The sequence below is a fragment of the Gordionus sp. m RMFG-2023 genome, chromosome 1 (assembly GCF_954871325.1).
Source record: "Gordionus sp. m RMFG-2023 chromosome 1, tfGorSpeb1-WG-v2, whole genome shotgun sequence".
NCBI classification, from domain to species: Eukaryota; Metazoa; Nematomorpha; class Gordioida; order Chordodea; family Parachordodidae; genus Gordionus; species Gordionus sp. m RMFG-2023.
The window spans coordinates 13312530-13416383 of record NC_088775.1 but is presented as its reverse complement, the minus strand read 5'-3'; the positions used below and the strand labels follow the sequence as shown (position 1 = coordinate 13416383).

The 103854-nt window shown below is 27.2% G+C and overlaps 4 protein-coding genes and 1 long non-coding RNA gene across 8 annotated transcripts; 2 read left to right on the top strand and 3 right to left on the bottom strand.

Annotated features, from left to right (window-relative positions):
* Positions 1-13204: 13204 nt before the first annotated feature.
* Positions 13205-74779, bottom strand: LOC135932087 (uncharacterized). The gene is made up of 32 exons (XM_065469430.1): positions 74635-74779; positions 56104-56299; positions 48757-48866; positions 48081-48417; positions 46353-46543; positions 45448-45586; positions 44900-45057; positions 44268-44415; positions 43008-43187; positions 41200-41415; positions 34801-34907; positions 34446-34675; positions 33773-33908; positions 33313-33409; positions 32798-33087; positions 29934-30258; positions 29284-29651; positions 29026-29169; positions 28645-28939; positions 27826-27953; positions 27531-27671; positions 18848-19127; positions 17850-18456; positions 17674-17798; positions 17467-17616; positions 16656-16814; positions 16378-16474; positions 15930-16032; positions 15113-15578; positions 14813-15001; positions 14519-14718; positions 13205-14257 (listed from the first exon to the last, which is right to left on the bottom strand). The coding sequence occupies exons 1-32, from the start codon at positions 74737-74739 to the stop codon at positions 14033-14035; spliced, it is 6642 nt and encodes a 2213-aa protein (XP_065325502.1). The 5' UTR covers positions 74740-74779; the 3' UTR covers positions 13205-14032.
* On the bottom strand, positions 19971-23016 carry LOC135932088 (uncharacterized). The gene is made up of 2 exons (XM_065469431.1): positions 21802-23016; positions 19971-21738 (listed from the first exon to the last, which is right to left on the bottom strand). The coding sequence occupies exons 1-2, from the start codon at positions 22778-22780 to the stop codon at positions 20369-20371; spliced, it is 2349 nt and encodes a 782-aa protein (XP_065325503.1). The 5' UTR covers positions 22781-23016; the 3' UTR covers positions 19971-20368.
* A 6230-nt stretch (positions 74780-81009) lies between the features above and the next one.
* Positions 81010-88426, top strand: LOC135931423 (uncharacterized). Of its 4 annotated transcripts, XM_065468508.1 has the most exons (17): positions 81010-81125; positions 81166-81373; positions 81414-81464; positions 81509-81550; positions 81599-81655; positions 81700-81741; positions 81790-81846; positions 86265-86306; positions 86355-86411; positions 86456-86497; positions 86552-86605; positions 86650-86691; positions 86742-86798; positions 86843-86956; positions 87000-87062; positions 87318-88293; positions 88348-88426. In XM_065468508.1, exons 1-16 carry the CDS (start codon positions 81012-81014, stop codon positions 88097-88099), a joined length of 1824 nt encoding a protein of 607 aa, XP_065324580.1. In that variant the 5' UTR covers positions 81010-81011; the 3' UTR covers positions 88100-88293; positions 88348-88426. The 4 variants fall into 4 exon arrangements, with proteins under 4 accessions (XP_065324580.1, XP_065324581.1, XP_065324582.1 ...); XM_065468509.1 differs by lacking the exons at positions 81414-81464; positions 81509-81550; XM_065468510.1 differs by lacking the exons at positions 86552-86605; positions 86650-86691.
* Positions 88427-93502: 5076 nt separating this feature from the next.
* LOC135931178 (uncharacterized) lies at positions 93503-93883 on the bottom strand. Its single transcript, XR_010572962.1, has 3 exons — positions 93806-93883; positions 93670-93759; positions 93503-93628 (listed from the first exon to the last, which is right to left on the bottom strand). It is a non-coding gene; the product is annotated as an uncharacterized LOC135931178 (long non-coding RNA).
* Positions 93884-94553: 670 nt separating this feature from the next.
* On the top strand, positions 94554-97474 carry LOC135931460 (uncharacterized). Its single transcript, XM_065468586.1, has 10 exons — positions 94554-95203; positions 95246-95309; positions 95356-95415; positions 95459-95514; positions 95637-95674; positions 95717-95748; positions 95796-95856; positions 95914-96027; positions 96177-96331; positions 96796-97474. Exons 1-10 carry the CDS (start codon positions 95091-95093, stop codon positions 97159-97161), a joined length of 1059 nt encoding a protein of 352 aa, XP_065324658.1. The 5' UTR covers positions 94554-95090; the 3' UTR covers positions 97162-97474.
* Positions 97475-103854: the final 6380 nt, after the last annotated feature.

Below are 103854 nucleotides of genomic sequence, written 5' to 3'. Positions count from 1 at the left end.
AGTTTAAATAATATATTTGTGTAAATGATATTTATGTCGAACCAATTAATTTAAATAATATATAAGTGATGAGATTTTTGTCGAACAAATTAATTTAAATAATATATTAGTTAAAATGATATTTTTGTCGAACAAATTAATTGAAATAATAAATTAGTGAAAATGATGTTTTTTGTATAACAAATTAATAATTAATATATTACTGAAAATAATAATATTCAATTATTTCATTCGTAACATAACACATAATAAAGGATATAAAAATTCAATAAATTCGCAAAATATTTTCTATAAAGAAATCAAAATTAGTGTTGTTCGATTTTAGCAGATTTTTTAAAACTAATAACTCAATATTTTATTCACAAAAATATTATGCAAGTCTGGATATTTTGCTCATAGATGGCACAACTGTTTGGACATGTATTAGAAAAATCTCGAGACTTAGACAAAATTTCTGACTAAAATATTGGGTTTGCCGTTTTAAATCGAGATGTTTAACAACACTAATTATCATTGGACCTAATTCTTCTAATATCTCAATTATAGAACAAAAAAGATTCATGGATCATTATTTTTAAGGATCGATGTCCGCTTAAGCCCTATCTAATTGCATATATTTATAATAATGGATAAAATAAATGATAAAACCGGGTAAATTTTCCTCAGTACATTAGCCCAATTTGTGAGGTCCGAATTAAAAACCAGATCGCGACTGTCCTACCATGCCTAATATAATTTATGGTGGTTAAGGGTTAATATAATAAAAATTGCAGTTGATATAGGCATTTGAAGAGTAATAATGAGTTTAAAAAATGTATTTTATTTTTTGAAATATGTATAAGTGCAAAATATGATAGTAGTCTAACTGAAGGAAATTGCTTTTGCTACTATGCCAATTTATTTAATATTATTAGTCTGACATGTAAGATTTGACAGATCACCAATGAAAAATTAAATTATTAAACTTTTATATTGGGGGGGGGGGGTATGTTTTCCCGGTTGAATCTTTAAAATGGAAATGTGAATTAAAAGTAGTGTATTGTTATGACTATTTGTTCAAACTTTTTTGTCTAAGCTGCTTTTATTTTGTATGGCTACTTACGTTTTTTGTTACAACTACTTCTTTCTGCACGATAAATGAGGGAAAAATTAACCTATCAAATCCCATCCCCCCACCCACAAACACAAAATCAAAAATTTTATTTGCAAATTTGTCTGTTTTTGTAAGTAACTTTTAAGCATATCTCTCCCAAAAATGTATACAAAGAAGATCTTGAAATAAAAATTAGTAAAAGTTAATAACTTTTAAAAATAAAGGCTATAATTCAAAATTTTTATAAAAAAAACTCAAAATTATTTTTATAAAAATCGAATATAGCCAAATTCCTACAATAATTGGATTTCAAAGACCTTCAATAAAATTTATGGAAAAAAAGCCCACCTTATAGTGCCCCTCCCCTCAAGCAGAATCTTGGATACGCCTATGGATTATTCATAATCCTAGTCTAAACCAAATTTTCTACGAATTTTTTCTCAAATTGATATTCGTTTATTTAAATACACCAGATAATTTAGTAGGTACTTGAACGTTCGATAAAATACTTTTATGTTTAAATTATACAAGAGATTTCAAAAAATTTAGCCTCATTTTATTCCCACTAGTCTGAATTAAATTTTAGTAAGGTATTTTGGATATTTTCATTGATGACATTAATTAAAAAATTTCTAAAATTATAAGGAGTTCATATCAACCTATACGCCGAAAAAAGTATCGGAGGCCGGTTAAGATTTTTTAAAATCGAATCGACGGCTGGCGGCACGTTTTTTCAGTCACAGTCATTATGGGCAGCATTAAATATACATTAATTAAATCATTAATTTTAAATTACTAATTTAATTTTTTTTTAAGAATAAAAATCATGTATCATGTATAAAAATAATTTTATTCAAATTTGTCCGACATAAGGATAATCAACATCAACCGATAAAGGAAACCCTAATCAGCTAGTTGCTGGAACATAAGGTAGCTAGCATGGAAGGATTCAGAAGTTCGATTTTATTTTATCTTCAAATATTTATAAAATTCATATCCTGTTGACAGAATTTTCCGATTAAAATATGGCCTTCATTCTTGAAGTACTTTAAAATCATAATTCCTGATTTTTGTAGAATGTTTATTTTCTAATCTTGTCAAATATTTGATATTTCCTCTTTGTTTCCAATCTCTATATTTACTAATCTAATATCAACTCTTATAAGTTTAAGATGTTAAATAAGAAATTCGGACGATGAACAATTTTGCTCTAATATGTATTTTGACAAAATTTTTAATATTTGAAATCTTAGTTCTAATGGAGAAACTAATATTTAGGTATAATTTTTTGAAATAAAAAATTAAATTAAAATTATATAATATTAGAATAAGGGACAAAAATTTCCCGGATAAAAAAATAACCTCGGACGGACTATAAATCGGATAAAAAATAACCCCCCAATTTTAAAAATTGATTTAAATTTAAAAGGGAGGATATTTAAAAAAATGTTAACTTTTTTATTTTTTAAATTAGGGTATCTTTGTCCAGTGTCCCCCCCACGGTAAAGATCTGCAAAAGTAGGCCCGGCCCGTACCCGTCGGGCCGGGCCTATTTTTAAAAAAAATTGGGTTGGGTCGGGCCTAATATATTTACAGAACGGGCCGGGTCGGGCCTTAGAATCTTTTTTAAATATTTCTAAATTTATCAAATTTATGTTGAATTTTTTATGTAAAATAAAATATTTTATTTTATTTATAGAAACTAGATGCCATATAACATATATCGTTTATTTTAAATTATTATAAAAATTAATTTCTATATTTAAATAAATTCGGGCCAGGCCGGCAAATTAAATAAATTTTGGGTTGGAACCGGGTCAGGCAAAACTTTTTAAAAAAAATTTGGACCGGGCCGGGCTTGGAAAATTAGACCCGATGCAGATCACTATCCCACAGTATCTGTCCGTGATTCATTAAAATATTTGAATTTTATTTGAAATTACATTTTTTTTGAGAAATTCTACTTGTAGTTTGAATATAAAAATATTTAATTGGACATAAAGGTACGTACCAAATTAGTTTGGTAAGTTTGAAATCAACGAATCAAATTGAAGAGAAAAAATTCTTGACTAATATTTAATAGAGCTAATTATACCCAATTCCTAATAACGATTTTTTGAAAGAAGAGATTCCTAATAAAACGTAGGGAGTAGGAATTCCTTAGTTTCATTATCCCAAAACAACAAATATAAATAAATTTATTTAGCAATTTTTTTAATTTTAATATAATTTATTGATTAACTTAATTTTTTAATCATGATTATCTATTTTTAATAACCAAAAAGATAAAAAGTAAATATTCGCTATAGTATTTTATTTTGAAGGTAACGAACAATGTATCTTTTTTATTTTGAAGAGTAACGAAAATGAAACGACGGTACATGTTAAAAGCATTGTTTATGTCGTTAATTATTGAGTATAAAATTATAAAACAGATCAATAAATTTCAAACCTCGTTTATTTCCCTCTCTTCTTTTTCTTTATCGAGAAAGATGGAAAAATAATATAATATTTAATTATATATAAAAATTACTAATTTGGATTGTAAAATAAAATAAAATTTTAATGAATATTATAAATTGTTTATTGGGCAAAAAAATAAATAATTAGATTAATGCAGAATAATTTTAAGGTATATTGTTAAAAATAATTGAAGATTTTTAATTGGAAAGGAACAAAATTTTATTCTTTCATCCCAAGAATAAACATACAATTTAATATTAAACAATTATTTAGTTATCTTATAATTTTTTAACTATAAAAATGGTAAATCAAACACTTCTACCGACCTGTGTTAAATATGGAAGCATTGATTTATTCCCAAATAACCCAATCAACAATGCAAACGTAGCTATTTCTTTAATCCTATTTTTTCTTGGAATTGTAGGAAATTCTGTGGGTGCCTACTTAGCCTCTTATTCACCCTTTATTAATTATAGAAATCAAAAGACATCACTTACCACCCCTTCAAAATTATCCCAGAATCAATATTTGCTCGTTTGGTTTTTCTTGGCCAATTTATTGAATACTCTTCTCATGTTAATCTCTCCGATAGCTAAGCTCTTCGGAGACGGTATAAATAACCCTTTCTGGAGCTCCAAAAATTGGATAACCTACTTGGCTCACTATCATTACCCCATAAGTAAAATTTTGATAAGCTTCGGTTTCCTTATTTATGTTCTATATTTCGTAAATCAATTACTCGCCATCATAATCCCTTTTAAATACAACACGATGGTCACCTTTAATAAGATCAACTGGGCCCTGGCTTTTTGTCTCATATATTGTACACTGTGGCACATTCCGATGTACGGGTGGTTTAATGTTTACGAAAATTTGGTTATCGTGGGCCATAATAATAAAACAACTTTTTTCAACCAAAATATATACAAATGTCCCAACAATCGTTCAGAATACGCAGTTTACATGCACTCATACAATTGGAGAAATATTTCGACTAAAGTGTCAATTTCCAAAGAAAGATTATGGACAAGTTACGAGATTTTAAGAGAACTCTGTGTTAAGATTTTACCATTTTTGGGTGTCGTGGTGAGCAAATTAATTTTGATAAAACGAGGTTCAAAGATAGCGGCATTAATTTTAAAGAATTACAGTAATTATTCGGAGAAAAATGAGATAACCGTTCCAACTGTACATGATATCTCCACCCAGAAAAGTTCAGGTAAATCTTTGGGACCACGTATTAATTCGAGCGCAATAGTTTACCATCAATCTGAAGCAAATAAAAAAAGTTGGTATGACAGGAAGGTGGAAGAAAACAAACAACATGTTAGAACAGGGTTTATTTTAACTATCGAATTCGTAGTATTCATGTTACCGCTGGCGATCATCGAAATTCTTAAAGAAATTGTAGTTGTAAATGCTGTAACTATGTCAATGGTATACGTACTTTTATCATTGCTTGAATTTGTTTATGTGACGTGTACATTCTTCATCAATCTCGCGTTCAATAGATTATACCGGAAATATTTTTACCAATGCGTAAAAGGAATTTATTCACGGCATAAACTATTCTGGAGATAAAAAACTAATTAAATTATGATCCAAACAACAACAAAAAACTTTCAGAAAATTCATAAGGATAATTTTTTAGCGAGTATAAAAAATAAAGTTTGATGTTATTAATTCTTATTAAAATCTTATAAATTGTATTAATAGTAAATTTTTTAAAATAGAATCTGATATTTAACTAGCCAGTAGGTACAATAGTGTTTAAGCCAGACACTAATCTTGAAATTTATTACAAAAGTCTTTGGCCACCCCCAACGAAATATTGTAGATTTTGATTATCCCTTAATACTACATAAATCACGCTTAACAATTCATAATAAATTATGATTGATACACAATATATAGTATACTTTAATTTATCATCACCTAATTCATATTCTAACCTGCTTATTCACTATCATTTTTAAAAAAATCATGAAAAGTGATTGGCAATCTCACGTCGAATTCGAAAGAAATATGCAATTTCTGATCGAAATATGCCAAAATAATTCTTCATCCCAATTCTACCTGGTTATTTGTCCCTGAAAACCGGGGTTGACAGATCAAATAAAATAAATTATCATAATTACAAAAATAAATTTATCAAATTTTTACATAAAAAATATGCACACAAAATATTTAAAAATTAATATATAAAATAAATCAATCATAATTTTAAGAAGATTTTATAAACAAATATATAAAGCCTCAGAAAATTTATATTCTCGCTAATTGCAACTTCTACCAAAGGACAGTTCGCTCCTATCAATTTTAGTTTTTGAAAAATTTAACTCACAAAATTAAATTACAAACATTTGAATGTAGGGAATTCCTATTCCTTAGGCAGAAAATTCAAATAAACATTTTTGAATTTAATTACTTGTCTTGAAATTATTTTGGTTCAAAATATTTTTTTATATTCATTTTTCCTATATAGTTTCATTATATAATATATTAAATTAGTAGTAAATTACAAATGTGTTCCAAATACATATAATTATTTATCGCTGCTTTTCAGCCGTCAAGTATAACATAATTGAGAGGAATGAATTGGAACCAGGGTTCCAATTGTGGAAGAAATTTGGTAAATTTTTTTATTGAAAAATATGAAATTGCGGGAGAAAATTTTTTGCAGACCTTCAATGTGTTGGGATTCAGCCGGCTTTGTGAATATTTTTTATAAGTGTGGGAATTTAACGGTATTATGAAAAATGATACTCATTTCTCCAAAGCTTTAGACACTTTATTTTTAAGTATTCTGGAGAACCAAAAAAATTAGAGAGCATAACTTCCTCAAACAAGATATCAATATCTAGCGGTATTTTTAAATATTTATCAATTTACAAAATACGTCAATTGATGACATTTGTTCCAAAGTCATAATATTTATTGTAAATAGAATTATTAAAATCTAATTTTACTTGTTATTACCCTAAAACTGTTTTAGTAAAAATATCTTCTTCATTTAAACTAAGGCTGCGAACTCAGAAAGCAAATCGATAGGAACTATTTTTAAGTTCATATTCTACCATATCCTATGTTACAGTTAATATTTTGAAGAGATGAATAGTCTAAGTGTCGGCTACATGAGTTTCTTGCAACAAGATGATGTCGAAATTTTTTTTCTACAAATTTTTTTCTAGTAATTTGTATTTTATATCAGTGCTGATGCTTATCGAAATTATATTAAAAATTTTAACAATTTTTTTTTTCATTATAAATAAAATTACATTTCCCTGAGATGGCCGCATTACTATATATGTTTAAAAAACCTCTTTACTAGAGTTATAAAATCTTATTTTATTAGATATAATATTATCTCTGCTATAACATTATAGGAAACAATTAATTTAGATAATCTTTCTGCTGAAAACATTATATAATTGCATTTTAAAACGATTTATTCACACAATATAGTAAATGATGGTGCAAATGTCATGCCTGGTCGAAGAGGAATTCATATTTTTCTCGAAAAAAAATTAAAAAAAGATGATTGTTTCAATCATAAGTTGCATCTCTTGGTAAATAATTAAAGTAAAAATATTCCTATTAGAGATCTGCAAAAGTAGGCCCCTATTTTTATGAAAAAAATCGGGTTCGAGTTGGGTCGGGCCTAATATTTTTTAAAAAATTCGAGCCGGGTCGGGTTCGGATATATCTAAATTTATCAATTTTATGTTGTATTTTTTATGTAAAATAAAAATATTTTATTTTATTTATAGAAACTAGACGCCATATAACATATTTTTTATTTTGAGTAATTATAAAAATTAATTTCTATATTTAAATAAATTCGGGCCGGACAAAATCGGATTTGAAGCCGGGCCGGCATAACTTACTAAAAAAAATTTCGGGGCCGGCTTGGTTTGAAATATTAGGCCCGATGCAGATCAATTCCTATAATATTTTTTTTTGAATTGAAAAAACGTTCGCACAGTTTTTTTAGGCGTTTTAACGTATCCTGCAATTATATGGGCCATACACTTAAGAAACTATTAGACCAGAGATAGATTAATATTTTATAAATATTTCCAACATTTATGAGAATTATGAGGCTATGATGAATTAATATTTTGTTTTTCCAACCGATGTCATGACTCGTTTCCAGTAAACTTTCAGTCGAAGCCATTGGCATTTGTATCAATGTATCAATATAAATTATATTATATTGGATATAATCGAAGATTCCCCTGAAAATTTTGAATTTTAATACTTAAAAAAAATAAAGGTAATTTTGAAAATATGAGCTAAAATTGTCATTTTAAGGTTATTAGTTAAAAATAGATCATTTTAAAAATATTAGCGAAAAATAGGTCATTTAAAAATATGAGCTAAAAAAGGTCATTTTGAAAATATTAGGTAAAAAAAAAAGAAGTTAATTTTAAAAATATTAGCTAGTAAAAAGGTCCTTTACAAATATTAGGTAAAAAAATGTCATTTTCAAAAATATTAGCTAAATAAAGGTCATTTTAAAAATATTAGCTAAAGGAAAATTCAGGTAATTTAATAAAAAATTTGAATTCCTTGAAATTGTAAAGGAGAGTGACGCTACTAATAAAGTATCTTCTTGCAACATTATAAAGAATAAGGCTCTTATATCAAAATTTAATCTGATCCATAAAAAGCAGACACCTGCAGAGGTACAAGTTGCATGGCTCAGCCCGGCTTTTTTAAAAGAAAAATTTCGGACCCGGCCCGGATTTTTGCAAAATATATTATACTTATTTTTGATTATAGCTAATAATAGCGATTTCAAATATTTAAATATAAGGCCCGGCCCGGGTATATTTAAAAAGTGAATATATCAGGTCTCATAAAAAGTCTTTAGGGGTTAATAAAATGCCTAAATCTTATTTTTTTAAATCAAAATATAATTTGATTGTGAAAAGCACTTGGAGTTCTACGAAAGGAAATTATTAGTATGATTGATTATTTTGATGAACGATTTTTAGAAAGATTTAATAGGGATGATTATAACTTTGCTATCCCCTGTCTTTTCCCTGACTCAGTTGATTTTAAAGCAGAAATGGCCTCATTATATAATTGAAATTGAAACATTACATCATGAAATTAAAATCGCAAGAGGTATTATTAAAAGCTGAGTGGAAAGGAATATACACAATTTCAAATTAATATTACTAGGGCTATTATATTATATATGAAGAAAATATCATAATTCTTTTAAAAAATTATATAAGCAGCGTCTATCATTGGAGTATCAACAACTTCTAGTGATTTTTGATCACCAAATAATCATTGAAAAATTTAGTATCTATTGGCTTTAAAAAAAATATAACCTATTTGTTTAATTCATTTAAGTTAAAATTTCAAAATTATTAATTTGAATATTTATATTTCGTTTTCATTTACATTTTCAATAAAAATAGCAAAAGTACTTTTATGTGTATCTGAATATTTGTTTTAGTGCAAAAATATTGGCCACCCCAAATAAAAAGTGCGCCAACCTAACGGAAAATTTGTAACTATGGGTCTGTGGACTAACTTATATCTAAAAAAAAATATAGTAAATATCAATATATTTTATTTGAAAAGTTACTTTTTTTTAAAAAAATTAAGTAACTCGTCTTTTTTCGAAAATTATAGAAGGTAGCGAAGCTTTCGGGAATAACGAAAATATAACGATGTTACATTTTTAAAATATCGTTTATAGCACTGAAGTTATAAATAAGAGCCAATAATGAATAAATTTCAAATCTCGTTTATTTTTCCTTTTAATCAAGTAAGAGGAATTCTTGGTAAAAAATAATAATTTCCTAAGGTATATAATGATTTAAAAAACAGAACGTTTCTCAAACACCTCTTCCGAACTATGTTATATGAAAAATCCGTTAATTTTTCTTCTTGAAATTGCAGGAAATTTTTCTGATGCCTACTTAATCACTTCTTTGTCCTTTTGCAAGTATAACAGGAGTAGGATATCACGCAGCTTAAAATTATTCCATGATCAATATATTATACTATCATGGCTTTTCGTAACCAATTTATTGAATACACTTCTTATAAATCTCTCCGATATCGAAACATTTGGGAGGCGGTATCAATAACCCTATCTGGAACTCAAAAATTTGGATAAATTACTTGGCTCACTATCATTACCCCATAAGTAAAAGTTTGATAAGTGGTTTCCTGATATTGTTTTCCCTTTTAACTATATAACGATGGTCACGTTTAAATCAATTTGGCTCTGGCTTTTTGCCTCGTATATCGCATGCTGTGGCATATTCTAATATATTGTGGTTTCATGTTTACAAATGTTTAGTCATCATAGGCTATAATGACGAAACAAATTTTCTTGACAGGAATGTTCCAACAATCATTCCGAGTACAGCATAAACTCATACAAATAGTAAGATACATAATGAAGAGCCAACTTTCAAGAAAAGGTTATGGATAAGTTATGAGATTTTAAGTGAATTCTGCGTTATTGTTTTACCATTTTTGGGTGTCTTGGAAAGCAAATTAATTTTGGTAAATCGAGGTTCGAAAATAGTGACTTCAATTTTTAAGAAAATTGTAGGCAAATATTTAGTTGATCCCAAAATTGGAACATCGGTAAATGAGCGATTAGACAGTAGCGACAAATCTTGGTATAATAGAAAGGTAAAAGAAAACAAACAGCATATTAATACACTATTTATATCACTATAAAATATAATTTAAAAGAAAAATGAGTAAAAGTTAATAATTTTAAAAAATCGGCTTTGTAAAATTCCTAGAAAAAAAATGCATTTTTATTAAAAAAAAGTGGAAGCCCAAAATTACTTTTATAAAAAATATAATATAAAGATCTAAAATAAGTGGAACATAATCCAATGGAGAAATCCTAATTGCGGCCCTAGAACCTGGCTCAAAAAATAACAAATTCGGAATCTGATTTAGGAATTTAAAATACAAATCAGTGGCGGATTATACAACCTTAGGTATAACCATCAAGTGTAACTTTAATTCTTACTTTGTCCATAATATGTAAGGAGGACCAGTTCTGCACAATTTTTGTAAAAATCTTCATGGGTCCTAAAATAATTGTTTTATTTGAATTTATAAAATACCTGAGATAGCTCAAACACGTATAATACTTTATAAATTGATAAAGTTTAAAATATTAATCATTTTTTTCTCAACATTGATTCAAATAAAAGTCATATTTTGCGCCAACAAGTCCCAAACCGGAGTTTATAGATTCAATTATTTTCATAATATAATTAATAATTGCATTATTTTCATGGACAGTGTTTTATTGATATAAATATACTATTTACATAAAAATAATTCATATAAAAATGAGAAAATATGACATTATTTGAATTATTAGAAATGTGTAAAATTTTTATTAAATTTTTTTATATTTTCCTAATTCTATTTCATTATAATATAGAGTTGATTTAAATTGCACTTGTTTGCGGTTACTAAAAACAAAGTCATATCATATTTATAAAAATAATAATTATGTTCTATAATATTTATGTATTCTTCTATATTATGCATACCATAATGATGATTAATTGAATTTTTAAATGTATGTGCATAGATACAAAAAAGCTGGTTACACACCCTTTTGGTATTTATATAAAAAAAGATTTCTTCAGCTGATTTGTATTAAAATATACAATGAAGACACACAGGTCTCAATTGATATTCTTTAACGTAGAAAGGACTCTTTTAAAATTAATAAAAAGAGCTTAAGCGGAACGGAAAGTTACCCACTCCCTTTTCCTCACATCTTTGAAGGCTACATTTTATATTTAAAAAAATGTTACTTGGTTTGATGTATGGTATTTTTTTAAATTAAGTATACAGATGAATCCTTCATCTATCTTCCGAACTAACTCAACTAATGGGCCATCATTAGTTTTAAAATGTATTTGGACCTATCCCTCGTCTTACATCATTTTTTTTTCCTTCAAGAGTTTATAATTTTTATTGAGAAATTAGTAAATCATAATAACTTTATTTTCCAAATCGAATCCTATTTTATGTGGGATCAAATCAGACCTATTTCCTAATAAGGGCATCTGATCGGTTCGAAATATAAATTCTAGTGATTTTTAAAAACGGCTCGATTTAGATTCTAGCTAAAATGATATATAAGCCACAAGATTTTGCTTATAGATGGTAGAAAGGTTTCACCTCTGCCAAACCTCGAGGATTATATAATATAATTTACAGTTTAGCTAAAATCATAATCGGGCCGTTTTTAAAAATCGACCCAAATAGGCCGTTTAAAAGACATACAATATAAAAAATAGCCTTAAACGAAATTTTAAAAAAATACTATTAGTAAACTCAATCAATCATGAGCTCATCATATTCTTAATAGGGATTATTGGATAGATGAGAGTATACAATTTAAAAAGATTTTTTAAAAATGGCAAAAAGATGAGCCAATCGATATATAAGGGCACATTTCCATTTGTGTAATATAAGATTAACATTAAATATCGCAGTGAATAGAGATCTGCAAAGTTAAGCCCGGCCCGAACGGGCTTCGTGCCTAATTCTATTTAAAATAATCGGTTTCGGGCTGGGCCTAATATTTTTTAAAAAATTCGGGCTGGGTGGGGTCGGACCTTGAATTTTTTTAAAAATATATCTAAATTCATCAATTTTATATTGAAGTTTTTATGTAAAATAAAAATATTTGATTTTATTTATTGAAACTAAACGATATAACATGTCTTTTATTTTGAGTAATTAAATAAATTCGGACCGGGTCGGGTCGTTAAATTTTTTTTAAAAAAATTCGGGTTCGGGCCGGCAAAACTTTTTTGAATAAAATTTCGGGCCGGGCCTGAAAAATTAGGCCCGATGCAGATCACTAGTGAATAAAGCAATTTACTATATAACAGCCAAATTTGATAAATAACAACCAATTATTTTAAAAATTAAGAAAGGGAATCGCGCGTCCATTTCCGATATTCTATGTATCTCTCATATGACCTAGTTGGTTACAGAAAATAACATGGTACCTACTGAATTCGAACCCAAAACTATAGAATTGAGATACACGTACTCAACCAACTAGGCCAGAGGTTTAGCGAAAATGACTATTTTTTAAAATAAAAATATTATAAAATGGTTAACTCAATCACATCAAATTTTGGTTGATTCAATATCGCATGTTATATTAACAATGACCATTATACAACTATAACCAAATGTAGGAAAATTTATATTTAAAAAAACAGTAGATAATTTTAAACAGTCAGCGATAATTTAAAGATTTGACTTTCCCAAAATTAAAATACTTTGGATCAATTAAGATTTTTTAACTTTACTTTGAAAAGTTTCTATGCATGAAAATTCAAAAGATTTACTTATAAAAGATTTTCTAACAAAAGATATTGGCATTTCTAATAATTTGTTCTTCAAAGAAAATATTTAAGGATTTTATCAAACAGTAGAGTACTTACTAGAAATCAATGTAAATTTTTATAATCCTGAGGCCAAATCAACTTTTTAGTGTTGAAATAAAAAGGTTTAGATTTTTTTATAATTATTTATGGGAGATAAATTTGTTAAATAATTAAATATTAAATTTATCTTATTATATTATATTTTGCCAACAAAAATTAAATAATATTCGACAAAATTATATTTATTTAATATATTATAATATAAAAAATTATAAAAAGCATGTTGAATATTTCATAATAATAAAATATCTATAATCAGATTTATAATTAAATGAATCCTTTGCGGAGTTAAAGATAAACGGATAAAAGTAGAAATATTAAAAATATAAAAAAAATAACATTTTGTAAAAAAAATAATATTTATTTATTATATGAATCCATAATGGTGGAGTATAAAAAAATGCTTTTTGTACAAATTATAATATGAAAAAGAATTGATATAAAATCATGGTTATTTTCTTTTCATTCCAAAAATAAAATGTATAAAAATTGAGGAATGCATGTTAACATTAATACCAAATACGAATCTGAAAGACATTTATAAAAAAATAGCTTTATAAGTAGTAAATGATGTTTTGATATTGGAACGATCTAATACAATGTTTTTTTTTAAAAAAAATGAGATTTATTTTTTAAAAAATGGATGGAAACATAAATATTTTATATATAACAGTTTGGTATAAAATTTGAGAGAAAAAAAATATTTTCCCTTTCATAAAAGTGCTATCGCGTTATTCATAATATATATATAAAATATTCGGGTATAAAAAAACATATATAATATAAATAAATTCTATAAATCGAATATTACTAAAAAAAATAAAAAGTTTTTTTGTTATTTGCAAAATTTTTTTAAACTTTATTATTTTTCTAAAAAAAATTATAATAATTTTGCTTAATTTCTTTTCCCGATGTAACTAAATTATTAAAAAAAGATGAAACAAATGTTTGTGTTTTAAATATATTATTTTATAGGTATTATTTATTAAGAATTTTAGGATAAATGCAAAAGTGTATCTTCGATCTTTTTCTGAGTTTTAGATATTCTAAGCTTTTCGACTAAATGTATCGGCGGGGGTCCAACATTAGTTTCTTTCGAGTAGAGACTATTACCATTTTGATTAATATGGTAGAGGTCAGCGGGGTCTGATAGTTGGTTATTATCGACTTCACAGCCATAATAAGGCGAAGGGATCAAGTGATTATTGGAAGCTGATACCTTTATTAAATGAAAAAATCAAAAACAAAATAAATATGATTGTTTGAGGGTGATAAAAACTACTTTTAAAGCTCTAAATCCCACTAAATCCAAATGATATGGAAAAATCGATGTTTTACAATTATGAGTAGAGTACTGTAAAATATAATTATGAGGTCCTGTAAAAAAAGTAACGTCAGTTCAGTTACTTTTTTGCAAAGTAATGATAACGTGTTACTTTTTCACTTTATAGTAAGAATAAAAAGTTTTAAAATAACCTACCTGAGCAAACTTTTTCATTTTATCGCGAAAACTCATCCTTTCAGGGCTATTATTGTCGTTTTCGATCATGTTTGAAGGATCGCTTATATCGCTTTGATTGACATTTGATATAGTATTAGAGTTGCCAGGTATGGTTATATTCGTGTCTTTATTAAATTGAGAAGTATTGTATTGTTTGGTAGGGGAATGAGACTTTTTAGCTGTATTAATTTTGTATAGAATAGAATAATTAATAATGCTTAAAAAATAAAATTAAAATAAACAAAAGTAATCCAAAAAAGGAAGGATAATTACTGTAATGATCACTCGTATACGAGCGAGATTCGTTGTCATTGAAAGGTGCATTTATCATCTTATCGGCGTGATGTAACTGTTGTTGCTTTTGTTTCATCATTTGAAGTTTAACTCGGGGATCTAAGTAAACCTCCTGGGCCCCTATGACCCCGGGGGTATAATTGTTATTGTTCGAGTTGGGAGTTGGGCCTTAATATATTTTAAATGAAAAGGCTTTTAGGAAATTTTTAGAATTGGGGTGGGGGAGGGTAGTAATTATAAATACGCACAAAAAAATAATAAGGATTTTATTATAAAAACCTCGTTCTCCTTCACTGTTAAAAAGGTGCGATGATAATTGCAGGTCGGGTTTATATAAGTTACTGATATCCTGAAGATTTTTAGTGCGAGTATAATTACTAAAAATGTCATGATTGGTGACGACGGGGGTTTGTTTAAATTGCGGCGCCTTCAACACATTAGAGCTATTATTTTCGTTTTGATTCAAGGTGTCCTTCATATGGTTATATTGAATGAGCGGAGTGTAAGATAAGTTGTTAAAACCCTGTTGATATTCCGAATTTTTTTGGGTGAAATGGATATTACCGGCAAGATTATCGTCATTTCCTAGGCTCGAATTTTCGTGGATAAAATTGGTAGCATTGAAGGAAGCGAAGGATCGGTCCGGGGGCCTGGGCTTATTCAGGTTAGTATCAATATTCGTTTTTGATTGATTGACAGATATTTTGGCTGAATTAATGTTATTATCGTATTCGAAGGATGATGGCTTGAGATGGAAATTATTTTTTTTTATTATTTTAAATAAAACGATTCAAAATGCAAAAAAGTTATAAAAAACGAGAACGTTTACAACTAGAGCCCTCGTGCGCCCGAACTATTTATTTCAGAATCAACAAAATCCGAGCCGAAATAGCTTTGAGCCTAATGTGATTCGAGAAATTTTTTTTTTTTAATAGTGGAATTTTTCGACAAAAAGGAAAAAACAAATTTCGGGATTTTTTCTAAAAGAATATATTTATGATTAACACCAAGAAAACGAAGCAAAAATATGTAAGATCTCCGAGTCTGAACCAGATCATAAATTATTTTAGTCCGATAAAAAAAAATATATATATACTTGTTTAAAATTAGGGGTGGTGTTTTTATTGGCGGAACTGTGATCATTCCTTTCGTTGTTTTTGACATTAATGGATAAATCTAAGTTTTCGATCTTTGGCAATCTGAAAAATAAAATGTTTACATGAGTTTTAAGTGGTATTAAATTGAATAATCATTTATCATATGTAATATTAAGGACTTGCCTCTGATAGGAACTTGGTCCTTATTAGTCAAATTTTTTTAAAATCCGAGCCGATATTTATAAAAAAAATAAAATTATATAATATATTTACAATTTCCCATCGTAGCAATTTATAAAATTTCTCAAAATAAAATGGCCAGAGCATAAAAATTCGGGCAGGGCTTGAAAATAGATTTTTCGCATAAAATTCTTCCATTTGGACACACTATTTTACTATATTTTTTTTTACTGAGTGGTATTATACAAAAATTTGTGTTAATTTAACTGAATATTGTTGTCCGCCGAATTTTCATATGTATTATTATAAGGAAAATCATCGATCTTTTGTCCATTTTCAGGGATAAAGAATTGTTTAACATACGCTTAAATTGTAAAAAAATATATATTTGAGAATTTATAGCATAGCATTTTTTTAGAAACTAGATCGCACTATTTCACATAATTAAATTATATATTTATTTATTTTCCGGTCAGGGTTACTTTATTTAAATATTTACTGATAGAAAATTTTAAAAAATTATATATATTATTAGCAGCCCTAACCATTTTGATTGAATAATTTATCGGGTGATCGATTGGCTTCGTCGTCTTCCGACATCTCCTCTTCTTCCAAAACCCTCTTTTGAAATTCGTATTCCATAATGAGGGCGTTCAGTTTCTCATTTTCCTCGTGCGTTAAATCTCCTTTATTGTGCAACTCGTCTGCGTATCAAAAAAAGCATTAAATAATATTGTAGTATATTATTTAAAAATATTCCTACGCTCAAAGCTGTTTTTTAAAACTTTTACTTTAAAAATTTTCTTGGAAATGTTCAACAAACAAGATGTAGGGATACAAGAAGAGTTTGCAAATCTTAATATCATATTTAAAGAGATATCAATTAATGAATGTACTCATCATAAAAAAAACCTAAAAAAAATTTAGTAATGGCGAGAATTAATTGATTTTAAACTCATAACTTTTCCGGTATTTTTGTGCTCTAAATTTCTGGTTTACAACGAAGAAGCCGTTATATTATAACGCTAACTAAAAAAATTAGTGTATAATGTCAATTCTATCAACCTTAAATCCTATTTTGAGGGTGTTTTCAAAAAATCTGATTTTACCGGAAATTTATTCCAACATATTTAGAGTCTCTACCTTAAAATTACACATTGTTTTTGTCATTAAATTTTGAATTATTTATAATTTACATAATATGGAAACCATATAAATTATATTCAAAAGTTCATAACAAAATCTTCTAAATCATAGTGTAGGTTTTCTCCAATGCGCTCAGAAAATGACTTAAGGTTGAAATAATAACATATCTACTGAACTTGACGCTAACATATATATAAATTAATTTATTACTCATCATTTCTTGACAAAACAGAATTTTTTGCTTGGCTCCAATGTAATTATCTTGCGGAATTGGTTTACCGGAATTCCTAATTACAGCTTCGTTGTTGATATTCGAACAAGTTAGGTTGGATAAAGAAATACCAGAGTGGTTTTGAAGGCCTATAATTTGAAAGAAAACGCGTTACGTAAAAGCGATACCGTATGTATAATATTTACCTTTTTCTAAAGTTGACGGTGATGATGCGTTTTCCGATTCGATCGAAAAAGGAAGGACGGCCACTTTATAATAATTATTGCCATAATTAATGCAAGGATAATTTCCTAAATCATATGGCGGATTTCTATTTAAAAAAAATATATACAATATTTCTTTAAAATATATTTAAAATTACTTAGACGCGTTCACGCTCGGATGTTGATTATCTATCGCTGGGCTGTAGCTCTTGGTATGCCGATGCGAGTAACCAAGAGGTAAAACTTTATGATTGTTAGCGAAAGTGAATGAAGGCTTGGAGTAAGGAATAGGAGAGTTATTATTATTGTTGAAACTGATTGGACTGTTAGCGAATATTGGGTAAGAACCAATAGGAGGCTGGAAATCTTTACTCGTCGAACTATTGGCGGTAATATTGGATTTTAAATGTGACGACTCGTTAATACTAAGGCTATTCGTCATTAAGGTGTTCATGAAACCTGCATTCATTTTGCCTTGAGCGATCAAGTCGCTACTATTATTATTATTAGGATTAGATTGATGACCAAACTGTACCCTGTCGTTACTAAATTTAATCTTATAAGGCTGAGGGCTATTAACATTGATATGGTGGGATAGTGGTCTGGTAGATTTGGGAGGTAGCGTAGCCGATGATTGTTTTAAATCGTAAGATGAGTTGAAATGGGAAGAGTAAACGAAATGATCGTTCATGATGGGTTGTTGAGTAGTTTTAGATCCATTGGCAATCGATAAAGTATTGTATTGATAAGAGGCGCGGTTTGAACCTAAAAAAATATTGGAAAGGAGGATAACGAGAAATCAACAATAAGAAATTGCCTAAAAAAATGACTCACAAAAAAGATTTTAATCAAGTTAAAAAAAGAATTTTGCCCATGTAATCTTTAAAGATCATAAAATGGAAGATTTTGATTTTGTTTCAAAGACCAAAAAATTGGTGATTTCATCATGAAAGATATTTTTTAAGTATAAAAATCACAAAAGATTTTTTATAAAATATTTGGAATTTTAGGTAAAATTTGATTAAATGATGTTGAAGCTTTCTCAAAAAACAGTCAGAGATCATCTATTTTTAAAGAGCAAAACAAACTCTTGTTTATAAGCCAAAATTTTTAAATTTATTTTAGGTTTAAATAAGATGGATAAAATAAAAAGTACCTCTCCCAGATCTGGGAGACAGTGCAGCCGTATCATCGCCTGCTATACTACCATTGAGAATGGATCCACTGGGACCCCTCGCATCCCTAACGTAACTAAGGGTTATAACAGGACCGGCTCGTGTCATAATTTTCGCGGCGATTTCTTCATCAACACCAATCAAAGAAATCCCGTTAACCGTCAAAATTCGATCTCCAGCGCTAGGCGCCCCTGCTAATTGAGCGGCACCCCCACGAACAACGGCTTTGACGTATATACCCAATTCTGAGAGGGGAGAAGTCTAAGGGATAACACACAGGAGTTTTGTGATGTGTTTAAAAAAGAAAAATATTAACACAAAATAAAATGGGCCATAAGTCATATAAGTTATTAAATCATTTTAAGTGTGCTTGAAAAAAAATATAAGTTCAGTTTAATTGAACAAAACGGCTAATTAACTATCCAGTGGGTTTAGCTCAAATGAATCACTAATATTTTAATTATAAATTTATTTGTGGACGGGAATGAGTTTAAGATAGATGCCCTACTAAAATAAATGATAACCAAGAATAAGGAATTAAGAAAAGGGAGGGGGCATAATAACCCATTTTGTAGACTCCGAAAGATTTGATAAAGAAAAAAATAATGAGATAAGATATTAATAAAATGTCCGGCCATAGTCAAAACGTATCTCTATACATGGATGGATGATGTAAATCTTGTGGATAGTCTAACTTTTCATTATATAGGATTCTTACAAGATCATATTTATTATAATTGTTCTTAAGGTACAGTATATATCATAGATTTGATTATATAAACCGTGAAAAACATGGGATAGGCTCTCGGGGCATTTTCATGAATAAAAATGTGGTATTGATGAAATTAAACATTATTTTTGATAAATTTTTTTTTATTAAAGTTGTAAAATGTATAAATTATGTAAATTGGAAGTTGAAATTGTTATTTGAATATTTTTTCTGCTTCACTCACGATACAAGTAGACGATGTTACAAAATTAAAATAATTATTATATAAAATAAATTTGACATAATATCTTAAATAATATTTAACTTAATAGATAATTTAGAAAAATGAAAATTATAATTTCTATTTCGCTCGCTCCTAAAAGAAGCCGCTGAATTTTAAGTTAAAATTTATCCGCTTATATTATATATACGTAACGATTATCGCTCAACTCAAGGATTGTTTAACTGAAGGAAATTTTTTAAAAATAGTGTGACTAAAGGTTAGAGATATGAGTTAGGGTTATTTAAAGGTTTGAGAGATATGGGATAGGTAAAATAATGTTATACTGACAGGTCATGTGATTATAAATAGACGAATATAAATTTAAATAAATCAGCCGTTGTAATATTTCTTTTATATAGACCAAAATATCATACGAAACACCCTAGGTAATAAAATAATTTTCATATTTTATATTAAATTCTATAAATTACAATAATTATGATTAACAAATTAACGATTGACATATTATAAGTAACATTTAAGATTTGAGAATTCGTGTAAAAAAAGTTTTTATCGACATATAACGGGTATAAAAAAATGAGAAAAAGAGTTATTTGATTTCTTGATTGTCACGGTAACATTAGAAAATAAGGGTTTTTTGGTAACGGGTTTCTTTTGAATAGATGGCATTAAACGAGGGGGGATTAATAAATCTCCTGCCTCCAAGTACTTCAAATTGCAGGATATTTTCTTGACATCTGTGCTGGTGAAAAGCTTGCAGTTGGACATATGACATTTGTATTCTTCTTTAGAAAAAGGCGCGCGCTGGTTATTATCAAGCCAGGATTTAATGTTTGAGTTGATAACAGGTTTTGGCTTCCAGTCACTTTTAATAACATCCATATTAAGATTTTTTATGACAGATTGAGTAATATAACTTTGTTGGTCAATATTTTGATATTTAGAGGGCGAAAAATTTTTATTATGTTCGTTTGTTATTTTGACGGTAGTTGAATTACAAGATATATTGTCGGGAGAATCCTTGCGTTTTAAGGTGGGCTGATTACTAGGCGAGGGCTGATTACTAGGCGAGGGCTGATTACAATCTGAAACGGATAATACGCTCGTAATGGAACTAAAATCCGAGCTATCTTCGTCTGTAAAAGAACCTCCGATCACGCTAGAACGCGCATTCGAATAATTTTTTTGAGAGTTATTATGAGATGCTTCCGAATGACTTATTTTGAGCGGCAGGGTGTACATGTGATCTTGAAACTTATCGACTTTCTCATAAATATTTTCGTCGATAACACATGCCTTAAGATTAGGGTATCTTATGAGTAGCTTTGGTTGAATCTCACTCGTCTTATTAACGAGAGATGATTCTCGCGTTTTTTCGAATGCCGCTCGGTTAGTTAAGGAAGATTTGGTCGATTTATAAAAACCGAAAATTTTTTTCACCTTTCCTTCGTGATTAAATTCGGAAAAACTGCTCGTCTCACCCCAAAATTTATCCCGTAGACTTCCATTTCTCGATTTTTTCGTAGAAGAATTTAAATTGGGGACTGACAAGGTGTCGGGCAATATGTTGTCGGCATGCTTATTACGTGAAGGGTTAACTATTTCTTTAATTTCGAGCGATGAGGCAGGAACATTTCGCGACACTAATGTATTGATATTTTCGTTCGAAGAAAGAACATCGCTATCAGGCTCGACTATTATTGGGATGGTACTTTTTACCTGGCAGCAATTTTTTTTGAAATTGTGTGGTCTACTTGTTGGCTGCGAACGTTTAAGAGAGTAGTTATTTAAACGCGATTTTTTGGTTACGCGAGCGGGACTAAAAGGCGAATGAAAAAATTTGTCGCGATTGGCCCTATCATTAATTATTTGTACAGGAATTGGTATATATTCTGGCCGATATGCTAAACCGTGGATATCTGGTGAATTATTACCAAAAACGGAGGGAAAATTAATGATATCGTTATTATAATTAAATTTACCATGAGTCTTATTTTTGACAAAATGTACGGGAATAGGAATATTCGATAATTGGCAGTGATTTACCTTGTCTTTGCATACAGGAGCCAGTATAAATGAATCCGAATCAGCTGATATAGAACTATGTATTTTGTTTTCGGATAATATCGTATTTTTTGATGTCTGACGATCATTTTTAGCGCCATAATTGGTAGTTGGTAAACATTGTTCATGTAGGCTCATTTGTCGATTGTCGGATAAATAGCTTTCAATTTTTAAACGGTTTGGTGGTTGGTTAGATTTTTTATAATTACGACTACTAATTTGAATAGCTGATATTTCACCGTGTCCGAAAATATTGTGGGTGAAGAGAGGTACCTTTTGCGTATTAGCCAATCCTTCCGCGTTCACCTGCGTTGGGACTTCGTGTATATTGCTGTACCCACCGTTATAATTGACATGGCCAACCCGGGTTTCCGAATAGGAGCGAACATCTTTACACTCATTTTTCTCCATGCATTGTAAATGCAATTTCTTTATTGCTTGAGCCGATGACATGTACGATTGACACTCAACTTTTTGATTAGGCAGATTAACCTGCTGTGAGTACACGTTTTGTCCATAATTTTCGGTGTACCGATCTTCCCTTCCAAAATTGAGCTGTTGATTGTCGCATCGAAAGTATTGAAAACGTTCGTTTTTACAAAGTTTGCCATTATTGCCACGTAATTTGTCTTTCATCAGAGTAAAATAACGAATCACTTGGCGTGTAAATGTGTGATTCGGATCCCGCCGATTACGATTGTTAAAAAAGGATTCAGCATTTAAACTGGAAGAATTCGACGAAAAATCATTGGATTTATTTAAAAAATTTCCCGAATCATAAGGTCCGTTCGAAAAATGTGATTTATGGTTCCAAAAATCGGATTTGAAGGCATGACTCGACATGTCAAAGAATAATTTGTCTAAATCGTAATTTAGATCTAAAACTTTGGCCCACATATGCGCAAGTTGCTTCTATTCCCAAGAAGGAGTATATTTCGTATCGTAATAAAATTCGTTGGAAAAAAATATTTAGTTAAACCTTTCGGCCGTTTATAAAATTTAAAAAAAATTTATTTTAGAAAAGATAAAGGGAATAAAGGGGAAGTACGCTAAGCACTATTTTTTTTAAAAAAATTAACAAATTATTATTTAATAATGATGGGATTATAATGATAAAAAAGCTAGAAAAACAAAAATGTGAAAGCCCCGAGATAATGAATGCATTTTTTTTCATAATTTTCATATTTTTTATTTTACTTATGAAATAAAAATGATTAATTCGAGCGACAATTAATTTATTAGTAAAAAAAACATTTTTTTTTCGAAGCGATTGAAGAATACAGACATATAATTATTATAAATAAAAATAATTTATTTTCTTTTTAAAATTTTCTTTAAAAAAATTGAGACTTATTATATCAAATTACATTTTTTTTCTAGCTTTTATCTAAATTCCAAGTATAAATAATTAAATTGTAGTAATAATCATGAATTTGTCTACAAAAAAATAAATAATTTAAATGGCTAAATTCAACAATAGCGTATTTTAAGTAGCATATGTTAAACGGCAGCTTGCCTGCTTTTTAATGGTTAGCTCAATATTTTAGCCAAAAAATATTACGCAAGCCTGGATATTTTTTCTACTCATTGATGGCAGAAAGATGTGGATATATCAACGAAATCTCGAGGCTTGCGTAATATTATTTTGGCTAAAATCTTGATTTAAAATGCTAAATCAAGAAATTTAACAATACTTATTTTAAGTCTAAAAAAATTTTTATTTTTATCTAAGAAATAAATTGCAAACGAAGCTGAAAATGTGTTCTTATAATGTTTGTACTCCCTTCTATTTTATACGAAATAATAGGTGCAATTAAAATTATAGTACCTATTTATACTTTTAGCTTAGCAAAAAATACGTTTTAAACTATTAAAAAAACATACTAGTACAATTAGGGTGATGAGTAATTAAATTTAATAAAAACTCATAAAATATTAAATTTATATATTTTTTAAGAGTCATTAAAAAAATAAATGTTTCGTGGGTTTTCGGGTAGGGATACTTATAATTACTTATTATATGTATTTTTAAAAAAATTCAGACAAAGTATTACATGTTACTCAAGGTTCAGTGATCGAAAATTATATGGTCCGATCGAGCTTATTTAAAAAAATTAGGTTCGGGCCTAATAATTTTATAAAAAATCTTAAATTTTGAAATAAAATAGATATTTAAAATTTTTGCAAGAAAAAGAAGGGGCTAATATTATTTTATATTTGTTTGTAAAATGATTAAAAATTTGATTGTAAAAATGTAAGGCTATATCTTTCTAATAAAATTAATTTATAATATAATAAATAAATTGGGGGAAGACAAATAATTTAAATTTTGGGTCGGGCTTTTCGGGACAAATAAAAAAAATTTGTTCGGAATAAGGCTGTTTTTTAAAATGTCTTGAAAATTTTTTCGTATGTACAAAAATTTTATGGTAGGCATTATCGATTTTTGATTAATTATGACACCCCCCCCCCCTCCCCCGATCACTCTTCGACAGGGCTATTTTTCTGAAAGTTCTTGGATGAGATTAGGAGTATGTTAAAAAGTTGATTAATATATATTTTTTTCTATTAAAATTGTTTTGGTCGTTGCTTAAGTAAATTGATAAATGTTCATCGACGTATATAGCATTACCCATAACGAATTACCGGACAAATCAAGAGTAGAAATACTCCCAATTTATTAATACACTTTTTAGATTTATATGATGGTACTCAATAATTTAAAAATTCATTGATAAGTATTTAGTTGAAGATCGAGATATTTTACAATCTGGTGACTCGTTGTCTTCCATTTATTACAGTTTGAAACATGAGGCAAAAAGGAAATAAATTTAGAAAAATTTTCAATATTTAAAGAAAAAAAATAATTCAATGACATTACATTATTTTTCGAGGATGCATTGTTATTGCATGTCTCATACATGAACATACCACCATATTGAATCAATTAAAATTTCGAATTAATCCTTTTTCAAATTAAAAAATGAATGTTAAATAAAACTTTTGTTTTGTTTTACATATGATTCATTGTCAAAAATTAAAGCTTCACGAATGGCCTTTATATTCATATTTTTTCATCATATGTTCTTCAAAATAGTAGTTTGTTTCATAATAAATTTATTCTCCGTTTAGCCCCTCCCAAATGTCATCATGTGTGATCAATAGTTGATTGATATTTGATTTTTCCCCGAAAGATGACCATAGTGGATTTTATCTTTTTTAAGAAAGGTTTGTACTTGATAGTCAAGACCGAGCCCCACCTAAAATTTTGTCCTAAATACTAAATTAAGGCCTATTTCAGCTAGAATTATTTAATAGCAATAGTAATAGCTCAACTCAAGGAATGTTCAAATGAAAAAGATTTTTTTTAAATTGGTTAAAAATTTTATTTAAAGCTATGAAATAAGAAGTAGGATTAAAGGAGATGTGAATTAGTATTAAGATTAAAATATTGTTTTATAAAAAAAAAAGTTTAAATTGGTTCTTAATAAAATTTAATCATTTTTTTATTTAATAAATATAATTTTTTTTAAAATCAGCTGTTGTATGTAACGACGATTTCCTTAGCTATAAGATTCACAATGTTTTTTTTAAAACAAGAATAAATATAGTTTTTTGCAAAGAATTTGAGACTCGTGTAGGTCTTTAACGTTTCGCTTACTTTTATCTGCTTCAAAAAAAACAAATAAAAAATATTTCATTAACATAAATTTGTTAAACAAGAATAAATAATTTTTTTTTATAAAACGAAAGTTTGTGGCTCTGAGGCATGTTTTGTTTGTTATATAAGTCAATCTCGAGTAATAAATAATCATAATTTCCTTTTCTTGTATAGACTTGAAAAAAATATACATAAATTTCCACGAGATATTAAATATTAAAGAATACTTTTGATACATGAATAATTTTTAAAAAATGAAGACTATTTTGAACTTTTCAACGCATATTTTGTTATTGGTTGAGATGGGGAATTTTTTTAAAATAGTATCTGGATACAGATATAAATGTTCTTTAAATATAAATATCTATGATACAAATATAAGATACTTTTCAAAAACAGTTATAGATACTTGATAAAAAAATTGAAAAATGATATTTTATAGATACTTCAAAAAGATAGGTTAAAAAAATTGATATAATGTGAAACCTTATATTTTTGGATATTGTGTTAAAAAATTATGACAATGCCAAACAAAATACTTTATTTATTTTTATTTCATTAATATATTTCTCATATAGGGTGAATAATGTAAGATATTACAATTATGATTATTATATTAACAAATGTTTAATAGTTTACTTGGATTTAAATTAAATATTTGAATTTTAAAATTAAATAAAAGTTTTAAATATATCAAATAATATTGAAAATTAAAATTGTTTGTATCTTTTGCACATTAAATAGTTAAAGATACAGATACTCATCTTTAAAAAGTATTTAAGATAAAGATACTTTTTCAAAAAAGCCCAAAAAGATACCAAGTATTTGTGATCCTGCCCAACCCTGGTTTCATCCTAGCAAAGCATAATATTAATTTAGACTGCCGATTCCATTAATTAAAATGCATTTTGAAGCGTCGTTAATACAAATCAGTTGAAGATACGCTATTTTTGGTTTCAAATTCGGAATTTTTTTTATATAAAGTTTTTATAAGATTGTAAAGTAAATTATTTATATAGGAAATCAAAAATGGCGTGTCCTCAGCTGATTTGTATTAAATACAAATTTTTTATGAATACATTGTCAGTCTAAGGTAGTATCATATTTCCTTGATTCATCCTTACTAAGTCTTACATATTATAATTATTAATTAATTCATTTTTTTCTTACAAATAATCATTTTTTAAAAAAAAATGCTTTAAATAATAAGGTATATAAGAGGAAAAAAACGAATACTGTAAAAACATAAGTATTTACAACAATTTATAATCCGAAACGTATTTGCTGTTTATAGTGTCTAAATTTTAGGTTCCGGCGAAATCGTATAAATAAAGAATATTTAACAGTTTTATTAAGCATTTTTTTTAAAACACATTTCTTGGTCTTTTTTGAAAAATGTTTTAAACAAATAAATATAATTCTTTCCTATTCAAATTCAAAAATATTCAATATTATTCTAAGTATCAATATCAGCTGATACTTTAACTTTCAACAGACTTTTCGTGTCCGATAGTCAAAAATGACAATTAAATTTTATAAATTAAAATATCTCTTTTAGACATGCCTCAAAGTTTAAGTTTCTAAGATTTGATATATCATCATTCATTAGTATATTAAATTTTTTTTAAAATTATATGTAGGATATGCAAAATTAACTTATAAACATAATTAATCAACGTTTTAAAATCAAATACTAATGCAAATAATTGAAATTTTAAGAAATTCTGTATTCTTTTCTTTATATATTTATGTATTTTTTCATAACTTGCAATCTATACTCACCTTTATGAGTTTATTAACAAATATGACATAAATAAAACGTAAAAAATTAACTCCAAAACTTGTTGGTAATATATTTTTTTGCATGACATTAAAAAAATGATCTTAATTTTTGCAAGCATTATTAAAAAATAATAAATGCAATTATTAGTTAATGTTTATTATCCATGTCTAAAAATAATTTAAAATTTATTTATATGTATATACCTGAGCAGCTACAATACTGAGTCCAAGACATTTGTCAGTTTTGGTTATTGTCACTGTTTTAACGTTAGCGAGGTTAAGCTGTGGTGACAAACTTAAATCAAGCTTAAAATCCTGCTTATCCGAATCCGAGTTGAGATGTTCCTAAACAAAAAAATTAATTAATATTTAATCAATAATTCAAATTTCGAAAGGCGAACAACAATGGCGAAGATTTTTTCAAACTTTGGTTGTATTAATTGATAAAAAGCCTTTCAAAAAAATTCATATATTCAAAAAATAATATATAAATATATACTTTTTGATAGTGTGTAGCGGATATGAGAGAAATGTCAGACAGATTAAATGAACTTCTGGAGTTGAAGTGAACGTTCCAACTACCATCGCGATTAAGAGTAGGTGGCAAAATAATTAATTGAGCTAATCCTACAAATTAAAAAAAATGGGAAATCATAAGATGGTTAAAATTCTGAAAATTTATAATATTTGGATTTAGTGCACATTAATATTATCATAACATTCGGAATCTAAACATTCTGAAATGGTCGTGAGAAAGGTAGACAAAAGGGTAGGGAGTTGAAATCTTAGCTTGCACAATTCAATCCAAAATTATTTGCTATGCTGTTCTGGTGTGATTTAAATCAAATTATTTCTACAACCTGTTTGCCATTTTCTGGTCTAATACTTATTATTTCCCAAAACAATAACAAGATATATATGGTTCAATTGGAATGGTATGGTGCAAAAAATGATGATATAGTATATTTATCGTAATGGGTTATGGAAATACATAAGAATTTTGGAATCTCTTATGAAATTAAATGTTCTTTAAAAATCTGATTTAAGTGGAAGTGTATTCTAGCTTGTATGTATATAGTATCTAACATTGTAAATTTCATACAATTTTGTCAAGTTTAAAGGTTCACGTCAAAACTGTCTGAAATCCAGTGTTGTATTCTAATAATCGAATTCAAAAATCACCCCAATGAAATGTAATTTAATCGAGATTTTTTGAATCCCTAAGGATCCCATATTTGCCACGAGTTCATATAACTACCAATGGAAAATCGAGATGTTTTAACAGCTAAATATAATGAAACGTAGATGTAATCCAAACCCTTCTCGGTCAAGAATCGTTGAATTAATCCTAAAAGACCACCCGGCACATTTTTAACAGCGTCAAAAGAAAATCCATCCTCGGGGAACATGAAATTGACTTTGCCATCCATTATTTCTTTGTCAATCGAGTCATTGTTTGTTTCCTTATCTTTGTCTCCTTTCATGATTTGTGTGTCACAATAAGGATCATTGATTAACAGATTGACGGGGTCAATGGTAGGACAGGTAGTTTCTCTCTTAAGTAATTCGTCAGTTGTGTTGTGAGCTATGTTGACAACCCTCTCCACCAGTTCCTGCAAATAAATTATATGTAGAAAAATAAAATTTTTAGAGTTTGGCAATAATGATGCATCTAATGATTTTTTTAAAATGAAATTACATTAGGAATAAGGGGTTCCCCGGGCGAATATCGATAATTCGTCATTATAGTGTAGATTTGCAAGGAGTTCAAATTAAAGCACGTAGAAGTTATTTGAGGCAAATCTTGCAAGTGGTATTTGGGCATCTTAAGAAGCTTCAGTATCTTTGTTTTTTCATAAAATAAAAAAAATTAATCTAGATTGTTGTTAAATTTGATAGCATTTCAAACAACAAAATTCTAAAAATAGGGTGAAGATTTTCGGTAGTTTTATCTCACCTGAACAATCCTAACAAGTTGGTTCTCAGCTGAAAGCTCTAAGCCGTGGATCTCCGACCATTTATAAATCTCCTCGATCCTAAAGCTCAATATATTTCCCCAATCTCTAGAATAAGGAAAATTATTTAGAAGGATATCAGTTTCGTTGCAATGAGTGTTGTGACCCTGATTGTAATTAAGCCTAAGAACTGGTCCCATGTGGTTAGACGAACCGAAATATAGCGCACAAGAATGGCTAAATATCGAGTTGATGGTCCAAGCTTCAACGAATTGAAATATGCGGGTGAATATTTGAATGGTTATGGAGGCGTTAAGACGGTGTTGTTTTAGCATGTTCATAAGAGATGTCAAAGTTTTGAGGAGGGGAGCTTTAAAAAAAGGATTGAAATATAAGTCTAAGGCTCCATATCATGGCGTTCTAGAGCCTAACGTTAAAAGATAGCTAGTCAAAAATCGAGCATTGCAAAATAAAATTTCCAAAATATTGGGATATTTCATAAGCTTGTGCATTAAAAAATTTTTATCGTCTATTTATCAATTCTGAATATTTCTATATTTTTAATAAATGTATATCATAGTTTTAATTTTTTTATAATGACTATTTATCGATAATATAAAATCCTATTTTTTTAGAGGCTAAAAAAAGTTACAGCAAGAGGATCGGATAAACGGTTCATCATATTCCTTGACAATGCTACTACTATTCGCGTCTTTGATAAGAGAATTAGAACTTTGGCCATTATTATTAAGCCCAGCATTATTTGGCGGCTGAAAAAGGTAGGGCAGGAGGGTAGCGATGTCTAAGCACAATTTACGAGTAAGGTATTTAAACGCTGAAATCATGCACGTTTTTAGGATATTCTGAGTTTGTGGAGTCAGAAAGGGCATGAGCCCCTTATCTTTGGTCAAGCAATATATGATTTCCGATAAGTTAGCTGTCCAAAAGGTTAGTATGATGGGGTTGTCGCGATGAGACTTCAAATAAAATTAAAAAAAATTGTCAATGATTTGTGAAATTTCTACAAGTTTTGTTATTAATATCAATAAATTTGAGGGCAAACAATAAATTGTTTTAAAAAAAGTTTTGCTCACTTATGCATAAATAGATAGCAGTTTAATATTTTAAAAAGAAATTTTCCTTGAAAATCTGAAGATTTTTTTTTGAGATTGCTCATTTAGAATTTTGATCTAGTTTAAGATTTTGTATAAAAAACTTTCATGATGAAATAATAAAAAAAATTTATTTTGAACAAACATTAAACTGTGCGTATTAGTATTATCAACAACATTATTTTAGACTGATCAATTACAACAATATTAAGGTTTAAAAAAATGATTAATTATAAGTCATAATAGTTTGCCCTAATTATGATTATTTGTCGTTAGATAACCGGAGATCAGCAAATTTTAATGAAGGTAACACGTAAGTGACCCGCGATTCTTTTATCCCAATAAGAGTTTCAAAGTATGACGACATCTAATTAATCATTTTTTTGCAGCAATGATCATGAAGTGAAGGCAAACGGTCCAGTTTTGTAAGGCTACATTAAACCATGTTGGTTTAGACTTTAGAATAGGTTCGGTGTTCTATTTGGTTTGAACAGGACCAAGAAAAACTTTTTATGTTATCTTTAAATACAAACAATTTCTGTTCCATTTAAACAATTATTTTCTAAAGCAGATGACTCAGTAACAAAGAAAAGAAAAATAAATTATCAAAAAATGATATAATCTATCATGTGTGGCGAAATCTAAAGGCTAAGGCAAACTTTTTGACTAAAACTTTGATTTAGGTATTTTTAAAAAATTGGCTAAATAGGGGTGATTCATAAAATGAAATAGGGGAGACCGGGGTAAAGCGATTGACGGGGTAACAATGTTAACGCGAATCACTTTTTAACCCTTGAGCACAATGATTTTAAATTTGGTGTGAAAATGTATTTTTATATCTAATTTCTTACCTATGTTCATCTTTTAAAAAACTTACCTGGTTTTATATATTTTGTCAAAAAATTGTTTTTTACCCAAAAAATATAAAAATCATTCTCTAGTATATTTTGCTTTTAGTAAAATATACATATCCTCAGGATTCAAAATTTGGCACACATGTTCATTAATGTATTAGCTATAAAATAAAATTTATCTGACATCTATAGCTATATTAGAAGTCACGCAATAACGATATTTATAATATATGTCACCTTGGGGTAAAGCTGTTATGGGTAAAACGGTTAAAATATATAATTATTCACATTAAATTTTTCTTTCATTCATTTATTATAATTTTTATTGTATCAATCAAATAATGAGAAATTATAAAAGAAAAACAACATTCAGAGATGTAAGTATAATAGATGAAGCCATAAAATATAAAATAACAATAACACTTTATTGAATTTGTCTGCTAAAATATAAAATACCTGATACAACATTGAGAAGAAGATATAAAAATGGTATTTAAAGTTCAGATCATAAACAAATAATTACAAAGAAGAATCTAGATTGGTCATTTATGGGATTAACGCCTAGACATAATTAAATTATATTGTTTGTATTTGAATTGAGTATTAATTAATAAATATATTATATATTTCAATTGAGCATTACTAATAAAGCTACCAAATTAATTTGAAATTTGAAATTATTTATTCAGAGAAAAAAAAAGATATCAAAAAAGAATTGTTTATGTGTCATTTGCAATAAAAACTACAAAAATAGATGAATGGTTAAAATGTACAATGTGCCTTGAATGGGCGCATTCTAAATGTGCTAATTATGATAACTACTTTACATGTCCTTATTGTATTGATTAGTTTGTAAATAAAAATCATAAATATATCTTAAATTTGTAATATTTGTTAAATAAAACGATAAATATATGTCAAATATTATTTTAACCACTTTACCCCAATGCTTATCCATTTTACCCTGTACCCAGGGTAAAATGGCGAAAATGAGTAGTTTGACATAACTAATCATAACTCCTAAAATATTATAGGTAGAGGGCTACTCTTTTTTTTATCTAGTAGATAAGGGATGGGGCTATACATTGAACTATAATTTGTTGTGTTTGACTTTTGTTTAAAATTTTTTTGATAAATATGCAAAATGCCTATCGTTTTACCCCGGTCTCCCCTATTAAATTCAATTTTATGTTATAATAATTATATTTTTTCATTATTTCTATAGTAATAATAATATTTTGTTCTTAGGTATATAAAACCTTGTCCAGACCACGCTCCAGTTCGGTTTTGGTCTATGGTTCGGTTTGGTCTTTGAAAATCGGCTCCAGACCGATGTGACCTTCACTAAGTTTATTTATGGCATAAATCTTTTAATCCTACATATTTGGCAGTCTAAGAATAAATCGATATTGTACCAATAAATCTTTGCGATTAATAGGAGTTTCTCTATCTAATTTAAATTTTAATATGGTATTATATGACAGAGAAAGATTTTGCTGAATTATCTATTATGAGTATTGAAACTCCTTATATATCATATTCATAAATACTTCCATGCAAGAGGAAACGACGAGGCACATCTTTGCCATAAAAGGTTCGAGCCTATGACCGGCAGGGTGAATATATTCCACCCTCTTCGAGGTATAATAATAATGCCGACAACATAGGTAGACCAAATAGGCGGGGGAAAGTTTAAAGGAAGAGTTCCAAGCGAAAGAAATGGCGTTATTAGGTTCTTGCGATTGATGATGAGACAAATCATTTTTATCGTCTCCATCTTCTTGAGATTTGAGTAGATCGGCAGGAAAGAATATGGTTTTTAGGATGGTATCTTCGGTGACTATAAAGATAATCAAGAGTATAATTTATATATATATATATAAGTATGAGCTAGGAAACGATAGTATAATAATATTCTAATTTTGAAAATATAAAAAAACTGCGAAAACAAAAAACCGAATCAAGATTTAATCTAAGATCATTTTCATTTAATGAATTTATGTAAGTTTTTTTAAAAAGTTATTAGTAAATAAAAGTTTATCATATTTAAATAATTTTTATAAACCATCAGGAGATATGTCTAAAAACGCGGGTAAATTTTCGTTTTGCTTAACGTGATTCAGAAATTTAAAAACGTTGGAGGCAGGTGACGGAGATCCTTGCTGATAAACAAAAAAAAATTTTAAAGACAATATTAGAAATACTATATTCTAGAATGTTACACTTTTTAAGATTTAAATTCATGGCTCATTATCGAGGAGTGCACAATTCTAAAAATAAATTTGCTAAATTTTGGACTAGAAAATATTTTGTACAAGTTACCGCCCAGAGACCTCTAATTTGTAAATAAAATTATCACTTTCATAAAATTAATATTTGTTTTTCTAAGGGTGGAAAAACATCTTATAAGAACTATTTAATTTGAAATAAAAAATAGTTATTTTTTGTTTCGAAATATGAGCTACATGCCTCTTTAAAAGAATGTTAGCGTTGAAGGGGAGAAAAATTTTTTATTATTATATTACTAGGGTAGATTGCTTGTGATGATCTATTTCGTGAGCCCTTCCTTTTATCGAATCATCATAATTTAATTCTTCGACGTTGGACGAGCTTTTGTTATGGGATATTGGTAAACTTTGTTGAGACGAAAGGGAATAATTTCTGCATCATTGATCAACGAATATATAAAATATATGTGGTGAAAAAAAACCTTTTTTCATAAAATATAAATGCGGTGTTATGCAGTCAAAAACTCATAAGGGGGGGGGGGTAGAAATTTAAACGTGGCTGTAATTGATTCGTAGTTTTGAGTTCTAATTAATCCTGTAATAAGATACCAATCATTTAAATTTATATAAGTGTTGGGAAAGCATGGTGGGCAGGGTTTTAAAGTATAATACTTTTAATTAATCAATAAAATAAAAAGTAAAATTTATCTTAAATAAATATAAAATAAAATGATTTGGTACTTGCGAGGTATAAATTTATTTTATATAGTATCAAATTAGAATATCGAAATTGAATATATTATTATATGTTAAAAAGATAAATGGTATAAAATGTTTCCTAAATTTAACTAAAAACGTATGTCAGATCTGAGGTCCCAAGCATTCAGAACCGAAATTCAGTCAATACTCCCGGTTTCAGTCTAAGACTTTCGTCGCCACTTATTAAAACGAATGGGATAACTAATATAACCTTAAACGAGGTGTTCCACCATTGCTATCGTGAGAAGATTTAGGAACCAAGAATCTGAAAGAATGGTTAATCCCAAATTTAATACACGAATCGGGTTTGAGTAAAGTGCTTTCCCTGATAAAGATTCCGTTAATGAATATCAGAGCTTCCGGCTTGCACGGGGTGCAATATACATTGTTGGAAGTGGATGTTAGAATACAGTGTTTGGGAAATATCCCATCGCCTTTTAACTATTTATAAATATTATTTTTTTTTAGGATTCGTTATTTAAATTGCGCGAGAAAGGCTTAAATTGAATATGTGAATGAATAACATTTAAATTTAGGGTTTTTGAAAATTAAAATAAAAAAAAAACTTGTAAGTATATTGCGCCAGAATCGGTAGGATACTCGCACCCAATTTCGATAACGTTTGAAATAAGATGATGTATAATAGGACTTCTGTGCGTGATCTCGGTGTTATCTAATATAAAAAAATATAATTTATCATAATGCAAGAAATTTTTCGGGAAAAAAACACGATTCCGTGTTTTAAAAAAAAATTACTACTACATTCTTTAACCCTGTATTGCATACTGTGTATCTCATTCCACATACCACAAATTATATAATAAATATCTTATAAATAAATTGTAGGGTGTGTATTTGAAGCCACAATCCATATCTTCGATTCGAATGTTAATTTGGGCTACGTGATCTATTATTTATTTTTAATTTCGCATTTTATTAAACCCTATTTTTAAAAATGGTTAATTTTTTATAAAATTTTTCTTCTTAATTTTCTACACATCGTAAAAGGATAAATAATATATTTGACAAATTTCAAAACATTAAAATTAGATAAATAAAAGGTAAAAAAAATGTTTATGAAATTATTTTATATATATTTATTATTTTTGATAATTATATTTTGTAATAATCATACGTGGTTTTAAAGACACATTATGCAAATAAGGTATTTTATTTGAGTTTTATATTTTTAGAATTATGAATTGTGGTATACCTAACGATAGTGAAGATTCAAATTTAAGTGAAACGTCTGATTTTGAGTTTCTATCAACACAAAATAATGATTTAGTTATTTTTAAAATTTATGCTCTTATATAATCTATAAATATCTAGATTTCAATGGACAGATGAATCGGAAGAAATAAGAAAATATCAATAATGAAAAAGAAATCGTTAGGAGAAAAATGATTTGGAATAATTGCTTAAAAATTTACCGTTAATTATTCCAAAGTGGAAAGGAGAAATTCCAACGGTTGATAAAGTTAAAAAACCAATGGATTATTTTAATATATATCTCAATGAATTATTACCTCTTATTGTTTACGAATTATATGCCATTCAATGCAATTCCATAAACCTTTGAATTTATCGAGATGAATTAGAAAAATTTATAAGAATTATTTTTTATATGTCAATTATTAAACTTCCCAGAGCACGTCTGTGTACTGGGCCACTAATACAAGACAGGCCAAGGTGGCAGATGTCATGACCCTTAAACGCTGGGTACAAATAAAATCATTTATTCATATAAATGATAATGACAAATTTATTCCATTTGGAAGTGAAGGCCATGACCCACTTCATAAAATTAGACCCCTAATAACTCTAACCAATAATATACTAAAATCTTTATCTATAGGCTAAAACATTTGCGTAGATGAGCAAATTATTCCGTACAAATTGATGAGCAGGGGTTGAAGCAATATAATCCTTAAAAGCCCAAAAAATGGGGCTATAAAGTTTTCTACTATGCGGAGATGACGGCCTTCTGCATAATTTTGAAGTATATTCTGGAAAAATACTACCAGCGGAAGGATTGCCTGATGTTAGAGCAAGTGGCAATGCTGTGCTCCGTTTGATTTCTTATATACCGCAGCAAATTAATTATAAATTTTTTGATAACTGGTTTTGTTCCCCAAATTTGCTAGTCGTACTCGCTCAAAGAGGGATTTTTGCGCGGCCACGGTCAGAGGTAATCGACTTCCAAATATAAACTTCCCAAAAGATAAAGAGTTGAAAAAAAAGGGCGAGGATTTTTTGTTTCAAAAAAAACATTAATAAACGGAGTGGAGCTAAATTCAGTGAAGTGGCTCGACAATCGTGCTGTGACTTTATTAAGCACTTTTGTAGGTGCACATCCTCTAATAGACTGTGAAAGATATGATAGGAAAAAAAGGATAAAATCATGATAAAATGTCCAAATATTGTTAAAATTTATAATATATCAATGGGAGGTGTAGATGTCATGGATTCTTTACTTTCCTTATATAGAATTCATAAGAAATCAAGAAAATGGTACCATAGAATTTTATTTCATATATTTGACATGTTACTTATAAATTCATGGTTTCTATATAAACGTGATTGTAATAGTATATCAATAGCACGCAAGGATCGATTAAGTTTGTACAATTTCAAAATTTCGGTGGCGGAAGTCCTTTGCAAATATGGCAAATGCACCTCAAACAATATACTAAAACGAAAATTAGTTCAAACTGGTTATCGGGAAAAATGTAAAAAAGGACCAGCCCAATATTTCGCAAATGAAGAGGTTAGGAAAGACCTCACGGCTCATTGGCCCAAATATAATGATAAGAAGGGTAGATGTAAAATGCCAGGATGCTTATTTATGCAAAAAATGCTGTGTATATTTATGTTTTACGCCCACAAATAATTGTTTTATAGATTTTCATGAAAATTAATATGTTTAAACATTTAATATTTGTTGTATTTAAATAAAATTATATATATTTATAGTTTAGAGTACAATAAAAATTATTGTGAAAAAAATTGAAATTTGTATCTTTAATTGAATAATGTGTATTTTAATATACATACCGTTCATCTTCTAAGAAATTTAGAATTTTTTTTAAAAAAGTGAGCCATGAGATTATCAATAGTATCGAGAGAAATAAAAAATCTAGTTTGTCAAAAAAAAATCATTCTAACATAGCATGCAATACAGGGTACGACTAGCAAATTTGGGGAACAAAACCAGTTATCAAAAAAATAGTTTATAATTGATTAGCTGCGGTATATAAGAAATTAAACGGAGCACAGCATTGCAACTTGCTCCAACATCAGGCAATCCTTCTTCTGGTAGTATTTTCCCAGAATATACTCCAAAATTATGCAGAAGGCCATCATCTCCGCATAGTAGATTTATAGTTTTATTTTTTGGGCTTTTAAGGGTTATATTGCTTCAACCTGCTCATCCCTTTGTATGGAATAATTTGCTCATCTACGCAAATGTTTTAGCCTATAGATAAAGATTTTAGTATATTATTGGTTAGAGTTATTAGGGGTCTAATTTTATGAAGTGGGTCATGGCCTTCACTTCCAAATGGAATAAATTTGTCATTATCATTTATATGAATGAATGATTTTATTTGTTCCCAGCGTTTAAGGGTCATGACATCTGCCACCTTGGCCTGTCTTGTATTAGTGGCCCAGTACACAGAAGTGCTCTGGGAAGTTTAATAATTGACATATAAAAAATAATTCTTATAAATTTATCTAATTCATCTCGATAAATTCAAAGGTTTATTGGAATTGCATTGAATGGCACATAATTCGTAAACAATAAGAGGTAATAATTCATTGAGATATATATTAAAATAATTCATTGGTTTTTTAACTTTATCAACCGTTGGAATTTCTCCTTTCCACTTTGGAATAATTAACGGTAAATTTTTTAAGCAATTTTTCCAAACCATTTTTCCCCTAACAATTTCTTTTTCATTATTGATATTTTCTTATTTCTTCCGATTCATCTGTCCATTGAAATCTAGATATTTATAGATTATATAAGAGCATAAATTTTTAATATACCTAAATCATTATTTTGTGTTGATAGAAACTCAAAATCAGACGTTTCACTTAAATTTGAATCTTCACTATCGTTAGTTATGTTACCACAATTCATAATTCTAAAAATATAAAACTCAAATAAAATACCTTATTTGCATAATGTGTCTTTAAAACCACGTATGATTATTACAAAACATAATTATCAAAAATAATAAATATATATAAAATAATTTCATAAACATTAATTTTTACCTTTTATTTATCTAATTTTAATGTTTTGAAATTTGTCAAATATATTATTTATCCTTTTACGATGTGTAGAAAATTGAGAAGAAAAATTTTATAAAAAAATAGCCATTTTTAAAAATAGGGTTTAATAAAATGCGAAATTAAAAATATATAATAGATCACGTGGGCCATATTAACATTCGAATCGAAAATATGGATTGTGGCTTCAAATACACACCATGCAATTGATTTAAAATTTATTTATAAAATATTTATTATATAATTTGTGGTATGTGGAATGAGATACACAGTATGCAATACAGGGTTAAGGAAAATATAATCTATCAGGAATTTATTGCAAATTAAAATTTCTTTTTATAAGAAAATTTATCTTTGAAATGTTTCAAAATTTCGTAAAAATGATTTTTAGGCATATTTTTTTAACGTCCCTCCCTATCCATAACAATATATAGCATATGGGCCATTCCCGTCAAATCGATCACGATTCGGCCGACCCCTTTTAAAATTGTTAAACATTTTTGGAATATTTAGATAGTTAAGAAAATGAGAAAGCCGTTTATTTAAGCTCGCTAGCATACCTGGTTTCCGAGATATAGGGACTCAAAAGTGCAAAAAAAGAGTCACTTTGGAATCTGTAAAATTTTTAAAATGCTTATATCTCAAAAACTATTTATAGTAAAATAATATATAATATATCAAATTGTAGGTAAAAAAAAATCTCTAAAGAGCTAAATAAAGATTGGAGCCAATTTGAGCCGCTAACTTCCGGTTTGTTTATTTTGCTTTACCTGTGTTTTTAAGCAAAAAGGAAGTTTGTTTTCGAAATTTTTTTATTGCTTTTTATTTAGACACCTTTGTTAAATATATATACGATATCAAAACCTACGCTATCGACTCCAAAAATTGTTGAAAAAAATATATGGCGCTTAATTAAATTACGGATTATGGTTAAAAATTTGCTGCTAACTTATCAATAACCGGATATTTTCACTTTTTATACTAAAAATTTGAGTTTCTATTAAATATACTAATTAAACTGAGGAGCAGAGTGGGTAAACAAATTTCCAATAATAAATATCTTTCATATCATTTTTAAGGTATCTGGAATTTCATCGAATTTTTTATATTTTGCTGAAGATAATGGTATAATTTTAGTCGTTAAAACTTTTTTTTACTCTAGATATTTTCTTCTTCGAATATTTCTTTTCACATAAGTGTTTTCTTTTAATGAGAGATTCCCCATTTGATTGTAGGGATATATTAATGTTATCAATAGCCTCTTGATTAATTATATGAGGGGGAGAATCAATATCTATATTTTCATTTGAAGTATAAGAAATGTTTGCTAATTTTTGTCGGCATGAAGAGCATACATATCTAAATTGAATGGTAAATTTTTCTGGGTCATCCAGGGTAGAATCTTTCTTAGATTCTTGCGATAATAAGCATGTCTCTGTAGAATAAATGGGTTGGAACATTTTAATATTTGGTTCGTCCATCTGTGATATAGAATAAAATTTTAATTGATCTGCACCTATAATATATGTTTTTGCACTCTCCAAATCCAGAATGTTATTGGTAGACAGACGATAAAATAATAAACTGCAGACAGGTTGAATTATTTAAAATTAATCTGAACGGACAAGTTAAAAATATTACGCAGAAAGAGAGATCGTTTTAAACAGTTTATTTTGTAAAATATAATCGATAATATGCCTAATAAAATATTCGTTTTTACTGCAGCTGTTATACATTATCGAGCTAATAAGTCATTCGCTATAGTAGCAAAGTAGAGATCTAAAAAATGTAAAACATTTTAAGGATGATGGAATGGGGGGAGAGGGGCAGAACTGAAAAATTTCATCACATTTCTTATAAACGTATCAATGTTTCCATTTTCCTTAAGAATAATATTTTCCAACCATTAGCGCCATCTACTTTTTTCTTCAATTTTTGGTAAAAATGTATATTTCGGAAAAATCGATAGCGTCGCCAAGGTTTAGACATCGTATATATATTTATAAAAGGTGTCTAAATAAAAAGCAAAAAAAAATTCGAAAACTCCCTTTTTTGCTTAAAAATACAGGTGAAACAAGAAAGGTAAACCGGAAGTTAAAGACTCAAATTGGAGCCAATTTTTATTATTTTTTCGATAGACCTTTAGAGTAGTGTTGTTAAATGGCTCGTTTTGAGCCGATTTTTAAAAACGGCTAACTCAATATTTCGTCCAGAAAAATATTACGCAAGCCTCAAGATTTTGCTCATAGAAGGAACAAAGGTCTAGGCATACATTATTGAAATCTCAAGACTTAGGCAATATTTATCTGGCTAAAATATTGAGTTAGCCGTTTTAAAAAATCTGCTCAAAACGAGCCATTTAACAACACTACTTTAGAGATTTTTTTTATCTACAATATGATATATTATACATTTTTTTACTAATAGTTTTTGAGATATAAGCATTTTAAAAATTTTCCATATTCCAAAGTGGCTCTTTTTTGCACTTTTGAACCCCTATATCTCGGGAACCAGGTGTGCTAGCGAGATAAAATAAATGGCTTTCTCATTTATATACCTACCTAAATAATTCCAGAAATTTTTAACAATTTTAAAAGGGGTCGGCCGAAAATGTCCCTTTTTTGATCGATTTGACATGGAATGACCCATATATTAAAGTTACTAAATACCAGGATTAAGTTCAATCAACACAGGATGATGCCATTCCTTGGATAGATTTAAATTCTGTTCGACGGGTGATCGTTGAGTATCCTTATTGGAATGCTTTTTGTCGTATAGTATCGAGATGCTGTCATTTAAAACGAGCGTATTATCTGTCATATTATTGTGAAGGTTACGGTTACTTTCGGAGCTGATAACATTGAAACAGGTATTGGAGCCATTTTCTATTTGATTATAAATGGATTAAAACAAGGCATAATATAGTATATAATAATATGCACAGACGGATTCCTTGCGGATTCGACAAGCCAGGATAAAGATTCTATCGGGTAATGATGTATGGCGTTGAAAGCTATTAATTTTATTATGCGTTTATTAAAATATTATATAACGTCGTAATTTTATTTTATACTTATAAACAAAAAATAATTAATTTCGATTAGCATCTTTGGCCTAGTCGGTTAAGTGCGTGTATCTTAAACCGATAGTTCTGGGTTCGAATCTAGCTAGGACTATTTTTTTATAAAGCTAAATAGGTGGATTTCGTTAATATTAAAAAATAGGTGGGTCCAAATTTGATTGATATTTAGCAAATTGTTGTATCATCATTATCAACGCTTATCATTACCCGATTCTATCAGGCATGACCATCGGAAATTAGTTATAAAAAATATTTAATTTTTCTAAGGCTGTATCCTAAAAATATTTTAAAAACTTGAAAATTTATAAATTTTTGAAAATTAATAAAATTATGAAACATGACCAAAATCTTCCATTAAAATTTTTTAAAAGTTTTGTAAATTAAAGTATTCAAAATGCTTGATATGTAATAATGCAAAGTAGCTCCATTTGAGTAGGATTTAAAAACGTCGCTCCATTCGAGTAGGATTTAAAAACGGCCAACTCAGTCATTTATCCAGAAAAATATTATGCAAGCCTGAAGATTTTGCTCATAGATGGCACAAAGGCTTGGACATCTAGTAGCGAAATCTCGAGACAGTCGATATTTTCTGGCTAAAATATTGTGTTGGTCGTTTTTAAAAATCGGCTCAAATGGAGCGATTTTGCATCACTATTTATGTGAATCAATTATTAGTTATTTATTATATAATATTTGAAGATACAACTAAACGTAGATATATTATTAATTTGAAAAATAAGTTAATATTGATTACTTTTTATTCCGTAAAAATTTCATAAGTTTTAAAATTTTAAGATAAATTTTATTTATTTCTATTATTTTAAAGAAATGATAATATTTAGTAAACTATAAAAAATGATTTAGTCCACTATTTTATTTCTACATTAAAAATAGCTTATGATTTTTTTTCATTAAAATTAATAAATTTATTAATTTATATTATTAGATTTAGGACCGCCTAAAAATGCTTTTTGTAAAATCTTTTTTTTTAAAATCTGTTTATGAGATCAATTATTCTTTATTAAAATCATTATTTCTTAGATTATTATTAAAATTTGAATTAAAGATAAAATTAATATTAATAAATAAAAATTGATCTCATAAACAGATTTTAAAAATCAATCAGCTGTTAAATCGCGATCGCAAACGCGCCACTATGAATTCAAGGTTACTCTTGTATAAATTTCAGCCCCTTTTTTGTGAATATGATTTAAAATCGGTTTGAGGCCTATTTTCAAAATAATAAGTCGATTCTAAACCGCCATTCCAAAATTCCGGTTCGGGTCGGGAGGATAAAGAAAATATAAAATTTTTCTATCTACCTAGAAGAGGTGTATTTATAAAAACTAAAATATATATAAAAAAATGCATATAAATCTAATTTTAATTTAATACCGCGATTAAGAGAAGATCTATCCAAAATGGCTGGGTTAAGAGTCTTATTCAAGAAACTAGGATTGGGGACGGAATAAAATGAGGCGTCGTGAAGTAAATGTTGCGACTTATTTTGATTCTGTTTGGCGATTATTTCTCGATATTCTTTAGGTCGTAGCCCGATGTAAAACAATTCGTTCTCTTAGAAGAATACGTTTTTTTGTATTTAAAATGGAATTAATTAAATACGTTAAAAGCGCGCGAATCAAAATAATGTTATATTCGTCAAAAAAAAAGAAATAGGAATCATAAATTTGCCGAGAATGGAAGACGGGGGGGGGGGATAAAGGAGGTAAAATCATTAATTATTTCTGGTAATTTTAACATTTAAGATATAAATTATAAGATTTGCTTTCCATATAATTAAATTTATTGTGGGTAATATATATTTTTAAGATAAAGAATTTTATTTTTTAAAAAAAGAGATTTTAAGTTAAAATTATTATATATATATTTTTTATATTATCCACATGTGGAGTAAAGTTTTAATATTATTTTTTGGGGTAGAAATTTTTTATACAAAATTATGAATGTGAGGTTAATAATAATTAAATTTCATATTAATAAATATGCGATAAAATGGATAGACTAAATCTTATTTATCTGTTTTTTTCGTTAAATAATCAACAAGATTTTTTTTAAATTTAAAATTTTGAGATTATAAAATTATTAAAAAGTTTTTAGGAGTTAATCTTGATTTAATAAGTCTTCATGTCTAATGATAACTTTTTAGTTATCAAATTTTAAGGAGAAGAAACAATGACGTCTTCCCGTTGTGCACGCCTAAAGTATTCTATATTTTAGGTAAAACCATTCTTTCGATCAAAAAATATATCTGTTTTAAGCTCGTTTTAAAAAATAAAAATTTATAAAGTGATTCCCATTCAACCGTCTCGTCATAATTAAGAAACTCAGCCTCTGAACCTGAAAAATTGCGTGGTAGCCGCGTTATTCCGTTATAAATAGATCTACATTACAAAATCATAATCTTATAACGCGTCACATAAGTTAAGTAAGAGGAACTTAATAATTCCAACCACATGTGATATTCCATTACATTTACATGCCTTCTTTTGTATTTGTTTTTTTAAAGGGCTAATTTATGAAACAAGAGGAGGGCGATACATGTAATTACTGTATTCATTAAGTACATATTCATTGCTAGCGGATCTTAACTAACTCGTTTTTAATAAAAGGAATAATTTATATATATATATCTACCGTTTTTTCTAGTGAGGGCTCCTTGATGTAAAAGTGCAAGGGGAGACTCCTGATCTTCGAGAATGTACTGGCTTTTAAAATTTTGACAATTCGAAGTTATGTCATATATTCTTTCACTCTCGCCATCCTTAATCAGAGGTATCTGAACCTAAAATTTGATTATGTATTTTTTTTAAAAATGTAAAAGTTATCAAGGTTGATAAGATAAATAACAGTTTACAAGATGTTTAATTTATATTATAAAAAGATAACTAAATAATTTATTATATAGGCCATTTTTAAATTCACATTAAATAATAAAATGATGAATTTATTTTATATAAAGATGACAATAGAATATTATAGGCATCAGCTTTTTATATTAATTATGATTTTCTTTTTTGCCAAGGGGGTAAGGTGTAATCGATAAAAAAAAGACTATCACAAAATGAAACCAATCATGTGTAAATAGGATATAATCACTTCAGCTGATTAGCTCAGATTCTAAGTATTATGAAATATAACTACAATGATTGCATGCGTGATTCAAAATTGGTGGCTACTAAATTAATAATGTAGTAAGTGATGGAAGGGAAGTAATGGTCTAAAAGTCGTTTAAAATTCAGAACAAAAACTAAGAAAAAAGTTGTAACCTTGAACAAACAATAATCAGAAGGTTCGTGGTCTGGCATGCCATATTTATTGAGAATTTCTCTAACAACATAGCTAGCCGTATCATTTGTAGCGAGTAGCAGAGTTTTGTAAGGTATGCCTGGCTTCAGTGATTCCCCGTAAATCTTTAACATTCCACCTAAATTAATGTGTAAGGACAGTTATATAATGTTAGATTTCCAGAATATAGCAATAATCTTACGTTTTAAATAAATCAGAGTTTGAGAAAAATCTTTCAAAGATTTTCTTAAATTATATTTTGGCCCAAAATTTTGAGCATATAATGAAGATTATTTTTAAAGAACAAAAATTTGTGATTTCAACCAAGAAAGATTTTTTAAGCAAAAAATAACAAAAAATGATAAAAGATTTTTTTCCGAGATAAAAAATTTGGAATTTTAGGAAAAATTTGATCAAAAATCCTGCATGCGTTCTTAAAAAAATCTTTTCTTTTTTATTATGAAGAGCATTCTAAACTCTAAAATAAATTGTGTTTAACTAAAATTATGGCAGGAATTAAAGACTATACCTCCATTAGCTAAGATCCCATTCTTTATACCACCGCCTTCATTTTTGCTAAAAGTGCTGGCATAATTATCAAATTTTCCAGGATCATTTTTCGTGTTCCCAATATTGCCGTTAGTATTGTTTTGATTTTTACCGATAGCCTTTAGTGCGTTTTTATTCAAAGTGTCATATTTAATAATTTGATAAACTAATTATACATTTTTGCAAATAAAATGGCGTTAAGGAAGGAGGAAAGTGTACTCAGTTGATAAGAATTTGTGACACCATTTGCCTCAATTTAAGTCTTAAAAAATTATTTGAATAAGCTGCCACTTATATCCTAAAAATTTCCTCAAATAAAAATCAGAATTTAACTTCCAATTTATTTATAATTATTTCTAACAAAATTTATACCCAGATAATACTTAAAATTAAAAATAAGGTCAATGATTGACATCTCAAAAAAAAATTTTCCGAATAAAATTCGATTCCCGGAGGCATAATCACCAGAAGAAAGAAAATAATATCCAGTTAGAAAAAAAAGATTTTTTTTAAAAAATGGAGAAAATAGCGCAGTAAGATTTTTAAAACATAATAACATATTTAAAAAACTAAACTATACTAAAGTTTCTAAAATAATATCCTCAGTTGAGTATTATAGTGTTCCATATTCAGGAGAGCATTTATAAATAATATATTTCTTGCATTTTAATATGAAATCACAACGTAATAATGCAAATAGAGAGAGGATCATTGTAAATTATATTTTAACATTTAGGGATATATAAGAATATAGCAAAGTAGATATATCAAAAAAAAGTATTTTGCAAAAAAGTGGATATAGAACACTATAATACTCAGCCGATGATATATTCATATATATAAGACGAGATAAAAAAAATTATGAATTTATTGCAAAAAAATCACCTTAATAAGTCTCAGTTTTTTCTCCAGCTTTTGTTGGCGTCGCCGTCTCATAACCGCTTCGGGGTTAGAAATGCTCCTGGTAAAGGAAGTTTCTGGCATGGCCTCGTATAATTTATCGCTTATTTTAACGTCTTTTTCATTTGCCACCGTTTTAATAGGTGTTCCGTTTTTAGTTGATTTTTCTTTTTTTTCTAATAAAAAAAAGATTTTAGAAGGGGTGGATTCTTCATCTTTATTTTATAAAATTTACATGTAAAAATGGAATTAGGAGGCGCATTTACTTCAAATCCTCTTAAATATTTTATTTAAATTGTTTTTTTTCCTCAAACATAAAGAGTTATTTATAATTTTATCAACTCCTCCATATATTTTTTTCTTATGAAAATTACAAATTTTATTTTCATTTATTGAAACGTTTTAAATTTGAAAAAAACCTGATTTTACCGGAAATGCATTTTAAAATGTGTATATTACCTATACTAATAATAATCAAGGTGCAGGCATTAGTATGCATTGAACTGTATGAAATAATAAGTCCTATTATTATTTTCCATTTAAAAGTTTCAGAAATTCAGAAATTTGATAAACTTATAAAACACAATATTTTTAAAATTTTAACCTTTATGCTACCGTGAAAAAAGCCGGATTATTCATAATAATACACTCATAGAAGAAGAGTTTCAGCTTACCCAGGAGAACGAGAGTGCTTAAAATATTATGTCGGCGGGTGGTTAGGGTGAGTTTAATATTATTTAAAACATTATTTTTAAATTAAGGGCAGCAGGCGGGAAAATTTTTGTCGAAAACCATGAACAGACAGGTTTGCGCGGGAAAACTCGCTTAATATAAAACCTCTATTTAGCAATGGGCATTATTTATTATTTGCCTCTTACAATAATAATGTAAATGGAAATTACCCGTTCAAAAAAATGATTTGGAAATTAGGCAAATCCCGTGTAGCTTTAATATTTATAATTTTTTTCGACCAATCACAATTTTTAAAACTGGTCATAATATATCATCTGCCTTATTTTCTTTCTTTTTTTCATATAAATTTATTTTTGTTCTGAAGTTATTGATTATTTTTTTAAATATACCAAGTACAAACATTTAATCTTCTTATCGGAAAAAAAACTTTGTTCAAATATATTACATTTTGGTAATAAAACCAAATTTGAAAATAATTATGCTATCACCAACTAAAAACTTCCAAAGTTGATCACCTGTTTATCTTGAACCCTTATCAGTTTATCTAGCCCTAGCATTCTATATATATCGCACCTCCATTTTGATCAGAAAAAAGTAACCGCTCTTGTAATTTAGTTATTTATTTTATAGACCGGACAATGATGTAATTGCTTGCCTATAACTAGCACTTACTCTTTATAATGCCCTTTAAAGCGTTGTTAAAAACAAATCAGCTGGTGATACGCCATTTTGATTTCGCGTATAAATTTTTTTAAAATGAAACTAAATTTTTTTAAAAATGTTTTATATAATTTTAATGTTAAATATTTATGTAAGATAGCAAAATGGCGTATCACCAGCTGACTTGTATTGGTACACATTCAAATGAACGAATTGTTTGCCACTGAGACCCGATTAGCAAAAATATAATAATGACATAATAAGCAAATAAACCTAAATCCAAAAATGATAACATTTTAACAACTTAGGAATGTGAATGACATACTACTTAGAAATTTTTTTTTAAATTAGTGCATTTACTTTTAGACTTCCTCGTGGTGGTGTTACGTTCTTTGCCATTTTTTTCCACCGTTTCGGCTTCCATATTTCGAGCCATCTCAACGGGATCGTAAATTCCGCTATTGTCGTTATTAGGGGATACGTTATTATTTTCGAGCAATTTCGCACGATTTTTTTCAGAGTCGTGATTATGGAAAAGGGTGGCGGAGGAGAAGGATGAGAAAAAGGAATGATTATGGTTGTTCTTGTTGACAGTATCACATCGCTGGGGAGTCATGTCGCTGTTTTCTATGACAGAGTGGTTTAGAAATGTCTTAACCTCGCGACCTCTGTAGTAAGAATCATCTAAACCAGTGGGCTGAAATTCAGTTTAAATATTTGTTTCTTTATTATATTATAAAATTATACTAAGAGCGGGAGAAATTTTCCACTCCCCCCTCTTTACTCACTGAAAATAAAATATCTATTTTTCATAATAATAATAATAAAGACTTTCTTTTTATAGAAGCTTAGGTGATTGTCAACATGCCACCCAATTCAAACGTTTTACACTAAAAGCGTTATAATACCTAGCGTTCTACTGGCGATTTAAAGATACTCTCTAATCTATCAGTTGCGAGTAAGGAGTTAAGCCAAACTCATCATTTGCCCAATTTGTTTTACATTTTTATTTACAAAAAAGAAGTAAAAATAAAACTTTGGTTTTATCATCCTCCCGTTTGAGTAAGAAACGACCTTCTCTGTCATCTTTGTTCCAATTAAGTTGAACGAGTAAAGGTTTTTCGTCGTCTTCTATTTTTCTTTCATCTTTAAAGAATATTTTTTTTGAAAATTCAGCATTTTAATAATTAACCCTGTATTGCATACTGTGTATCTCAATCCACATACCACAAATTATATAATAAATATTTTATAAATAAATTTTAAATCAATTGCATGGTGTGTATTTGAAGCCACAATCCATATTTTCGATTCGAATGTTAATATGGCCCACGTGATCTATTATATATTTTTAATTTCGCATTTTATTAAACCCTATTTTTAAAAATGGCTATTTTTTTATAAAATTTTTCTTCTCAATTTTCTACACATCGTAAAAGGATAAATAATATATTTGACAAATTTCAAAACATTAAAATTAGATAAATAAAAGGTAAAAATTAATGTTTATGAAATTATTTTATATATATTTATTATTTTTGATAATTATGTTTTGTAATAATCATACGTGGTTTTAAAGACACATTATGCAAATAAGGTATTTTATTTGAGTTTTATATTTTTAGAATTATGAATTGTGGTACCATACCTAATGATAGTGAAGATTCAAATTTAAGTGAATCGTCTGATGAGGAGTTTCTGTCAACCCAAAATAATGATTTAGGTATATTTAAAATGTATGCTCTTATATAATCTATAAATATCTAGATTTCAATGAGAGTGATGAATCGGAAGAGGATGAAAATATCAAAAATGAAAAAGGAATCGTGAGAAAAATGATTTGGAAAAATTGCTTAACTAATTTACCGTTAGTTATTCCAAAGTGGAAAGGAGAAAAACCAACGGTTGATAAAGTAAAAAAACCAATGGATTATTATAATACATATCTCACTGATTTATTACCTCTAATTGTTTACGAATCAAATTTATATGCAATTCCAACAAACCTTTGAATTTATCGATAGATGAATTAGAAAAATTTATAGGAATTATTTTTTACATGTCAATTATTAAACTTCCCAGAGCACGTCTCTACTGGGCCACCAATACAAGACAGGCCAAGGTGGCTGATGTCATGACCCTAAATCGCTGGGAACAAATCAAATCATTCATTCATATAAATGATAATGACAAATTTATTCCACTTGGAAGTGAGGGCCACGACCCACTTCATAAAATTAGACCCTTGATAACTATAACCAAGAATATACTAAAATCTTTATCGATAGGGGAAACAATAATAAACGGAGTTGAGTTAAATTCAGTGAAGTGGCACGACAATCGTGCTGTGACCTTATTGAGCACTTTTGTAGGTGCACATCCTCTTATCGATTGCGAAAGATATGATAGAAAAAAAAGGATAAAATAATGATAAAATGTCCAAACATTGTTAAAGTTTATAATAAATCAATGGGAGGTGTAGATCTTATGGATTCTTTACTTTCATTATATAGAATTCATACCAAATCAAGAAAATGGTACCATCGAATTTCATTTCATGTATTCGACATGTTACTTATAAATTCTTGGTTGCTATACAAACGGGATTATAATAGTATATCAATAGCAGGCAAGGATCGATTAAGTTTGTACAATTTCAAAATTTCGGTGGCGGAAGTCCTTTGCAAATATGGCAAATGCACTTCAAACAATATTCCAAAACGAAAATCAGTTCAAACTGGTTATCGGGGGAAAAATGTAAAAAAGGACCAGCCCAATCTTTACCAAATGAAGAGGTTAGGAAAGACCTCACAGCTCACTGGCCCAATAATGATAAAAAGGGTAGATGTAAAATGCCAGGATGCACATTTATTACAAAAGTATCTTGCCAAAAATGTGGTGTATATTTATGTTTTACGCCCACAAATAATTGTTTTATAGATTTTCATGAAAATTAAAATGTTCAAACATTTAATATTTGTTGTATTTATATAAAATTATATATATTTATAGTTTAGAGTATAATAAAAATTATGTGGAAAAATTGAAATTTGTATCCTTAATTGCATAATGTGTATTTTAATCCACATACCGTTCATCTTCTAAGAAATTTAGAATTTTTTTAAAAAAAGTGAGCCATGAGATTATCAATATAGTATCGAGAGAAATAAAAAATCTAGTTTGCCAAAAAAAAAATTTTCTAACATAGTACATGCAATACAGGGTTAATCTACAATTTCAGCTTTTTGCGTTTAGATTTAAAGGTCCACAACTCACAATATTTATTTTAAAGGTATTTAGACTTATGCTTCAGGCCTTATAAATCTAAGAAAAAAATATTAAATGATAAAATATATAAAGAAAAAAAAACTTGTAAAATAGCATACGAATTTATAATGGTTCCACAGATGATAGAGGTCCGCCGGGCCGGGACATAAATTTACAAGCTAACCCGAGCAAATTTTTTTTACATATATATTTGATGAATTCTGATATTTCATATACAAGTGATAATCCATTAAAATATAGCATTTTTAATTTAACCACTCTCCAATATTATAAATAGTATTTTGGTGTTAACAACATATTTTAGAAAAATTAAAAAAATAATGGGCAAACGTGATAAATAGAATAGGTATAATTAGACCTGTGCGCCGAAGCCTCAATTGACTGCGGCGAGCTATTTATTTAAAAGATTTTAAATGAATTTAATATATAATTCAATGTATTTTTTTTTTATAATTTATTTGGGACAAAGTTGTTAAAGTAGCGCGCTACTTGTAGCTAGCTATTGGTAATGCTAATAGCGGCTACTTTTTTTGTAATTATTTAATTTTTTAGTGCGCTATTTTTTTTCTTTCAAAAAATATAATGAAAGTAAGTATAAACATGAAAATATAAATATAATATCATAATTAATTATAATTTTTATGATTTATTATTTAATTTTGAAATTGAAATATATTTTCAATTTGTAATTTATATTTTCATTTGTATTATAAACCTAAATCATGTGTTAATAATTTAAAATGTCATCGCCTATGGATATCCAAATCGTTGAAAGTGATTCAGACAATGATATTAATGAAATGGAAGATACCAGGGAATAAAATGTTCTTAATAGCTATAATAATACAAATTTCCCATTCCTTAGATTTGAATTTTTTTTAAATAAATATATAATCCATAACTGGTTTCAAATTTATTTGTTTAAAATGTAACAAAAAAAATTTCCTCAAATCAATCCAGTAGCTATAACCTCAAGAAACACCTAAAGGTAAGTTGCCATTTTCACATTCTTATAATATTTATTTTATAAGACTGTTCATGAGTTTTAAGGAAATGGAGAAACATCTAAATAATTTTGGTATAGGCGACTCTACCCAAAAAGACTAATTCAATTTAAAACCAAATTAATTAATAATGCAAATGACAATATTTATCAGAAATCGGCTGATAAAGTTATTGTTGATTTTATAATTTATACAGTTCAGCCAATATCCTTGGTTGATAATCCATCATTTACCATGGTGATTAAAACTCTATCCCCTGGTACAACAATTTTATGCCGCCAGACACTAATGAATAAAATAGCAGAAACTTTAAAATGATGAAAGATGCTCTAATAGTAGAGTTATCAGAGATATCATATATATGTACCACGGGAGATAGTTGCACACATAACGAAGGTAAAAACTTATTTATATTTATAAATTGATCTGATTAAATATTTTTGAGCTTATTTGGGAATCTTAGGCCATTATCATTTACCATGGTGATTAAAACTCTATCCCCTGGTACAACAATTTTATGCCGCCAGACACTAATGAATAAAATAGCAGATAACTTTAAAATGATGAAAGATGCTCTAATAGTAGAGTTATCAGAGATATCATATATATGTACCACGGGAGATAGTTGCACACATAACAGAAGGTAAAAACTTATTTATATTTATAAATTGATCTGATTAAATATTTTTGAGCTTATTTGGGAATCTTAGGCCATTGGCTAGACCCTAGGACTTTAAAAAGAAGATCTGTGGCATTAGCCCTCAAATGATAATAGGATGCCAGACATACGGTGTACTTGCAAATAAAATTATTGATAATCTATCTTATATTAAAAATATGTATATAAGATTAAATACGCCCTTATCCTCAAGTGCTAGTGTCGAGAGATTATTTAAGGCTAAACTTATACTTTCTGATAGTCGCTCTAAACTTGGGGATGATAATATTGAAATGATTTTATTATTAAAATGCAACAAATTACCAATATTTATTTTTATTACATAAATTTTTTTATAATCATAACTAACTATATTTTAATATTTATAAATGTTGATTTTTATATATTTACTATACAATAACATTATAAGCAAAAAATAAAAAATTTGTTTGTATTTTTAAAAAATAGTAGCTAATAGCGAGCTACTTTTTTTGACAAATAGCGTTAGCGGTAGCGTGCTACTTTTTTAACAAATAGCGATAGCGGTAGCGCGCTACTTACATCTGATTTGGGTGCTCTTAGCTCCAACATTGCTAATATAGTTTAATTCACTTCTGTCTCACTTCTATATATATGTATTTTTATCATTCTCAGAAATAGACTAAGAAATTACATTTTTACTCAAATCAAAGTGCATAAACAACACATTTTAGTAGTATTCTATTGATTTTTATTAAAACATATTAAAATTTAAATTTGGAATATGTCAAAATATAAAGTAAGAAATATAATAAGTTAGAAATCAGATTTAGTAAAATTTTAAGTCATTAGTATTTTATCAAGATTCATGGGACATAAAGAAGTACTTTTTGCATTGAGTAATTAATCCATGGAAAAAATTCTTCACCTGAGTGTACTGGTTGCAGGTAGACAAAGAACCTTCCTAGCTAAATCAGCAGGCCTAGAAAGTTCCAGTCGCTTTTCCCCAAATAGTTAGTGCATCCTTTGGCTGCGCAAAATATGGCATGCTAATGTTGTTATAATCATTGCTTGGAAGGAATGTTAATGAGCTATTTTAACTATATATGAACTGGATGTTTGCTAATTATCTACAACTTGAATCCCACTCTGTGCATTTTTATTATGTTCTAAAAGTTTTAAATTTCTAATTAAAAATTACAATGATGTAGAATCGAATTTATATATTCTGAAACAATTTTAAGATTTTTAAATCTCGGATTAAGTAGTGTTGCTAATATCTAATTCTTAAATATAATTTTGAAGTTCGGTAATTGGAAACCTATGGTCTGCATATTCTAGGCAAATGATATCTGAGCAATCAGATTTATTTGTATATGTTTCTATTTCACTGAGAAATAAATTCGAAATTTATTGATTCCCTTTTGGGAGGGAGGAAATTCCACAGACTCTCTGAATGGATTTCATGTGTAAAGTTTGTTAATTATATCCATTCGTTATTAAAAGATGTTAAGGAGAGCTTTCCTATTTTATTTAGAACATTATTTATAGAAATCTTGAACACTACGGATACTTTGCAATGCAACTCATCAGAGATATCAAAATGTTCATAAAGGTATGAATCAGAATCATCAGTATCCAAATGGCCTGTCTCGTAAATTAATTGCAGGATTTACAGTCTTCTTCCTCTATTTCACATTCCAAATCAGCTACTCGATATCTGAGGGCTGAAATGATTTCTCTAATTTTTTTAATCAGAATATTACTACTTCTGGCAACTTTCAACTGTAACAAAATTATAAAGTCCATGCCCTAAGCATAAATGATGCTCATAATCCCTCAATCTGAAGCTTATTTTGACATTAGCCTTAACAACAGTTACCATCTGAATTGTGTTTTTTAAATGGAATACCTTTTCTATACTATCGATCTCAGATAATATGGTTTCACCAGCATGCTTTTGTGTCACGTTTCTAGTTGCAAGGATAAAATAATTTAAATCAAAATTTTCATTTAAATGACGAAGACTTAACGTAATACAAAGAGGGGTGATGTAATATACTCCTCACATTACTACAGTGAAGAGTGATACACCTCCAATGACGCTTGAAATGATCTGTCTACAAATCAAAAGTGATAGAAAAGAATTTTGATTCAGAATCAATCAGATTTAAAACATGCGCCTTTATTGATTAGTAAACATTATCTAATGCACCCCGACTAATGATTGTCCTATCAGGCACTTCTGACGAGGAATCAAATATCATTTCTATTTTTTTAGACAATTTATTTTTTAATAATCATTTTATTTACATTTCAAACCTTTATAAAATCAGTTATTCCTTTATTGTTTATAAAATAAAATGATATTAAACCTAAGCATCACATTAAACATAATTTCTCCCATTAGATTTTATATTTATTTTATACATTAAAAATATATTTAAAAAGCATCAAAATAATTAGAGCTGAAATAAAACAAATTTTTGAACTTTCAAAATAAAGTTTTATACAATTAATTTAATAAATCAGTTATATATTAAAAGATACTCAAAAAAACATCAATTAGAACTGACAATAAACAAACTAGGGTGGTTTCAAACGTGTAAGTCCATAAAAAAAGATGTATTAATGTTTGTGAAATTTTGTATGATGTATGAGAATATGAATGAATGTATGATATACACTGAATACAATTCATAATTTAATTTTATTAATGTTAATATTCAAATTCAAATAATAATTTAATATATAAATATAATATTCTAAAAATTATGCATGCCGCGCCGCCGCCATAGATAAAAAATCGGGGGCAAGCCTGATCACGCCGCTCATCTCAATCGGTGGCTTTTTTCCGACGTGAATAAAATTGCAAGCGGTGCCTGCGTGAGCTGGAGGCGCACGTAAAAATTTTTATTAATTTTTGTTTATTAAATCATAAATTTTTAAAACTTAAGAAAAAGGTTTAGAACGTCCATATATAATTAAAAATAAAGGTATTTTAAAAAAATGATACAAATTTTGTACCAGTATATGAACATTTAGAATAAGCAGGTTGAAAGTGCTAATAAATTAAGTAAATTAAATATTTTATTAGCAAAAAAACATAAAATTATTAAAATTACTGATTTATTTTCCGTTTTTCTTATCGCTCTAATCTAAATTCCTAATAACCATTACGATTTTAATTTCATGACTCAATATACAACATATTAATATACAGTACGAAATCAGATGTGGAATGGATATATGGTCATCAAATCGTATGCTAAATATCTTATCTTTCCCCTTATTTTAGACCTTACGGAGCATTATTAGCGATATCAAATTGCTCCATTTGAGCAGTTTATTAAAAATTCGAGATTTCGATAATAGATTCAAACCTTTGTGCCATATATGAGTAAAATCTTCAGGTTTGTATAATATTTTTATGGATAAAATATATGGTATATACCTCCGTTGATATGCACTTCGTATAACGAATACAAGGGACACGATAATAATAATCTCATGTCAGGTCGGAATTTTTCGATTAGAGTATTGATGACTTGCAACGTGGTGGCCGTGCTGGTTACCCTGATGCATTTGGTGGCGACTTTGGCTCCCTCTTCCTGGAAGTAAAATCTCATCACGCCAAAAAACTCTCCGTTCTAAAAATTTTGAGAGAAAAAAAAAGTTTAAAAAACATATGGGCAAAAAAAGGGAAATAATATTTAGATCTATCATTTTTTTTTCCAAATCTGGCTAGGCCGAGAAAAAAGATTCGGCATCGGATATGTTAACCCAACTTAAAATAAAACCCGTTAAAACAGGCTGCGCCCAATTGGACTGTATATGCATCCCCCAGAACGGGAGATTAGATTGTATGATTTTTAAAAATCTGATCCGAGCTTTAATAAAAGATAAAATAAAAATTTATAAATACGGGCTGGGCCTAAAAATAAAATATGAAACACAAAATTTTGTCGGAACTCAAGTTCCTAATAGCGCCCTCCCCTCATAGTTATGCCACTTCTATCCCTTTTAAAGGAAAATGATGAATAATTCATTGGAATTTCTACTAAAGATAACAAAGGAATGCTCATCTTGCAGTTATATATAATGATTAAATTAGGGAATAAATGAGATTAGTTTTGTCCTTTTAAGTCTCGTCTGTTGTCAGAATTTATTTAGGGAAAGTTGTATAAATTATTAGAATTACCAAAAAAAATACATATTAAATTCAATTCTTTTTTTTGAAATATCGAATGAATATATATAGACTTTAAAGTTAAAAAAAACTTCCATAATATATTAAATTAATATTTATTATGTATTACAAAGGATGGTTATCCCAATTTATATTTTATTGAAAGATGGAAATTTAAAAGTATCATCATAAACAACAAAAATTTCATGTATATTTTATGCTCTCAATATTCAAGGATTAAGCCAAAAAAAATCGATTTATATTGAAGGCGGGATAGGTTCGAGATGGCTAACACAAAATAGGTAAAAATTGTGAATCTAGTTCAAATCTAGAAAAATTTTAGAGTAATATTGAAAATAATATTAATAGATTCTGGGGAAGTATATTTATGCATTTAAATTGAGTTTTATAAATCGCTAACGAAAAACTTTTGAATATTGATGATATTTTCCTTTTAGCGATTTTTTAAAAAAAACTCAATTTAAATACAAGTGTTCACTTCCTTAGCATCTATTCATATTAATTTCAAATTTACTTTAAAAATATTTTTCTAGGAGATACAAGCGAAATTCCCATTTTTTTATAATTTTATTTTTAGTGATTTAGAAAGGGAACCTCAAAGATTTGCATGCCTTACCCGAAGCGTACCGAATAATAGCATGATCTCAAAAATTTGGGTCGAGTTTAAAATAAATTACAAAACCGGGCCGGGATTAAAAACATTTTTTTTTATATACAAAACCCGAGAATTCCCAGTAAAAAAATGTACAAAACCCGAGTATTCCCAGTAAAAAAATGAAACACATGATCTCTCATAACATTCAAAAACGAATACGAAACCGAATAAATGAATTATTCGATTTTTAAGGTAAAGAGTTTTTCTCGTCATTTCTTCAGACCGACGATTTTTTGAGAGCTAATTAGTTCCAACTGAGATCCGCCTTTCGCGGGCAGTTGATTGCATCTTGTTAATCAAATCACCCGTCGAGACAGATTATCAAAAAAATAACTAAATTTTATTTTAGAAAATATGTTAGATCCCGCGAATAGTTCGGAAATTTGATTCGATTCTAATAATTGTTTATTCGTCGAACAAAACGAATAATTTAATATATGTATTCGTTACTATTAGATTCATCTTTGAATAAAGCATAATATGTGTTAAGATATTTAGCAAACAATTATTTGATGCTTATATTTTCAATTTTCCTTTTGATATAGGAGGTATACGATAGAAAATTAGAGTCATGATAATAATTTTTTCTTATTTCATGTTAATCTTGTATAGGATTTTAGGTTAAGTTTAAACCACAGGTCTACAAAGCCTAAATAATCTCATGTTAAATATCTTAAAAGCTTTGGGTAATGATTCTTAGCTGCTCCAAAACTATGCTTTAGATATATATGCTATTTCGCAAAATAATAACCCAAAGATTATTTAAAAATGACGAAATTTAATTTTTTTTAAATGCGTTTCGGCGAAAATAATTAATCCGAGTAAAACCTAAAAATTCGGTAGGTCTAATAATCTAATTTTTATTTATTTCTTTCTCTAAAATAGGTGTGCCACTACCAAGTAACGGTAGATACATTGATATCGCAATTTTATAAAATTTGTTTTGCATTCCCCTTCTTTCCTTTGTTGGAATAAAATAATTCCCTTTAGGCCGCTTCTAATATTTATAAAAATTCCCATAAAATTTATATTGAATATTCCAACATATAGATAATTTTTTTTCCCGATTTTTTTAAGGTAATTATTAGAGATTATTCTCTATTTTTTCTTCATTTAAAATTTCCTTGAGAATATTAAATAATATTAGGGAACCTTCGAGAACCGATCGGAACCCTTAAAAATTCAAAGCGGAAACCAGCATTTTTTAAAGCGGTTCTCGTCCCCGATTTAGAAATTATGCCCTGTATCCATATTTATAAGATAAATTTAAATTTTCCAATTTCCGAATTAAGAGCCTAATTTTTTCATCTCACGAAGAATGATTAAGAATTTTTTTTATAATTGCGAGGTATATAATGATATATTAGTAGAGGCTAAATAAAGAAATCGAATCTAAACCACAGGGCTTAGAATAATATCATTTAAATTGTAAGAAGATAAAAGAGTGGCACGCGTTCAAAAAGTTTCCCGAATTTTAGGCATATTTAAAAAATGAACTTGAAAGTGAACATAGAAATTTAATTTTTATATCATTTTTTTTTCAAAGCTAAATATTCTAATTACTTTCAATTATGATTTAATTATTCAAGTATATAATAATAAAATAAAAAAAATAAAATAATATCTCTATACGCTAGCTCAAATCTAGAACGGCGTCCATTTTGTTAAGATCTAATAAATTTTAATAAGAGATGTTGCATTCGAATACGCCGGGCCATTCTGCGTTTTGTCCGGACTTCGATCGGATTTCTTCTTAACCTATTCACTACCGTTATTCTCATTTAAAAAGACTAATTTGGCACCTAAGATACTATCCAAAAATATTTGTTTCTAAAACTTTTATATAGATAAAAAAAAATTTTTATAGAACTATTATAAAATTCTTGACAGTTCATCATATTATATTTGTTTTAACATTAAATCTGTTTCGTGCGTTAGCAGTCTATATCGTAACTTTTTTCAAGCTGACAATAAGGGTCTGCTGAAGGCATTAGAATGAGATTGAGATAAAAAAAAATATATTTTCAAGATCATTTGTTGAAGAAGTTGTGAAATGATCAAATTTTCGAATTTAAATAATCTGAAAATTCATTAAAAATGACGATTGATTTTAAAGAGAGGGAAAATTGAAACATCCAAGCAATTTGGATCCCAAATATTCCACTATAGTTTGGGTCAGCCTCATATTCGTGTTATCTTTATTCAAAATGGCAGTCCTGACTATTGACTCGCCTAATTACCGACATTGCCGAATGGAAATATAACATACCATATGAAGGAAAAAAAATAATAAGAGAATGGAAAGAATATAATAAAGAAAAGAATGAATAACTATTATTTTTTAGCGGAGTAATAAAAAAATTTTTTTTATAAGGTTCAAATAAAAGGAAAAATTAAGTGTTTGATTTATTTGATTTTGTACAAAATACTACAAGAGAACTTTTTAAAACAAAACCGAAAAATTTTTTTTATCGATGCCATAAATTAGTTTTTTTAAAAAATAAATTACTTTTATAATTAAATAAAGAAACTCGAATAAAAGAAACAATCGAAATTTTATTTTTAAAAAGTGTAAAATAAAGGCAAACGTTTGTGTAAATGTATGGCACATATTTATAAGTCACAAAAATAAAGTATATTTAACTAAATAAAAGAAAGGGTATTCGGAAATTATTAGTTATAGTGAAGGTTAAGGGTTAGATTGGCGGGTGGGCCGAACCCTCAGGCTTCAATCTTTAAAATCGGTTCCGCGCTATCAGTCGATCTTCCGTTCGGTTTATTCTTTGAAATTCGGCTCTAGGCGTACTGTGACCTTCACTAGTTATTCGTATTCAAATGTTAGGAATACTCAAATCGAACGCATTACCATACTAACCGATTCAATTTTTCCCCTAAGGCCTAAGATAGGCCAGTTCAAAAATCAATAATTTTGCTTGGTTATAATATCATCTGCCAAAATTAATAGGCATATTTAATTTTATTTATATTGATCATGTGTTCCCTCGAGAAAAGGAAGAATATGACCCTCTTTCAAAGATGATTGGACAGGGCGATACAGTCTAGCCTTATATTGACCCCTCCTTAACCCTTCAATACTCCGGTGGGAATCCCAGGCATGCTAAAATTGATATTATATAACTGTTAGTTATTATGATCCAAATTCAGTTTCATCAAAATACATATTGGAATATATTCCAAATTTCATTTATTTCGGTTGAGTAGTTTTCAAGATATAAGCATTTCGTACCGATTGGGGGCATGTTGTGAAACTTCACTTGAATAAATTCGTAAGTTCTCTTTAAACCTTAGTTAAAAAAATTATTTTATTTAGATGAATAAATAACAATTTTATAAAATGTCTTGGTTTTTCTTAATAACCAAATTTTTTATACTTAATATTTAGCAAAGATCTGCAGGCCCAACTCGGTGAAAAATTTTTAAATCGCTATTATTAGCTATAAAAATTAAGAATAAATGTAAATATATTTTTTAAATATCCAGCTCGAGCCGGAAAAAATTTTTTAAAAAAATATCTAAGCCAGGTCTGAAATATAAAACCCGGGTAGGGCCTCTGATATTTAGTGCCAAATTTTTTTTAACCCTTTTTTAGAAAAATTTTGCCACAAGTTATAATTATACCTAACATTTTTTATCGAAGCATAGTTAAAAATTATAAATATTTTTTAAATCAAAATATAAAAACTAAATAATGAATATAAATGGAGATCACTAGAATATTTATGACATTTTTTCACCGCAATATTTGAAGAGTTAACTAAGTTTAACCTTGCCATCCAAAAATATTCTATAATATTGAATATCTTCCTATTTTGACCAAAAAACGTTGTACTGGTCATATTATATAGGTTTCTCCGAGAAATAATAATGGCAAACAAAACGATTTAATTTTTTTTTAAATAAAAAGTGAAAGTAATATGAAAGAAATTTTAATTAAATTTATTGAAATAATTAGAGCTTGAACAAAAAAAAATCAAAAAGATTATTTACATAATGGTTAAGTTTAGAGATAAAAGTTAGTTCTGTTTTATTGTAATCATTAAAATTATTTATTTTAAAATATATTTTTAAAAAAATATGGCTGTAAGGATTATTTTTAAAAAAAATATGGCTGTATAAGGATTATTTTTAATAGGTTCAGCCCGTTCATTCACATTTTGAGGAATATCGGCTATCGAATACACCTACAAAAATAAGAATCTATTCAAATAATTACACTGTCTGTATTCGATCCTAATTTTCGAATCAAATAATGGTATTATTCTATTCGTAGGAATCGAGTAATATCTTATTAGTATGAATAATGAAAAAATCATACTTTTTAAATTATTCCAAAAGTGTAAAAAATGGATTATTAAATCTTAAAAAATAAATCTCCATGAGGAAACATGTTGAATACTTAATATTCTGAATTATTTTAAATATTTATGCAATTTTGAATACGAATAATCTTGAATAGCTCGATCTGAAAAGGTTATGCTAGTTAAAAAAAAACTATCTCCAATTTCAAAATATTAACCAAAAAAAATACAAATGCTCAATTAAAATAATTGCCCACGGCATAATATAAGAGATGATAAATGGACAAACCATAATAGAAAAAGACATCTTGGGCAACATTTTAACGATATAAATAGTAGCTTTTAAAGACATTATTAAACTAATTGCAGATTCGGAATCTGTCCTCAAATTGTATATTCAAAAAAATGAAGGGAGAAAAACAAGGGATTAAAATCCAAATTATATTCTATTGTATAATAATATAAATATTATCATTGAAACCATGAAAAAAATGGTTATAAAAAAATTTAAAAAGAGATTGAATTTAACAAGTGTTTTTCAACTATAGTTGATGGTACTACATATGATGTTTCAAAATCAGAAGCAATAGCTTTGTTAGTAAGATATATTAAAAATGGTAACACGACTTGTCTTGAAAAATATATAACATGCAAACTTAGTTCCATGAATCTGCCCCTCAAATTCTTAGTTGGACAAAGCTATGATGGTACTTTAAACAAGAGTCGAAGGATCATAGGAGTACAATTGACTAGAGCTGAGATATCAAAGACAGCTTTTATTTGGTGCTATTGCATCGATTAAATCTAATCATTGTTCAATTATGCCAATTGATAAAAGGGTGTTAAAAGATATGAAGTGCTGTGTGTCAGAGTGATGTAATGACAAAATCGGAACGATTTTTCACATCAAGAATACCACTCGGTAATATTATCTCATTTTAGATTTAAAATTTTTAAATATTTATAGACGCTGACCATCATCATATAAAGCTATAATAGAAAAATGTAATTTAATTTTATCACTTTGTGTTTTGGATAAAATATTGTTGATAAAATTGCAAACCATTTCGAAGGATATAGGGTTTGCAATAAATTAAATTCAAATGGTAAAAGATTGCTTGATTAATTTGAGAATTATAATTTAATTTATTGTCTTGTATTATTTTTTTAATCCTAATATAGTTTTGTACAGATTTAATGGAAAACATTTGCATAATTTTAAATTCGTTTGGAAATAAAATTATCTATGTTATTTTAACAATTTTTTGCAAATCAAATAATTTTATTTTCAAATAAATTAACTGGTCAACACTGTAGATAATAATTCTAAATTTGTGAACGTTTTTCCAAAGGCACAAGATTTTATGAAGGGAAGAAATATGCCTTTTGATTTTGAAAGTTTTATACTTCAAACATTACAATCCAAAAAGAAGAGGTGTATGTACTTTTATTATTAAATATTCTATTTTAGCTATAAAACCAGTTTATGCTGCCTTGATTTGACATTATGCAGTAAAATGAAAGATTCAATGACGAATCGATGAAATTTTTAAATCAAGCATCATTTTTTACACCAAAGGGAATGGCGATAAAGACATTAGTTAATGATGATATTGAAGAATCTGTGAATTTTACTGTTGATTGATCATATATAAATTTAAAGAATTAATCTTAAATTTGAATAGTTAATCTTATATTATAAATTGATGTGTTTGATATAATTTAACTATTCACAAAAACGTGATATTATATATTTTTCAATTAACCTTTTTTATATATATATACTATGTTTTTAGATATAAAGAAATATATAATAAAATTTGATTTAAAAAAAGAAGTAATTTAAATAGTTACTTAAACCAAAATACTTTCTTTTATGGTGCCCCTGTTACGGTGGTACGTTTTTCGTTTTAAATTAAAGTTAAATGATAAAAGTTTAAAAAAAAAATTAAAAAATATCCTTACCTTGAATTCTTTAGTAAAAATAAAAAGTAAACGAATTACTTATCAAATTCGTCGTTCGATATTGGAGATGATATAAGGACAAATAAAATTTTTTGACTTTTCTTTTTGATAGTCAAAATTTTATCCAAATTTACAAAATTATAAAAGAATCAAATATTATTCACCTTACCTATTATGACTATTTTATCTATTGTGACGATTGCTTAATCCATTGAGATGACTCTATTTATATGACTACCTATTGTGACGATTGCTTAATCCATTGAGATGACTCTATTTATATGACTACCTATTGTGATGACTATCTAACCTATGGAGATTGCTTAACCTATGGAGATGACTACCTATTATGACTACCTTATCTATTGTGACTACCTAATCTACTAAGATGACTATCTAACCTATGGAGACTGCGTAACCTATGGAGATGACTATCTATTATGACTACCTTATTTATTGTGACTGCCTAATCTATTGATATGACCAATGCCTAATCTATGGAGATGTAAGCACGTTCTTTCATGCAAAAAGCTTCTTTCTTCATGGTGTCCCGGCTCTGGATGTTGGACTGGAATATGATAACCAGCACCTAACCTAATGTGACAACCTAGGAAGAACTGATATGGAAGTTGAACGATAGGTTATGAATTCTATTTTGTGAGATTAATGATATTAAAGTGTAATTAAAACATATGAATTAAAAGGGATTGATTTAAATAACCCTTATAAGTAATACTTAATATGATAAAAATGTTTTTGAAATAAAGCTTTTGAAGACAAAAGGTTATGTAAAAATTAAACATCATTATTTTAGAAAAATATTGTGTGAAATTTAAATTTTTTTTAAGAGAGGGAAATGTGCATAATATTTGCATATTTTAACCTCGGATATTGAAAATAAATAAAAATAAATTAAATATTAAAACGCTACTAATTAAATATTGAAACGCTAAAAAATGTAAAACGCAAAAAATGTAAAACGCAAAAAATACAAAACGCTAAAAATATAAAACGCATAAAACGCGAAAAGTATAAAACGCTATGATTAATAAAAAATAATATAATAATCATTATGATTTATCATTCCTTATTTTATTCCTTATTCCTTAAATTATCATTCCTTATTACATATTTTATTGTTCCGAAATTCAAAATTTTATTCGTGCATATTATTCATATATTTGATTTGATCAACTATTCCAAATTACATATTCCGATTTATTCCAAATTCCAATACTCGACTGGATTAATTATGAAACATGATAATAACAATTTTGAGAAATGTGAACAACATACAATAAGGATATCAAGCCTACAGAAAACGTACAAACTCACGCAACTCTAATAAACGATTTTATCAAACCTACGTGATAGAATCAAGCCTACGAGAACATTTGAGGCCAAGATAAAACCGAGTACAATCGAAACGGGAAAAAACTTCTGGGACAACAAGCTCTCGATGACTGCTGAGAAGAAGCTTCGTTCTTTGTAGAAGAGGGGGAATGTTGATTGATCATATATAAATTTAAAGAATTAATCTTAAATTTGAATAGTTAATCTTATATTATAAATTGATGTGTTTGATATAATTTAACTATTCACAAAAACGTGATATTATATATTTTTCAATTAACTTTTTTTATATATATATACTATGTTTTTAGATATAATATAATAATAATAAAATATTTAACAAATTTTGTTTTTAATCTTATTTTCATTTACCATTTATATTAAGTCAAATTTTTGAAAAAATGTCTAAATTTTGAAATAATTATATTATGGCTAAAACGAGGGATGTAATAATTACATATGACCTGGAGATTAAAGAATCTGAAGATTTGTCAAATTCTGAGAATTTAAATTAATTTTATTAAGATATTTATATTAATACATTATTTAGCTTCTTCTTCTAATGATTCTTTATGATTCAGACTGGAAAAATTATTCGTTTATTTTACCTTATGGTTTACTTTATAAATTTCCTGCTTTCCCTATCAATTTTATATAAATAATTATTAACCATTCCTACTACCTCATGTACTGCCAAAAGGGTGTCAAAAAATAATTAACTGTTTTTTCGGAGGAGGGGGGGGGAATACTTTTCAAGGGGGTATTTTGCTTCCATCTTAAGAAAGTGTAGGGGCCACTGAGTAGTGTTGCTAAACGGCTCGTAAAACGGTTAACCCAATATTATAGGCAAAAAATGCAGAAAACCTCGAGATTTTGTTAATAGATGTCCAAATCTTTCTGTCATCCATTAGCAAAACCCAGGCTTGCGTAATATTTTTGGCTAAAATCTAGGGTTAGCCGTTTTTAAAAATTGAGTCGTTTAACAACATTAGTTCGGAGTTCTGAATCATCTTTTGCTTCTAAGGCGGTTTAATCTTTGCGATGTTTAGAAAATTGTATACCATATGAAGTAATCGTTTGGATCTCGATCTAGTGATTACACTACATGAAATCCACGATTGAAATATTCTGGACAAAAATAACCCGCTCAAAATTTTCTTCTACTCTTAGATAACCTAATGAATCTGTCATTTGTTAAGTGAGTGTGATTACAGCCGAATGTCATAATTGTGCATAATGGTGGCTATTTTTAAAAATATATCCTTTCTATGATATGAATAATTAAATCCTTTTTTAACCACAATTCTCATTTTTGCTTTACAATTAGTTAATAGGTGATGATGCAACATTAAAATATTCCATCTAATATTTTTTGATTTACCAACATCAATCAAAAAGAATGATTTACCTTCATCTGCATTCACGTCATTTTTTGACACTTCGAACCCGAATATCTCCAAATAAATGGTAGGAGGCTAAAATTTTAGCTATTTCTTAGTTACATCAACTTTTAAATCGAAGAGGGTTGGCTGACTGATTGATTTGACATATGACCCCAGATACCTAAATCATCCAAGTAACATTACCTTCTTATTATAGGTACTTTCAAATCTATCGTGAAAAGTTTATAAACCAATCATTTTATTTTTTTTAATAATTAAGTCGTTCATTATTGATTAAAAATTTATAATATAGTGCCCATTCATTTTTTTATAAAAATAAATAATAATTTTTTTATTACCTGAGCTGTGGTGTGCTCTTATATTATTTATTACTTTTATAAAATTTTAATCTTTTAAAAACTTACATTAACATGTACTTGATGTGGAATCAAACAGCCAAATAATATTTTTTAATGCATTTGTAATGATATATATATATATATCTTTTATAAAAAACTAGGCTTATTTTACCTTAGTTAATAATAATGTCTCCATGCGCTATCAAATAAAAATTTGTAATCTGTGCTAATGACGCTGTTAATCGGCTCAATTTAGTCGATTTTAACCAAAATAATGTTAAGCAAGGCTCGAGATTTCGTTAACAGATGTCTAAACAGTGTTGTTAAACGGCACTACTAGTTTTAACCTTTATAACCGTTTATGAGCAAAATTTCCAGACTTGCGTAATATTTTTTGGCTAAAATATTGGGCTAGCCGTTTTTTAATAGTCGAGTCGTTTAACAATTTAATACTTGATTCATTAAATATTGGTCTGCAGTGTTCCGACAACGTTCCTGTTAACTTACTTGAGATTTTCAAAAAAAGATTAACAATTTTATTTAAATTCTAACTTCGATATTATAATGGGATTAAAATATGTTCGGATACCGGTTCAGTCTTATCGAGTTTATACCAAAGCCTAAGGGTAAATGAGGTTCTAGGGAATCGCCTGATTTTTACGCTATTCATTATTGTGGGCAGGTTAAGAAGGCGGATAAATCGGGCGACTATATATATAATGTTGACAAACAAATGATAGCATAACATAATTGGCGATAATGGTCATTCATATCCATCTTGGATTTATTTGTCCATTTTTTTACGTTGAGATTGGGGAGGGCACTGTTTTAGCCGATTTGAAAAACAACTAACTGAATAAATTTCAACTGAAATTTTTTTTCTCCAAAAATCTAGTTGGACCTTGGGAGAAAGCTAAAAAAAATTATATCGTATCAGGGTTCAACGGATTGTATATTTAGGCTGACGATTCATTCATTAACTCGCATTAATAAGTGATATATCTGCCATTGACAGTCATTTAGACGAAATGTATTTAAAACGAAACGCTTTTTAATCCCGCCCGCCATACAGCCAATGACGATGAAAACAGCTGACTTCGTTGCATGCAAGCTTTTAATGGGAATATGTTAGCCTAAGTTTGTAATTTATGTCATTTGGTTTTAGCACGAGTATTTATATCGAATTCGTCGAATTACGCAATGACTAATCATAGTTTTATTTTAAAAAATGTTTCATTTTATAAGCAAAAACGAAAAATTGACAGAATTATAATCTTTTAGACTGTGTCTTGGTTCATTTTATTTTTGAAACTTATTTCTGTTTAGTCCATTTAATTTGTTTTAGATATATCTACTAAATATTTTGAATTAGAAATTTTATCAATATTTAATCATTATATTTCTTTGTTCGAACCCTCTGGGACTAATATTTTTCTGTCCTAACCTCGAGGAGTAAGGCTAAAAAGGCATAGAGATCTGGGTTATGAATAGATAAACATAAATTAAAAATAATAGCTCAATACTGACCTTTAATTCCCTATTTATAATTACTTTACTATTTCGCCTGTAAAATAGATATAGGGTTTTTTGATTATTATGGATCTATAAATTGGCATACAAGATATCTTTGATTATTAGATTGCTTTTACCTTGCAAAAGTACCATTCAAATTTGTAAAAATAATAGAATTTACTTTTTTTAAATTGAAAAATCTGCAAGGCACGCCCTAATCCATAAAAAGTTTGGGCCCGGGTAACCCGGAAAAAAATTTTCGGATCGGGTCGGACAAATTATTTTAAAGGTCGGGTTGAAACCCCCTTTTCAAAACCCGCACGGGCCGGTGAGACAATCTCTCTTTTACAAATTTAAACTAATCATTTTATTTTATACAACGTATAATGCTATAAATAATTTTTTTTATAGTTAAATATCGGTGACGAATGAATGATTAAAAATAATATTAATATTATATTAAAAACATAATGTCCTTTTTTTAAAAAAAATATAAAATTGTAATGTATAAGGGGCTTGTACTTATAAAATATTTTCAATTTTTTTTAAAATAAAGAAGAAAGAATGAATAGAAGATAATACTTAGCGTCATTGTTTTATTTTTTGTCACCAAAATAAAAATTAAATAAAAGAGGATATCGTCAAAAATTAATAAAGAATTGAAATGCGTGCAGGAAAGTTGTAACTATTTTTACTGTTTAAAAGTCTTCATTGTTTTGGTTTAATTCACATTTAAAAAATTTTTATTATAAATGTGTCAACAAAAAATATCACATAGAGCTTTAAAAATTTCAAATAAGTTTAGATAATTTTTTGAAAAAAAGAAGAGAAAAAATGGTGGGAGGGGGGAGGAGGATATTAATGGATTATTCATATTCAAAAAATTACACATGGAACGTGAAGGAGAACGCTTAAATAAATTAGAGTGAAATTTTTTTTAAAAAATAATATCTTTAAAAATTTGTGAATATTGGAAGTATTTTATCGTCAAACATAGTGTGTTCCGATGCATATCATCGGTGTCACGGGTTTTGCATTTGAGACCGACGATATCTAGCATCAGTCTGGTCTGCACTTTATAAGGGCTCAATTAAAAGCTGTTAGGGAATCATCGACGTTGTCATTTATATTTTGAACAGAATATGTACTATTGAATTTACCCGCGAAAATAAAATAAAAATATGAGTTCGATGAATTATCCATTTTTTAAAAACATAAAATAAGGGATATACTTTGGATTTGATTAGATTCCTATTCTACGAATAACAAAATTATTTAATTCGAATAGGAAAATTATTGGTCATATAATGTTTTATACAATATTCAATCGAATTAGTAATTTAAAAATATTCGTAATATTTGAAATTATTCGTACAGAACATGTATCTTGCGGAAATTTTTTTAAACTATATTTCAAAATCATTTTTTCATTTTTAAAAACTATTTTAAAAAGTATCTAATTTTATAATCGGGTGTATATATATATATTTTTACAGCTATTTAATATAAATAAACAAAATTTTAAACATTATATCAAGCAAAACTATTAACCCTTCATAACACAGGTAGGACCATGCAATCCCGGTCATTTAAAAAAAGTTATTACTAAAAATTCATTCATATTTTTGTCAGGTTTAGTTTAATATTTTTAGGTAAAGTATATATGTGTAAAATTAATTGATTTTGTTTAGTAGTCTATGAGTTACAACTTTTTTTTGTGCTAGGAGTCTGCTTAGACCCTACCTGGCCATCTGTATTTAATTTTATTTTCTTTAGCATTAATATATTAAACATAAATAAACATTTTTTTATATATCATTTGATTTAAATTATATTATATTAATATTTAAACCTTAGATAAACATTCTAAATTCTAAATTTTATTCATATATTCTTTAATATTATTTTGTGACATTTTAAAATAATTTGTCACTTTTTTGATTCTCATGGCAAAAGCTTTCATAAAATAGTTAAAGTCACTAAACTAGAGTTTTTTTAAATATATATTATTCGAAATATGAAAGCTACAAGTAAATTTAATTATAAAAGATATAACGCACCTAAATTTGGATTAGAGGGAACCCCGCCCATACATTCTTGTCATTTTTTTTCCTTTGATATGAAGAGATAAGCTATTGGGAAAAAATTGATAACAATTAAAAGTTTTTCATTATTAAAACATTAACATCTCTAGGGTCCGCATGAACCCCACGAATGTTCGCAGGGTTAGTTTTTTAATTGTGTCGAGATGTTTATATTTGCAATTTTATAAATAACATAACCAACTTTAATTAATATGCCATACATGTAATTCTGGTCAACTCAAGGAAATTACCTTTATAAAAGATAGTTATAATCACATGACCTGTCAAGTTTGACAAGTTAATAAAAAAAAAGAATTAAATTTTATTTAAAAACCAATATAAACCCTACCCCATATCTCTCAACCCTTTGAATAACACCAAACATATATTCTCTCTAACCTTTAATCCTCTTCAGATTTTTGTTTAATTTTAAATATATCTCATTCAATTAAAAAATTTCCTTCAGTTGAACATTCCAAGTTGAGTTATTATAGATTATGTTGTGATAAGCTTCAAATTGTAAAACAACCTATAAAAAAGAAAATAAGGACCATTTATTATAAAATTGAATATAAATTTATTTTAAATGTTTTACACAATAATTAATCATAAATTTCTTTTTTTGTGATTGTTCTTGTCTTTGCGTTTTGAAAAGAAAGAAAAGGATGGAAAAATTTTTTTTTGTGTTAGGAATTTTTTTGCGCTTAGATTTAATTTATTAGTGTTTTTCTAGCAGATTTTTTTACTCCTTTAGACATGCGGTATATTTATCGATTCATTTTTCAATTCACTGATATTCAAAAAAATTATATAGTTTTTCTGCAGCGTTATTTACAAAAAGTAGCCATTTGCATTACTATGTTAGAAAATCTTAAAATTACAAAAGTAATAGGACGTCCTTTAAAATAATAAACAATGATAGAAAAAAATTTAGATTATATTAGTTATGCATTTCTAAATATAAAATATATTTTATTGTAGAGGCTTCTTTTTTATAAAAGGTAATATTTTGTTATTTCAGATTCGATATCAAAATTTTTGAATGACTTTTATGAATAATGAAACAAATAACCGTTCCGGAAGTTTCCTGATAATGGAGACAAACCTGCCACCCTAGAAACTTTCTAAGAGGGCCATTTTGTGTGAGTTACTGACATAAATATCCTGGATAAAAAACCCGGATAAAATGACAATGGCAAAAATACCAACAGACAAAATTTTTCCCGTGGATATTTTTTATACCGGTATCTTTTTGTCCTGGTCTTTGGGATATTTATGTCAGCGACTCAGTGAAATTCGGCGCACATTTGCAATTATATTTTATAAAAAATAGTGTTAAGAATGTAGTACTGCAAATAGTGTTGTTAAAAGGTTAAATTTGCGATTTTTAAAAACAGGAAAATCTTGCCTAAGTTTCGAGATTTAGCTAAAAATCTTCAGACTTGCGTTAAATTTTTCTGGATAAAATATTGAGTTAGCCGTTTTTAAGAATCGGCTCAAGTCGAGCTTTAACATCACTAGTTGCCTAACAAAACTTTTAAAAAAATCCCTAATAGATTACTTAGCTTGCTCAATTAATTTCCAATTAGCTTCATTCTTTCTTTTTTTTAAAAAAAATCATAATTACACCATTATCAATATTATTTATTTTATTGCAATTTAAAAAAATATGCATATGTTTCTTATTTAAATTAAAAAAGTAAAAATATATGTTATAAAATATTAGTGGAAAAACGTATAAACCAGTAGGTGGTGGTTATGATAAATTTGATATGAAAAGTATGGCTATCACGCATTTTTTTTTAAAGTATTTGAAATGGATGCCTTTTTTACATAAATAAATATAAAATATCTATTCTCAATAGGCAATTATATCATATAAATAATATTAAGTAAGAAAAGAATACAACAAATTGACTTGTAACCTTTAATATAAAAATATACAAAATATTCTTTATAAAAACTATCTTTTAAATTTATAATAATCGTGAGAAATTGGGAAAATAACCGCAATGAAGAGCGGGGGATTATATCGTTAATTGTTAGATGATTCTATAATTATCTAACATATTTTAAATGATGCTGAATTTCAAAGTCTATTTCGAAAGGTAATTATAAATAATTGATTAAAATTTAAATCTTACATAATCGATGAATAAAAAAAATAAATAAGAAATATATCGAGTTTGACATACTTTTTAACTATAAAAGAAGATTAAAAATTAAAATCGACATTGGCCTCTTATTTTATCAGAGGAGTAAAGTATATATTCTTTTTAAAAAATACTGTTATCTATCTAAAAAGTTACCCTGGTTTTTATAATTTTAATTAAAACGTCCAAATTACTTATCGTAAGTAATCGTGTGTTAAGAAGAGAACAAAAATCGTCAAATCCTTTATTGATTTTTTTCGCGCAAAGTTTTGAGCAAAAATCTTTGGCCAACAAAATTAAAGATTTTTTGTGCATAAAAGTGCAAAAGTTTTTTTTTTTTTACAAAAAAGAAGATTTAAAAATTTGTTTTTTTTTATCTTCAGAGAATAAGGTTTTTGATTTTGAACAGTTAATGAAGCTCTGATTAAGATGAGACTGTCTTAATATTGTTTGACTTATAAAACGTAAATCTGCTTTGTAGGGATGCACCTTCCAGTAAGTTTTTCCCATTTTGGATGGCAATGGCATTATAGGTCAGGGGCCAACAACATGGTAAAATATGCTAAAAGATTTTCTACTTTAAAAAAAGTTTAATTTTAAATTAACTTCAGCAAGCAGAGGTTGAATTCTTCCTTATTTTATTATTGATTATTTCAGTAAATTTAATAAGTGATATTTTTTTAAAAAAAAGAAATTGAGCTTGCCAATGCCAATCATTTTAAAAAAATTGTTAAGACATGATAGAAATTTGAAATGCTAAGGTTATATTATAAGATATATAAAATAATTAACTTATCCCTGATCCTTAAAAATAAATAGAGCATATTTTTTCCCTTGTCCATTGAGAAAGATCATAATACAAGATTATTATAAAGCAAAACTAGTGAATGCCAACTGTTTCAATTCAGACCCGTCTATATCAACAATCCAAAAAAAATCTTTGGATTTTGGCAGATATAATAATTAGATTCGATTTAATTTCTATGCTCAAACTGAATGTAGCCAATCAGTTTTTTTTTAAAAAAAATTAGACTGTGAAGAAGTCTTAACCAGTTTTGGTTGACCCTCCATAAGTATAATTGCGAGTGATGTTTTTTCTAGTAGTTATTAATATTATGTTTTACCATCTTTAATTTTGTTTGTAGATAAATCAAACAAGTGTTTATAAATATTTACCTTTCGGATTGAAGTTAAACAATGAATGGACCTATATAATATATTGATATTTTTTTAATTTTTAAATATCTATTGTATGCTGGTTGAAGAAAGGTTTTATTTTTTTAAGAAAAATCTTAACTCAAAATTTCTAAAAACTATTTTGACATTTTTCTTTTCTTTTTTTTATATTCTATTACAAAAAATTAATGAAAAATCTATAAATACTATTTAAAAAAATATTATAGCATTAATCAGCCATATTTGTGTATGGTATTTAACTCTCTAAGAATTGCTGTCTTTAAAGAACAATTTTCATTTTGGTAATTATCATAATAAATTTTGGGTAAATTATCTATCCTCTGTTTAAGTGTATATTTAATTTTTTAAACTTTTAATAACTTTAATCTATTTTGATGCAACAGACCTGTTGTTCTCTGAACATTTCATCAAAAGATTAAAACTAAGGTGCAGAAGTAATATAAAACAGTTAGATGCATAGAAATATATAAATAAGTGAATGAGATTTGAAAAAAAAATATTACTAATATAAATTAGTTAAATTAAAAATAAATAGCATTAAGATTACTAAAAATTGAAACAATAAAAGTAAGTATTCTTTTTTAACCTATTATGAAATAAATATTGTTAAAATTTATACTATAGCATTAATTGACTAAAAATTACAAACTAATATGTTTAAGGTAACTCCTTCTATGTTATATTTTTATGGTAGCTTAAGGTTATTACTTTTATAGATATAAGTTATTTGGACTAATTTTTTATAGTCAGATCAGTGCCGTTTTCAGGTTATAAAAAAAATAAAAAGCTTATTTACCTCATTTGGCAATGATATTTCGAATAGATCTAATCGATCTGAATTCCACCGTTTTATTATTTTTATTAATTTTTCAATATGTTCCTTTTTTAATTTTGTAGCCATAATATATTAAAAAAAAACAAATGAGTTTTTCAAAGGTGTAAAATTACCAACTAACATAATTTAACGAATTTATAAAATAAATTTAAATATGATAATTTTTTACTCATATAATTTTTTTATAATGATTATTTTTTAGGAAGATATTTAACATAATTACTTTTAATATATTAACTTCCTGCTATATTTGATCTAACAACTTTTTATCAAATTTAAAAAATTTCCTCTAGTTTATACAATAAACAGTGGCCTATATACTCCCCTGAAAATTACCCTCTCTCTCCTTCCAAAAATGGTTAATTATTTTTTGACACCCATAAATTTCAAAAATAATTTTTATTGCATCAATCTTTAATATATAATATAAATAAAATGTAAAAAATATATATACTTTAAAAATATTTATTTTAAATTAATGATCTAGACAAATTAGGGGAAGAGAAAGCGAAAGAATTAATAATTTCACCAATATAATTGTCTAAATAAATTTTTTCCCATTGATAAAATAGTTAAATTATTAAGAAATGGATCTTTCATGGCACTACGAATTCTTGTTTTGATTAATTTAATTTTACTCATGACCCATTCGGCAGTACATAAGGAAGTAGGAATGGTTAATAAATATTTATATAAACTTTTTAAATTAGGGAAAGCAGAAAAATTTTAAAGTAGACGATAAGGTAAAATAGACGATTAATTTTCCCAGTCTGAATAATAAGTGTCAGAATTATCATCATCATCATCAGAAGAAGAAGCTAAATAAAGAGTAAAAATATATTAATTAAATTAATTTAAAATTCCCAGAATTTGACAAATCTTTAAACTCTTTAATCTAGGTCACGTGTAATAATTACATCACCTGTTTTAGCCATCTTATAAATATTTCGAAACTTCAAAAATTTATTTTGAATTTAAATGGTAAAATTTACAGATATCCTCGATATCATCTTTATCGATTGACTTTTTTGCCAATCTCTTTGGTATAAAAAAATGATGCTTGATTAATATTTTTTATAGATTTATCATCAAACTGCATAATAATCAAATCAAGTGCAGCATAAAACACATTGGTTTTAAAGCTAAAATAAAATATTATATTTATTTAATGATAAAAGTATATATTCCTCTCCTTTTTTGGACCATAATGTTTGAAGTCTAGAACCTTCAAAATCAAAAGGTAGATTTCTCTCCTTCATAAAATCTTGTGCCTTTGAAAAAACATATAAAAATTTAGTGTCTTAATCTATTAGAATTAAAAAATAATAAAAGATAAAAATTTAATTTATACTTCTCAAATTAATCTTGCAATCTTTTGACATTTGAATATGATTTATTGCAAACTCTATATCATACGAAATGGTTTGCAATTTTGTACAAGAGCCTGTTAAACAATATTTTATCCAAAACACAAAGTGATCAAATAAAATAAAATTTTTATATTCTACAGATTATGGCACTAGTCATAATGGTAGTGACAGGATCTTCAGAAACCTTTAAATTGTCAAAGCTGCCCTCCAGGCATCATAAAGTAGAAAAAAATTTGCAATCGCTTTATATGAGATGGTCAGTTTCTATAAATATAAAATAAATTTTTAAATATAAATAAATAAGATAATATTACCGAGTGCGAAATAATCGACCACACACACTTATTATTTAATTTAATATGATATGTATTAACGAAATCACGAGGTCGAGTTCGATATCATAAATCAGAAATCACTTGGTTATGGGTGTTGAAAAATAATAAAAGAATTAAATTTAAAAAGATTTTTTAGAAACAGTTACTTCAGACCTCCCCTTTCCATTGTAGGGGCTAATGACAATATCGCGTGGGGAGCAGGGTTGCCAGGTCAAAATTTTCAAATTGCGGGAAAAATTTGGTATTTTGCGAGAGAAATATGAAAATTGCGAGATAAATATGAAAATGCGTAGAAATAAAAAAATTGCTAAAAAAGGTGATTTTTAAATGACTTAATTATCCGCCTATTATTTTTTATAATTAGTTTATATAAATACAAATTCAGTAACTATTTTTCAAAATAAAATAACATCTTGATTTATTAAAATATATTAATTTATAAAAAATAACCAACGATCCTTTTTAAATATAAAAGAATGTAAACAAGATAAAATTTTATAAAAAAAACAAACGATTTTAATTTTATAATGTAAAAAATATATTTTATGCGAATGTCCCGCAAAACATCCGCAATTGGAAATTTACCTTGTGTATGTATAACATTATAGGGATAGGCGTGTAATTATCATGTATCACGTTTAAATACATAATAAGGTAATATTGTACTCATTTCAATGATAATTATTTTATTTATTATTGTTCAATCACATTATAATAATCAGCGCAGGAGAGTGAATCTACATCCAGTGCAAAACAAAAATATTCTCCAAAAATAAGAAATAATACAGATGCAACTACGGTTGCAGCAATTGTAATCACTTATCTTGTAGTACCACATTCACATTATAATGTAGGTAGAATCTTTCCCCATAATATTTAACGACTCCAAGATAAATGAAAACTTTACTTGTAGAACAAAAATGAGCAAGGATATCATTAATGTTTTAGAACCTGAATTCAGGAGGTCAATTCTTGACGATTTGAAAGATAAGTATACATATGCAATATTCTAACAGATGCATCTAATAAGGGAAATATTAAAATATTTCTTTTGATCCTTCGCTATTTCAACAAAATTAAGGACGTTTCAAGAAAACTTTAAAATTTTTTCCCTTCAAATAGTGAAAAATCCAAAGACATAGCTAACCATATAATGGTAAATATAGCAGATTCGGGAATAGCTAACCATATAATGGTAAATATAGCAGATTCGGGATTATCAATAAATTAGATGTTAACTTTATGATCTGATAATGCCTCAGTGAATTTGGAAAAAACCAGAGTGTATTTATAGAATTGAGTCAGCACAATATTGGTTGCGATATGTTCCTAATACCCGCCATCTATAGAATTTTAAAATTTTATAAACCTTTAAATATTTCTTAAATAAAGATTATAAAAGCTGTCCTAACATTTTAAATTTTTTTTTAGTAATATATGGCAGAGGTATATTTAGGAATGATTTCACATGTAGGAACTCTACTACATACTGTTAATGTGCAATCGCAATCAGAAGAATCTTAACAAAGATTCACAAAATTATGCTGCAGATGTGTTAATCTTTACAACAATAAATTTTATGGCGCCATTGCTAAAACTATATTAAAATGTTCAAATATTTTAAAAATACCGATAGACATTGATGTCTTGTTTGAGGATATTGTAAGCTCTCTATTTTTGATTTACATTGTAAAAAATATATTTATTTTATGCGAATGTATAAATAAAAAAATATGGAAAATTAAATATATTGTTAATTATATTTTATTTGAGATTTAAATAATGGTACTAAACGTTTACCATCGTTATTGAGATATTATAAAATTCCTGGCATGACATATTATAAATTTGTTTAACCATTAGCTCGGCCTCTAATGTTGTTAAAGCAATCCGTTTTCCACGCAGTCCTCATCAGGCTAAAAATGCGCTCGGATGAGGTATAAGAATGAGGTAAGGAGAAGACATATTCACAATTTTTTTCCAAGCATGGGAATTTATTGTTATTGCGAAAAAATTCTACCCGTATCTCCTCTTCTTTTAGACTTTAAGTATTCTGGTGAATCATAAAAAATAGAGAGAATTACAATCTCCTCAAACAATACATCAATGTCTTTCGGTATTTTTAATATATTTATTAAATTACAAAAACAATCAAGACCAAAATTATCAGGCTTGCATAATATTTTCTGGATAAAATATTGAGAGTTATTTTTAAAAAAAATCGGTTAAAATCGAGCCTTTTAACTGTGTTTTTAATTGGCTCCATTTGGATCTATTTAAAAAAATCACTCAATTAAGATTTTAGCTAAAATAATATTATATAAGCCTGGAGATTTTGCTCATAGGCGGCAGAAAGGTTTGGTTCTCTATTGGTTAAATCTCAAGGTTTACAAAATATTATTTTGGCTAAAATCTTAATTGGGCCGTTTTTAAAAATCGATCCAAAATGGGTCGTAACAACACTACTAGACCGGACAACCCGTTTAATTATTCTAAACAATTTTTGCTTTATTTATATTCATATAATACTAGGCCTAAAATAGAAATTTAGACTGTGATAAAGCTTTTAAATAAATAATAAACAATCTCTGGTTTCGGAAAAAAAAAATTTCTAGCCATATTCTGGCTAAATTTTTCTAATTTATAGGGATCTAGCTATAAGTTTGCAAATTTTCCTTAAGCTTAAAATTGCACAAATTTTTATATTTTGCCTTCATAAAAAAATAGATGCACGCCTGGCTGGACAAGTTGTGCAATAATATTTATGCTGGGCTGAACGGCCCGAGTAAAATTTTCAATAAGACAGGCAGCGCCGACTACTAATAATTGTTTAATATTTAAAAAAATATTTTTTGGATTAAAATTATTTATATATTTCAGGGTGACAACAGGTTCAGACCAATGGTTAATAGAATTTTACGGGCCTAAAATTTTTTTAAGGTATCTAAAAAACCTACATGCCTTAGCTACCCAATACCAAATTATTATCCCTTCTGTTAAGGTTGGAATAACTTTTCTAAGAATTTTTGCACTGCAAAATTATATAGCCAAGGGAATGGGAAAGATTTCGACCTAAAAGTTAGACTTGGCTTAGTTTGTTTCTATTTTAAATGGTGGTTCTTGCCATTAATCACATTAATACCAATCTAGATTGACAATTAATTTATTAAAAGGGTTAATGTCAAATGTAATGTCTTGGTTATAATTCCTGAAAGACATTACCATTCAATGGTGGACTTTAATGTATAGACATATTTTCACAGGCGTTACCTAATTTTGCTTAAAAAAGTGGTACTATTAGGTAAGGTTTTCCCCTAAATTTTATTGGAGGAGGGTAGTTTTTATTAATGAATATCACAAAAAGTGACTTACTTTTGAAGGGGGGGGGGGAGATTTCCCCTTGCCCCTCCCCATACCCGACTATGTCTATTGCTAATAAAGTCCTAAATGTATAATTTTACTGAATTTAAAAAATAATTATTGGACAATAATCTCTGTAAATATTTTTTAAAAAAATTTTTGATTTTATCTTTTTAAATATCATACATGAAAATGACAAAATGTCTACTTATGAAATATAACTCTGTAAAAATAAAATATTTTTTGAATTACTCTCAAATTAAACAATATAGCTCTACTCAACATGCGGTCAAAATCGAAAAACTTAATAAAAAAAATTAACAGAACTTAGTCATGGGGTTCTGACAAAATTTCCTGAAAATACTTTAAATGATATCTTAATTTAAGATAAAAAAATGTTTGATTTTAAATAATTATTTAATATTTTTTATTTGCAAACCCTAATCCAGAGTTGTACATTTGCTCAAAATAAAAAGATCTTCAAAGATCTAGATCCTTGAAGATCGTAAAATTTGAAGATCTTTTATTTTTTAAAAATTTTGTGTAACGATCTTCAAAGATCTTCATGATATTTATTTTTTTACCCCTTTATTAAAAGCCCAGATGTTTTTCAATTTTATTAATATAATATTTCTTTTATGTTTTATACCTCTCCTCCTGCCTTGATGAAAATTGAAAAACATCTGGGCTTTTAATAAAGGGGTAAAAAAATAAATATCATGAAGATCTTTGAGGATCGTTGATCGCAGCGATCTTCAAAGATCTAGATCTTTGAAGATCGTTACACAAAATTTTTAAAAAATAAAAGATCTTCAAATTTTACGATCTTCAAAGATCTTGCTCAAATTTTTGAGCTAGATCTCGCTCAAAAATCTCCAAAGAAGATCTTTTGTACAACTCTGCCCTAATCTATCCTAACCTAACCCTCATAAATTATTTTAAATTTTCTATGTAATGTGTTTTCTTTTTGATAAAAATGCATCATATTCATATTTTTTTAATTTCATAAAATTGATAATTAATGATGAGGAGAATTACACATGATGCTCTGTGGTTTAATGAATGTGAGTTATTTGCTAAAGTAGGATATCATCGTGAAACATTTTTGATAATTATATCAATTCTATTTAGCTTGTTTTCAAACTTTTGTTATATTGCCTATATTCATAATCCATTGCCAACTTTTAATTTAATTACAAATATTATTTTATAGATAAAATTTGTACAAAAATTTGGTAAGAGACCTAAATAGCTAGCATCAAAATAGCGAAAAATGAGAATAATCACAATAATACTCATAAGAAATGGCCGCCATATTTTTGATATGATTCCAACTGTAGCTGATAATCTTAAAAATTATCTTAAATATAAACAACTTGAAATAAAAGTAATAAACCATTTTATATATTTATTATTTTTATTTTCAGCAAACACAGAAGAAAAAGGACTATATATGCTACCAAGGGCATGAATATTTGGCCCATACAAGTGGTAAAAAGGCCGTTTACCTTACTTGTCGCAAAAGATGTGGTGGTAGAGCCAAATTAATGATTGGTCTCGATTTAATTATCACCATCCAACATTCTTTAGAATGTCAAAACTTGGTAGCAGCCATAACTCCTAATGCAAATCAAGGTATCCTTACAATAATTTTAACATTGATTTAAAGATTTAGCATTAGCCCCTCCACCTTCAAGTTCAGTTGGCCTAGCCATTACACATCAAGGTATTTATGATATACTTTTATTAAAATTAACTTAAAATTATTAGCCCAAGTTTCAATAGCCCCTCAAACTTCTAATGCAAATCAAGGTATTTATATATATATATCCATACAATAATTTTAACATTGATTTAAAGATTTAGCATTAGCCCCTCCACCTTTAAGTTCAGTTGGCCTAGCCATTACACATCAAGGTATTTATGATATACTTTTATTAAAATTAACTTAAAATTATTAGCCCAAGTTTCAATAGCCCCTCAAACTTCTAATGCAAATCAAGGTATTTATATATATATATCCATACAATAATTTTAACATTGATTTAAAGATTTAGCATTAGCCCCTCCACCTTTAAGTTCAGTTGGCCTAGCCATTACACATCAAGGTATTTATTGTTATAAATGAGATTTATATTATATATTATCAATGTTATAAATGTCATATATATATATTATCAATGATATAAATGTCATAGATACAAATCAATCATATTAATATATTTCATGAAGTGATTGCCAGTCAGTATATTGGCGACGTTGTCGATGATTTATTATGAATAAAGAAGACAAAAATAAAGTAAGTATGAATAAAGAAGAAAAAAATGATAACATTATGATCAAATTCGATAATTTCGATAATCAAAACAACTTTGCTGATTACATTGAATATATTGATGATATGTTGGAGATAAGAGGTATATTAATAAATAATGAAACCAAAAAAAAAATATTATTTGCGTATATGGGTATTAGTAATTTAGCTGAGATGAGGTCCTTTGTTTATCCAAAAATATTGAAAGATCTTAATTATGAAGAGATTATTGAAGTTGGTAAGAAAGTTTTTAAGCCTATTTCAACATTATTTAGCTCGAGAATTAAATTTATTCGGATAGAAAGAGGGGTTGGTGAATCAGTTGCGGAGTTTGCAGCTCGACTTAAAAAAATGGCTCAAGAATATAAATTTGAATCTGACCTAGATGGGAGATTGAGGGATCAGATGGTGGCTGGAATCAAAATGAGTGCATTGGAGAAAGATATTCGCACTAGATTTCCAGATGGAATAAATGACTTAGGAGAAATGGTGAGTTTTCAACAGGTTTTAAATATGGCTTTGGCAATGCAAAGGGCTGAGGATGAAGTGACAAATATGATGGTAAAAAAAGTCAATAAACCTAAGGAGCAGATAGAGAATAATCAAGAAAATTTTTCAAATCAAAAGTACTCATATAATAATAATAACAAAGAAAAGGGTAATTTTAGTTATTACAATAATAATAATTTTAAGTTTAGAGATAACAATAAATTTAACAATAATGATATGTATAAGTTTAATAAATGCTCAAAATGTGGAAGAACTCATCCCCCTTTTCAATGTTTTGCATCAAGGGTGAAATGTTAATTTCCAAAAGGTAGGGCATTATGCTAAATATTGTAAGGGACAGAAGTTACATGCTATGCATATAGATGACAATGATTCATCAGATTCAATTAATAATATATCCCAAATTGGTAGAAATAGTGCAAAGATATTTGTTTGGATTAATGGAGTACCTATAGAATTTGACTATGATACGGGGGCACAAATATCGGTGATTGGGAAACAATATTGGGATGAAATTGGCCGACCCAAACTTGGACCAACCAAACCTTTATCAGTATATGGTAACCAACCGCTAGATGTGCTGGGTGAAACTATGGTGAGGGTTCGTTTTGGAAAGATAAGCAGATCACTACCGATTGTGGTGATCGGTTCAAATGACATTCCATTATTTGGACTACCATGGATACTGGCATTTAATATGTTTATTCCACGACAAGTGACTATACGTAGTATCACAAATAAAGAGGTTATGACAACCAATAAACAAATTGCTGACATGACAACAGAATTTGTTAGTGTTTTTGATGACAAGCCTGGACGGGTGAATGATATAGAAGTTAGCATACATTTGAGTGAGGCAGCAAGGCCGAAATCATGGCCAGCTCGTAGAGTACCTTTTCCATTACGAAAACCAATTGAAATGGAACTCGATAGATTGGTTAAATCAGGAATATTGAAGGCGATTGATCCAACACAAAAACGATTGACATGGGCCACTCCAACGGTAAACGTACGAAAAACAAATGGAGAAATCAGGATTTGTGCGGATTTTAAGGTGACATTAAACCCATATATTTTGTACGATTATCATATTATACCAACGGTGGATGATCTTTTAACCAAATTAAAAGATGGATTGAAATTTACGGTAATACATTTGAAAGATGCATATTTACAATTACCAATAAAAGAAAGTTCAAAAGAATACTTAACCATATCGACCCACATTGGTTATTTCCAATATCAATGTATGCTTTTCGGTCTTTCTAGTGCGCCGGACAATTTATTACAAGACTGCCAAATGACTGGAGTATATCTTGACGATATTATCATAACGGGGAAAAATGATGTAGAACATTTGAATAACGTAAAAAAAGTACAAATGAAACTAAAACAGGTGGGTATGAAGGCAAGATGGGCCAAAATACGTTTTTTAAATGAATCAGTTTCTTTTTTGGGTTTCGTAATAGACAAATATGGAATACATCCAGCGAAAGAAAAAATAGATGCTATTCGAAGGATACCAACTCCTAATAATATACACCAATTACGATCTTTTTTAGGACTTGTGAATTATCACGAGAGATTTTTGCCACATCTACATAGAATTGCCGCTCCTCTGCATAAATTAACAAGCATTAAATCTTGCTGGGGTTGGTCGGACAAGGAACAAGAGGTATTTGATAAAATAAAACAGCTTTTGTCAACAAATAAAACGCTAATTCCATATTCGCCAAACTTGCCAATTATATTGGAATGTGACGCTTCCAACACTGGTTTTGGAGCTGTGTTATGTCATTTAGTGAAAAAAGATATTAGCAGACCAATCGCATTTGCCTCGAGAACACTTCTAGAGTCAGAGAAAAATTATGCACCAATAGAAAAAGAGGCACGAGCACTTTTGTTTGGTATGGAAAAATTTCATACATTCATTTTTGGTCGAAAATTTTTATTACGAACAAATCACAAACCTTTGGAAAAATTATTTGGTGATAAACGGGAACTACCAAAAATATCCAATAGTCGATTAACGCGCTGGGCTTGGAAAATGTCCGCATATGATTTTGATATTGAATATGTTCCTGGAAAAGATAATAAAGTAGCTGATACATTATCTAGACTGCCAATAGATGGCATAAAATCAAATAATGATCAAAAAAACTCGTTAAAAATTAGAGCTATAAATTTGCACGATATAAATATTAGTCAAGTTGAACTCCAAAAGGAAACAAGGAATGATAGCTTGTTTAAAAAAGTAGTTAAAAACATTGAGCATGGATGGGTGGATTTTGATGCGAAAAAAAATACAGAGTTAGTTTGTTTTTATAATCGTAGAGAGGAATTGTCAGTAGATCATGATGTTATTGAATGGAATGGGAGGTTGGTAGTTCCAACCATTTTGAGGAAATCAATTTTAACGATTATACACAGAGGGCTCCAGGAATAAATGCTATGAAATCAATTTTTATGTATTGCGGGTGGCCGAATTGCGATAAAGATATTGAACAATATGTTCGTCAATGTATGCCTTGTCAAAGTAATCGGTCGAATATTATGGAGGTTCCTTTATATTCGTGGAACATATCTAATATACCATGCGAACGAATTCATTTGGATTTCGCGGGGCCTATTGATTCGTATTCATGGTTAGTTGGAGTTGATGCACATACTAAATGGGCTGAGGTTGAGTTAATGAGAGAGACCACGTCCACGACAATGATCAGGGTTTTAAGGAAATGGTTCGCACGGTTTGGAACACCTATACAAATCGTATCAGATAATGGACCTCAATTTATTTCTGGAGAATTTCGAAAATTTTGTTTCGAGAAAAATATTAAATTGATACATACAACACCGTACCATCCAAAAATGAACGGTTTAGCGGAAAGAACGATACGAACCCTCAAGAGTCGATATTTTGCAACTAGGAAAGACATCAGGGAGCCCGAGGAAGCCATGGGAGAAGTTTTGCTAGCATATAGAATGGGTGAGCATCAATCAACTGGGCGTTCACCGGCTAAGTTATTATTGGGGCGAAATTTAAAAACGGGATTAATTTGGTTACGTCCTAATGTTAGTTATGAAATGGAACGATCGAATATAAGACAAAAAGTAGCGCATGATGAACATAGTCATATGAGAGAATTTGAGATTGCACAACCGGTATGGGTGCATAATGAAATAAATTCAGGTTGGAGAGAAGGAATTATAAAATCCAGAACTGGCAGATATTCTTATTTGGTAGAAAGCAAGGATAGAATGGTACGAAAGCATGCGGATCAACTTCGAAAAAGGGAGGTAGGTAAAGAAATGGAGAAGTCTGGGCCAGGGAAAGATAATGAAGAAAATATGGAGTCAGAGAGAGAAGAGGAAAATATAAAAAATAAAGAGTCGGATATAGTTGAGACTTTAGAAAATGTGGAAGATAACGGAAAACTAGAAACGCGGAAATCACAAAGAGCCAGGAAACCTACAAATCGGCTTATTGAGGAATTGTAAGATCATATGTGTGGGGATATGTTATAAATGAGATTTATATTATATATTATCAATGTTATAAATGTCATATATATATATTATCAATGATATAAATGTCATAGATACAAATCATATTAATATATTTCATGAAGTGATTGCCAGTCAAATAAACTTAATTAGTATATTTATGATATACTTTTATTAAAATTAACTTAAAATTATTAGCCCAAGTTTCAATAGCCCCTCAAACTTCTAATGCAAATCAAGGTATTTATATATATATATCCATACAATAATTTTAACATTGATTTAAAGATTTAGCATTAGCCCCTCCACCTTTAAGTTCAGTTGGCCTAGCCATTACACATCAAGGTATTTATGATATACTTTTATTAAAATTAACTTAAAATTATTAGCCCAAGTTTCAATAGCCCCTCAAACTTCTAATGCAAATCAAGGTATTTATATATATATATATATATCCATACAAGAATTTTAACATTGATTTAAAGATTTAGCATTAGCCCCTCCACCTTTAAGTTCAGTTGCAGCTATTACACATCAAGGTATTTTTAATATACTTTTATTAAAATTAACTTAAAATTATTAGCCCAAGTTTCAATAGCCCCTCAAATTTCCAATGCAAATCAAGGTATTTATATATATATATATCCATACAATAATTTTAACATTGATTTAAAGATTTAGCATTAGCCCCTCCACCTTTAAGTTCAGTTGGCCTAGCCATTACACATCAAGGTATTTTTAATATACTTTTATTGAAATTAACTTAAAATTATTAGCCCAAGTTTCAATAGCCCCTCAAACTACCTCTGGCTTTGCCAGAGCCTATCAAACCTTTATTTCAAATCTAGGTAATTCAGGAACTTATCAAGATATAAATGTTGGCATTGAAAGTATCTTATACATTAATTTACAATATCTAAAATATATTTATAGGTAATACGGATCTGCCTTTAGAAGTGGCCCATGTATTAATGGATTTACATCAAAATATAAATGGTAAAAATATATTTATAAATGGCTTTAATTAAATACATATTGTCACATAATATTATAACCCTATATATTAATATAGCATAGAGATTTTTTAAATTGTTTTTAGGCATGACCTTGAAATAATTTTAAAAAATTTTAACATATCTTTAAATGATAAGTTATTTATTTGCTCGAATTTTTTTTAAAGTATCTTGTTCTGTCTGATTTTTCCTTTAATGTTTGAGCCCTTATTAATATATAATTTTTCTATTTATTAAGATCCCCGGTTTGTAAAATCTCAAAAAGGAAAACCGCTTCTTTTTTTTCAAGATTATTTGTATCGACAGGATTATCAAAAAGATAATAAAATACATTATCGTTGCAGGAAAGTTGGCTGCAAGGCTTCATGCAAATTCGATGTTATATACATTACTTCTGGATTGCATGAACATCAAAATGAAATTGATATTTTTGAAAAGTTAAGAACTCATGAGGTTCTAGAGGATATAGTTGCCGAAAATTCTTTAGAAACAAGGCATAATATTTATGAAAAAGCCATAAATAAAAGATTTTTGGAAACCCCAAATATAAATTTCTATCTGGAGGCGATGCCCTCATTTATTTCGTTAAAAAGTACCATCGATCGATTATTACAAAAAATTCGGCCACCTTTGCCACAATCCGTAGATAGCATAGTTTTATTGCCCGAATATATCACCACAAATAGGGGTGATATATTTTTAATTAATAATGATGATAATAATAATAATAAACTATTGGTATTTGGGACATGTAGCATGTTAAAGCTCATAGAAACGTGTGATAATGATACCATATATATGGTTGGTACATTTTACGTTGTACCACGACTATATTACCAGTTGTATACAATTCACGTCTTGTATCAGGAGACAATGATACCTATTGTATATGCCCTCCTTCCTGACAAAACAAGAGCCACCTATATAGATTTATTTCAAATTATTCTAAGGTGCTGCGCCGAGAATAATATCATATTTAATCCTAGATACGGGCAGACTAGGGTTAACAAAAGAATATAGAGACAATACCACTGTCCACAAAGTAGTCAGACGTAGACTACTTTACCCTTTTGCCGGGAGGAAGATATTTCAGAAGTTAGGTCATCATGTCTTGCCATGTCGCTTGAAAATCCTTTGCTAATACAATTTATGCAATATATGGATTTGACATGGCTTTCCATTAACGCTTTATTTCCCCATAGCCTATGGACAAGGTATTAAAATTTTTAATGTGTATATACAAAATAAATTTATAATTAGATATCAAGTTAATGGTCCTAGGACAAACAACCATCTAGAGGGCTATCATCATAGCTTGAAGCACAAAACACACTGCGCGCATCCTAATATTTATTCTTTAATAAATATTTTAAAAAGTCACCAACACTCGAGTGAGCTCAAATATATACAAATTAATAGCGGGTTGAATATAAATAGAAAAAATCGAAAATATATTCAACTTAATATTTTAATAGATAATTTATATTCCCTTTACGAACGGGATATGGATGTGTTTATTTTTTTAGATAATATATCCTATTTAATCAAATTGCAATCTTAACTCGCGATTCTTATAAATCTTTTCCCATTTATTATATTTTTATTTAAATAACCTTTTTTTTAATATTATATTAATATGAAATATAAATTCAAATAATTGTTTGCGTGTGTATTATGAACTTTTTAGTAATAAAGTAGATATTTTTTATATTTAGATAAATGTGATATCGAGATTCAACAAATTTTTTAGCTTATTTCATAAATTTTCACAATAAAATTCCAATTTTAGTTTATGCTAACCTAATATTAGAGTATATTAAAAATTTTATCTATCTATTTCCTGTTTCTTATTTATTTTTTATTTAATTTCCCAGTTCTTAATTATTTCACACTGGTTTAAATATTTTATTTTATATAAGTTCAGAATTGATATTTCGAGATATATTATTTTATTTAAAAAAAATTCATAATGAATCTTATTTTAAACATTATCTCTTGTATATAATTTAAAAAAATTATTATTTATTATCACAAAAAAAATAAAATCATAATATTAATGATAACAATGACTTAACTTTGAACACGAGAAAAAAAGAAAATTACTTAAAGCAATCTATATACATTTAAAAAGTATCTTTTAACCACTTATCTCTAATTTCTAATATATAACTCATGATATTCGATTTATTTTAATATTTATTTATAAATATTTTAAATATAATTTTTATATATTTTTGAGAAGGCAACATTGCAGTTTATTTAGTTTTCATTTCTTTATAAAATGTAATTTGTATCTTAACAGCATAAATATGAGAGAAAAGATACTCCCTATCTCCCATCTTAAAAAATATATTCGTGATAACAAATATTAGTATATAATTTTAATATGAAAATTTATATATACTAGTAGATAGCTCGACAAAATTAACGGGGAATGAGAATCCTTACTTTTATGATAGTTGATACCAGTTATTTCAAAATAATATCCAATTTATATTCTTTATAACCCACCTATCTCTTCAGACCAGGTCCAATCCATTAAAACCAAGTAAGTACTATGTTTTAAGTCAAAATATATATTAAGCTTTTAAAAATATTACTGATCATATGCCCAATATTTAAATTAAAAAAATTCCCAAGCAATGTCCAAGGCCATAATAATTTTGAAAAAAATTCACCAAGCCCAACTAACGATCATGAAAATTTTGGTAGTTGAAAGCTGTAATAAAATATTTATAAAATCATAATGTTAAAAATACAATCTATATCTGCAAAAAATTTGTTTAAAGCAAGCGGAATTTTCCCAAAGCTATGCCCAATATAATTTATAAAAATATATTTAAGTTAATTTTGAGAATAAAATAAATAAAGCATGACGTCACTATGACACTACGTAGTGATGACATGACGTAACAACATCGTAACTTTATAATATAGAGATTTACATTTTCATTTATATTATAACTATAATACGAATATAAAATAGATAAAAAGATAATCATATATCGCTATTTTGATACTCGCTATTGGGTTTAATAAGCGGATATTTGAATAACTTTGATTCTGCATAGATGAATATATTTATGAAGTACAATAATCATGCCACTCTTGCTGCTGAATATCATTTTTTTGCTTTACCTTTTGAATAAATTAAGTGAGAGATATATGTTTTTCAATTGTTTCACTAGTTTCGTCATCGTTATAACTATTCACCATAAATTATGTTGTTAACATTAGCGCGCTACATTTGTTAAAAAATATATCGGTAGTTACTTTTACAAAAATAGTAGCTATTTAATAGAATATCTATAACTAAAAAAGAGAGGAAGCTTGTTATTTGATTGTAGAACCAACTCTGAAAATATTTAATACATAACTTATGATATTCTATTTATTTTTATGATAAAAAAATTTTTAGTTTAATTATTTAAAAAATAATTATGATCTTATCAGTGTATACCAGTGGCGTAGGCATGGGAGAAGGGGGGTTGGGGTTCAACGCCCCCCCCCCCATAAAAAATAGATTTTTTAAAAATTTGATTCAAAGAATCAAAAAAAAGAAACTAAAAAGATTTTGTCCCAGTAGATTCATTGAAAGACAAGAGTCGGTAACATTTTATTGAACTATATTTCTTTTTTTTGCAATAAATTTTAAAAAATAAGATATGTTTTAAAAAATTATTGAACAAATACCATTCACCTTTTTATAATATTTTTTAATAAATAAAAATAGATTAACACATTAAATAAAAATTGGTTTCTCTGATATCTCAAATAGTAGGAAGAACTAGACTAATTAACACATCATATGATAAGTTATTTTGTGATGTCGAATTTTGGTATTAAAATCTTGACAGAAGAGAGCATTCTTAGAGATCAAAAAATGTTCTTCAGGCCCTTTCCATGTGTAATTGTATTTTAGTTCCCTGCCAAATATCAAAACATTATTAATTATTTTAGCCATCAAATTTTTTCGTCAATTGAATTCTTAATTATAACATTTGTATTAACTATTAAAATTTATGCAATTAATACTATATCCTAAAGTATTTTTATTTTTATATAATAAATAAAATCTATAATACTCTCTAAAATTTTACTATGTGCAAATATTTCAGATAATTTTAACATAATCTAAGATATAAGAAATTGAGTGTTCATAAAAAATAGAATATTAGGGCTAAAGCCTACTAAAAAACATTTAAACCCCCCCCCCCCCCTCCTCATTAGAAAATCCTGGCTACACAACTTTGACTAATAAAATTAATTTATGAAGTTAAACCCTATATTGTACTGATAAAACATTAAATAAAAGAGTAGGAAAATAGAATTATAATCATTTACTATTAGAGGATTAGTTATCAATTTTGAGTATTGGCCATTTGCAGCAGTTAAAGTTCAAGTATGAGCCATTATCAGAATAATACTTTTTCTGAAAAGTAACAATAATTTATAATTCTATAGAAACTAATTTTAATTTACATTAAAAAAATATTAGACTCTAATTAAAGGGAAAGGGTATCAAATATATTCATTTTACACATAAATTTATCACAGTACCCCCCCCCCCCCCACCACCCATGAGAAAATCCTGACTACGCCACTGGTGTATACATGAGAGAAAAAAATACCCCCTACCCTATCCCCACATGCTATTAAAAGGTACCTTCCCCCCTAATAAAATATACAAATGATTTAAATAAAATTGTAATATATATGTTTATAATATAATAACAATAACCAACATCTACATGGTAGAAAATTTGATGGATGCAAGCCACTTTCCAAAATCTACCCTTACCCCCTAAAATATATTGCCCTTTGGCCGCGATATTTGCCAATCCATAATGGATTAGTGATAATAATAAAAAGAATATTACAGTAAGCCACCATATACAACCTTATAATAACATATTTCTATTAACAATATTTTAAGCCTTAGGAGATAAGGATTTTCAAATTTGTAGGTTATAATTAATATGTTACTATCCTTTTTCTAAAAATAGGAAATAAATATATATTTTAATAGTGCAAATCTTTTTATCATTTAGTTGATAATCACTTTATTTTTAGATTAAGTGTGATAACTCATTTTCATTTCTATAAATTGTAAAAATATAAGATGATTAATTTTTAAAGAGGTATATTTGGTTTATCAATTATTGGATTTAAAAACATCATAATACAAGTAAAGATTACCCTTCAAAAATAAATACTTACCCCCAGAAATTAAGGTACCTTTGACCATTTCAGGTCAAAATGGACGATTTTTTAATTCATATGAATTTATATGCACGTAATTTTTCTAATTCTTTATATCAGATTAATGTAGTAATGTATACCTATTAATAAACATATATCAATGTATTATTTATTAGATAATGAAGAGCTACTGATTTTGAATGCCTTTAATTGATGGAAATAGAAGAACTATAAATATGATTACAACGTATACCTATTAATAAACTGATAAAAATGATTAAAATTTATTATTTATTAGATAATGAAGAAAGAAGAGCTACTGATTTTGAACTCCTTTAAATAATGGAAATATTTTTCTAATTCTTTATATCAGATTAGTGTACTAATGTATACCTATTAATAAACATATATCAATGTATTATTTATTAAATAATGAAGAGCTACTGATTTTGAATGCCTTTAATTGATGGAAATAGAAGCAACTATAAATATGATTACAATGTATACCTATTAATAAACTGATAAAAATGATTAAAATTTATTATTTATTAGATAATGAAGAAAGAAGAGCTACTGATTTTGAACTCCTTAAATAATGGAAATATTTTTCTAATTCTTTATATCAGATTAGTGTAATAATGTATACCTATTAATAAACATATATCAATTATTTATTAGATAATGAAGAAAGAAGAGCTACTGATTTTGAACTCCTTAAATAATGGAAATAGAAGCAACTGATAAATATGATTAAAATTTATTATTTATTAGATAATGAAGAAAGAAGAGCTACTGATTTTGAACTCCTTTAAATAATGGAAATAGAAGCAACTGATAAATATGATTACAATTTATTATTTATTAGATAATTATAACTTATAACTAAAATTAATTGATAATTTGGTCAGAATATTATATTTTATTATACATCTATATTATAATTATACATAAGTTTTAAACAAATAAATATTTATTCATAATTTTTAAATTATATTGAGTAATTAGATTTTGAATATTCTTTTCTTTTGTTATATATTATCCAACATGATACAAGCACAAATTCACTTTTGAAGTTGGAATATATTGTATATCTAAAAATTACAGTGTCAAAATATAAATTATTTATAATTAGATTATGTAAATGTAATAATATAATTTATTTACTTAAATTTTCATTGTTGGAATTATATAAGTCTAATAAAATTCCTGCATTGTTAATGTCTTCCAGGTCTAATTATATTAAAATATAATTTTAAAAAAATATTTGTAATCTACTTGTAAAAGTAGTTTGATTATTAGTGTGGTTAAATGCAAAACTTTGTATTTGGGCCACATTTGTTAATATATCTAAAAAAATGTTTATTAATTTATACAATTATTTCTGTTACTTGAAATTGGAGGGTAAAAGTTATCTCTAGTAATTGGTTGTAATATTTGGGGCTGTATATGTTGTGGTTGTATTTGTTGAATTGTATTAGCTTGTTTATTCAAAAATAATTATTTTATTTGTTACTTATTGATTACTAGATGAGCTACTGGGTTGGCTAATATTCTGATCTATATTACACTGAGAATCTTTATCTAAATTAATGTATGTAATCTAGATAAGTTTAGTATTGAATATACCTTCAGCTGTTAGATGATTTTGTGTCACTCTACAAAAATATTTTTTTAAAAATCAAATTAAATATATCATACTTTGTAATGATTCATTTCTTCTTTTAAAAAATAGTCTTAAATTATCAGCTACAGTATTAAGCATAATGTTTTTAAATGATTTTAATTTACCGCGATTAAATAGACCAATCAGAGAAAAATGGACAAAATTTACGATCAAATGACTTTACGATCAAAGTTAGGCAAATCGAAATTAATGCCTAACTCAAAAATTTTAATATTGAAAAATTATAGTTATTATTTATAATAGATATATGTGCTCATTTATAATTAAAACCAATTTATATATTGATAATTTAAAACAATTAATATATTAATAATTTAAAACAATGATAAAAATTATGTGTTATATACATTTATAATAATAGTTTTATAATAAAAAAATAATTTATATAATAAAATAATTTTTACAACAGTATTAATATATTATAATTATGTTATTAAAATGATTTATATATCTATAATTTTTAAAATGATTTATATATTTATAATTTTTAAAATAATTAACATTTTTTTTAAATATTATATTTTAGTATTTTTATGGTTTTCATTCATTTAATATCTCGCTATTTTGCTGCTCGCTATTTACGTGATACGTGATATATAGCGCTTTTGCCCTCTAACGTTGAAGATTCAACAGAGCTACGCTAGGTTTTCCTCATTTCCATCTAATTGGAACAATTTAATTTGGGTATAAAAATAAAAATATGAGGAGCCCTCCACACGTTTGTGGGCAAGCCGCACGTACTTGTAGGCACAACATTTCGAAAAATGTTGCTTAAACCTCTATAGGCTTTAATTTAGAAGGAGTGGGACAAAGAAAAAGCCTATACCCAATTACTTTAAAGGTGGGTGATGGCTGATTTTAAGCTTAATTTCTTTAATGTAAGTTATATCTGTAAATAAATATGATTAAAATAAAATAATATTTACCACCGGATGAACCGAACCCATTGTATCTTTCGATACCTTTTTAAAAAAAATCTGCTCGCTATTTAGAGGTGGAACCCAAAAATTTATCTGTCAACCACATGATTTATAGCAGCCATTTTGTTATTAATTGACAACTACAGACAAAATAAGTTATTTGATCCCATTTGATTATTATAATATTGGATATCATGAGAGTATTATGCTACCGAAATCAATGAAAGAAAATATACAGAACGGATCATCTTTAAACTATCCCCAATTTCATAATGATATTTCATACATTTTGCTTGATGCAACCAAGGCATGGGAAGAGTGAGATTTTTATTAAATTATTGTGTATAGTATTTATTTTAGAGGATTTGAGTCTTATGAAAATATGATTAAAGTTTTATTAGATACTATGTTAGAGATGCATTTAGTATATATATATAATTAATTAAATTTATTACATATGTACATATTAGGAAAAAGAAAAAATTTTGAAACAACTTAAAGACCATCAAAATCAATTAGCAGGCAAAGATGTAATAAATTTGTTTTATAATATTTATGGCCATTTATTAATAGTATGAGATGCTACAGTATAAAGCGGCTGTTGCTAAGTTGGTTGAAACTGAAAAGAGGTTTAATAGTTTTTTGATGATTAATTTCATGAATATTCTTACATATTTAATTTAATCTACAATATTTGATAATTTTCCAAAATAGCGTAATGATAAATGATAATAAATATTAATTTATATAGTGAGCAAAGATTGAAGTCAAAATTGACGCTTTGTGAAGGTAAAATATTATATTGATATTTAAATTATTTTTTCATATCAGCAAGATTGAATAAAATGATTGAGAAAAATAAAGTATTTTTTTATTATTTTAGATTGATTTAAATTTATTTTTTACTTAGTTAAAACAAGAAATAAATGATAAGCCCATAACAAGAAATGTACAATGTCAGACTGATGAAAGTAAAAAATTTAATATTAGTAAAACTAACTTATTTTTTTTTAAATGAAACAACAAAGTCACACAATCTGTTAAAATACTAAATTATTCCAATAATACAAATACTGAGATAGATATTGCATTTAATGACTGTGATTCATCTGATGATATGATTAGTATTAATGACAAGGAAGGTAGTATAAATAACTTTAGATTAAAATGTTTTATTTTATGATATATTTATAATTAAATCATTAATGATATGATTACTAATAATGGATTATATATATATATTCAATTTTATTTAAAAAAAAACTGTTTTTATATTTGTTAATTTGAAAAGAGTGCAATTGTGATCTGAATATCCGTGAAATAATAAATCGACCCATATTGCTATGCCCATTATCTCCAATTTCAGTTTCTTCTTTAAATTGCTCAACTAATACCAACTCAAATATGTGTGATAATCATATTCAAAACTGTGCCCCATTTAAAAATGTGTGTTTACTATAAATATTTTATTCAATTTTTGATTTTTTTAAAATGATTACCTCATTTTTATAATCAATATACATATATGTATAAAATGTGATGTTAAGTGCAAGTTATATTAAATAGAATAAAAAAATTATTATATTAAGTCAAAGAAATTTCATATTGCAACAAATTATTTTATTGATATCAAAATTTATTCAAACCATTATAGTTGGGTAATAGTTGCATTATTAGCCAATTCCAAGAATTAATAAACCGACTTTTAGCCAAAAAATAGCCTCAGGGTTTTGTTTGACTAGATAGACCAACCTTTGAGAAAGTTGAAGTAAAAAAATTAAACTTGCACCTCAATTCTTAATTGATTTTATGGCATCCATCTGTTAATTGAGCCGAATTCACTGATTAGCCCATTACCCGACTATACTCAATTATCCTTTCCCTTTTAATATTTTTTTATTTTAAACTAGCCCACCATTATTCTTGTGCGAGACAGGGCAATAAAAACAGAGTTTTTCACTCCTGAAATTAAAGAGGAATCACTGGAAACTGAGGATGCATCAAGTTCTATCATTAATAAATATGTAAAACATGGTACAGAAAGAGTTGACTTCGATTTTAAATTATGCCTCATCACTAATAATTCATTTTTATCTCGAACAAATACCAAGGTTATAAGTTTAAGAACCAGTGATAAACTTAAAATGGATAAAAAACAATGTCCTTCCATAATTGAACTATTAAAAACGAAGAGCTGTAAGGGCTCAAAACATAAAAAAAAGTGTATTTGGATAACTAAAAGGCGTCGTAAAAAATATTTTAAAAAATTAAAGTAATAAATAAAAAGTAATTTTTTTATACCATTTTTATTTATAAAAAAAGACCCCAAATTAATCATAATTAGTTATTTAAAAATTTTGGGCAGAAAAACAACACAAAAAAATTATATTTAATTTAATAATTTATATTAGTAAATTATTCATTTTATTTATATTATTTTATAATATACTCTATTTTTTTTATATCTTATAATCAAATCATAAATATTTTTTTAAAATTTAAATCACAGTATTTTGTAGTTTAGTAATATATTCTTATTTTTAGATATTTTTTTTATTTTATCCCACAAAAATGGAGATTAAAATCTCTAAATGATGTAAAAATAGATTTTAAGTTCTTAAATGAATTAATTATATATATAATATGAATATTCATAGATTGTTAATTAAATGTATTTAGACTGGCATATGAACATTGTTAATTATTCTTATATGGCCTAATATGTCATAATATCAAATTTATAATATTGAAAGTATTTTTTATAATTGACAAATATCAATTTATTAGCCTGTTTATAATAATCTTAATTTTATTTACGATTTATATTTAATAAAGCATATTATACAACAATTTCCATTTTATATACAGATATAACTACCTTATAACCCTAAAACAAAACGGGAAGTTATAGGATTAGAGTGTGGAGATGCATTTTTGCCAAATTCTTAATCGATACGGATTCATTACGATATTGTTTGATATCATTGATACTTATGAAATAGTGTTTATGGTGGGGGAGGGGTGAATATAAATGTGTTTTGCACCAATTCATAGCTAGGCTCAATTCCTACAGACTTCAAAATATTTAATTTTCCTAATGATCGGGCTTGGGCACTATCGCAATTACTTGTATTCTAAGATACAGCGTGCCTTGTATCTTTTAAGCTTTTTAAAAGCGTATCTAAGATCCCTTTAAAATTTTCTATATATAAATATTTAAATTCTTAAGAGAATACAAATGTTATATAATCTAAATTTCACAATTAGTTTGGCTAACTGCTAAAACCCTGATATGTAAGATAAAAAAAAATATGTCACGTCTTATGTGTTAAATTAGCCGAACTATTTATTGTAAGCATAAACGATGGAAAATATATCATTCTTTAGTGCTTCATTAGTAGAAATTAATGCGTTAATCACTTTAATAGCTAAAAAAATATAATAAATGGTGGTGCAATGAATTAAATGCCCATGTTTAGTATATTAGTAAATTTTAATTCTGAAACTAGTTGGATTAACGGCCTAATAAAAACGAGTTATAAGCAAATTAAAAATGACGTCACATTATCGTAAAGGAGGTTGAACAATATATTTTTCCTTAGTTCATTATTAGTAGAGTCGCAAAAACTGCAGAAGCATTATGCATTCGGTTTTTGCCAGTATTTAGTGTTTCGTCATGTAAATTTTAAATTCTGTTATTAACTGCCTAATGAAAATTAATAGACAAAAAATAAATAATATAACGTCTACATTTTAAGTGTGAAGTTGTTCTAACAATTATGAATTCAGCACTAGAGTAACCAAGCTTAACTTAAAATATTTGCCCGTTTTTGTAATTATCAATTTAAGTTTCATAAAAATTCTGCCACATTCCCCTGCCTTCCTTTCCCGCGAAAAATGACTGCTATTATAAACCATATTTTTTTAAAAAAACATAGAAGCTGTTGAAAAAACTTCTTTTTTATAAGCATAATTGAAATTTTTAAAAATGAGTATAAGTGTTATTTAAAAAAAAAATGTTATCCGGTCAAAGTTCTTCAAAGAGGCTCTCTAGAAATATTTGTTAAATTTATGATGAAAAACCGGTCATTAGTCTATCGCCCTTACGAAAATCAGGCATATCATTGCCTGAGAATTAGATTGAGACAATTTATAAACTAAGGCCAATTAATTTTATAACTTTATATTGGCTATAATTTAACTTATCTTATAAATAATTCTGTTTTTTTATGTAAATAGAATAGTGTAATTATAAAAAATTGATATATCGTCGTCTGACGATTATATTATTCTATGTCAACTTTTTAAAAAAATTTATTTTTTTTCCAAAATGTATATTTTAAGATCAAAATTATCGATCCCTACAAAAAAAATGAATATAGATTTATAGGGATACTTAGATTTAAATTGTACTATGAGCTTTTTTAGTGTTTTATTAAGGATTATATTCTCACTCATATAATAGGATTGTTAAAACATAACCATTTGATCATTTTATCGCCAATTAAATTGGCTTGATATGTTTAGGATTAAATCATTCTATATCCAAAAAAGAATAAATATAATATAAGTTCATTCTCAAAATTTTCCCCAAAATTTGATAGAATTTATGTTTTATAGATAAATAATTTTAATTTTTTTTACATTTTAAATGTCTTCAAACATTTTAAATTTATTTTTGGAAACAAATTTAAGAAAAAATGTTCGTTTTACAAGAATATAGAATAATAAAACATGAATTTGAAATTTGATTTTTATGCTATCTCCAGAGAACAATAACGAATTTTTTGCAATTTAAATTGGGAAATTTTATTATATTTCCACATCTAAAAAATTATATTGCAATTTTCAGGTAAACTATATTTGCATATATTATTTTTGTGTGATCTTTAAAATGAAAAAAACAAATTTATAGCTCTTACCATTTTAAAAATAGGAAGAATATTTTTTAAAAACGTCCTGAAAAGTTGCAAAATGTAGAGATAGAATATTATAATCCTCAGGTGATGATATATAAAAGTCATTTCGGATAGAAATTCGAAATAACGTAATCTCAGTCGACGATATGTCTATGATTACTCAATAAGCTTTTTGGCGCTCAGAAATGGGATTATAAGCTAAACAAAACTTTGCACTGTCTCATCAAAACACTTTCATAGACTATTTCGTTAAATTAACATGAACTTCGATGTTGTCAAAGTTTGAAATGATAATATAATATTTTACATTTTTAATCTTCACAAGATAAAATTTAAATTATTTGGTATTTAAAATATAAGAAAGTCTAATTCATATAATTATTTTGAGAATTCTAAAAATCAAATTCGAGATATAATATTCTATACACTTACCAAATAAAGTAGTGTTAAACGACCCGATTTTGGCCAATTTTTAAAAAGAGTAATATTATGTAAGTTACAAGATTTAGTAAATAGAAGTTCAAATCTTTCTGGCATCTATGAGCAAAATCTACAGTTTTACATAATATTATTTTGGTTAAAATCTTAATCGAGCCCCTTTTCAATTAAATCGGGCCGTTTAACAACACTATAATGGAGCATAACATTTGATGAAGATTTGTTTTAATTTACAATTATTATTTGAATTATAGCTATATTTTGTCGTGATTTAAACACCGATTTATATAAAAATTTTTTATTTTTTTTATCTCATTTCTCTTTTATACATATATATTTTTTAATTCATTTTTAATATATTATTTGTTTTTTAATATATATTTTTAATTATAATTTGTAAATGAAAAATTTGTGAAAATTTTTTTTTTTAAAATAAATAAAATATTATCCTCTTAAAAAAACAAACTATATTATTCATAATTTGTATTGGCCCTATCATTTTTAATTTGTGTTCCAAATTTTTTAAAATATAAATAAATTCCATTACTTTTGTTCAAATAAAAATAGTTCCAAAAAATTTATCCACCCCCCCCCCCCACCCCACTTTTTGTAGAAAATTCATGGCTACGGGTTGGATACGCCATTTTTGATTAAAACGCGCCTATGGACTCTTTATGAAACACCTATCTTTTAATAAGACTGGATATCAAGAATGGATGTGGATTGGACAGGATAGTAGTAATAAAATGAAAAGAAATAAAATATTAAATAGAGTTTTTAAAAAAATATTGGGAAAAAATTAAAGTAAACAATTTATGTTTTTGCATAATTTTTAATAAAATGCTTACTAAGCAATTCGCAGAATTTAATAATTTTATATATAAAAATAAAAAAATTCAATTGAAAATATATTATACTAAAACTTTTATTAAAATTTCCATTAAATATATGTTTTTCAAATTGAAATTTTTTTGTTAATATAATATATTGATGTATTATATACTTATAAATTTAAAAAAAATAAAAATTCTACAAATTCTTTTAATATTAGCGGCCCTACATTTATACGTCTATAAAAGTAAGATTTTTTAACTATTATTAATTGGTATATTTATTATATAGTTTTAATAATTTTTTCTAGTACTTATGCAATGTTAATTATATTGAGGAGACCACTTTTACTATATTAAGGTCCTGATTCCCGACCCGATGATACTTTTTACATCTGGGATATTTTCAATTTTTAAAAATAAATCAATTTAAGAAATAATATTGAAAAGAAAAGCAATACAAACACTTATTATATTTTGCCTTTTTAAACGAAATATAAAAGATTTTATTGCGAAACATATATGAACTCTTTAATATTTAAAATAACGGAATATTTCATAAAAAGATATACATTATTTACATTGGCGTATGCAGCGGGGGGGGGGGGCAGGGGAACAAATTCCTCCCCCCCCCTCCCCCCAAAGCCAAAAAATGCAGATGCCGGATTATATTTTTCAAAAATATTATTGTTAATATTAATTTATATTTGTTAATATATATTCCTATCTCATATATATATATATATATATTTAATTACATTTATTTATCACACTCATCTACTAACAGTGGCGTAGCCAGAATTTATCTATGGGGGGGGGGGGTTTAAAATTTTTTTGGGGGCCGAAGCCCCCAAACTCTACTTTTAAATATTGGCAATATTATGTGCTTTATTAGTGTCTAATCACTATAGTAACAAGCATGAATAAAAAAAATAATAGTAACAATTTTGGCTAAATTTATGATTAATAAGCGACTGAACACTGAAAACATTATTCTAAAAATTTAATCTATGTTTAGTTAAATGTAAATTAATCCATATAGTTTAGAAAGAAAAAAATTTGCTCCTCGAACCTTACATTTTTTAAGATTACTCAATACACCTGATTGAGTGTTAAAAATAATTCTTTTTTAAATTTTAGATATAGATTTTATTTATTATTAAAATACTTTAGTATAAATAAAATCTCTTTATTTAACTATGCTTTATTTTAATGATAATATACAATAAAATAAATTTAGAAATTTAGAAATTTTTATGTAGATTATTATATTAAAAATTTATTGTAAATAACTATATTTAAAAAATATATAATTCAATAAATATATGTAATTCTTGTACGGTATTTTAAAAAATATAATTTAACAATTATAATTAATACAAAATAATCTATAAATATTTCTTATTGCAAAAGCAATACTTTTATTAAAAATACATAATTATTATGACTAAGAATTCATTATAATTAAGTTTTGCATATAAAAATTTTATGACTAAGAAAATATGATAATCATAGATTTGAATTTATAAAGAGAGGTATACTTTTCTCTGAGATTTGGCTAATTCATCTAGAATCAAATTTTTATCTAGAATAATCTCCTTATAAATATTTAAAAGGGCTAATCCATTTAAACGGTTTTCATCGGTGCTATTTCTTAAATAGGTTTTTAACCTTTTTGTTAAATAGTATTAACTATAAAAAATTGTTTTTTTTTATTACATCCTTAAGCCATTTATGGCGTAACTTAAAATATTTCAAATGTAATAAAAATTGTTTCTTTCTTTTTGTTAAAAACAACTTTTATATTTTAAATCAATTTGTTTATAAACTAATATTTTATAAATCAGTTTCTTTCTTTTTGTTAAAAAACAACTTTTATATTTTAAATCAATTTGTTTATAAACTAATATTAAATTTTATATTTTATAAATCAATTTACTTAACAAACTAATGTTCAATTTTTTATTTTTAACTTTTTAAAAAAAGATCAATTTATGATAAATTACATTGTCAATATATATAGCAAACTATTTTTGAATATGTGATCATTATATTTTTTTAATTTAAATATCAATAAATTCACGTAATATACGTTTAAAACTTTTATTTTCTGCCTTGATCCCTGCTAACCTTTTCACTTTTCAAAGTTGAAAAAGACCTTTCATTGGTGCAGGTACTAATCGGTAAAGTAGCTAAAATAAAAAGTAATGTTTTGATATTTGGCAGGGAATCTAAAGTGCAATTACACATGGAAAGAGCCTGCAAAGCATTTTTAGGTCTCAAAGAGTACTCTATTCTGTCGAGATTTTTATACCAAAATTCGACATCGCAAAGTAACTTATCATACGATCCTGATAAATCATCAGAATAAAACTCTGAGATTTTCTTAATATCCTCTCGCGTTTCATGTGTAATCAACAATTCAGACTCAACCGGCATAAGAAAATAAAAACTTTTTAAAATAAATGACTAATAAATCTTTCTTTTAATTGAAATAAAAATGTGTCAATAAGGGGAATAAAAATATTTATTTTATAAAAATCCTCAATCGAAGAGACATCAATATTTAAAATTTGACTGTCTAAAACTACTCTAGGTTTAAAAATTTCAATCCCAAACAAATTAGCGATCTCCTTTACTTTCTTGTAAATATCATGAAATTTTTCTTCCACACTTTCTCTGTATTTGTTAATATTTCAACAATATCCTTTGCCCTATTCATAACCTCTCTTAAATCCAAATTAATTTTTTGAAGTATTTTGCTAAAATCATAAGTATAATT

Bases quoted from the DNA above. Each gene is read 5' to 3' on its own strand.
- LOC135932088 (XM_065469431.1), bottom strand. From the start codon at position 22,780: ATGTGGGCCAAAGTTTTAGATCTAAATTACGATTTAGACAAATTATTC. The intron at 21,739-21,801 runs GTAAATTTAATT...ATAATTCACCAG, and splicing joins TGTCAAAAATAAGACTCATG to ATATCCACGGTTTAGCATAT.
- LOC135932087 (XM_065469430.1), bottom strand. From the start codon at position 74,739: ATGGCTACAAAATTAAAAAAGGAACATATTGAAAAATTAATAAAAATA. The intron at 19,128-27,530 runs GTATATACATAT...GTTATCCCTTAG, and splicing joins TCAGTATTGTAGCTGCTCAG to ACTTCTCCCCTCTCAGAATT. The intron at 17,617-17,673 runs GTAAATATTATA...TTCAAATTATAG, and splicing joins ACCGTCAACTTTAGAAAAAG to GCCTTCAAAACCACTCTGGT.
- LOC135931423 (XM_065468508.1), top strand. From the start codon at position 81,012: ATGAGAATAATCACAATAATACTCATAAGAAATGGCCGCCATATTTTT. The intron at 81,847-86,264 runs GTATTTATTGTT...TAAAATTATTAG, and splicing joins CCTAGCCATTACACATCAAG to CCCAAGTTTCAATAGCCCCT. The intron at 86,692-86,741 runs GTATTTATATAT...ATTGATTTAAAG, and splicing joins AATTTCCAATGCAAATCAAG to ATTTAGCATTAGCCCCTCCA.
- LOC135931460 (XM_065468586.1), top strand. From the start codon at position 95,091: ATGCTACCGAAATCAATGAAAGAAAATATACAGAACGGATCATCTTTA. The intron at 95,749-95,795 runs GTATTTTTTTAT...TTTTTTACTTAG, and splicing joins AAATGATTGAGAAAAATAAA to TTAAAACAAGAAATAAATGA. The intron at 95,857-95,913 runs GTAAAAAATTTA...GAAACAACAAAG, and splicing joins ACAATGTCAGACTGATGAAA to TCACACAATCTGTTAAAATA.